Source organism: Capricornis sumatraensis, chromosome 1, assembly GCF_032405125.1.
Source record: "Capricornis sumatraensis isolate serow.1 chromosome 1, serow.2, whole genome shotgun sequence".
NCBI classification, from domain to species: domain Eukaryota; kingdom Metazoa; phylum Chordata; class Mammalia; order Artiodactyla; family Bovidae; genus Capricornis; species Capricornis sumatraensis.
This window is the reverse complement of record NC_091069.1, coordinates 237,620,788-237,764,966: the sequence shown is the minus strand read 5'-3', so window position 1 is coordinate 237,764,966 and position 144,179 is coordinate 237,620,788.

Here is a 144,179-nt window from a genome sequence, read left to right as displayed (position 1 = left end):
AGCAAGAAACTAAAGAAGGCCAAAATCAGAAAAAAAAATAATGAGTTAGAAGATTTAATATTAAGAGGCCAGTTCCCCTTATTCTGAATCCATTTTATAGGTCCAATAAAATGTAAATAAAAAATTTAGCCGTGTTTTAATGAAAATTGGCAAATTGATTCTAAAACTTACATGAAAATGCAAAGGTTCTAGAATAGCCAATGTATCTTGAAGTAGAGCAAGGCTGAAATACTTATACTAACATGTATCAGGATTTATTAACTACAGTTGTTAAGATAATGTGGTATTGGTGCAAGGTTAGAGAAATAGACTAATAAAGAATTTAAAGGCTGGCCCATAGATATATGGCCATTTGATGTACAACAAAGGCACCATTATAATTAGGTGGATAAAGCATGCCCTTTCCCATAAGTGGTGCTGAATCAATTAGATACACACATGTAAATAAATGAATCTTTTCTCTTACCATATATCATGCACAAAACTTAATTCAAGGTAGATCTTGATATCTCTGTATCTACATCTGTTTCTGTATTGTTTGTTTTGTTTTCTTAAACTTCACATATAAGTGAGAGTATATGGTATTTGTCTTTCTCTCTCTGACTTTTTTCAACTATTTCAACTCTTTAGGTCCATCCATGTTGTCACAAGTGGTAAGACTTCATTCTTTTCATGGCTGAGTAATATTCCATTATATATATATCACATCTTCTTTATTCATTCTTCTTTATTCAGTCACCTGTCCGTAGACCTCTAGTTTGCTTCCATACTTCAGCTATTATAAATAATGTTTCAATGAACATAGGGTGGATATATCTTTTGGAATCACATGTTAGGCCAAAAAACAAGTTTCAGCAAATTTAAGAAGACTTAAATCATGTGAAACATCTTTTCTGACTACAATGGTATGAAACTAGAAGTCAACTTCAAGAAAAAAACTGGAAAAAATACAAACACGTGGAGTCTAATCAACATGTTACAAAACAATCTTTGAGTCAATAAAGAAATCAAAGAGGAAATTAAAAACTACTTTGAGACAAATGAAAATGAAAACACAACAATCCCAAATTGATGGGACACGGTAATGGCAGTTCTAAGAGGGAAGATTATAGCTGACTTCAGGAAACAAGAAAAACCTCAAACAAACAGTGGAAACTTACACCTAAAGGAACAAGGAAAAGAACAAACAAAGTCCACTTTAATCAAGGAAGCAAATAAAGATGAGAATGGAGATTAAAAAAAATAGGGACTAAAAATGGATATTTTTAAATAGAATCTATGGTGGTTGATTAATTATGAACAGCCAGGCAGTTGATGTGCAACAGCTTTTCTTTTATCTACCATTGGAGCTGAGAAAATTGTCTGTATAAGCTGGTCTAATCTCTTATCAGAAGAATAGATCATCTATGCAATTCCTTAGGGCTTCTACTTGTTACATACTGTTGCGTTTCCTTCTGTTCAAGAAGCCTAAGGAAGGATAGAAACAAGACCAAGAGTCATTAAAAAAAAAAATCAACAGTCATCAAAATATCTACCTATGGACAACTTCTTCTTACCCTTGAAACTTTATTTATGCTGATTATTTTGTTGAAATGGATTGGATTTGGCAATCATGTTCTTTTTATGGTTCTATGTTTGCAATTTCACTGATTGCCATAGGTGGACAGGGAAGACTTCCCTGGTGGCTCAGATGGTAAAGCGTCTGTCTACAATGTGGGAGACCTGGGTTCGATCCCTGGGTTGGGAAGTTCCCTGGAGAAGGAAATGGCACCCCACTCCAGTACTCTTGCCTAGAAAATCCCCTGGATGGAAGAGCCTGGTGTCTATGGGGTCACAAAGAGTCGGACACAACTGAGCGACTTCACTTCACTTCATAGGTGGACAGATAATGGAATTGCTTGAAATGTTTCTCAGTTCAGGATGCCTGTCACAATCACTAGTGGAATCTTCTAGATCTGTTGAAACTGAATTTCTCAAGGGACAGCTTGCAATTGTCTAATTTTGACAAATTCCCCAAGTAATTCCCACAGTTCATAGGCAGGCAGCCTAGCAAATGGACATTGACTGGATTTTGGGAAACACCAGGTTGTGGTATCAGTTCTCCACTATTAGAATAGCTGCAGGGTAAAAAGCTGGAAGTAGTTAGGGATGCTCTCCAGAGCCACTCATATTTTATTTTCTAGTTAAATAGAAATGATTTTTAAGGGACTAGAATCTGTTTATGAGGCACCAAGTCCACATATCAAAAGGAATATTTCTTGAAAGAAGATTTAATGAAATAGAAAGCATACTGAGGAAAGATCATGCAGTCACAGTCCCAGAGATTTACATATGCTATCTCTGTGACCTGAATTTCTGAAATTCACCTTTCTGTGGGTACTAATGTGGCAGAGTGAGGGGCATCAGGAAGAGGATGTTCCCCCTGCCTCCACTCTAGGCTTTCCTAGATGACCCAAACCCAAAGCAAAATACACAGGGACTGTCAGTCTTGCCCAGATTTCCTATGTGTGGCTCCTTCCGTTTCCTTGTCTCACCACCCTTCAGACCAGCAAGGGAATAGACAACATCTCAAACTGTCTACCAGGCCATTCTCCCCAGAGTCTTCCTGCGGTAGGATTCTCTACAGTGGAAAACTTTTTCTTCTCCATATTTGTTGGCCAAACAAATGTAGAAGCCCCCTTCCTGCAAACAGATTCTGTAGGAGGGGATATCACCATCGATTTACAGGTGCTGATTCTCACCATGGGAGATATGTAGCAAGAATATTCCATTTCATCCCATTTAATCCTCAAATAGTTATGCTCACTTTACAGGAAAGGAAACTGAGGATCAGAGAGGTTGGGAAGCTTGCCCGAGTTCACTAGCAGCACAGGAGTCTAGTCCAAGGAAAGCAGACTCCACAATCCAACACTGCATGCTATTTCTCCCCTCCTCTAAAAGAGGTAGAAATATGTTGAACTTCAAAGTGTTTCACAGGGTCTTTCCTTTTAACTTCAGCAGAACATGGTCCCCATGGATGGTTATTTCTTCATCAGTGTTTACCAGAGCTCAAATTTCAACTTGCCTGCCTCTGGTCTGAGAGGGGACTTCTATGTTTGATCTGTCCTGCTATGTGGCGAATTTGAGTTTTTATGACTCTTTTCCTACACAGATTCCCCTCAGGATCTTTCACTCCTGTTGGATGAGCTGCCTCAGTTGTTGTAATAGTGCTGCATTTACCTGGCCTGCTCAGCTCAGTTTTTTAAACTGACTTAAGTTCAGTCTCACATTCTGCCTCATCCTCCACTTCCTGTTTGGAACTGGCTTTTGGGACTGCAGCTTTATAAGCACCACCAACCTTCCTCTCTGACTTGGATCTGCTCACTTCCCTCTTATACACAATTAGTCATGAATTTGGTTCTTACCTCTTTCATACTTGGTATGTTTCTATTTCTGCAATCTGCCACATTGCAGTGCCTAAAGAGGCCAAGTATTTTTTTCTTCCTTTGCCTTTTTAACAGTACAGACCAGAACATCACCAGAATTATCCTAAACTTTGGAGTTCTCTAATGGTTGTAAGATGGAAGGAGGGACCACCATCCCACGAGGGAGTAAATCCATAAATTTGGGGTCTATTTGTACTTCTGTGATAAGTTTATGAGTAACCTGTTTGTCTTAAAAGATTTTCTTTAAGCCAAGAATTCCTCTAAATAAATGATTATGCATTTGACTTTCTGGTGTCATCTTTCTCAGGGAAGGGTGTATTAGGATAGGCTAGTTTATGCAACAGTAATAGAAAAAAACAAAATCTTAGTGGTTCCTAATAGTAAATGCCTTTTTCATACTCCTTCTACAAGTCCACTGCAGTTTGGCTGAGGGCTCTGCTCCCCACCTGCATGTCACCTCCAAACCCAGGCTGATGGAATATCCAACATCTTGAATGTTGCTGGTAGTTCACCTCAAAGGAAAAGAGGTTTCTAGCAAATTGTGCATGGTTCTTAAAGTTTCCTTCCCAAAGGGTGACATGTCACCTCCATCCACATTTTATTACCTAAAAGAAGTCATGTGGTTACAACCAGCTTCACAGGGTCTGGGAAGTACATTTCTATCGTGTGCCTGGAAGTGAAGGGAACCAAAGTATTTGGTGAGATGTACCAATAACTTGGAGAAGGAAATGACAACCCACTCCAGTATTCTTGCCTGGAGAATTCCATGGACAGAAGAGCCTGGCAGACTGCAGTCCATGGGGTTGCAAAGAGTCAGACATGACTCAGCGACCTTTAGTTCACTCACCAGTAACTACCACTAGGGGCTTGGTTAATAGCTGATACCCACAGACAGTGAAAAGGGTCTTGAAGTGAAATGAAAGTGTTAGTTGCTCAGTCGTGTTCGACTCTTTGCGACCCCATAGACTGTCAGGCTCCTCTGTCCATGGAAAGAAGACTGGAGAGGGTAGCCATTCCCTTCTTCAGGGAATCTTCCCAACCTAGGGATTGAACCCAGGTCTCCTGCAGAGGATGAGATGGCTGGATGGCATCACTGACTCGATGGATGTGAGTTTGAGTGAACTCCGGGAGATGGTGATGGACAGGGAGGCCTGGCGTGCTGCAGTTCATGGGATTGCAAATAGTTGGACACGACTGAGCAACTGAACTGAACTGAACTGAACATGTTTGAAACATTATTTCAAACAAACCGGAATTTCTTTAACGAATATTGATGTCTTTGATAAGGACTTGGTGAACTGGCAAAAAGGCCCTCTGAGGAGATAATTGCGTGTAAAGTTTGGCAGAAAGTTCTATCAGAAGATAGGAGAGAAGGACTATAAGAAGAGCAGAAGTTCTCTTCTGGATACTCAGATCCCTTCCCAGGCCAACTCCACCTCTTTGGAGAGAGCTGATGCTTTGGAGTGAGGAGTAGGATTCTTCACACTTCAATAAGAACAGGGAGTCTTAGCTCCTGCAGACCCTTAGGGTTTTTGTGATGCTGATCTGAGGATAGTGTGCAGGTGAGTAATAGCCATGTCTAAAGGCATTTGTGCCCTCAACATTTTCTGTCACAAGCTGGAAATCTCTACTGTTAGAGTACTTTCTTTGGGCTTTAGCATTAATTCCAGAATAGTCCATTTAATTATGTCTATAAATGATCAAGCATCATAATTAATAAACCCACAACATAGTTTAAATAGGTACTAGTTGTAAAGAATCCACCTGCCAATGCAGGAGATGCAAGAGACATGTGTTCGATGCCTGGGTTGGGAAGATCCCATGGAGGCGGAAATGGCAACTCACTCCAATATTCTTGCCTGGAAAATCCCATGGACAGAGGAGCCTGGCAGGCTACAGTCCATGAGGTTGCAAAGAGTCAGACATGACTTAGTGAAGAAACAACAAGAACAAGGGTTAAGTACCCTGTGCCCTGCCCTGTAGCACCATGACTGTGTCTCCCCAGCTGGAGTGGATGAATGTTCTCAAGGGCAAGAACTATGTCTTCATCACTGTTTGACCCCTAGCACCTGGCCCAGGGTCTAGCATACCAAAGTGTGTTATGTATTGGAAACTTATTCAGCTGGGGGAGGTTTATGTTCCACATAAAGAAGAGATCAGGGCAATCTTCACTCCAAAAGATAGAATCTGAGCTGGGGCCCTAACAAAGGCAGGAGAGGAGGGAAGAGGAATTCTAAGCAGAAGGAACCATGTGAGCAGGGCTTTGGACTGGTTCTGGAACAGCCTTTACAGGGCAGCAGATTGGACTAGAAGTCCCTTGTATCTTGTGTGATAAAGGCAGGACACCTTTCCATACAGACAGTGGGAGAGGCTGGTAGGGATAGGATCCTGCACTCTGGCTTCCAGAAATGTCCTGTCACTTCTGGAACAGTCTGGGTGCTGTCCTCAGGCATAGGGTATCATCAGTAATGTTGATGGTCAGGGGCTGAAATAAATAAATAAAGCTTTATTAGTATCAGCTCCGTTAGAAACACAGGAAATAAATTAATGTTTGCCAAATGGGGAAAGAAAAAAATCAATAGGGAAAGAAATATTATTTTTAATCTTCTGAGAAGGTTTTTTTATAAACAACAGAAAGAAAAAAAGAAAAAACATGAAAAAGGATCTGCCATCATCCTTTTAACCTTTATTTATTATCACTCATTCTACATCATCCCGAACTGCATGATAATTTAAAATTTCATTTTAATTTCAATGTATCATATAATTCAGCCTAGCCTTTTACAGCATATTTTTTTTTTTACTGAAAACTTTAAAAATGTCTCAAAAAGAAATATAACCAGGGAGAGGGAGGGTAAGAAGTCCCATAACCTTCTAGAGTAGTCATTTAATTTCTGAGATTAAAAGGTCTGTGCAAAAATACGATAACACTAAAAGCAACAAACATGACCAGCACAAATGTTCCTTAATGGCGTGCCGAATCATGTGGAGCGGCTGTGCCTGGGATGTTCTCTGTGTTCATCTGTGCTTTCACTTGATTTCAAACTATTTTATACTGGTCATTTTGGTTGTTTTCGGAGAATATTTCTTCATTTGTTTCTACCATGTTTGATTCATACTGAGATGGTAGCTCCTCCTTTCTTCTATTTGTCCCATAGCTCCTATCTGAGAGGTTTCTGGAGTTTCAGAAAACACTTCTATCAATAGCTAGCATTTATTAAGCACAGAGTATGCTACTTGCACGCTAGTAAAGTAATGCTCAAAATTCTCCAAGCCAGGCTTCAGCAATACGTGAACCGTGAACTTCCAGATGTTCAAACTGGTTTTAGAAAAGGCAGAGGAACCTGAGATCAAATTGCCAACGTCTGCTGGATCATGGAAAAAGCAAGAGAGTTAAAGAAAAACATCTGTTTCTGCTTTATTGACTATGCCAAAGCCTTTGACTGTGTGGATCACAAGAAACTGTGGGAAATTCTGAAAGAGGTGGGAATAATAGAGCACCTGACCTGTCTCTTGAGAAACCTATATGCAGGTCAGAAAGCAACAGTTAGAACTGAACATGGAACAACAGCTGGTTCCAAATAGGAAAAGGAGTACGTCAAGGCTGTATATTGTCACCCTGCTTATTTAACTTCTATGCAGAGTACATCATGAGAAATGCTGGGATGGAAGAAGCACAAGCTGGAATCAAGATTGATGGGAGAAATATCAATAACCTCAGATATGCAGATGACACCATCCTTATGGCAGAAAGTGAAGAGGAACTAAAGTGCCTCTTGATGAAAGTGAAAGAGGAGAGTGGAAAATTTGGCTTAAAGCTCAACATTCAGAAAACGAAGATCATGGCATCTGGTCCCATCACTTCATGGGAAATAGAAGGGGAAACAGGGGAAAGAGCGTCAGACTTTATTTTTGGGGCTCCAAAATCACTGCAGATGGTGCTTGCAGCCATGAAATTAAAAGACGCTTACTCCTTGGAAGAAAAGTTATGACCAGCCTAGATAGTATATTCAAAAGCAGAGACATTACTTTGCCAACAAAGGTCCATCTAGTCAAGGCTATGGTTTTTCCAGTGGTCATGTATGGATGTGAGAGTTGGACTGTGAAGAAAGCTGAGCACTGAAGAATTGATGCTTTTGAAGTGTGGTGTTGGAGAAGAATCTTGAGAGTCCCTTGGACTGCAAGGTGATCCAACCAGTCCATTCTGAAGATCAGTCCTGGGATTTCTTCGGAGGGAATGATGCTAAAGCTGAAACTCCAATACTTTGGCCACCTCATGTGAAGAGTTGACTCATTGGAACAGACTCTGCTGCAGGGAGGGATTGGGGGCAGGAGGAGAAGGGGACGACAGGGGATGAGATGGCTGGATAGCATCACTGACTCAATGGACGCAAGTCTGAGTGAACTCCAGGAGTTGGTGATGGACAGGGAGGCCTGGCGTGCTGCGATTCATGGGGTTGCAAAGAGTCAGACATGACTGAGTGACCGAACTGAACTGAACTGTTGTTACTTAATAAGTAGCCAAGTGTTGAAAGTGCATTTTATCCCTTAGTTCTCAGTGTCCTAGGAGATAAGGGTTATTATCCATATTTGATAAACAAGAAAACTGATGCTCAGAGAGGTTAAGTAAATGGCCAGAAGTCACAGAGACAGAGGGCTAGACAGCAAGCCTAACAGCTGACCAAAGCTTTGCTTTTTAGAACCATTGAAGGGGGCTGACTATTCTCCCTTCAGAGTTAGGAGGAGCCAGAGCCATCCCAGGCTTCCTTCTTCCCCAGGCCCCATCCAGGCTCCTGCATCAGAGACAACCGTCTACCACGGCTCTGTTGGGAAATCTCTTTCTAAGCAAATAACTTAGACTGAGAGGGAGTGTGCTGTCTGTGACTCCTGGTTGTGGAGTTAGACTGAACCTGTGATATGGTCAGTAAGTCCTTCAGTTTGCCATATAGCCTCCCTCCTGGGCTCCCTGTCCTGGCCATGGCTCTGGTCTTGTTTTCCCATTGGCTGAGGACAAATCTGAGTTGGCTTGTGGTTGCTAATGCCACAGAGACTGCTGCCAGGTTGAGCAAGACTATGTATTGTGTTCTTTCATTCATTTATCCATTCAGGACCTGTGCTAGTCAGGATAGGTCAGGTTATGCTGCAATAACTAACCAACCACTCCCCAAAGCTCAGGGGTTCGAAACAGAGCACGTTTTTTTTTTTTTCCTGGTGTGTGTCCACTGGGAGTTGTTGCAGGGCTTGTGCTCAGGTTCCATCCTGGCCTGGACTTCCCTGACCTCTGCAGTAAGGGGACGTGAGTACCACGAGTCATGCACCGACTCTTCAAGGTTCTATTTGGAAGTGATATATGCCACTTCTACTTAAATCTCTTTGACTGAAGCAAGTCACATGCCAAATGTGTCTGGAAGGTCATGATCTGGGGCATTCTGTCTTGCTGACAGAATGTAGTGAGGGAGGGGAGGATTGTTGTGGACAAAGAGAGGGAGGAGCCAGATACATGTTTTGAATTTTATTTTGTTTTTCATTTTATTTACTTATTTTTATTAAAGTATAGTTGGCTTCTGCACTGGCAAGTAGGTTCTTTACCACTGCCACCTGGGGAAGTTTCAGGTATACAACATAGTAATTCAATAGTATAGTATATAAGGTCTAAGTATAATCTATTTTTATAGATTACATTCCATGGAAAGCTATAAAATATTGACCATATTCCATGTTCCCTGTTCTGTATATTACATCCTTGTAACTTACTTTATTCTTGGTGGTTTGTGTCTCAATCCCCTTTACCTATCTTGTCCCTCCCCCACCCTTCTCCCCGCAGGTAACCTCTAGTTTGTCCTCCATATCTGTGAGTCTGTTTCTGTTTTGCTATAATTGATCATTTGTTCTAATATTTACATTCCACATATAAGTGAAAACATATAATATTTGTCTTTATCTTTTATTTCACTAGGCATTATGCCCCCCAGTGTGATGGAAAACCACTGGAGGATTTATAAACAAAAACGTGATATGGTTTAATTTATATATTTTTTAAGTTTTTATTTATTCTTGACTACACTTGGTCTTCGTTGCTGTGGGGCTCCTCTCTAGTTCCAGTGCATGGGCTTCTCGTTGTGGTGGCTTCTCTTGTCGTGAAGCAGGAGTTGTGGAACACGTGGCTTCAATAGTTGCGGCACGTGGGCTCAGTAATCATGGCTTGCAGGCTCTAGGGCACAGTCTCAATAGTTGTGGTGCAGGGACTTAGTTGCTTCGTGGCATATGAAATCTTCCCAGACTAGGAATTGAACCCATGTCCCATGCATTGGCAGGTGTATTCTTAACCACTGGACTACCAGGGAAGTCCCTGATTTACAATTCTTAAAAGATAGTTTGGCTGTTCAGATGGCAGACTGTAGTGGGTGCAAGTTAAGCAGGAGTGACAGTCCAGTGTCTGCTTCTCTTACCCTAAGAGCCCAGAGGCGAGTGGGGGAAATTAGACCTTTCTGCCCCTTAGAGCCACTCTCCAGGCCTTCACTGGACCATCCGCATAGGTGAGGCCTGGGTTGCAGAGGTCCTCCCTAAGAGATGCAAATCTTCCTTGTGCAGCACGTCTCAGAATTTGCAGGAGAAGAATGGTACTCACACTCCAGGTCTCTTCCCCTAATTCCAGAATGTCAAAAACATGGCTGCAAGAAGTGAACTCAGACCCATGGAATGTGTTTACAGCACTGAGAGCCATTCTTACATTTGATTGCCATAATTTTTCTCCCTAATCATGCCTGAAAAATAAATTACTTGCTTAAAAATGATTATTTTAAGAAGTCCTGAACATTAATTTGCTTAATGCTCCCCTGTCGCAGATGATGTGTTTCGCCTGATGCTTTGGCACAAGAGATGGGCAGAAGATGCCTCATATATTTGTGTCAAGCTTCATCGACAGTGACGTTTGTCAGAGGCTACTTAAGTGACAGCTAAAAAACACCTGATTGTTTACCTAGAATTCCCTGTTATGGCCAAGCAGCTCATGCCTCTATCTGCCATCAGTGATTTGTATGTTTCAGCTGAAATGGGCAGGAAACAAATCTGGGAGGAAGTAGATATCCAAATTACTCTTCTGACCAACATTTCACAATGAGAACAGGCATGTTTGCTGAAAGTTTCTGTGTGGCCAGTTCACTCAGGGGCATTTGTTTCCCGTTTCCATTCTTTCTCCTGCCTAGACACAGGCCCTTGGCTCAGTTCAACCCAGGGAAGAGGCCTAATTCAGGCATTGCAGATGAATTTCAACTAGAGCAGATTCATTTCTATTATGTTTGTATCTACCCCAAAATGGAGTTCAGCCCTCAAGACCAGAAAAGAGAAATAGAGAAATTTATACATTTGAACAAAACTGAAGCTGACATTTTCCTAGATTTAAACCTGAATTATTATGGAAACAAAAACAATGCATCAAAATAATACAGAATAAGAAAGGTAGAAAAATGTATAGCCTTGCCACTCTCAGAAGTGTAATGTCATGAAGCAGTACTTTTTTTATTTTTAAACTTGATATTTTTGAATGGAAATATTTTCACTTTTTTTTTTGGCCACACTCCGTGGCATATGGAATCTTAGTTTCCCAACCAGGGATTGAACCTTGTTAGGTAAAAGACGACCAGAACACCAAAAAGAGTGTCTAACAGGCTTTAATGGCAAAGTGCTACCAGGCGGGGTTCCCAGACCCCAACGAGGCATGTCGAGGAAGTCAGCGCCCGGACCGTGCTGGGGAGTGGTGTATATACGTTCCTTGTGAGGGATGGTCAGGCTGCTGCTGCTGCTGCTGCTGCTGCTGCTGTCACTTCAGTCGTGTCCGACTCTGTGCGACCCCATAGACGGCAGCCCTCTAGGCTTCTCTGTCCCTGGGATTCTCCAGGCAAGAATACTGGAGTGGGTTGCTATATCCTTCCCCAATGCATGAAAGTGAAAAGTGAAAATGAAGACGCTCAGTCTAGCTAGATCACCAAAAAAGGTACGGTTAGTGGACAGGGGTTAGGATAGGTTGTTAGGTCGAGGTGTTGCGGGCTGATAGGTCCTTTATGCGGCTGGGGTGGGGATTGTTTTAGCTGGCGAAGTGTGCTGTCATTGGTCCTCAGGATCTGGGAGGATCCTTCTGTTAGGGATTTTCCTGCTGGCGGGAGAGAGGCAGCCCATCATGGCCCCCAGGGTCCGGCCTTATAAACCTATCCCCCTACAGTGACAGTGCAGAGTCTTAACCACTAGACCACCAGGGAAGTCTCTTTACATGTTTTAAAAATAAATAATATATGTATGTAGTTGAAGCAATAACAATTTCAGAAACTTTTTTTAAATTTTACTTTGGAATAATTTCTAGAAGAGTTGCGAAGACAGTACAGTTTGTATATACTGTCCACCCAGCTTCCCCTAATGTTAACATTTTCTATAATCATAGTATATATGTTGAAACTAAGAAATTGACATTGGTACAATGCTACTAACTAAATACAGAGTTCATTCAAATTTAATCAGTGTTTTCACAAATTTCCTTTTGTCTATTTCAGAATCTAAGCCAGAATATGACACAGCATTTAATTTTCATGTCTCTTTAGTTTCCTCTGACCTGTGCTATTTTCTCAGTATTTCTTTGCTTGTCATGACCTTACCAGTTCTGAAGAATACGGTTGGATATTTTGTAGACTGTCTCAGTTGGGGATCTGTCTGATGTTTTCTTGTGATCAGACTGGGGTTAAGGGCTTGGTGGCAGAATTCCCAGGGAGGAAGTGCCATTCCTTTTGCATCAGATCAGGGGCACATAACTTATTAACATTCATCACCTGGTTATGGAGTGCCTGTTGACGTTCAGGTTTCTCCTCTGTAAACCTGTTATGTTTTGCTTTCCATGCTCCATCCTTTGGGTGAAGGTCATTGAGTCTAGCCCAAACTCTAAGGGAGGGGACACATATTATTTGAAATTCTTTTGTAAGGAAATTTGTCCCTTATCCCTCCACTTATTTTATTTATTCAGTCATTTGTTTATAGCAATATCGACAATAAACAATAAACATATGTTTATTTTAGTCTTTGGGATACAATCTAATACTAATGTAATTAATTTTGCTGCTCAATAAAGCAACAAGTAAAGCTTGTAGTTCCAGTTTTGGCTCCTGGGAGCTATCTGGTTGGCTTCTTAATTCCTTTTGACATGACTGCATCTTTTGCCTTTTTTCTGCTATGCCTAGTAGGGGACAGAACTGGGAAATGCATGTGTACATACTAACCTATATATATATATATATACAAATCTCTCTCTCTTAAAATAAGAGTTCATACTGACAACCTATAACCCAGCACCACAGGATCTATTCTTGTTTCCCTTCTTCCTTATTTGTAGCTCCTTTTTCTGACAGAAAACTGGCTTCTATTATCTACACTGCATTTATTTATTTGTTTAATACTAGCATACTGTACTTCCATGATTGCTAACCCATACACCTATAAGAAATAAATTTATCAGCTAGAGTACAGTCTTTAGGTTCAATGCATTTTGTCCCATGCATTAGTATCCAGCCCAGACACCATTTGCAGAAACTAGTCAGCTCCTTTTTATTCCACCCTCTTCAATGAGCTTATGTCAAACACAGGTCATACAGTTAGATTCACTTGCCTCAGTCTGCATTCTGCTCTGGGATCCCCCAACATCCTGGTTTATCATTTTTAATTAGAATATAGTGAAGTTCACACTTTGTGGTGTATAGTTCTAGAGTTTTGACAGATACGTCCATCACCCCAGAGTTGGGTGCCCTTGTGTAAACCTTTGTAGTCAACCCTTCTCCCTCCCCCAGTCTAAGGCAACTACTGCTTTGTTTTCCATATAGTTTTACAGGTACTTAAATTTTTTTTTGCATTTTGGAAGTTTTTATTGTTTAATTTTTTAAAAACTGAAGTACAGTTGATTTACAACATTTCAGGTGTACAGCAAAGTGATCACTCATATATATATATGAATATAGATATACATATTCTTTTTCAAATTCTTTTCCCTTATAGGTTATTACAAGATACTGAGTTTATTTCCCTGTGCCACTACTGCTACATTTAGTAGTGTGTATCTGTTAATCCCAAACTCTTAATTTATCTTTCCCTCTTCTCCTTTCCCCTTTGTTAGCCATGAATTTGTTTTCTATGTCTGTGAGTCTATTTCTCTTTTCTAAATAAGTTCATTTGTATCATTTTTTAGATTCCATGTATAAGCGACATCAGTCTTTCTCTGTCTACCTATTTCACTTAGTATAATAATCTCTAGGTCCATCCATGTTGCTGCAAATGGCATTATTTTATTCTTTTTTATGGCTGAGTAATATTTTTACAAAGGTCCGTCTACTCAAGGCTATGGTTTTTCCATTGGTCATGTATGGATGTGAGAGTTGGACTATGAAGAAAGCTGAGCGCCAAAGAATTGCTGCTTTTGAACTGTGGCGTTGGAGAAGACTCTTGTGAGTCCCTTGGACTTCAAGGAGATCCAACCAGTCCATTCTAAAGGAGATCAGTCCTGAGTGTTCATTGGAAGGACTGATGTTGAAGCTGAAACTCCAATACTTTGGCCACCTCATGCGAAGAGTTGATTCATTGGAAAAGACCCTGATGCTGGGAGGGATTGGGGGCAGGAGGAGAAGGGGACAACAGAGAATGAGATGGCTGGATGGCATCACCGACTCGATGGACGTGAGTCTGAGTAAACTCTGGGAGTTGGTGATGGACAGGGAGGCCTGGCGTGCTGCGGTTCACAGGGTTGCAAAGAGTCGGACACGACTGAGCAACTGAACTGAACTGAATATTTTACATCTTCTTAATCCGTTCATCTAACTGTGAACATTTGCTTCCATGTCTTTACTATTGTAAATAATATTGCTATTAATATTGGGGCCCTTGTTTTTTCTCCACTTCATTTGAAAATTCAGGTAGCTCTTTGTTGTGTGGATTTAGATATATCACAGACCATATCCTCTCAGTATTGCACATATGAGTAGACATCCGACCTGTAAAAGGGAAACAGAGCACTGTCTGGGCTGTGGAGTTGGACTGCTTGGGCACACACTCAGCTCCAGCACTTACTAATTGTAGAACTGTGATCAAGTTACTAAAAACTTTAATGGCTTAATTTCCTTTTTTCTAAAATGAAGACTATAATAGTAGTCTTCAAATTCAAGGACTACTATGACTACTATTAGTAGTCTTCTTTACAAATTTGATGTAAGTAAAAAATGAGCTCATATGTGTAAAAAAAAATGGAACCTAGAATATAGTAAGCCTTCCAAAGAAGTTAGCTGCTGTTGTTATTATTACTATTTTTTATTATTATTACTATTTCTAATCTATAACTGTGTACCCTCATTAAAAATGAACAAAACTCTTTTCATTAAAGTATATTTTATTTCCTAAATTACAAACAGAAAATCAGAGGGTTGGGAATGAAGACTTTATTTTCTTTCCTGATAGTTGCTACTTCTCTTTTCTTTAAAGCTTAACTTTGCTCACTATACAGGTAAAACACACTTACCCTTATTCATTTAACAATCATTTATGCATGACTTTAGTACCGTAATGGGGGCCATGCCTCTCTTTACTTGTTCCTGTATCATTATCTTCTCTAATGGTTTGTAGCAGATGGTATAGCTGCTCAATATATAATTGGAAAGTGGTTGAGTGTCACCTGACTGAATTGGTGGTCCGTGTTAACACAAAGATGAGTGAGATCTGGTGCTTCAGCTAAGTGAGGGAGAATAGGACCCATGCCTTGCTGAGGCAGGCCTGGCTGACTCTACTTGGGTCACTTGGAGAATGGTCTCAGAGGAGGATTAGAAAATCTAATGAAAAAGAGAACCTTCCTACACTGTTGGTGGGAATTTAAATTGGGGCAGCCACTATGGAGAACAGTATGCAGGTTCCTTAAAAAACTAAGATTAGAGTTACCATATGATCTAGCAATCTTACTCCTGGGCATATATCCAGAAAAGATGAAAACTAATTTGAAAAGATACATGCACCCCAGCGTTCATTGCGACACTATTTGTAACAGCCAAGACATGGAAACAACCTAGATATCCATTGACAGATAGAAGATTTGGTACATATATACAACTTAATATTACTCAACCATAAAAAGAATGAAATGATACCATTTGCAGCAACATGGATGGACCTAGAGATTATCATACTGAGTGAAATAGATCAGACAAAGACAAATATCATATATCACTTATATGTAGAATCTAAAAAATGATACAAATAAACTCTTTTATGAAACAGGCATAGATTCACTGACATAGAAAACAAACTTATGGTTACCAAAGAGGAAGGGAGAAGAGAGATAAATTAGGAGTCTGGGATTAACAGATACACACTGTTAGAAAGATAAATAGGAATTACTATATAGCACAGGGAACTCTATTCAATATCTAAAATAACCTATAATGGAAAAAAATCTGAAAAAAGTATCATTTTATATCTATTTCTATAAACAATCTATATATATATATATATATATATATATATATATATATGAACTGAATCACTCTGATGTACACCTAAACTAACACAACAATGGTGAGTAGATACAGATGGGGGCATCTTACAACAGCAGGAGACCAACTGGAAACTCTCTGGAGAGAGACAGTCATGATGTGAACTGGAATCATGGAAGGGGGAGAGGGAGAGATTTTTAATGGAGGATTTGACAGGACTTTGAGATCAGTTTTATACAGAAGCCTGAGGACAGAAAATAGTAGAGAAAGTGACAGCCAGTGTGCCTTCTTGGATGATGAGATTATTCCTGAACTCCCCAGGGAGGGAGGGGTGAAAGAATGAGTCCAGGTACACAGACTGTACATACAAATGTGCACACATGTGCCTACACACCATCTCCCCAGTAATAACTATTGATTAAAACAGGAAACACAGAATGCAACTGACAGAGGGGGTTGTATGGGTGACTGAAATGAACACAGAAGAAGGGTGCATCTTCCCTAGGAGGTTCAGATTACAATTAGGGTCAGGAAAGGAACTATGTGAAAAGTCACAGGGTTGTGGGAGGACCTAGACCTGCGTTGTCCTCAGTCACCTCTGACTGGCATGACCTTTTCCCTGCAATGATGACCTTCAATAGATCAAGTGACATCTATGTGCCTACGTATCTATGGATATAAGGCCACTACCTGTTGCCCACAGGAGAAACCCTCTGAGTTCCCATTATTCCTTGGATGAAGACATTTTCACAGTGGCAGCTGGTCCAGATTACAGGTGTAGCCAGAGGCCTTGGAGCAGGAGGAAACTGAATGGCCACCATGAGAATGGAGGTCCTGTGACATTCCCCTTGTTAATGGAGCTCTGATCAATGGAGCAAACTAGCTACACCTGGCACAGGGTACTTACTACTCTAGTCACTGCCTGTTTTTCTGGAATAATGTACCCTGTGATGTATGTTGAAACAAAATGCCAAATTTAGAGGAAGGGCAACATGGTTCTGAAAAGGCAACTCAGAACACAGAGGTTAAGAGAAAGTGGGGTTTGTCCTGACACCTTTTCTGAGGGACATAGGGTGGCACTGAACCATGCTGGGTGCCTCTCTTGCTTGTCACTGCACACGTGCATCACAGGGGCAGGCGGGAACAGGGCAGCACATAGCACTGCTGTGACCATAATAGGACAGCGTTACGACAAGCAAGGAAGCACTTCTATTACACAGAGTCTCTTGCTTCAAGCGGCAGATGAGAGAAATCCTCTAATCTCACTTGGTTTTAATCCTGGATTAAGGCAGATCTGTTAATAAAACACCAGTAAAATCAAGACTAGTTTGCAATTATCTTCAACTTCAATTACATACATTTTATGATTTTAAACACACATACAGTTGAAATATGTTTTAAATTCCATGCACCCTTGAAGAGGCAGTTCAGGAAAATTAAAGAGTTCCACCAATAAAGCATTGGCTAGAAAACACAAGGAAGAGATGGGAAGAGAGAAAGAAATGGTTGGATTCAGATAATATTCTCAATTTTTATCTAACAACCTAATCCAAATCAGAAGGATGACCACAGCGGGGCTGATGTGGAGAGTAACGGTGAGCTGCCGGGATGCGTGCAGTGTGTGCTGAGGCCAGGTTCCATCCCCACCAGCAGGAGAACTGCTTTAGCTCTGTGAACAGGTGTTTCCCAGGCCAGCAGGGACAGTGAGTTGTCCCAACTCATCAGCTGTGCACACAGGACTCAACCATAGATGGCATCACATACCGCACGAGTCTGTGCAACCCTGAAGGGGACAGCCCCTATTACATTGTGCTAAGCCTGGGTCTCTAAAAGAGTCTGAGTCTCTGGGCCAGGCTCACATTGCTGCCTCTTTTCTCATTTCTAAAATCAGGGCTGCTTGTGGTACCCAGATAGTGCTGATCGAGGTAGAAGACAGCCCCGCTCCTCTGAACTCCTGGGAAGGCGCTTGGTTCGCACCCTCCCAGAGAATGAATCACTTTCTGAACATGCTTTCTGTGTAATGTGTCCTCATCTGTTTCAGCCTTAGTCATGCATGGCAACTCCTTTTCTGGGACACACGTGAATCGTCTTGTCCCTGAAGACTGACTGGGGAGGTGGGAGGATGTGCAGAAATAACCATCACAGCTGTCTGCAGGTGGGGTCCAACTCACATATAGCTTTGCAGCTCAGCACTGAGTTAGCTTATACAATATTGTGGGGAGAAGAATACCCTTCACATCAATTGGATTCCTGAGATATGCAAACTTTGAGAGCTGTGGCAACTCTGTGCTGTGTTCTACCTGGTGACAATCCTCAGGACAGCAGGGGCAGCCATGCCTGTTAGGCAAGGTGGGTGTACACCCTGCTCTGAGGCCAGCTCTCACTGTCTCTGCTGTCCTGCTTGTGCTGCTATTTGTCTTACAATAAAGAAAAAATGGACTCTTATTTGCTCCTATGTCTCTCTCTGGGGAAATGAGGGCTCCTGAGGGCTGCATGTTTGGCTAGCATGCCTCACTCATGTATGGCACTTGCCTGGCCCCTGGGGCTATCTGTTTTTATAATCCCTAGGCATGAGTATCGGAGAAGGCAATGGCACCCCACTCCAGTACTCTTGCCTAGAAAATCCCATGGACGGAGGAGCCTGGTAGGCTGCAGTCCATGAGGTTGCTAAGAGTCAGACACAACTGAGCAGCTTCACTTTCACTTTTCACTTTCGTGCATTGGAGAAGGCAATGGCAACCCACTCCAGTGTTCTTGCCTGGAAAATCCCAGGGATGGAGGAGCCTGATGGGCTGCTGTCGATGGGGTCACACAGAGTTGGACACGACTGACGTGACTTAGCAGCAGCAGCAGCAGCCGGCATGAGTATGGTTGAGACACTGAGCTCTTTGAAAATTAACCATACATATGGTTGGATATTCTATGACAGTATGTATTTCTCCTTGCAAATTGCCAAGTCTTGGTCACAAGTCATCACTTCCTTTCATCTCTTCATTTCCATCATCAGCGCTAGCAGTTTGGCTCTCTTCTTAGAGCCATCTTCATAAGAAATAAAATATATAATCAGTTACTTCCCTGGTGGTCCAGTGGTTAAGACTCCACTTTCCAATGCAGGGAGTGTGGGTTCAATCCCTGGTCAGGCAGCTAAGATCCCACATGTCTTGCAGCCAAACTAACAAAGCATGAAACAGAAGCCGTGTGGTAACAAATTCAATAAAGACTCTTTGTCTAAAATTTTTAAAAAGTCTTTTTTAAAAAGTAAATAATCATTTATTGTGGGTTATCATGTCCTAAATTTGAATTAGAGACCAGTTAAGGACTGTGGGTAACTCCAGTACTTTGGCCACCTCATGCGAAGAGTTGATTCATTCGAAAAGACTTTGATGCTGGGAGGGATTGGGGGCAGGAGAAGAAGGGGACGACAGCGGATGAGATGGCTGGATGGCATCACTGACTTGATGGATGCGAGTCTGAGTGAACTCCGGGAGCTGGTGATGGACAGGGAGGCCTGGTGTGCTGCAATTCATGGGGTCACAAAGAGTCGGACACAACTGAGCGACTGAACTGACCTGAACTGAAGGACTGTGGGTAGGTGGGTGTGGGCAGTAGCTGGGTGATCTTGGGGTCAGTGACTGGTCAAGGCCAGCTTCGTACAGAAAAGCATCCACTGTTATAGACAGTAGTTCAGATCTGAATAAAAGCCCTGGATTTGGGAGCAGGCAAGCTTGGCTTATTCATGAATGCCAGATCCACAGATTTTAATGTGACTGTGGAGAATAATTTCCTGGAATTCAGCTATAGCTTTAGGAGGTTTCAGTTCAATTTAGTTGCACAGTCATGTCCAACTCTTTGAGACCCCATGGACTGTAGCACGTCAGGCTTCCCTGTCCAACACCAACTCCCAGAGCTTGCTCAAACTCATGTCCATCAATTCAGTGATGCCATCCAAGCATCTCATCCTCTATCATCCCCTTCTCCTCCCACCTTCAGTTTTTGTCAGCATCAGGGTCTTTTCCAGTGAATCAGTTCTTCACATCAGGTGGCCAAAGTATTGTAGCTTTAGGAGGTTTGAAACCCTAAAATTATATACAACATCTTATGTGAAGAAGAAATTTGTTTGTTTGTTGAGAAGATAGATAACTTTCTTTAGATTCTCAAAATTGTCTGTGTCTTAAAACAGTCAATGATTGCTTGTGAACTTTACATATTTTCACTCCATCTTATTCCAAAAAACTTAAAATTATTTACAAAGATGTCCCTAACATAAAAGTTATAATAAATTAGGACCAAACATTTAACAAGAGGCCTGAGGGAATTCCCTGGTGATCCTCACAATAAAGTGAGGGCTGATAGAGCTGATCTGGCTGGTTGGCCCAAGATCCCTTCCTCCTGAGTCTGTCTAGACCACTCATTATTCGTGGTTATTGGGTGCTTCTAGGCCATTGCCTCTCAACAGGGCCTGATAGGAGAAATTGATATGGGGCTCCTGGGCACAAAACTCTTTATGTGTCTGCCATTTCTTAATTATAGGAAATAGGCTTCATTCATCCTCTATCATCTTCCCTGAGTTCCAATGGGCAAGTTCAAATAGTTGCTAACTAAGGAAAGAAGAGGATATGGAGACAAGAGAAGAATAGTCAAAAGAAACAATAGTGCAGCCTTGGGATAGGGTCCTGGTTCCCCCTCAAGGGATATGCATAACAATTTCTTTGAACTGTTTTGCAGTTACTGAAATGCCCCACCAGCTGAGAGAAAGTATTGGTAAGCTGCTCATAAGCACATAGACCTCAGACTGGTTGGAACCAGAACATTGATGATGCTGACTCCCATTCACCTCATTACCAACCAATCAGAAGAATGCCCACGAGCTGATCATGGCTTCTTTGAATCATTACTATAAAACTCCTCACTACCACCTCCAGTTTGGGACACACAGTTTTGAGTGCATTAGCTGGCTGCAGCCCTCTTTGTCTGGCAAAGCAATAAAGTTATTCTTTTTTCAGTTCAGTTCAGTTCAGTCACTCAGTTGTATCTGATTCTTTGTGACCCCATGCCAGGCCTCCCTGTCCATCACCAACTCCCAGAGTTCACCCAAATTCATGTGCATCGAGTTGGTGATGCCATCCAGCCATCTCATCCTCTGATGTCTCCTTCTCCTCCTGCCCCAATCCCTCCCAGCATCAGGGTCTTTTCCAATGAATCAACTGTTCACATGAGGTGGCCAAAATATTGGAGTTTCAGCCTCAGCATCAGTCCTTCCAATGAACACCCAGGACTGGTCTCCTTTAGGATGGACTGGTTGTATCTCCACGCAGTCCAAGGGACTCTCAAGAGCCTTCTTCAACACCACAGTTCAAAAGCATCAATTCTTCGGCACTCAGCTTTCTTCACAGTCCAACTCTCACATCCATACATGACCACTGGAAAAACCATAACCTTGACTAGATGGACCTTTGTTGGCAAAGTAATGTCTCTGCTTTTTAATATGCTATCTAGGTTGGTCATAACTTTCCTTCCAAGGAGTAAGCGTCTTTTAATTTCCTGGCTGCAATCAGCATCTGCAGTGATTTTGGAGCCCAAAAAAGTAAAGTCTGACACTGTTTCCACTGTTTCCCCATCTATTTGTCATGAAGTGATGGGACCAGATGCTGTGATCTTAGTTTTCTGATTGTTGAGCTTTAAACTCCATCTCTGAGATTTAATTTGGTGTTGGGATCCAGAGGCCAGATTTGGCTTCAAATGGCTTTGGGAAGGCCCCAAGTCCCTGAGTATGTCAAAGAGAAGAGACTAGGTGAGGATTCTTTCTCTGAAGCGCATGTAGAAAACTGTAGGTATGGGTATGTTAGGGGAAGCACCTGACTGAAACCACCCACTTTGGCCAGGCATACACTGCGTCTCTCTGCCGGGGCACCCCTTCCCAACAGTCTCTTGCTTTGTCAGCTCATGCGTCTCCTCGGACATTTCTTTTCCGAGTGTTAGACAAAAGCCCACTTTTGGGCCCTGGAGGGGGTCCCCCTTCCTGCAACAGGTATGTTTGTGTATGCATATACATATAAACAGGTGTGTGACCGTGGAATGTGTGTGAATTCGGAAAACAAAAAAAGTGAGTGTATATGGCAATGTGCTACAAGTGAGTGGATATGGCGATATGCTCAGAACCAGTACATATATGAACTTCATTATGTGTTTGTGTGTGAGTTTGAGAATGATGCATACAGATCTGTCACAGTCCAGAAATACACAGAACAGGGAGGATGGGGAAGGGCGTGGCTAAGGGGAAACATAATAGGTACAGAGGGGAGGGAAGAACTTTCTGGGAAGACTGGAGTGTAATTTTAAAAACATGGATAAGCATAAGCACTATTTCAAGATATATTCAGTGCTCTAGATCTGTCTGTGAGGGCTCTGAGTCATTGATTTCCAGGTATGGCTAATACGACGGTAGTTTGTTGCCTACATTAATAACAGAAGGAAACATTACATTTCAGTTTCAGCTGGTGAAATGAAGATGTAAGTTTTCCTCTTAAAATTTATGACTCCCCAGAATTATATTCACAGCCCCCATGAAAGTATCTTTTGACCCTATGTTAAGAACCTCTGATTGAGAGGGTCATGAACAACATTTTAAAGGGAAATGTAGACTGGAGCATAGTAGAACAGAATAGAATGAAAAATATCAGGGAATATTTCACGTAGGAAGAAATATTATATGGAATATTGAATAAAATGACTGTGTGTGTGTGCTGGATCATGATATGAAAGTAGGCAAAATAGAAAAACATTGAGCCAAGGAATGTGTTTTATGTTTTAGATAAATGCCAAGGAAGGATTTCAAGTGCAGGAGTCACCAGACTAGGGTTCAGTTACAGAAACCTTTCTCCAAAATCTGTAAATAGAATTGAGCAGAGGGGAGTGAGGTGGAGAGAGAACAGGGGTTCACAGGTCAACATGGAATCTGAGCAGGAGGAAAGCATCTATGTGATGGTGAAAATGGAAGGTGGGGCAGATTCCAGACCTGTTAAAGAGGTAGAACGTAGGGACTTGGTAACCCTTTGAATTTGAGAGATGCTGAAGAAGAAGGAATCTTTGTTCACTCTTGGTGTTCCGACTTAGGTCCCTAGGTGGGTGAGCATGCCCATCTAAGATAGAGCTCATAAAAGCAGGACCAGTACTGAGGGAACTAAGTCTGACTTTATAAACAATGATTTTTGTTACTTTCTGATGCTCCAAACTAGGATGTCACTCAGCCTGTTCTAGATCTCAATATTGTAATTTCTGAAATGTGGCATTTTATCTGAAAACAGACTTTTTGGAGGCTTATGTGTATAAAGATCCTATCTCATGAAGATATTTACATGATTACATTAAATGGGATTATGCATGTGAAAAGGATTTTATAAACTGAATCCTAGAAACTTTCTACAAATAGTAGTTACCTAGTGCATAGGTATGACCTAAATCAAAACCCTTCTGATTATACAGTGGAAGTGAGAAATAGATTTAAGGGACTAGATCTGATAGATAGAGTGCCTGATGAACTATGGACTGAGGTTCGTGACATTGTACAGGAGACAGGGATCAAGATCATCCCCATGGAAAAGAAATGCAAAAAAGCAAAATGGCTATCTCGGGAGGCCTTACAAATAGCTGTGAAAAGAGAAGCGAAAAGCAAAGGTGAAAAGGAAAGATATAAGCATCTGAATGCAGAGTTCCAAAGAATAGCAAGGAGAGATAAGAAAGCCTTCTTCAGCGATCAATGAAAGAAATAGAGGAAAACAACAGAATGGGAAAGACTAGAGATCTCTTCAAGAAAATTAGAGATACCAAGGGAACATTTCATGCAAAGATGGGCTCAATAAACGACAGAAATGGTAGGGACCTAAGAGAAGCAGAAGATATTAAGAAGAGGTGGCAAGAATACACAGAAGAACTGTACAAAAAAGATCTTCACGACCCAGATAATCATGATTGTGTGATCACTCCTCTAGAGCCAGACATCCTGGAATGTGAAGTCAAGTGGGCCTTACAAAGCATCACTACAAACAAAGCTAGTGGAGGTGATGGAATTCCAGTTGAGCTATTTCAAATCCTGAAAGATGATGCTGTGAAAGTGCTGCACTCAATATGCCAGCACATTTGGAAAACTCAGCAGTGGCCACAGGACTGGAAAAGGTCAGTTTTCATTCCAATTCCAAAGAAAGGCAATGCCAAAGAATGCTCAAAGTACCGCACAATTGCACTCGTCTCACATGCTAGTAAAGTAATGCTCAAAATTCTCCAAGCCAGGCTTCAGCAATACGTGAACCGTGAACTCCCTGATGTTCAAGCTGGTTTTAGAAAAGGCAGAGGAACCAGAGATCAAGTTGCCAACATCCGCTGGATCATGGAAAAAGCCAGAGAGTTCCAGAAAAACATCTATTTCTGCTTTATTGACTATGCCAAATCCTTTGACTGTGTGGATCACAAGAAACTGTGGAAAATTCTGAAAGAGATGGGAATACCAGACCACCTAACCTGCCACATGAGAAACCTATATGTAGGTCAGGGAGCAACAGTTAGAAGTGGACATGGAACAACAGACTGGTTCCAAATAGGAAAAGGAGTACGTCAAGGCTGTATATTGTCACCCTGCTTATTTAACTTCTATGCAGAGTACATCATGAGAAATGCTGGGCTGGAGGAAGCACAAGCTGAAATCAAGACTGCTGGGAGAAATATCAATAACCTCAGATATGCAGATGACACCACCCTTATGGCAGAAAGTGAAGAGGAACTCAAAAGCCTCTTGATGAAAGTGAAAGTGGAGAGTGAAAAAGTTGGCTTAAAACTCAACATTCAGAAAATGAAGATCATGGCATCTGGTCCATCACTTCATGGGAACTAGATGGGGAAACAGTGGAAACAGTGTCAGACTTTATTTTTTGGGGCTCCAAAATCACTGCAGATGGTGACTGCAGCCATGAAATTAAAAGATGCTTAGTCCTTGGAAGGAAAGTTATGACCAATCTAGATAGCATATTCAAAAGCAGAGACAGTACTTGCCATAAAATGTCCATCTAGTCAATGCTATGGTTTTTCCAGTGGTCATGCATGGATGTGAGAGTTGGACTATGAATAAGCTGAGCGCCGAAGAATTGACGCTTTTGAACTGTGGTGTTGGAGAAGACTCTTGAGAGTCCCTTGGACTGCAAGGAGATCCAACCAGTCCATCCTAATGGAGATCAGTCCTGCGTCTTCTTTTTAAGGAACGATGCTAAAGCTGAAACTTCAGTACTTTGGCCACCTCATGCAAAGAGTTGACTCATTGGCAAAGACTCTGATGCTAGGAGGTAGTGGGGACAGGAGGAGAAGGGGACGACAGAGGATGAGATGGTTGGATGGCATCACTGACTCGATGGATGTGAGTTTGAATGAACTCCGGGAGTTGGTGATGGACAGGGAGGCCTGGCATGCTGCAGTTCATGGGGTTGCAAAAAGTCGGACACGACTGAGCGACTGAACTGAACTGAACTGAGTTAATAAGTATAGTCTTTTTTTGTTTGCAAGGGATAAAAGCCAGTCTAAACACAATTGGGTACAAATGAAACATATCAGCTCTTTAAAGTAGAAAGTGTAGAGATATGTTAGCTTCAAGTACAGCTGGATCCAGAGGTTCCTGATTTTGCTCCACTCTCAGCTGAGCTCTGCTCTCCTCTGTGTGGTGGTTCGATTCTCAGTGAGGCTTTCTAACCTCATGGGGTCAGCTTGGTTGCAGCATTCCAGCCTGCCAATATCCCAGGTTCCAGTTTTGGAAAAAAAAAAAAAAAAAAGGAGTCTCTTCTTTTAATCCTTCCTGCACATATGTTATTCTGATTATATATGTTTAGGTCACTTGCCTCCTTCCTGGCTAATCAAAGTGACTGGGGAAAATAACTGGCTGTTTTTCTTAGGCTTGGAGATAGAATGGATCACATTCAGATCACTGGCCTGAGAGAGGAGAGGCATATCCCTGAATGAACACTGGGGGGCTCTTGCTAAAAGAAGGTAGAATGGGTCCTAGGAGGCAAACGTCAAAAGTTGGATATCCACAGCAAAGAGGATAGTATTGTTAGTGCAGACCTGTGTATAAAGAACGCATTGAGTACACTTTTATTTAGCTAGACACTGAGATTCACGGTGGAAAGCACAAATACTCACAGAGCTCTTAAGATGCAGGCTGCTAAGATTGACTAAGGTGACAATTCAAAAGCTTTAATGACTGAGGGCCTTAGAAAGCCCTTTTCAAGGAGGGAAGTCAGGATTCAGCAGATGGAAGTGGATTATTAGATTGAGAGATTACCTGACTTCTGCATGCAGCAGACAAGAATCTGGAGTGGGGCGTCTTCCACAGAAGGGAAAAATAGCACATTCCTCCTCCCCTGAGTTGAGCCTCCATATTGGGAGCCTGTTCTGGCTGAGGTTTCTTTGGGCTGGGGGCCTGGAGACAGGCAGTGTGGACTTTAAGAGGTAAATTGTGGTTAGCACTTTAGCTCTGGTTCAGTTGACTATAAATAGGTTTTTACAGGTACACATAAAGTACTCCAATTGCCCACACACCCCATAAGTGGATTTGCACATATGTGTGTGTGTATGCAGACACACACGCACACACATACACACACACATGAACATACACACCTCAAAAAGCAATTTTCCCCCCAGAGCATCAAGAAAGTTCCCCTTTCCACTTAAATGCTTTTCCAAATAGTCTTATTTTATTTTATTTTTTTTATTTATTTCTCTGCCATATCCTTTTCAATCTGGAAAGTGACTTGGCCTCTTTTCCCCCATCTATTTTCTGCCTTCCCGCTATTCAGTTTAGGCATGAAACACAGAACTAGATTGAAAGCATTCAATGGCTATTCAATCGGAGAAGAAAAGAGCCCCTTGGAGCTTTATTAGATATGAAGATCCACAATAAAAATCAATTTCTGCCTCTTTATGCAGTTTAAATGACAAAGCACCCACCCATTCTGCAGCCATTGTGCCGGGGAAATGTAATTCAGTCCCCGAGCTGGGCCCAGAGCACCGTGGACTCCCTGACCTGCACTGACAGATTCCAATATGATACAGACCTTCGGAGATAATGACAGCCACTTCATCTCACTGCAAGAAAAAAGTTATCTGATATCTTTGAGGGTTAAAAGGCTATGTGGGCAGCATTTTCAATAACCCACTAAATCAGCATCTTAAAAAATACCTAAAGCTTTGTTCCTTAAAAAAAAAATTTGCCCCTTACTCCTAACTCCATTTCTGAGCCCCAGCTGAGAGTGTCACAAGTGTCTGCTGCCAAGCCTTGTTTGGCACAGAAGGGACCCTCCTAGATAATTAGTCCAGAGGGAAACAAGGTGGGGAAGAAATGTCTATTTTTCTAAGGAATACGGATCTTCAGGTTTCCAAGTCCTGACAAAATAAATGAGATGAAACCAGTTAAAAAAAAAAAACAAAAAACCCACATCTAAAAAACTAATTCCAAACTTGTTCTAACTTGTTTAAAATGTTACTATAAAAAGTTTTCTTTGCTAGAAGTGGACACAGTCCCTTTAATAGAAAGAAGTTTGTGCTTGAAGAAAGTTTCTGAGGTAGTCATTGCCAAGGGAGCCACAGGAAACACTGCAGTTGGTCATTAATTTCCATGGGTAGAAAATTATCCTAATAGAAGGGGGAAAAGTTAAGGAAAGAGACGTACACTTTCTTCCATTTAAGATGGTTTACTCTCAGGGAAAATGTTTAATGGGAAAACATTATAGTCCCATGTTGTCCCATTATAGTCCCATATTCCCATGTTCTGAACCTGTAAAGGAACAGACCTCTATTAATTTCTTTCTTTTATTATGACCAGGGAGGCAGGAAGATAAAGCAATGGTAGAAAAATAAACTACATCTGTTCTTGGGTTCCTTGGAAGGATTCAGAGAATGAAAGGGCTACAGGGTGATTAAGAAAGGACCATGGGAAGGGCTCTGGCTCTAAGCTGAGAAAAGCACAGTGTGTTACAAAACCACCTGATGACTGTCTGTAAGTTATACGAGGAATTAGAAAGAGGCAGGACAATGAGGCATCGCTGGGGTTGCAGTGGGAAAAGTAGGAGTGGGGATTCTGCATCCTTAGAGCCCTGTGTGACTTCAGGAAGACTTCTCATTGCCTGGGTCCAAGGTCCCTAGTCAATAAAGTCTGACATCTCTGGTTAATGAACCTTAAAGTCCTTTGTGTTGTCCCCACAATCTACGATTTGATCTCCAAATATGAAGTTATTTACTATAAAGTTATTATCTTTCGGTTTTAGATTTTAAAAATGCCTTGCACCCAATTGTTCTAATAAAACATGCTTTAAAAAGTCAAGTGGAAAATCTCAATTTAGCTCCATATCCGGGAAAACAGGGTGCCCCTGTTCAGGGCTTGCCGTGGCCGATAGCTTTCATCCTGTATGCCAGCTCTGACTGACAGGCAGTGGCTATTTGCAGCAGCGTGGTCTCATAGAAATTGGAGAGAAAAATGTGAGACATACGTGCTTTTGAAAAATTTGTGGTAAAAACATGAACATAAAATTTACTGTCTTCATCATTTTAAGTGTATAGTACAGTAAGCTATATGCACCTTTTATACAGCAGATCTCCAGAATTTTTCATCTTGAAAAACTGAAACCTATACTCATTAATTCCCCTTCCCCCTTTTCCAGTCTTTAGCACATTCTTTTCTACTGTCAGTTTCTTTGATTTTGACTTTGAGACCCTTCCTATGAGTAGAATCATACAGCGTTTGTCCTTTGGTGACCAATTTATTTAACTTTGAATAATACCCTTGAAGTTTATGCATGTGGTATCTCATGATAAGACTTTCTTCCTTTTTAAAGGATGTGTAATATTTCATTTTATGTATAGACCACAGTTTTTAAATCCATTCATCCATTGTTGGACATTTAGGTTTTTCCACATTATGGCTGTTGTGAGTAATGCTGTGATGGACATCAGTATGCAAATATCTCCAAGATCCTGCTTTCAATTCTTTTGGATATATACCCAGCAGTAGGATTGCTGGATCACAAGATAATTCTACTTTCAGCTTTCTAAAAAACTTCCATATTGTTTTTCAAGTGACTGTACTATTTTACACTCCCACCCACAGTACAAAAGGGTTCCAATTCTCCACATCATTTTCAATATTTGCTATTTTATAATTTTTTGACAGTAGCCATCCTAACAAGTGTGAGGAGGTATTTCATTGTGGTTTGCATTTGTATTTCTCTGATGATGGGGGAAAGTGACTGTCTCTTCATCTGTTTGTGAACCATTTGCATATCTTTTCCACAGAAAAGTCCATTCAAATATTTTGTCCATTTCTTAATTGGACTGTTTGTTTTGTGGCTGTTGAATTCTTTATATATTCTAGATCATTAACCCTTTATCAGATACATGATTTGCTTATTTTTCTCTCATTCCATAGGCTGCCTTTTCACTTTGTTTCTTCCTTTGCTGTGTAGAAAATTTTGAGCTCGATGTGTTTGCATTTGTCTGTTTTTGCATCTGTTGCTTGCACTTTTGGTGTCATGTCCAAGAAATCATTGGTAAGTCCAATGTCATTAAGATTTCTTCCTGTGTTTTCTTCTAGGGCTTTTATAGTTTCAGGTCTTTTGTTTAGGTCTTTAATCCATATTGAATTAATGTTTGGATGTGGTATAAGGTATGGTCCTACTTCATTCTTTTATTATTATTTTTTTAGTATGAATATCCAGTTTTCCCAGCATCATTTTTTGAAGAGACAGTCCTTTCCCCATTGTATAACTTTGGAAGCCTTCTCAAAGATCATTTTTGACCACATATGAGGATTAATTTTCATATGTAATTTTAAATTTTCTAAAAGTTATATTTTTAAAGGAAGCTAGAAAGAAACTGGTACAATTATGTCTATTATATCTATATATAAATTGTGCTATGTGCTCAGTCGTGTCTGACTCCTTGTGACCCCATGGACTGTAGTCTGCCAAGCTCCTCTGTCCATGGTATTTTCCAGGCAAGAATACTGGAGTGTGTTGCCATTTCCTCTTCCATGGGATCTTCCTGATTCAGGGATCGAAACTGAGTCTCCTGTGTCTCCTGCATTGCAGGAAGATTCTTTACCACTGAGCCATCAGGTTAAGTCAATATATATTGAAAGTGAAAGTGAAGTCGCTCAGTTGTGTCTGACTCTTTGCGATTCCATGAACTGTAACTGTAGTCTACCAGGCTTCTCTGTCCATGGGATTTTCCAGGCAAGAGTACTGGAGTGGGTTGCCATTTCCTTCTCCAGGGGATCTTCCTGATCCAGGGATTGAACCCAGGACTCCTGCATTGCAGGCAGACGCTTTACCCTCTGAGCCACCAAGGAAGCCCCAATATATATTAAATGCATATAATTTAACTCAACATATCTGGAATCTTTAAGATATAAAATTATTGGTGCAGCCACTAAGAAAAGGAGGAGGTTCCTCAAAAAACTAAAATAGAATTACCATATGATTCAGCAATCCTATTCCTGGGGATATATCCAGACAAAACTATAATTCAAAAAGATACATGCACCCCTGTGTTCGTGGCAACACTATTCACAATAGCCAAGAGATGGAAACAATTTAATACCCATTGACAGATAAATGGATAAAGAAGACATGGTATATATAAATATATGGAATACTACTCTGCCATAAAGGACAGTGAAATAATGCCATTTTAAACAACATGGGTGGACCTAGAGATTATCACACTAAGTGAAGTAAGTCAGAAAGAGAAAGACAAATCCCATATGACATTGCTTGTGTGTGGAATCTGACACAAAATATGACACAAACGAACTTATCTAGGAAACAGAAACAGATTCACAGACATAGAGAACATACTTGTGGATGTAGGGAAAGGGAGGGGTGGATTGGGAGTCTGGGATTAACAGGTGCAAAGTATCCCAACCAGGATGAATGAACAACAGGGTCTAACAGTGTAGCACAAGGAACTATATTCAATATCCTGTGAGAAACCATAATAGAAAAGAATATGAAAAAGAATGCATATTTATATGGACTCTGCCCTTCCACTTCAGGGGCAAATGTTCAAGCCCTGGTCTGAGAACTAAGATTCCCCATGCCATGCAGTGTGGCCCCCATCCCACAAAAAAGAATAACATTCATATTCCCAGGCCCACTTTAAAGATGATGCTGTGAAAGTGCTGCACTCAATATGCCAGCACATTTGGAAAACACAGCAGTGGCCACAGGACTGGAAAAGGTCAGTTTTCATTCCAATCCCAAAGAAAGGCAATACCAAAGAAAGCTCAAACTACCGCACAATTGCACTCATCTCACATGCTAGTAAAGTAATGTTTAAAATTCTCCAAGCCAGGCTTCAGCAATATGTGATCCATGAACTCCCTGATGTTCAAGCTGGTTTTAGAAAAGGCAGAGGAACCAGAGATCAAATTGCCAACATCCGCTGGATCATCAAAAAAGCAAGAGATTTCCAGAAAAACATCTATTTCTGCTTTATTGACTATGCCAAAGCCTTTGACTGTGTGGAGCACAGTAAACTGTGGGAAATTCTGAAAGAGATGAGAATACCAGACCACCTAACCTGCCTCTTGAGAAACCTGTATGCAAGTCAAGAAGCAACAGTTAGAAGTGGACATGGAGCAACAGACTGGTTCCAAATAGGAAAAGGAGTACATCAAGGCTGTATATTGTCACCCCGCTTATTTAACTTCTATGCAGAGTACATCATGAGAAACGCTGGACTGGAAGAAACACAAGCTGGAATCAAGATTGATGGGAGAAATATCAATCACCTCAGATAGGCAGATGACACCACCCTTATGGCAGAAAGTAAAGAGGAACTAAAAAGCCTCTTGATGAAAGTGAAAGTGGAGAGTGAAAAAGTTGGCTTAAAGCTCAACATTCAGAAAACAAAGATCACGGCATCTGATCCCATCACTTCATGGGAAATAGATGGGGAAACAGGGGAAACAGTGTCAGACTTTATTTTTGGGGGCTCCAAAATCACTGCAGATGGTGATCGCAGCCTTGAAATTAAAAGATGCTTAGTCCTTGGAAGAAAAGTTATGATCAACCTAGATAGCATATTCAAAAGCAGAGACATTACTTTGCCAACTAAGGTCCATCTAGTCAAGGCTATGGTTTTTCCAGTGGTCATGTATGGATGTGAGAATTGCACTGTGAAGAAGGCTGAGTGCCGAAGAATTGATGCTTTTGAACTGTGGTGTTGGAGAAGACTCTTGAGAGTCCCTTGGACTGCAAGGAGATCCAACCAGTCCATTCTGGAGATCAACCCTGGGATTTCTTTGGAAGGAGTGATGCTAAAGCTGAAACTCCAGTACTCTGGCCACCTCATGCGAAGAGTTGACTCACTGGAAAAGACTCTGATGCAGGGAGGGATTGGGGGCAGGAGGAGAAGGGGACGACCAAGGATGAGATGGCAGGATGGCATCAAGGACTCGATGGACGTGAGTCTGAGTGAACTCCATGAGATGGTGATGAACAGGGAGGCCTGGTGTGCTGCGATTCATGGGGTCACACAGAGTCGGATACGACTGAGTGACTGAACTGAACTGAACTTTACTAGAAATAATGAATGATGATTGTTTTCAAGTTCAAGGAAGCTGAGAGAGTGAGACTGGAAGGGCAGCCGGGATAATTTAGTAGAATAAGCCTTTCTAGGATTTTATAATGTTACTGGGTTATTTCTTAGGGGCTCAGTTCATATTGAGAATCACAGTATAAAAACTAGAGCTACTGTGGTATAGATTCTTAATTTACAGAATGGTTATTTGCTAGGGAAGTGATCTTCAGAGTCTCTGAGTAATGACACACACAGTTTGCTCTTGATAGAATATTACTGGGATTGGCATTCTGAAACATCATGACTCTTGCTTCATGGTGTGGCCCTTAAGGAAACTACTTGACCTTGTAGTCTCCTGGGCGGCCTGGGTCACTAGTCCAGATGTCCCTTGCTCACAATAACTTCCCCTCTAGGGATCTTGCTGTCTTTTTCTGTCCTTAGACTTTGACCAGAATCACCACCATCCATTTCGGTCTGCTTTAAAAGTGAAACTGACTTCTCAGACAGCCCTTGGTTAGCATATGTTTGTGTGGTCCTTCTTCAGAGCTCTGGATATCAAGTGATGGGATAGACTTTGCTAAACCACGTAGAGAAAGAAAGACATTATTAGATGTCTTCCCCCAAAATAAGGAGTCAAGGGACTCATAGAACAAAGGGAATCTTCTAAGATAATTTGTCCCTCTGCAAAATGTGAAATTAACTGCTACAGTGGTTTCCCACAGCAAAATAAAACTGACAGAAAATTCACCATCCTCTGATTATGGGGATACATGCTTGCATGCCTCTTGAATCTGGGCTCACCCATATCTGTTCTGACCTACAGTGTATGGTCAAAGTGATGAAACTCCAGTATCAGTCCCAGCTTTTAAGAGGACTGCCAGTTTCTGCTTCCTAATTTTTTACTCTGAACCACCAAGAAAGAAGCTCAGCTAGCCCAAGGCTGCCACATTATAAGGAAGCCCAAGCTAGCCATGTGGGAAGGCGTTGTGAAAACAGAGAAGCTGACCCACTGTCAGTCCTCAGTTGCTTCACACTGTGCCATTTGATACTTCCAGCTGGGGGCCCAGAAATCATGAAGCAGAGATAAGCTATCCCCTTTATGTCCTGCTCAAATTTCTTACACAGAACCGTAGGATGTAACAATATGCAACTGTTTTATTAAGAACCTACATTTCCAGGAGTTTGCTATGCAGCAATATTTGCTGATAGAACTTTATTAGGTTGCTGGGTTTTCCTGTTGCCAGAGTCTCACACTCTCAGAGAACAGCCAGTTCAGTTCCGTTCAGTTGCTCAGTCAGACACGAGTCCGACTCTTTGTGACCCCATGTACCACAGAACGCCAGGGCTCCCTATTCACCACCATCTCCCGGAGTTCACTCAGACTCACGTCCATCGAGTCCTTGATGCCATCCTGCCATCTCATCCTCGGTCGTCCTCTTCTCCTCCTGCCCCTAATCCCTCCCAGCATCATAGTTTCTTCCAATGAGTCAACTCTTCGCATGAGGTGGCCAAAGTACTGGAGTTTCAGCTTTAGCATCATTTCTTCCAAAGAAATCCCAGGGTTGACCTCCTTCAGAATGGACTGGTTGGATCTCCTTCCAGGCCAAGGGACATTCAAGAGTCTTCTCCAACACCACAGTTCAAAAGCATCAATTCTTCGGTGCTCAGCCTTCTTCACAGACCTACTCTCACATCCACACATGACCACAGGAAAAACCATAGCCTTGACTAGATGGACCTTTGTTGGCAAAGTAATGTCTCTGCTTTTGAATATGCTATCTAGGTTGATCATAACTTTTCTTCCAAGGAGCAAGCGTCTTTTAATTTCAAGGCTGCAGTCACCATCTGCAATGATTCTGGAGCCCCCCAAAATAAAGTCTGACACTGTTTCCACTGTTTCCCCATCTATTTCCCATGAAGTGATGGGACCAAATGCCATGATCTTCTTTTACTGAATGTTGAGCTTTAGGCCAACTTTTTCGCTCTCCTCTTTCACTTTCATCAAGAGGCTTTTGAGCTCCTCTTCACTTTCTGCCATAAGGGTGGTGTCATCTGCATATCTGAGGTGATTGATATTTCTCCCAGCAATCTTGATTCCAGCTTGTGCTTCTTCCAGTCCAGTGTTTCTCATGATGTACTCTGCATAGAAGTTAAATAAGCAGGGTGACAATATACAGCCTTGACGTACTCCTTTTCCTAGTTGAAACCAGTCTGTTGTTCCATGTTCACTTCTAACTGTTGCTTCCTGACCTGCATACAGATTTCTCAAGAGGCAGGTCAGGTGATCTGGTATTCCCATCTCTTTCAGAACTTTCCACAGTTTTGTGTAATCCACACAGTCAAAGGCTTTGGCATAGTCAATAAAGCAGAAATAGATGTTTTTCTGGAAATCGCTTGCTTTTTTGATGATCCAGCGGATGTTGGCAATTTGATCTCTGGTTCCTCTGCCTTTTCTAAAACCAGCTTGAACGTCAGGGAGTTCACGGATCACATATTGCTGAAGCCTGGCTTGGAGAATTTTGAGCATTACTTTACTAGCATGTGAGATGAGTGCAATTGTGCGGTAGTTTGAGCATTCTTTTGCATTGCCTTTCTTTGGAATTGGAATGAAAACTGACCTTTTCCAGTCCTGTGGCCACTGCTGTTTTCCAAATGTGCTGGCATATTGAGGGCAGCACTTTCACAGCATCATCTTTCAGGATTTGAAACAGCTCAACTGGAATTCCATCACCTCCACTAGCTTTGTTCGTAGTGATGTTTTCTAAGGCCCTCTTGACTTCACATGCCAGGATGTCTGGCTCTAGATGAGTGATCACAGCATCATGACTATCTGGGTCATGAAGATCTTTTTTGTACAGTTCTTCTGTGTAATCTTGCCACCTCTTCTTAATATCTTCTGGTTCTGTTAGGTCCATACCATTTCTGTCCTTTATCGAGCCCATCTTTGCATGAAATGTTCCCTTGGTATCTCTAATTTTCTTGAAGAGATCTCTAGTCTTTCCCATTCTGTTGTTTTCCTTTATTTCTTTGCATTGATCACTGAGGAAGGCTTTCTTATCTCTTCTTGCTATTCTTTGGAACTCTGCATTTAGATGCCTATATCTTTCCTTTTCTCCTTTGCTTTTCACCTCTCTTCCCTTCACAGCTATTTGTAAGGCCTCCCCAGACAGCCATTTTGCTTTTTTGCATTTCTTTTCCATGGGGATGGTCTTGATCCCTGTCTCCTGCAGAATGTCACGAACCTCTTTCCATAGTTCATCAGGCACTCCATCTATCAGATCTAGTCCCTTAAATCTATTTCTCACTTCTACTGTATAATCATAAGGGATTTGATTTAGGTCATACCTGAATGGTCTAGTGGTTTTCCCTACTTTCTTCAATTTGAATCTGAATTTGTCAATAAGGAGATCATGATCTGAGCCACAGTCAGCTCCTGGTCTTGTTTTGGTTTTCTGTATAGAGCTTCTCCATCTTTGGCTGCAAAGAATATAATCAATCTGATTTCGGTGTTGACCATCTGGTGACGTCCATGTGTAGAGTCTTCTCTTGTGTTGTTGGAAGAGGGTGTTTGCTATGACCAGTGCATTTTCTTGGCAAAACTCTATTAGTCTTTGCCCTGCTTCATTCCGCATTCCAAGGTCAATTTGCCTGTTACTCCAGGTCTTTCTTGACTTCCTACTTTTGCATTCCAGTCCCCTTTAATGAAAAGGACATATTTTTTGGGTGTTAGCTCTAAAAGGTCTTGTAGATCTTCATAAAACCGTTCAACTTCAGCTTCTTCAGCGTTACTGGTTGGGGCATAGACGTGGATAACTGTGATATTGAATGGTTTGCCTTGGAGACAAACAGAGATCATTCTGTCATTTTTGAGATTGCATCCAAGTACTGCATTTCAGACTCTTTTGTTGACCACGATGGCTACTCCATTTCTTCTGAGGGATTCCTGCCCGCAGTAGTAGATATAATGGTCATCTGAGTTAAATTCACCCATTCCAGTCTATCTTAGTTTGCTGATTCCTAGAATGTCGACAGTCTACCTTAAAAAGAAATTCTCTTCAAATGATGTCTGTAGTTTAGTTAACATTGTTGTACCAATGTGAATTTCTAGTTTTGATAACTGTGCAATGGTTACATAAATTGCAGACATTAGGCTGAGTACAGGATATAATTGGACACTCCAAGCTGGTTTTTGTAACTTCTTTGTATACCTAAAATTATTTCAGAACAAAAAAGAAGTCGTTTTCTCTATGCTTCATTCTTCTTTGTCTCGTTTGCAGAATGCAACCTTTCTCGTGGAAAATTGTCAGAGGCAGTTGTGTGCATCTCTGTTGGACCAAACAACCTATGTAAATCTCCCAGAAATCTTAGAGTGGCCTTGTCATCATATAAGAAATGCAGATTAGCACATTTCTACCTGGGCCCTCTCCATCTCAGAATTCTGTACCCAGATGTTGGAGAGAACTCCTGCAAGTTCTCTACAAGGCTTATAATGGCCCTATCTAATGGGATAGCAAACAGAGATGATAGCAAAAGCTAAAGTAACTGGGGGTCACTTAGAGACCTGGGTTCGATCCCTGGGCTGGGAAGATCCCCTGGAGAAGGGAACGGCCACCACTCCAGTATTCTGGCCTGGAGGAATACTATACAGTCCATTGGGTCACAAAGAATTTGACATCACTGAGTGACTTTCACTTTCACTTTACCCTGTAAAGGGCTTCCCAGGTGGTGCTGGTGGTAAAGAACCCACTTGCCAGTGCAAGAGACATAAGAGATGTGGGTTTGATCTCTGGGTTGGGAAGATCCCCTGCAGGAAGGCATGGTAACCCACTCCAGTATTCATGCTTGGAGAATCCCATGGACAGAGGAGCCTGGCAAGCTATGGTCCATAGGGTCGCAGAGTCAGACACAGCTAAAGTGATTTAGCATGCATGTGTGTACCCTGTAAAAGTAGTGAGGAGAACCATAAAAACCACTCCCATCGTTTATGCCATTATGACTGCAGAATGTCTTGTGACTGCTTGCATCAACTATTAAGAGAGCAACGAACCCAGAGTCTCACCCTCTTCTGATATCCCAGCTTAAAAATTTCTCAGCTTATTTCTCAATAAGCAATAAATATTGTGCACCCAGTCTTTCTAATAAGATACTATTTCAGGATTGCTTGTGTGGTTATATTCTCCTTTGCAGCAGGAAGTCAGTAATTCTCTTTTACCAGGTTTCTTTCTCAAGGGTGAAGGAGGTTCAAACTGAAGTATCACTGTGCTGCTGCTGAGTCACTTCAGTCGTGTCTGACTCTGTGTGACCCCATAGACGGCAGCCCATGAGGCTCCCCCGTCCCTGGGATTCTCCAGGCAAGAACACTGGAGTGGGTTGCCATTTCCTTCTCCAATGCATGAAAGTGAAAAGTGAAAGTGAAGTCGCTCAGTCATATCCGACTGTTAGCGACCCCATGAACTGGAGCCCACCAGGCTCCTCCGTCCATGGCATTCCCCAGGCAAGAGTACTGGAGTGGGGTGCCATTGCCTTCTCCGAAGTATCACTGTAGAGAGGAATTTTTAGGTAGGTTGTAGAGAACAATTTTTCTTGTAATAAGAATAGATTAAAATTTTGAAGTCAGGAAAAAGGCTGGGTGTCCTCATTACATTTTTATGTAATTGTGCCAAGAGCTGAGGATACAGAAGATAAAAAGATATCTCTCTTTGTGATGTAGGAGACAAATGTGCCAACAATCAGGGACAAACAGCAATGAGTGCAAGGGCAGAAGAAGGTGCAGAGGCCCTGGGAGGGTGGAGGTTGGGGAGCCCCACTTTGCCCAGTGCCATGTTAGTGCCATTCCCTTGCTTTCACTTAATCTGGACTCTGTTCTTCCAACATGCCAAGCTCAGGCTCCACCTTGGGGCCTTTGAATGGATGTTTTCTTGGGTTGTATCATTCTCCTCCCAGATATTTATGTAGTTTACTTTCTCACTTGCTTGAGGTTTCTGCTCAAATGTCACCCTGGTTAAAATTTTAATTTCCCTAAAACCCCATCCCCTTTTTCTTTAGACTTTAAGTTTTGCTTTGCTTGTATTTCTTATCGATATTTTCTGTAGTCGAATGGAAGCTTAATTTATCTAATTTGACCACTGTTGCACCCACCTTGGTTCTACTAGGTGCTCAATTAACATTTGTTGAATGAATGGATGAAAGAATGAGATTGAAAGGCCTTTCTGACCTCTGTTTCTTCCTATCACACTTATTCTACTTAATTGTTCAACGTAACGCTTGTCACCACTTGACAAACTCTTGTGTGTGCTCAGTCCCTCAGTTGTGTCTGACTCTTTGCAGCCCCATAGACTGTAGCCCACCAGCCTCCTCTGTCCATAGAATTTTCCAGGCAAGAATACTGGAGTGGGTTGCCATTTCCTCCTGGGATTGTTCTGACCCAGGGATAGAACCCGCGTCGTCTGCATTGGCAGGCAAATTCCTCACCACTGGGTCACCTCGGAAGTCCTAACAATCTCTATATTTATCTATTTGTTCTCGTTCACTATCTGTCTCCCCTCTCCAGGAGGACATGAATTTTGTTTTATTCATTGCTATATAATCCCTTTGCCCAGAATAATGCCTGAAAAGAGGTTAATACTCTATCAATTTTTTGAAGAATGAATAAATAAATAAATGGACGAATACATGAACAAATAAATAGAGGACATTTGGTGATTATTTCCACCCATCTAGGGTACAACTCTGGTTCTAGAGTTGTGAAGACCAAGCTTCACTGAACTAGTCCTCTCTGGAGATATTAAAAAAAAAAAAAGAAAAAAAAAAGCCGAGCTGGTAAAAGTCAACAGGAGAAAGAACCAGGAGCGACCTGGTAGAGAAGAACTTAGCCAGAGCCTCACGCATAGCCTTTCTAGACCCTGAAGCAGGCAGAACATGGGTTGGCAGGGGGTGAAATGCCTCTTTTCTTTCTGCATGAAAAACTGCTTCACCTGCAGACAATGTAGAGACTGGGATTTCTTTTCCTCAGTAAATAAAACCTCCCATTTCTCTGTTGTGCCAGTATCTTTGATCTTGCTCCATCCCTGTCAGAGATGGGAGAGAGTACAGAAGAGAAGGAAAGAGAAAGCTATTGTTTATTTCCAGTGCCCCTGGCCTCATCAGAATATTGAAACTATCTGGACTGCAAAGAATTTGCATAAACTCCCTCACCAGTTCCTCATGCCCTCTTCCTCCCTGTAATTCTGGCCTTTAGAACTTTTGCAGCATTTTTAATTATAATCAAAAAAGGGCATGTACAATAGTTAAGTAATATAAAATAACAATACTTAAAATCACAACTGAGCCCCAAACGATCGACAGTTTATTCTCTGCCTTAAAATAAAATAGCTTTCATCTTTTCCCCCTTACAACAGCCTCCTCCGCCTAGATAATGCATTTCGTTAGATTTATTTGCTCAGCCCCGAAAACTTGACACTAAGGGGATTATTTAGTTTTAGATTTGCTGTAGTCCATAGTAATAGCCAACAGGGAAAGGAATGAAGCAGCAAATATTAGCAGGGCGATGGGAGGGGAGGGGGCTGGGGAGGGGGCAGTGCAGTCCACAGCTAAGCAAAACTGCTTGCATAAACACCATTAAGAAGATTTAGACATCGCTTTCCTTATCATCAGCACTCCTGGAAGAAATAAAAAAAAAAAAAGGAAAGAAAAAAAAAAAAAGAAAAAAGGGGAAAGGGACAGGCCTTGACTTGCTGTGTATGCGTTTCCATTAAAGGTTCAATAGGAAATAAAACCAGCTGAGAGTCCAAAAGCAATGATGCTACAGACCTATCCATGCTACCTCATCATGGTCCAAAAGAGACATTTGTTCCACATGTTACCGGAGGGAGCAGCGGGATAGAGAACAAAACACCCCATGTCGCCCCATCTGTTGCTGCTCCCTGGGTCAGCACTGTGCCCCCACTGATCACACCCCTTTCTCTCTTCCACACTCCCTCTACACACACACATCCCTAGATAACATATTCCTGATTTTCCAGGCCCTACCCACACGACAAATATTTAGGGTCCTAGGATAAGAACTGGTGGGAAATAGGAGGACACAGTAATGACTAGAAGAAGGGCTAGCCCTATATATGGCTGCAGAACTGAAAAGCTTGTGTAAGTGAGGGTGGGATGAGAAGGGGCCACACAGGAAGCGGAGGGATAGAGGAGCTTGTGGTCACATCTCCAGCGGGAAAGCAGGGGAAAATGTCTCAGCAGGTGGAAGCAGCTTTGAAGAAGTACTAGAATCCAACCATTTCCAGGGAGTGTCTATCTGTCTGTCTGATAATTTCTGTGTATACCGAGGGCAATGGAAACACTGCAACTAGGCACAGCAGGGCTTGTAGAATACCAAGAATGGATGAGAACTCTGCTATAGGAGTCCAGAAAAGTTACATTTGGGAATTTTAAACACTGTTTCATTTCCTAGATGAAAATCATCCCTAAATGGTCAAAGTGTGCATATACATATATATGCAGCTTCCCTGGTGGCTCAGTGGTAGAGTCTGCTTGCAATGCAGGAGATGCTAGTTCGATCCCTGGGTCAGGAAGATCCCCTGGAGAAGGAACTAGCAACCCACTCCAGTATTGTTGCCTGGGAAATTCCATGGACAGAGAAGCCTGGTGGGCTGCAGTCCACAGGGTCGCAAAGAGTTGGACATGACTGAGAGACTAGACAACAACAATGTGTATATATATATACATGCAGATACAGATATAGGGGCTATTAGTGTGAAGTATTTCTGATAGAGAGTTTGAAGCACAAATGAAAATCTAACTGGTACTAAATATCACTAGCAAAACACAGCACAAGGAAACCATATTTTTTGTTACCAAATTTGTCCATAAATATTGGCATCCCTGAGACTCCACACATTTTTTTCTCTCCTTCTACTCACTCAATGGATCTACCATTCTGTGGGTTTAGGGGCCTGGGGAAACAGACATCTCAGGGGCCTCTGAGGTGTGTGTCCACAAAACCATCCTGTTTTGTTGGTTTTTAGAGGATATAGGTATTAGGGCTTCCCTGATAGCGCAGTTAGTAAAGAATCTGCCTGCAATGCAGGAGACCCCAGTTCGATTCCTGGGTCAGGAAGATCCCCTGAAGAAGGTATAGGCTACCCACTTCAGTGTTCTCGGGCTTCCCTTGTGGCTCAGCTGGTAAAGAATCCGCCTGCAATGCAGGAGACCTGGGCTCAATCCCTGGGTTGGGAAGATCCCCTGGAGAAGGGAAAGGCTACCCACTCCAGTATTCTGGCCTAGAGAATTCCATGGACAGTCCATGGGGTCGCAAAGAGTTGGACAATACTGAGCGACTTTCACTTTTACTTCAGAGGATACAGATAGAAGAGATCCTGTGTCCCATGCCAATTAAGGGTATTTGGTCACACCTCTCACACCAAGACTGAGTAAGCAGATGCCACAAATAAATCAGATGGAAGGAAGGATTCCATGGGCCTCATTTGATTAGCTAATAGAATGATAATACAAGCGTAATTGCAATTTATTGAGTGTTATGATTATCTTATATTATTAGTATTATTTGACAGGTTCTGTAACATATACCATCTTATTTCACTTCCTTACAGACACAAAAGCTAATGCCTGGCAGAGCTGTCTAAGTGGGCCCAGTTTTTAAGTTAGGAATTGGGAGATCTTTGGCCTACTTCCTAAGGCTGTGCTTTTACAAGGACTATACTGTCCCAGCAAGATTAGGGACTGGTGTCTTCAGGACTGTGCTTTCTCAGAACCAAGTGGTTTGTCCATAGCAAAGTCATTTTAATGAATCTTTCTTAGGTAAGTCCTAAGAAGGACTTGTTACATTCTTACAAGGATGAGAGGGTGGAAGAGGGAAATCTTAGCCTCATACGGTGAGATGTGGAAGTGGGTGAGGGACTTGACTGGACAGGACTGTGGTTGTGATGGAAATCCTTAAAATCCATAGGTCCACAGGGCAGAGACTGGTGCTGACCAGCGAGAAGTCACTTCGTGGCCACCTGTTCCACAGGGACAAGGAAGATTTGTCTCGTTCAGCTGGGCATGCTAAGTCAGCAGGCTCCTCTTAGGGTCTCAGACGTGAGGCACATCTATCAGGAGTGTAAGGTCTGATATGGAAACGTGGTCAGTCACCTGTTTTTCTCTGTAGTCTTCAGCCAACCTGCACGCACAGCAGGACACCTTGATCCCTGGGACATTTGGTCCCATACTCTGAGCTAACCAAGGGCAAATTCTGTTTCCCGTCCGGATCTGTGTCTCTAGCACCCAGCCCTTCCAGCACAGAGTGAGCACTCAGGAAGCATCTGTCAAGCACCATTGTCCATTTCATGCATCCACATGTTTCCAGGAACCTTTCTTTGTTCACTGGCTTTGTTCACTGCAACCAACCAGGACTGACTTACCCATTCCACTCCCTTGTCAGGAAGTTCTTCCCGTTAGCCAATTCTGTCTCTCCTATAGAACACCAAACCAGCTTCCACTGTCTGTCCCTTGCAGAGATGGAGAATAATTAACGATATACCATTCCTTATGTAATAATTCTTTATCTGCTCGAAGGTTATTTACTGGTCTTATAAAAATTGTCTTTCTATTGCCCTAGTCCCAGGGTGCTAGTATAATGTGATGATAGAGAAGTAAGGACTGACACATACCCTAACCTCCAGTTCTTTCCTGCCATGATTTTAATCGAATGTCAAATGAAAAGATGGGCAAGTAATGAGGGCCCAGGTCAATACGGCTCCAAGGTGTCCCACTGTGCACAGCTGTTTCTGTGCCGCTGTAGTTCATGTTGACATTCTGCAAAGCCTGCCCGCCCCCACCCTCTGGCCCCAGAGCACATCCACCATGGGCAGGCCCTGGCTTTCTGGAGGGCCACTGCTGTTACCTGGGGTCCTTGAATTCAACACAAGGGCCTCAAATGCTTATATCCAGAGCCAAGTTTTGAGTGCTCATGCAAAATTGTTTCAGGGTTGCTACAAGTGCTTTATATATAGCATCTCTTCTTTTTAAAATTTTTTTATTTATTTATTTTTAATTTTTGGTTGCACTGGATCTTCATTGCTGCACGTGGGCTTTCTCTAGCTGTGGTGTGTGGGTTTCTCTCTTCTCTTGTTGCCAAGCATGAGCTCTATGGGTATGGGCTTCAGTAGTTGCATCTTATGGGCTCTAGAATGCAGGCTCAGTAATTATGATGCACAGCCTTGGTTGCCTCGTGGCATGTGGAATCTTCCAGGAGCAGGGATCAAAACTGTGTCCCTTGTATTGGCTGGCAAATTCTTAACCACTGGACCACCCTGTAGCATCTCTTCTGATCCTCATTACTATTTCAAAGGCAGGTTTTGTAACCATCCATATTTATAGAAAATGACATGAGAGGTAATGACATGGTCAGCGAAATTGTCCCAGATACTGCAGTTTCTAATTGTTAGAACCAGGATCTCACAGAACCCCGACAGTCTGACTGCAGAGCCTGTGCTTATAACCGAACAGCATAATGCCACCAAGGGTTAGCACAAGGCCTGGCACACAACAGGTGCCAAATAGTTGTCTGGTATATTTTAGTGATCTGGGTGATGTATTTTCTAGGATCTGGTTATACACAGGGGTCTTTCCCAACAAATCTCAGCTTTCCTGTCTAAACATTATTTTGCCTGTCAGACAGTCAAAAGCAAAACTTCCAGAATTCAGAAATAGCAGTGATGCAAGGAAGCTCACCATTTGGGTGTTTTCAAGAGTTCATTCCTTAAAATCAAAGGATCTCTTACTGTCAGGGAAAGGAATAATGGATCTGATTTAAGAAAGAATGTAGAACAGTTTTCAAGGAGAGTAAACCCAGTTTATTTTAGGTATTCACACAAGAAGCCAATACATTCATTATTAAACACTAAACCAAACATCCAATATGAAGTCATCTGAGACCTAGAAAATAACAAAAATAACAGCATAAAAGTAACAGTAACCCTTTCATTCAGCATAGTTATTTGAGATTCATCCAAGTTTGAGGCATTTCAAGAGTTCATTCCTTTTTATTGCTGAGTAATATTCTATTATATGGACATACCATAATTGGTTTATCCATTCACTTGGCCTTAGACATTTGAGCTACTTCCAGTTTTGGGCTATTGCAGATACAGCAGACACAAACGTTCATGCACAAGCTTTGAATGGACATATGTGTTCATTCTGAATGAAAGAAGCCAAACAAAAAAGACAATAATATTGTATGATTGCATTTTATAAGATTTTCGGAAATGCAGGAAGCTAACCAATGGCTGCCTGAGGATGAAGAGGGGTAGAGGGAGAGATTAGAATGATGTATGAGGAAATCTTTAGAGTGATGGATCTATTTATCCTCTTGATTGTGATGATGATTTCACAGGCATAGGCATATGTCAAAACTTATTAAGTGTGTAAATTTAATTATGTGCAGCTGCTTATTGAATGTCAAATATAATTTAGTGAAACTTTTAAAATATTGGTCACTCACAATAAGTAATTTTTAAAAAACTGTGGTGCATCCATAAAATTAAACTCTACTCAGCATTAATAAGGAACGAACTACTGAGATACATGACAACATGGCTGGATGAATCTGTGAAGCATCATGCTGAGTGAAAGAAGCAGGACACAAAAGAGTATGAAATGTATGACTGTATTTAATGAAATATTAGAGAAGGCAAGAGATAATGGCAAACATCTGCTTCCAACCAAGAACAAGCAAGAGGTTCCATTTACCCTCCTGCCTAAAAGAATTAAATAAACACTCCCAAACCCAGATTAAAATATATAAAATGACAGTTTCATAATTGAAACATGAAACTTTTTTGCATAATATATTTGAATCTTAGAACAAATCTAGTTCCTTTAAAAACAGGCAATGGTTTTTTAGCCATGCAGAGCAAAATCAGTCTTTACAGTCTTGCAAAGACATATATATATATATAAATTCTGCCACTCTGCATACGCCCCATCATGTACACCTTACTGCATTCATTTCGGGCTGGGACCAATGCCTTTGGTGTTTTTCTCAATACTCTAAGCTCACTGTCCCTTTAGATTTCCACCTTTGTCTGGCTGGGATGCGAGTGCATGCTCAGTTGCTCAGTTCTGCTGGACTCTTTGTGACCCCATAGACTGTAGCCCACCAGGCTCCTTTCTCCATGGGGTTTTCCAGGCAAGAATACAGGAGTGGGTTGTCATTTCCTCCTCCAAGGGATTTTCTTGTCCCAGGGGTCAAACTTGTGTCTTCTGCATCAGCATGCAGATTCTTTACTTCTGAACTGCATGGGACACCAGTACCAGGGATCAGTTCATGCTCATGCCTTCATGCCCTTTGGGTCTCTCTTCAAATCTTACCTTCCAGTGAGCGCTCACTAAGGTCTGCTTGGACACCTTCACCTTTAATGCTTCCAACTCATCTCCCCTGCTTAATTATTCTTCATAGAACTTATTATGATCTGACACACTCTATATTTTATATGTTTATTTTTTAATTTGTCTCTGTGTTCCTTTCCTTGAATGAAAGTTCTATGAAGTCAGAGCCTACTTCCCCCTCCCCCCCCCGTTTTCCTTACTGTTCTATTTTTAGCATTGAGAAAAATACCTGGTATATAATAGGCACTCAATAATTATGTACTGGATGAGTGACTGAAACATATAAGCTAGGATAAAAGAGCACACGAACAATATTGATGTCATAGTATTGTTGAGAGGGTTAAATAAAATAAACTCTAAATAGTGCCCAACTGTAAATCATATTATCAGTCTGCTTCTCGGCCTGCATGTGGGAAACAGTAATAATAATAGCAGTAATGGCCAGCATGTATTAAAACTCTTTGTCAGGCACTGCCTTCACTATTTCCTATGTATTAACTCATTTAATTCTCACAATGGTTTATGAGATAGGTAAGATTATGACAAAAGTCCATATAGTCAAAGCTATGCTTTTTCCAGTAGTCATGTAAGGATACGAGAATTGGACCATAAAGAGAGCTGAGCACCGAAGAATTGATGCTTTCGAACTGTGGTGTTGGAGAAGACTCTTGAGAGTCCCTTGGACTGCAAGGAGATCAAACCAGTCAATCCTAAAGGAAATCAGTCAGGAATATTCATTTGAAGGACTGATGTTGAAGGTGAAGCTCTGATACTTTGGCCACCTGATGTGATGGAAGAACTGACTCATGATGGGAAAGACTGAAGGCAGGAGGAGAAGGGGACGACAGAGGATGAGATGGTTGGATGGCATCACCAACTCGATGGACATGAGTTTGAGCAAGCTCTGGGAGTTGGTGATGGACTGGGAAGCCTGGAGTGCTGCAGTCCATGGGGTCTCAAATAGGTAGACAAGACTGAGAGACTGAACTGAACTGAAGATTATGACACTCATTCTTCAGATAAAACCAGCACTGAGAGTTAAGCACATTTCCCAAGATTACAGAACACAGCTGTGATATGAACCCAGGCAGTCTGCTTCCAGAGCCTATAGTTATGACCGCTATGTAATACTGTCTCTCAAAATCCTAAAATGGAGTATTTTTCTTCCTCCTAAAGCTTTCTTTGGCTTTTCTATTAGAAAATATAGCAATTTATCAGATAATATTCTCAAAGTTAAGTTTTTATACAAACTCTGAATTTATTTCCCATTCATAACAGAAGCCTTAGCTTCTGCATCATTGGTGAAGTGAATTCTCTCAGTAGTGTCTGACTCTTTGCGACCCCATGGACTGTAGCCTACCGGGTTCCTCCATCCATGGGATTTTCCATGCAAGAATACTGGAGTGGGTTGCCATTTCCTTCTCCAGGGGAACTTCCCAACCCAGGGATCGAACCTGGGTCTCCTGCACTGTAGGCAGACACTTTACCATCTTGGCTCAAAGACTTGTCCTGACAGCAGTACAGGTCAGACTGAGGCTATGATTCCTGTCCACAGTGACTTGTAAGGGCCCAGGGGTGCCACATGGCATTCTCCTGCCTCCAAACAAGCCCCCACAGCCCAGGGGAAGATATCAAAAGCAGAGTAGCATCTTCACTGCTGCTTTCAGGATTTCTGGAACTGTGAGGCCTTCATCCTCCAGTAAGCTCCCTGGGTGGGCATGATGCTTTTTTCCCCAACAGTCCCAGGACTGACTTTTTAATAGCCAAGAATGCTTAGATACATAAATGCATTGACTTGAAGCTCTTTAGTCTCAGCTGAAATACTACTTTACCCAAGGTCAGGATTAATTTATGCTCCTGAACTGGCCTTAAGTTAAGAGACGTGTTGACAGCTTTATTGGCCTGATTTTCATCCCTTTATAAACTCAAGCACACAGAACCTCCGCAGTGGACTTATCCTAGACTTTAAGGGGAAGCTGGCATTTGAATTAGGGGTTTTGTGCAGAATATGAAATGGGATTTACAGGCATCATATTTAAGTTTACTGAGTATTTGCAACACAAGAACCTACATGTAACAAAGTTAAATGTGAATGGAAAATAAAACCAGGAGGAAAATGTATTTTAAATAGTGGAGGATGAGGAATCTGGACTGATTTTATCTGACTGAAGCATCTCCTGGTTATGATCTAGTCTGGCAAATCTCTCCCAGAGAGCCCTGCCCACAATAAATCAATTCTTGATGAGCTGGTCCCTTAAATGGTCTCCTTCAGACAAGATCTTACACTTGGAATACAATTTATCACCCTACACACATTCGTCCCACCGCTCCCCCCCACCCACCCATATAGTAATTTTCAAGAATTCTGAATTCAGAATGTTTTTCACTTTAATGTAAATTCAAGCTTTCTAGAAGTAACCCAGCAAGACTAAGACCATCTCATTGAACACGGTCTTAAGGTTGCCCAAGGAGCAGCAAAACTCAGAAGACCTGAGAAACCATTTTCAAGTTCTAAAAGCAACCCTGATGACCATATGACAATCATTCGGACTTAGTTCTGGAAATGGATTTTGTCTGAGAAAAGAATAAAATTCAAAGATGTGGATACATGCCCTGTCACCTTTGGTCTGGGTAGAGGAGGGATAAACAGAGCTGTGGAAATGTGTGGGACTTCTTGAGAATGTGGAAGCAAATACTGAACTGATAAAGCAACTCCAGAATGAAAGCAGATATATAGCCAGACCCTTAGGTAAGTAAACCCAGGCTGTGAAACCAAGCTCTACCTTAGGGAAATCTGCATGTGAAAATCACTAGAGCTGTTCCCTTTGGGAATACTGTAGGACTATATTTCATTAGCTACCTGAAGTCAGTAGTGGCCATGGGATTTTCCTGCTAAGTGAGACGTGAGCAGAAACTTCAGGAATCAGTGTGTACTTCTGCTTTCCCATCTGACATGGTGAACAGCGATATTTGAGATGTAGCTGCTTCAGAAGCTTGGATTTCTGTCAATCTACAATGGCCAGGTAAAGTAAATGAAAAAAAAAGTGTTGTTGCTTCAAGTCACTAGGATTTTTGAGAGTGTTTTTTACTTTGTATCCCTAACCTATCCTGACTACTGCATTAGGAGAGGCAAATAATTGAAATATTTAAACATATATTTGGAATTAAATAGGCCTTGGGGACAAGATATTCAGGACTTCATCTCCTGTTAGGAAAGGTATTTCTGGCTCACTCTCCTTAATGAAGTCAGTTGAAAATAACACAGGGAATTTAAAAAATTAAAAAATCTTTCAAATGGAAACAACCTAGATGTCCATCAGCAGATGAATGGATAAGCAAGCTGTGGTACATATACACAATGGAGTATTACTCAGCCATTAAAAAGAATACATTTGAATCAGTTCTAATGAGATGGATGAAACCAGAGCCGATTATACAGAGTGAAGTAAACCAGAAAGAAAAACACCAATACAGTATACTAACACATATATATGGAATTTAGAAAGATGGCAATGATGACCCTGCATGCAAGACAGCAAAAGAGACACAGATGGGTAGAGCAGACTTTTGGACTCAGAGGGAGAGGGAGAGGGAGAGGGTGGGATGATTTGGGAGAATGGCACTGAAACCTGTATACTATCATGTAAGAAACGAATCACCAGTCTATGTCCGATGCAGGATACAGCATGCCTGGGGCTGGTGCATGGGGATGACCCAGAGAGATGTTATGGGGAGGGAGGGGGGAGGGGGGTTCATGTTTGGGAAGGCATGTACACCCGTGGTGGATTCATGTCAATGTATGGCAAAACCAATACAGTATTGTAAAGTAAAATAAAGTAAAAATAAAAATTAAAAAAAAAAAGTGGTTGCCCAATGTCTTAAAACATAGAGCCAAGTAAAGGAAAATAAACACATGCCTCTGTGGATTTCAGGCAGTACTTGGGTTCTTTAAGAGAAATGGTCCATCCCAAGAAACCAAAGTCTACTCCCTTCTTTGGAAAAGCAAGCTCAGGTGTGTAGACAGTCTGCAGTGGCATCTCTGGATTCAGTGTGATACATGGGCTTAGGTGCAGGAAGGACTGAACATAGAGACACAGACATACTATATTTGCAGGAAGTCTGCTGAAAGCGTGGCAAGTGACATTGACATTGTGGTGGCTGATCTGGGTCAGTCATAGAAAAATTTTAAACCAGCAATTTGCCAAGTGTGATTCCTATATCATCATTCCCAGAATCACCTGGGAACTTTTTAGAAATGCAAATCCTTGGGCCCCACCACACACCAACTGAATCAGAAAGATGAAACTTTTTATAATAAGCCCATTAGCGTTCTGACTCAACTCGAATTTGATAACCACAGGGTGGTTCATCACCCACAAGGTACTTCATATTCAGAATTTCTCTTGAACCAGACAGACCTATCTCTTGATGATAAAATGAAATCCACATTGCCACTGTCCATCTCACTCTCTTGACCCTCCTTCCGACTCTTCCTCAGTAAATATCAGGTCCCAATTTCAAAATCCCTTAGGAAAATACTGAGGAAAAAGGAAAAATGACCAATAAAACATCAAAACATAATGTAAAAAATTACATCAGAAACAAATGAAGATATTTGTTTTCATTTTGTTTCATTTGTTTCATTGAAAATAAATATTCTTTCATGAAAATAAAATACAAACAGGAAAACAAAGCAAACACAACAACAAAAGCTATGACCCCTCTAAAATAAGAATTTATAAAAAGATCTAGAAGGTACGTGATACTAACCTCTAAGAGAATGAACTATTTGCTTTTTGGCATGATCTGGGAAGACTCCAAGAGTCACCACATTCTGCACAGTGCTGTATCACACAGCATACTAAGCAATAGAACAGAGCCATTAAGGAGATGCTTTGTGAACAGATCTCTGACCACTCTGAACAGCTGGACTGCTGTGTGAACAGCAGAGAACTCAACTTCTATCTGGTTTAAGCCACTGTACTTTGGTGTCTTTTGTTATATCAGCTCAGCTTTTACCTTAATTAAAATGCTGTCTAAAAGCCAGTTTTGGGGGACTTCCCTGTTGGTCCAGTGGTTAAGAGTCCACCTTCCAATGCAGGGGTCACGGGTTCCACCCCTGGTTGGGGAACTAAGATCCCACATGCTGTGAGGCAACTAAGCCATGTGCCACAAACTACAGAGCCCTCTGTGGAGCCCATGTGCCACAGTTAGAAAGAAACCTGTGTTCTTCAAGGAAGATCTCACATGCTGCAACTAAGACCCGATGCAGCCAAATGTAAATGAGTAAATAAATAAATATTTTAAAGAATTTAAGAAGCCAGTCTTTTTAAAAGGGCTATAAAATAAACGATGCTAGGTAATGTAGTTGGGTAATCAGGAGCCAGTACAAAATGAGAAATGAGTGTGAGAAGTGACCTCCTATAGGGAAGGAACTCAATGACATAGCACGTAGTTTCTTTGACACTATGTAAGTAAGACAACTGAATGAAATGAGAGCTTTTCTATACAAACTTACTTTTCCAAACTCTACCTCAAAGAAAATATGTAACTGAAATGGATTCAGAGGAGAACACAATCAAATAATTGAGACAAATAAAATTTCAACACTATGCAAACTGTCCTAAGCCATAAAAATAAAATAATTCTTCCAAACTCTGTCTGGAGAATGTGAATAATTTTGACACTGGAACTTGACCAAAATGGCACAAAAGTGGAAAACTACAAATCAATTTACTCATAATTTCACTGAAAAGTCAAAAACAAAATATTACTTGCCTACTTTAAAATACAATTCAGCAACAAAATAAAAGCAGAATGTACCACAATCTAGTAGCAAAATATTATTTGCTACTAGAAACATTTTAATAGAATGATCTACATTAGTAGACAAAAGAAGAAAATTTGAAACTATCAAAGTATTTTAAGAAATAAAACATACATTCCTCATCTGAAATGTTTTACTATAGTAAAATTAATAGAAAGTTTCTTAGTATAAGTTTAAATATACAACAATATGGTTAAGTTTATATGTACAGTGTTATGGTTAATTTCACTAGAAGCATTTCCATGAGAATAGGAAACAAGAAAAGGAAGCTACCATGAACAAATTTATTAGGCATTGCTCTAGAAATTCAAGGAAATGCAGTTCAGCAAGAAAAGGAATAAAAATGGTATATTTTTTTTTTTTAAAAAAGGAGGCAAAGCAATTATTTTAGTATATGGTATAACCTGGAAAATTCAAGAGGATCAATTGAAAAATTCTTTTAAGAAAGAATTCAATAGGGTGCCTAGTTACAATAGTAAGCACAAAAAATAGCTTTTCAGTGCTCAAGGAAGAACTAAATGCTGATGAAAAATATGTTACTTAAAACAGCAATAAAAAGCATGAGTTACTAAAGGAAAACTGAGAACTATGCTATTACCTATATGAAGAAAAGTCCTAAGCTTATTGAAAGACAAAGAAGACTTGACTAATGATAGATCTACCATGTTCCAAATCCTTCAGCTAGGCTTCAACAGTACATGAGCTGAGAACATCCACCTGGTTTCAAAGAAGCAGAGGAACCAGAGAACAAATTGCCAACATTCATTGGCTCATGAAAAAAGCAAGGCAATTGCTTCACTGAGTATGCTAAAGCTTTTGATTGTGTGGACCACAACAAACTGGAAAATTCTTAGAGATGGGAATACCAGACCACCTTATCTACCTCCTGAGAAACCTGTATGCAGGTCAAGAAGCAACAGTTAGAACTGGACATGGAATAACAGACTGGTTTGAAGTTGGAAAAGAAGTATGTCAAGGCTGTATGTTGTCACCCTGCTAATTTAACTTATATGCAAAGTACATCATGTGAAATACCAGGCTGCTAAAATCTCAAGCTGTAATCAAAATTTCCAGAGAAATATCAATAACCTCAGATATGCAGATGACACCACCCTTATGGCGGAAAGCAAAGAGGAATTAACGAGACTTTTCATGCAGGTGAAAGAGTAGAGTGAAAAAGCTGGCTTAAAACTCAGCATTCAAAAATGCTAAGATCATGGCATCTTGTCCCATCACTTCATGGCCAACAGAAGGGGAAAAAATGAAAGCGGTGACAGATTTTATTTTCTTGGGCTCCAAAATCACTGTGGACAGTGACTGCAGCATGAAATTAAAAGATGCGTGCTCCTTGGAAGAAAAGCTATGACAAACTTAGACAGCATATTAAAAAGCAGAGACATTACTTTGCTGGCAAAAGTCCATCTAGTCAAAGCTATGGTTTTCCCAGTAGTCATGTATGGATGTGAGAGTTGGACCATAGAATGGCTGAGCACCATAGAATTGATGCTTTCAAAGTATGGTATTGAAGAAGATTCCTGAGAGACCCTTGGACAAAAAAAGAGATGAAACCAGTCAATCCTAAAGGAAATCAATGCTGAATATTCACTGGAAGGATGATGCTGAAGCTGAAGCTCCCTTACATTGACCACCAGATGCAAAGACCCAACTCACTGGAAAAGACCCTGATGCTGAGAAAGATTGAAGGCAGGAGGAAAAGGGGATGACAGAGGATAAGATGGTTGGATGGCATCACTGACTCAATGGACATGAGTTTGAGAAAACTCTGGGAGATAGTGAAGGATAGAAAAGCCTAGTGTGCTGCAGTCCATGGGGATACAAAGAGTGGATCATGGCTTAGTGACTGAATAACAACAACAATCATGATCTTGCTTATAAGGACCTGATGTGATAAAAATGTTATTTCTAAGTTAATATGTAATTTGAATAGTCATGCAATGAAAAGCAAAATGATTTTTCTTTTAGACAAGAGTATTCCAAATTTCAGATGAAAAATACATATTTGAGGATAGCCAGAATAAATCGGTAAGAGAAGAATCATGAGAAGACAGTATCAGTTCAGTTCATTCAGTTCAGTTGCTCAGTTGTATCTGACTCTTTGTGACCCCATGCCAGGCCTCCCTGTCCATCACCAACTCCCAGAGTTCACTCAGACTCACGTCCATCGAGTCCGTGATGCCATCCAGCCATCTTATCCTCTGTCGTCCCCTTCTCCTCCTGCCTCCAATCCCTCCCAGCATCAGAGTCTTTCCAAATAAGTCAACTCTTCACATGAGGTGGCCAAAGTACGGGAGTTTCACCTTCAGCATCATTCCTTCCAAAGAACACCCAGGGCTGATCTCCTTTAGAATGGACTGGTTGGATCTCCTTGCAGTCCAAGGGACTCTCTAGAGTGTTCTCCAACACCACCGTTCAAAAGCATCAATTCTTCAGTGCTCAGCTTTCTTCACAGTCCAACTCTCCCACTCATACGTGACCACTGGAAAAACCATAGCCTTGACTAGACGGACCTTTGTTGGCAAAGTAATGTCTCTGCTTTTCAATATGCTATCTAGGTTGGTCATTACTTTTCTTCCAAGGAGTAAGCGTCTTTTAATTTCATGGCTGCAGTCACCATCTGCAGTGATTTTGGAGCCCAAAAACATAAAGTCTGACACTGTTTCCACTGTTTCCCCATCTAGTTCCTATGAAGTGATGGGATTGGATGCCATGATCTTTGTTTTCTGAATGTTGAGCTTTAAGCCAACTTTTTCACTCTCCACTTTCACTTTCATCAAAAGGCTTTTGAGCTCCTCTTCATTTTCTGCCATAAGGGTGGTGTCATCTGCATATCTGAGATTATTGATATTTCTCCCAGCAATCTTGATTTCAGCTTGTGCTTCTTCCAGCCCAGCGTTTCTCATGATGTACTCTGCATATAAGTTAAATAAGCAGGGTGACAATATACAGCCTTGACGTACTCCTTTTCGTAGTTGGAACCAGTCTGTTGTTCCATGTCCACTTCTAACTGTTGCTTCCTGACCTGCATACAGATTTCTCAAGAGGCAGGTCAGGTGGTCTGGTATTCCCATCTCTTTCAGAATTTTCCACAGTTTCTTGTAATCCACACAGTCAAAGGCTTTGGCATAGTCAATAAAGCAGAAATAGATGCTTTTCTGGAACTCTCTTGCTTTTTCCATGATCCAGCGGATGTTGGCAATTTGATCTCTGGTTCCTCTGCCTTTTCTAAAACCAGCTTGAACATGTGGAAGTTCACAGTTCATGTATTGCTGAAGCCTGGCTTGGAGAATTTTGAGCATTACTTTACTAGCATGTGAGATGAGTGCAATTGTGCGGTAGTTTGAGCATTGTTTTATATTGCCTTTCTTTGGGATTGGGATGAAAACTGACCTTTTCCAGTCCTGTGGCCACTGCTGAGTTTTCCAAATTTGCTGGCATATTGAGCGCAGCACTTTCACAGCATCATCTTTCAGGATTTGAAATAGCTCAACTGGAATTCCATCACCTCCACTAGCTTTGTTCATAATGAGGCTTTCTAAGGCCCACTTGACTTCACATTCCAGGATGTCTGGCTCTGGGTAAGTGATCATACCATCGTGATTATCTGGGTCATGAAGATCTTTTTTGTACAGTTCTTCTATGTATTCTTTCCACCTCTTCTTAATATCTTCTGCTTCTATTCGGCCTAGACCATTTCTGTCCTTTATCGAGCCCATCTTTGCATGAGATGTTCCCTTGCTATCTCTAATTTTCTTGAAAAGATCTCTAGTCCTTCCCATTCTGCTGTTTTCCTCTATTTCTTTGCATTGATCACTGAGGAAGGCTTTCTTATTTCTCCTTGCTATTCTTTGGAACTCTGCATTCAGACGCTTATATCTTTCCTTTTCTCCTTTCTTTTCACTTCTCTTCTTTTCACAGCTATTTGTATAGAGGACAGTATACCAAAGAGTAAAAATATGATAAAGTTATAGTAATTAAAACAACCTGGTACTGGTATATAAACAAACAGACCACTGGAAAAGAGAGTTCAGAAACAGATCCAAGCCTATATGGGTATTAAGTTTATGAAATGTGGAATTACCATTCATTCAGTGGAAAAATGATGAATTAGTAAGCAAATGATGTTGTGGCAATGAATTCGCCATTCAGAATAAATAAACCTTAATCACCATCTTCTTATTATATAAAAAATAAATTACATCAAATATTTAAACATGAAAAATTGAATCATGAAAATAATCATTGAAGAATTAGTTTGTAATAATTATTCAATGTATGTAATAGTTATGAAAATATGATTCAAATAATATCAAGATCTGTTTTGTCTTTCACATCAAAATTTAAAAAATACTGTACGTTGGTGCAATAGATATTTTCACACCTGTGGGACTGAAAATTAATGAAAGCTTTTTAAAGAAAACTTTGACAATTTTACCTCAGCAATTCCAAGTCTAAGCATTTAACTTTCTGATGTACTTGCATATTTTGTAAATGTGTATGTAGAAGAATATTTATTTTTGCATTGTTAGTAAAACCAAGAAAATAAAAAAGCAAACAATTTAAATGTCCATACTACATGGCTGGTAAATAAAATAAGGCAAATCTCTACAATGGAATAAAAATTTTATATGGTAATAAGCAATAGAATTTAAGTTTTACTAACAGAGAAATGAAAGATACAGATGTGCAGAGAATGTTATATGCATGTGATTTAAGTATATGCAAGCATACCTTGTTTTACTGAGCTTTGTCTACTGTGCTTCATAGATAACTGTTTTTTTCTAAATTGAAAGTTTGTGGTAACTTTTGTACAGCAAGTCTATCGATGCCATTTTTTTTCAACAGCACTTTCTCACTTCAGGTCTCTGTATCACATTTTTGATAAATCTCACAATATTTCAAACTTTTTCATTATTATTGTATTTGTTACATTGATCTATGATCAGTGATCTTTGATATTACTAATAGCAAAAATATTACAACTTGACGAAGGCTCAAACCATGATAAGCAGTTTTTTAGCAATAAAGTATTTGAAAATTAAGTACGTACATTTTTAAAGACAATTCTATTGCATATTTAATAAACTATATTATAGTGTAAAAATAACTTTCATATGCATAGGGAAAAGAAAAAAAATTCCTGTGACTTGCTCTGTTTCAATATTCAGTTTTTTGTGGTGGTCTGGAAATGAACCTGCAACATCTCCTAGGTATGCCTATATGTCATTGCATGCATACATGCTAAGTTACTTCAGTTTTAACCAGTTCTTTGCAACCTCATGGACTGTAGCCCACCAGTCTCCTCTTCCCATGGGATTCTCCAGGCAAGAATACTGGAGTGGGTTGCCATGCCCTCCTCCAGGGGCTCTTCTGACCCAGAGATCGAACCACCATCTCTTATGTCTCCTGCACTGGCAGGCAGGTTCTTTAACACTAGCACCACCTGAGAAGCCCCTGTATCTCACTGCTGTTGTTCAGTTGCTCAGTTGTGTCTGACTCTTTGCAACCCCAGGGACTGCAGCATGCGAGGTTTCCCTTCCTCACTGTCTCTTGGAGTTCCTGCTGCTGCTGCTAAGTCGCTTCAGTAGTGTCAGACTCTGTGCGACCCCATAGACGACAGCCCACCAGGCTCTGCTGTCCCTGGGATTTTCCAGGCAAGAACACTGGAGTAGGTTGCCATTTCCTTCTCTAATGCATGAAAATGAAAAGTGAAAGTGAGGTCACTCAGTCGTGTCCAACTCTTTGGAACCCCAGGGACTGCAGCATGCCAGGCTTCCCTGTCCCTCACTGTCTCTTGGAGTTTACTCAAATCTAATGTCCATTGAGTCAATGATGCCATCCAACTATCCATCCTCTGCCATCCCCCTTTCCTCCTGCCCTTAATCTTTCCCAGCATCAGGGTCTTTTCCAATGAGTCGGCTCTTTGCATCAGGTGGCCAAAGTATTGGAGTTTCAGCTTCAACATCAGTCCTTCCAATGAATATTCAGGGCTGATTTCCTTTAGGATTGACTGATTTGATCTCCTTGCTATCCAAGGGACTCTGAAGAGTCTTCTCTATCACCACAGTTCTAAAGCATCAATTCTATGGTGGTCAGCCTTCCTTATGGTCCAATTCTCACAGCTGTACATGACTACTGTACTACGAAAACTAGCTTTGACTCTAGAGACTTTTATTTCAGTGATGTCCGTGCTTTTTAATACACTGTCTAGGTTTGTTATAGCTTTTCTTCCAAGGAGCAAAAGTTTTTTTTTTTTAATTTCATGGCTGCAATCACCATCTGCAGTGATTTTGGAGCCCCCCCCAAATAGTCTCTCACAGTTTCATTTAAGAAGGCCTTCTTATCTCTCTTTGCTCTTCTCTGAAACTCTGCATTCAGATGAGTATATCTTTCCCTTTCTCCCTTGCCTTTTGCTTTTCTTCTTTCCTCAGCTATTTGTAAAGCTTCCTCAGACAACAATTTTGCCTTCTTGCATTTCTTTTTCTTTGGGTGGTTTTGGTCACTGCCTCCTGTACAATGTTATGAACCTCCGTCCACAGTTCTTCAGGCACTCTGTCTACCAGATATAATCACTTGAACCTGTTCATCACCTCCACTGTATAATCATAAGGGATTTGATTTAGGTCATACCTGAATGGCTTAGTGATTTTCCCTACTTTCTTAGATTTAAGCCTGGTATTTGCAATAAGGACTGATGATCTGAGCCTGAATTAGCTCCTGGTTTTGTTTTTGCTGACTTTAGAGCTTCCCCACCTTTGGCTGCAAAGAACATAATCAGTCACCATCTGGTGATGTTCTTTTGTAGAGTCATCTCTTATGTTGTTGGAAGAGGGTGTTTGCTATGACCAGAGTGTTCTTTTGATAAAATTCTGTTAGACTTTGCCCTACTTCATTTTGTAGTTCAAGGTCAAACTTGCTGTTATTCCAGGTATCTCATGACTTCTTATATTTACATTCCTGTCCTCTATGATGAAAAGAACATACTTTTTTGGTGTTAGTTCTAAAAGGTGTTGTTGTTCTTCATAGAACTGATCAACTTTAGCTTCTTCAGCATTGGTAGTTGGGGCATAGACTTGGATTACTGTAATATTGAATGGTTTGCCTTGGAAATGAACAGAGATCATTCTGTCATTTTTGAGATTGCACCCAAGTACTGCATTTTGGACTCTTTTGTTGGCTATGAGGGCTACTCCATTTCTTCTAAGGGATTCTTGCCCACAGTAGTAGATATAATGGTCATCTGAATTAAATTTGTCCATTCCTGTACATTTTAGTTCATTGATTCCTAAGATGTTATGTTCACTCTTGCCATCTCCTGCTTGACCATGTCTAGTTTACCTTGATTCATGGACCTAACATTCCAGGTTTCTATGCAGTGTTGTTCTTTACTGCATCAGACTCTACTTTCACTACCAGACACATAAACAATTCAGTGTCATTTCCACTTTGGTCCAGCCCCTTTATTCTTTCTGGAAATATTAGTAGTTGCTTTCTGTTCTTCCCCAGTTGAACATTGGATGTCTTATGACCTGGGAGTGATGTCATATTTTTTTGCCTTTTCATAGTGTCTGTGGAATTCTTGCAGTAAGAATACTGGAGTGGGTCGCCATTTCCTCCTCCAGTGGACCATGTTTTGTCAGAACTCTTCACTGTGCTCCATCTGGTCCCTCAATTTTGAGAGATTTTGAACTTTTCTAAAATATACATATATTTATATATAATATATTTTATTAATATATTAATTATATATATATATATATATATATTTACCAGTTTGGGTTGTTTCCCTGCAGGTTGGACCCACTACGCTTCTCATGTCACCATTCTGAGAATAGAATTCTTGGCACTTAGTATTCATATGCTTGGGTGACCCTTCTGGCATAGCTCATAGCTTCATTAAGTTATGCAAGCCCCTGCACCATGGTGAGGCTGTGATCCATGACGGGAATTGCCATAGTAATCTGTCATAATAAACCATTTTAGCATTCAGTGCTTAGCAGACTCAGTGATGGTTATTGTTATGCACTTAATTTTGTCCATAGGTCTGTGGGTAATCTGGAGTTTGGCTGATCTGGGCTGGGTTCTTGCCAGGTTTGGCTTTAAGCCACAGGTTGGTTCCAGCTGCAGGTGTTTCAGGCTCTAGCTATAAGTTGGGCTCATGTCTGCTCCATATCTGTTTATTCTGAGGCATGCACTGAAGTGGTAGCAGCTACCAAAGAGATGGTTTCCTCATGATGATGGTGGGAATGTCATAAAGCAAGCCCAATTGGTCAAGTCATTTCAAACCTTTGCTTAATTCATGTCAATTAATAATCCATTGGCCAAAGCAAGCCATATGGTGAAGTCTAACATCAATGAGGTGGAGAAATATATTCCACCTCTAATTGAAATAACTGAAAGTCACAATATAAAGGGGCTATCAATAGAGGAAAGTAAAGAACTGAAAGCAATAATGCAATCTACAACATGGTACCTTCTTTTTTCTTTGAGAAATCTATGTGACCTTCGTTGTGGGAACTTTCCTCCAGAGTGGTTTTGTATTTGCCTTTTTCAAGAGTCCCAAAGGAGCAATTTCTATGTCAATTTCTAGGCTTGGTTCCAAGAAAATGTTGACAGTATAAATTCAGATCCCATAGACGCTTAAGGTTAAGCCCATGCTTTGGGATTTTCATGTCCCTGACTCCCAGCATGTGGAGAAAGAAAAATTTTTATCATCTTTCTGTGCCAGTGAGTGGATTATTTTCCAGATTTCCTCAGAATGCAGCCATTTACAGATCCTGAATTTACAAGAGGTTCTTAGGTCTAACTCTCTATCTGACATAGCACCAGAGTCTCATCTCAAGTTCCCTTATTGGGTCAAACTTAAGTTTCAAGGTTCATAATATCAACACTTCCTTTCTCAACATAAGTCAAACCCAACATAAATTTACCTGCTAATCCCTCTCATTTAAATTTTCTTTTTGTTTTTGTTTTTTTACATTAAGATATTTTTCTTTGTTGCAAACTCATCTGCACAATGACGTGAATGTTTTGTGCACCATTTCCTGATATTTGTCATGGGAAAGTTTCATCAAATTCAAATTGCTTATGATTATAAGGTACACTATTATTTTCTGTACCACCACAAGAATGGGATGATAATAATAACAATGCCAATTAAAATATGAAAAGTGAGAGTGAAAATGTTAGTCACTTAGTCCTGTCCGACTCTTTGTGACCTCATGGTCTATAGCCCATCAGGCTTCTCTGTCCATGGAATTCTCCAGGCAAGAATACTGGAGTGGGGTAGCCATTCCCTTCTCCAGGGGATCTTCCTGACCCAGGGATCAAACCCAGATCTCCTGTATTGCAGACAAATTCTTTACCACCTGAGCCACCAGAGAAGTCTGCCAATTAAGCTATAACACAAAGTTATCTTACAACTTAGAATTGCTCTATAGTGAGAGTTGTCTAGATGGAAAATTTTATCAGCTATCACTCATACGCATTCATAAAAAAGGAAAATAAGTAAAAAAAATCATGACATGGAAGCAACTTAAATATCTATCAACAGAGGAATGGATAAAAAATATGTGGTACATATATACAATGGAATGTTACTCCACCATAAAAAGGAATGACACAATGCCATTTGTAGCAACATGGATATACCTAGAGATTGTTAGTGAAGTAAGTCAGAAAGAGAAAGACAAATATCATATATTAATAATATCCTTGTCTGTGGAATCTAGGATAATGATATAGATGAACTTATTTGCAAAGCAGAAAAGAATCACAGATGTAGAAAACAAATTTATGGTTACCAAGGGAGGAATGGGGTTTGAGATGAATTGTGAGATGGAATTGACATATGTATACTACCACATATAAAATAGGTAAGTAATGAGAACCTACTGTATAGCGTAAGGAACTGTACTCTCTGCTCTGTGGTAACCTAAATGGGAAGAAAATCCAAAAATGAGGGGATATATGTATATGCAAAATCGATTCACTTTGCTGCTCAGTAGAAACTAACGTTGCAAAACAACTATATGCCAATAAAAGCTAATTTTAAAAAATCAGTCAAAGTAGTCTTAAGATTATTTTATAATCAGAGTCAGATGCTTCTAAATCATCATTTGACTCAGAATTATTAATACTGGTGGTTTTCCTCATGCCATTATTTTCTTTTATTAAGAGAGTTGATGAGTCAACAGTTTTGAGATAGCACTTTGTCATTACTTCTTTTTCATTCCAAGTGGCCGGTGTTCACTGTGCAACTTTTGATACTGATGTTTCTTTATCTTACTGTAATATGTTTAAGGAAGGCTTTCAGATGACAAGAGGGACTCATTTTCCTTCTTCAAGTGGTCCTCAAATTGTTTGGTAGTTAAAATGTTAAGGGGCTACAGCTAACCAGGCCTTTCATTAGGAATATCCAACAAGTCTGTACATGTGCAGGCAATGAAAACACCATCACTTTCAGACATCAGTGTCAAAATGTGAAAAATATGCCACTTAGAATCAATAAAATATGGTAATATGTATTTTCCTATGACCAGAAATCACTAACACTTTTTAATAAAACCAAAATAAGCCCCCAAATAAGGGCTACTCAAGCAACATGCACATATGTCTAGGTGCCTAGATAGACAAATATCTTCATCTTTAAGCCTCTCAATAAACAGCTTGCAAAGTAAACATCTTAAAGAACATGAAATTGAGCCTCAAAGAAACTAAGTAACATGGCCAAGTTCACACAGCCGGTAACTGAGAGAACTATATTTGGATCACAGCCAAGAACACTTTGTCTACTACCTCCCACTGGCCTCCAACAGGGTATATGATTATCAGACAGATGCCCTGATACAGAGGTGCACTTCAGAGTATGTGGAGCTCTTCCATTTTCCAGGTTAGACTATAAGTCGCTGAGTCCCCAGCATCTCTGAGAGTGTCCTAGGGACAAATACGGGTAGAACGCTGCTGAGTCATCACAGAATGCCTAGGCACCACTCAGGTATGCAGATGGTTTGGCAGAATTTGCATCTCTCTTCTTAAACCTCTGACTCTATCTGCCTACCATAACCTAACCTGTAATTGAATTAACTCCTAATAAAATGACATATCTTTTGAGTCTGTTTTCAATATAACTTCAGAAATTGTCCCTTGCTAATTTTTCTGGGTCAAGTAATGTTTTGTGTCAGGTAATTAGTGAGAAATTCTGATGTCATTCAATTTATTCTGTGTGTACCTTGAAGAAAAGCTGGGTGGCACATGACTGTGCTAGAGAAACATATATTCGCTTAGGTTTTAAGATTGTAGTTAACAAATCTTCAAGGCCCACTTCAAATCATTCCACCTCCAAGAAACCTCAGATTCCCTTATTTCTCTTTCTGTTAAACTCCCATGGCATTTTGCTTGTAGTTCAGTACTTATCATAGTCTACTTCCTATTACAGTTACTAATATGTACCCCTCCCAACTACATTGTGAGTTCCTTATGTACAGAGATCCCCCTCTTTCTCTTTTTTGGGTCCCTCATAGCTCCCAGCACAATTCTTTGCACATGGAACTGGCTCACCAAATATTTGTTGAAGTTATCCAAATATGTTTATGTTCTATTTTGAACACTAACTCTTATTCCAGTTTTGATTTCTCTATCTTGACTGATTATTACATTTTGCTTTTTGAGAACATCCTTAAAACTAGTCTCAGAACTTGGTATCTTTCCAAATATGCCAATAGTTGCCTTGCCCTTTTTAGCTGTATTGAACTCAATCATCCTAAACTTCCCCAAAGCCCAGTAGTGAAGAGTTTGATGAATTCATGGAGATTATTAACTCATAAATGCTTCAAATCTTCCACGGTGAGCTTTCTCTTATTCACTGTGATTTCTGGAATTGCTTTGCCTTATTACCTCTTGATGCAATGTGCCATGTGGTATGTACTCAATTAATATTTAATGAATTGAGTTGAAATACTCTCGGAACCCATTTATCAGAATCCGAACAAGTACATCAGGAAGTCATAGGATAAAGGACTAATCACTCAGCAATTAGCCAGAGAAGGCTTCTAAGCTGTGACCAACCCCATGCCAAAGGTGGAACCTGAAAAGTCTTCTTTAAAATCACAAATTAAAGATACTGCCATGGTTTCATTGTGCTACAAGTTAAATCCATATTTTCCACATATTGTTAAATTCCTTCTCTATCCAAATGACATTCAACTATTTTAAAAACTAAAAATAGCAATTGCAACTGAAAAGATTCTTGGTATTTATTTGGTTTCCCAATAATTATTGAAATTGATTTTTTAAATACTTTAACCGATATATTTGGGTATGATTATGCCAGTGGCTTGTGTAGATTTGACTGTGACTTTTAAAGTATCCTTGCAAACAGCCTAGATGGCTCCATTGAGAAAGGAAGCAACACTGCACACTTGAAGAATGCAGTCACTTCTGATTCAGCTTTTCTCACTAACACATTCTCCTTGGAGCTCCTACCTGACTGCTGACTTTACGTCCTTGAAGAATTGTCACAGGCAGTATTAGACTTGTTTATAGAATAAGGGCTAAAATTAGAACCAAATGGTAAAATTTACAGGGATACAATAGCATCCCAGTCCAGTTCAGTAGATCAGGCCAGTTCAGTCCAGTTTAGTAGCTCAGTCGTGTCCGACTCTTTGAGACCCCATGGACTGCAGCAAATCAGGCCTCCCTGTCCATCACAAACTCCTGGAGTTTACTCAAACTCGTGTCTATTGAGCCGGTGATGTCATCCAACCATCTCATCCTCTGTCTTTCCCTTCTACTCCTGCCCTCAACATTTCCCAGCATCAGGGTCTTTTCAATGGGTCAGTTCCTCACATCAGGTGGCTAAAATATTGGAGTTTCAGCTTCAGCATCAGTCATGTCAATGACAATTCAGGACTGATTTCCTTTAGGATAGAATGGTTGGATCTCCTGCAGTCCAAGGGACTCTCAAGAGTCTTCTCCAACACCACAGTTCAAAAGCATCAGTTCTTCGGTGCTCAGATTTCTTTACAGTCCAACTCTCACATCCATACATGACTACTGGAAAAACCATAGCTTTGACTAGATGGATCTTTGCTGGCAAAGTAATGTCTCTGCTTTTTTTTTCTTTTTTTTTTTTTTAATTTTTTAATTTTTTTTTTTAATTTTAAAATCTTTAATTCTTACATGTGTTCCCAAACATGAACCCCCCTCCCCTCCCTCCCCATAACATCTCAGTGGGTCATCCCCATGCACCAACCCCAAGCAAGCTGTATCCTGCGTCAGACATGGACTGGCGATTCAATTCTTACATGATGGTATACATGATAGAATGCCATTCTCCAAAATCATCCCACCCTCTCCCTCTCCCTCTGAGTCCAAAAGTCCGTTATACACAGCTGTGTCTTTTTCCTGTCTTGCATACAGGGTCGTCATTGCCATCTTTCTAGATTCCATATATATGTGTTAGTATACTGTATTGGTGTTTTTCTTTCTGGCTTACTTCACTCTGTATAATCGGCTCCAGTTTCATCCATCTCATCAGAACTGATTCAAATGTATTCTTTTTAATGGCTGAGTAATACTCCATTGTGTATATGTACCACCACTTTCTTATCCATTCATCTGCTGATGGACATCTAGGTTGTTTCCATGTCCTGGCTATTATAAACAGTGCTGCGATGAACATTGGGGTACATGTGTCTCTTTCAATTCTGGTTTCCTCGGTGTGTATGCCCAGCAGTGGGATTGCTGGGTCATAAGATAGTTCTATTTGCAATTTTTTAAGGAATCTCCACACTGTTCTCCATAGTGGCTGTACTAGTTTGCATTCCCACCAACAGTGTAGGAGGGTTCCCTTTTCTCCACACCCTCTCCAGCATTTATTGCTTGGAGATTTTTGGATCACAGCCATTCTGACTGGTGTGAAGTGGTACCTCATTGTGGTTTTGATTTGCATTTCTCTGATAATGAGTGATGTTGAGCATCTTTTCATGTGTTTGTTAGCCATCCGTATGTCTTCTTTGGAGAAATCTCCATTTAGTTCTTTGGCTCATTTTTTGATTGGGTCATTTATTTTTCTGGAATTGAGCTGCATAAGTTGCTTGTATATTTTTGAGATTAGTTGTTTGTCATTTGCTTCATTTGCTATTATTTTCTCCCATTCAGAAGGCTGTCTTTTCACCTTGCTTATAGTTTCCTTTGTTGTGCAGAAGCTTTTAATTTTAATTAGATCCCATTTGTTTATTTTTGCTTTTATTTCCAGAATTCTGGGAGGTGGATCATAGAGGATCCTGCTGTGATTTATGTCTGAGAGTGTTTTGCCTATGTTCTCCTCTAGGAGTTTTATAGTTTCTGGTCTTACATTTAGATCTTTAATCCATTTTGAGTTTATTTTTGTGTGCGGTGTTAGAAAGTGATCTAGTTTCATTCTTTTACAAGTGGTTGACCAGTTTTCCCAGCACCACTTGTTAAAGAGATTGTCTTTACTCCATTGAATATTCTTGCCTCCTTTGTCAAAGATAAGGTGTCCATATGTGTGTGGATTTATCTCTGGGCTTTCTATTTTGTTCCATTGATCTATATGTCTGTCTTTGTGCCAGTACCATACTGTTTTGATGACTGTGGCTTTGTAGCTGTCTAGGTTGGCCAAAACTTTCTTCTAAGGAGTGAGTGTCTTTTAGTTTCATGGCTGCAGTCACTGTCCACACTGATTTTGCAGCCCAAGAAAATAAAGTCAATCACTATTTCCACTGTTTCCCCATCTATTACCCATGAAGTGATGGGACCAGATGCCATTATTTTAGTTTTCTGAATGTTGAGCTTTAAGCCAACTTTCCCACTCTCCTCTTTCACTTTCATCAAGAGGCTCTTTAGTTCTTCTTCACTTTCTGCCATAAGGGTGGTATCCCCTGCATATCTGAGGTTATTGATATTTCTCCCAGCAATTTTGATTTCAGCTTGTGCTTCATCTAGCCCAGCGTTTCTCATGATGCATATAAGTTAAATAAGCAGAGTGAGAATATACAGCCTTGACGTACTCCTTTTTGTAGTTGGAACCAGTCTGTTGTTCCATGTCCAGTTCTAACTGTTACTTCCTGACCTGCATACAGATTTCTCAAGAGGCAGGTCAGGTATTCCCTTCTGTTGAAGAATTTTCCACAGTTTGTTGTGACCCACACAGTCAAAGGCTTTGGCATAGTCAATAAAGCAGAAATAGATGTTTTTCTGGAACTCTCTTGCTTTTTCTATGATCCAGAGGATGTTGGCAATTTGACCTCTGGTTCCTTTGCCTTTTCTAAATCAGTCTTGAACATCTGGAAGTTCTTGGTTCATGTACTGTTGAAACCTGGCTTGAAGAATATTGAGCATTACTTTACTAGCGTGTAAGATGAGTGCAATTGTGTAGTAGTTTGAGCTTTCTTTGGCATTGACTTCCTTTGGGATTGAAATGAAAACCGACCTTTTCCAGTCCTGTGGCCACTGCTGAATTTTCCAAATTTGCTGGCATATTGAGTGCAGCACTTTCACAGCATCATCTTTTAGGATTTGAAATAGCCCATCTGGAATTCCATCACCTCCACTAGCTTTATTTGTAGTGATGCTTCCTAAGGCCCACTTGACTTCGCATTCTAGGATGTCTGGCTCCAGATGAGTGATCACACCATCGTGATTATCTGGGTCATGAAGATCTTTTTTGTACAGTTCCTCTGTTGACTCTTGCCACCTCTTTTTAATATCTTCTGCTTCTGTTAGGTCTATACCATTTCTGTCTTTTATTGAGCCCATCTTGCATGATATGTTCCCTTGGTATCTCTAATTTTCTTGAAGAGATCTCTAGTCTTTCCCATTCTGTTGTTTTCTTCTATTTCTTTGCATTGATTTCTGAGGAAGGCTTTCTTATCTCCCCTTGCTATTCTTTGGAACTCTGAATTCAGTTGCTTATATCTTTCCTTTTCTCCTTTGTCTTCTGCTTCTCTTCTATTCACAACTATTTGTAAGGCCTCCTCAGACAACCATTTTGCCTTTTTGCATTTCTTTTTCTTGGGGATGGTCTTGATCCCTGCCTCCTGTACAATGTCATGAACCTCCATCCATAGTTCTTCAGGCACTCTATCATATTTAATCCCTTACATTTATTTCTCACTTCCGCTCTATAAGGGATTTGATTTAGGTCATACCTGAATGGTCTAGTGGTTTTCCCCACTTTCTTCAGTTTAAGTCTGAATTTGGCAATAAGTAGTTCATGGTCTGTGCCTCAGGCAGCTCCCAGTTTTTTTTTTTTTTTTTTTTTGCTGACTGTATAGAGCTTCTCCATCTTTGGCTGCAAAGAATATAGTCAATCTGATTTTGGTATTGACCATCTGGTGATGTCCATGTGTAGAGACATCTCTTGTACTGTTGGAAGAGGGTGTTTGCTATGTCAGTGCGTTCTCTTGGCAGAACTCTATTAGCCTTTGCCCTGCTTCATTCTGTACTCCAAGGCCAAATTTGCCTGTTACTCCAGGTGTTTCTTGACTTCCTACTTTTGCATTCCAGTCCCCTGTAATGAAAAAGACATCTTTTTTGGGTGTTAGTTCTAAAAGGTCTTGTAGGTCTTCACAGAACAGTTCAACTTCAGCTTCTTCAGTATTACTGGTCAGGCAAAGGTTTGGATTACTGTGATACTGAATGGTTTGCCTTGGAAAGAGAGATCATTCTGTCGCTTTTTAGATTGCATCCAACTACTGCATTTCGGACTCTTTTGTTGACTATGATTTTTTTTGTTTAATTTTGGTTTAATATTTTTATAATGCATGGCTATTAAATGTAAGACTTTTTACAAATATATGAAAAATCTGAAAAAAATTACTCATATCCCATCAAACAGAACCCTGTACGCAAGACAGCAAAAGAGACACAGATGTATAGAACAGTCTTTTGGACTCCGTGGGAGAGGGCGAGGGTGGGATGATTTGGGAGAATGGCATTGAAACGTATATTATCATATGTGAAACAAATTACTAGTCCAGTTTCGATGCATGATACAGGATGCTTGGGGCTGGTGCACTGGGATGACCCAGAGGGATGGTATGGGGAGGGAGTTGGGAGGGGGTTCAGGATGGGGAACACGTGTATACCCATGGCAGATTCATATTGATGTATGGCAAAACCAATACAATATTATAAAGTAATTAGCCTCCAATTAAAATAAATAAATTTATATTAAAAATAAATTAATTTTAAAAATCACTGTTATTTTGGTGACTATCATAAATGCACTGTTTTTAAAAAGAATTTTCTTTCATCAGAACAACACTGAAATTAATTGATCTGTGTAGAAAGTTGATGTAGAAAGCTAGTGCCCTAGCTTTGGAGGTGTGCCAACAGCAGATGACCTTTTTGCCAAGGTGGGGTGTTGAACATATGAGCCTTTTTAAACCTATGGGCTTTGGACCCCTGGGGTCGCATGCACTGATTGTGAGGGATCTTCAGATCCACCTATACATGTGTGTGTGTATATATATATTTTTCCATTCACTAGTTTTATTACTACTTTCAGATGGATGTTTTCTCCTTTTATGCACTCCCCCCCCCAGCTTTATTGAGGTATAATTGACAAATAAAGTTGTGAGATATTTAAAGTGTATGTCACGATGGTTTGATACATGGCTATATTGTGAAAAGGTTCCTCCCATCATGTTAATTAACACACTTATCACTTCACTTTTTTAAAATTTTTTGGTGAGATCAATATATATTTAGGCTTCCTTGATGGTTCAGATGGTAAAAAATCTGCCTGCAATGCAGGAGACCCAGGTTTGATCCCAGGGGTTCGGGAAGATCCTGAGAAGGAAATGGCTACCCACTCCAGTATTCTTGCTTGGAGAACCCCATGAATAGAAGGATCCTTGCTGGTTACAGTCCATGGGGTCACAAAGAGTTGGACTTGACTGAGTGACTAACACACACACACACACACACACACACACATATTTCTATTTGCTTTTTCAAAGAATGTTACAGTTGTTACTAGCATTTAGGCTACTTCTCATTTTGGGAAATTTAGGAAGCTGAAAACCAGAAAATCTTCAAGGGCTCTTCCTCACTGCAGGTTCAGGAGAGAAAGGGCTCTTTCTTTCAAGGTGCTCATCAGCCTAAGAGCACTCACATACTGAGCCTTGAAATGAATCAGTGCTCCTTATACTTTAACCCACAAAGAGCTCTTTTGACTAGGCACTACTTTAGTTTGATTTTATAGATGAGGAGCCAAGATTGAGGGACATAAGATAACTTACTTGCCCGATTCCACTGAGGGAGGAAAGAAAAAAAACACCCCAAAACTCTATTTCTCTGCTCCTCCCACTATTGTGCAGACTGCCCCTCTGACTCTGAAAGAAAAAGTGCAAGGGAGGGATGGTGCTGGGGTAATGCAGGTGAACGCCCTCATCCCTTTGTCCCGAGGTCCTGAGGGTGCTGGAGTCAGTGCAGCTCCGCACTCAGCCGGGTCCCGCAGGGCTCCTGTTTCCTGGGTCAGCGCCCGGGCTTTCCCAAAGCAGGACTGGAGCCTCATCCCCAATCCTCTGTTGCCCAGGCTCTCTTGTCCATCTTCCCAAAAACATCCTGATATGAGAAAAACCTCAGGTGGCCTCCAGTCCTTTCCCCGGAGAAGTGTATGCCTGGCCCCTCAAAGCAGCAGAGCTTTCCAGGCAGGCGCCCGTGTGCCTGGCACTTCCGAGCTGTGAGTCCACCGCGTTTTCCGGCTCACATCACGGCAGAGAGCAGAAGGAACTGGGAATGGTTATCGGCCAAAAGCTGCAGGCGAGCGGCTAATCCAGTCCTGGAAGGGGGCACTGGTAGTTAAGCCCTTTAATGGCCTCAGTCCTATGATAATTAGTCCTGGCCTGGAGCTAGCAAACGGCGAGCCCCTCTAACCTGAAACGGAGCCTCATCCACTGCTTGGCGCTAATCCCTTGCACAATGAAAGCCGAACTAATTCACTGGGTAAACACCCTCTTCAGTTACTTACAAGCTGTCTTATTTCAGCCCCAAACCAAATAGAAAGGCGGCCAGTGACTGGAGAGAAAATCAAATATTTAAGAACTCATTTTGCCTGAAACCCCCCCAGGGATGCTTGCCTATCAAGCTCGGAATCGCTTTATGCTACTTCTTTTACGACAGGCGGCTACTTTGCAATGGAAACAACCGGCACTCCTAAGGGATTTCCCGAGCATCGTTATTTTATTTTATTTTTTTAATGGTCTCTTGCTAGTTGAACCAAATCACGACCTGTGAGCATGGGTCCAGACACACAGTGGGTGCTTCCTGGCGTCCTCAGTCACGTCCGACTCTTTGCAACCCCACGGACTGTAGCCTGCCAGGCACCTCTGTCCATGGGATTTTCCAGGCAAGAATACTGGAGTGGGTTGCCATTTCCTTCTCCAGGGGATCTTCCCAACCCAGGGATAAACCGGTGTCTCCTGCGTTGGCAGGCAGATTCTTTACCACTGAACCACCTGAGAAAACCAGTGGGTGCTTAATAAAGACCACTTTATCTCAGAATGCGATTCACGAGTCTAGACCAGTGCTCCTCAAACCCCAGTGTGCATCAGAATCACCAGGAAGATGATTAAAACTCAAATTGCTAAGCTCTATATCCACAATTTGATTCAGCACATGAAGCCAGATAATTTAAATTTCCAACAAGTTCCCCGGAGAAACATTAGCCTAGAACAAGGGTCCATAAATTTTGGTGTAAAGGGCCAGATAGTAAATATTTCAGGCTTTGTGGGTCATAAGATGTGTCTTGACTACTCCATCTGCTATTATGGTGCAGAAGCAGCTACAAACAATATTTAAATGAGTGAGTGTGGCACTGAAATGGGAATAGCATGTAATTTTCACATGTTGTGAAATATTCTAATTTAGATTTTTTTGGCAAACATTTAAAAATGTTAATCCATCCTTAGCTTGCAGGCCATGCAAAAAACAGGTGGCAGGCCAGATTTGGCTCTTGGAATATTGAGTCTTAGAATGATTATGGTTACTATCTAGTAAGTGATCACAGCAGAGACAATGGCTCAGAGCCTGAAAACAGAAGAAATTTTGCTGTGGATTAAATTGTGATCCCTCTTCCACTCCCTCCCTGTCCCCACCCAGTTCACATACTGAAGTCCTAAATGTGACTGTGTTTGGAGATAGGGCTTTTAGGAGATAATTAAGGAGGCATGCCATTATAAGGGTGGAGTCCTACTTTGATGGGATTGGTGGCTTTTTATGATGAAGAGGAGGCTGAGGAAAGAACATACAGGCACACAATGAGAAAGCAGCCATCTGCAAGCCAGGAAAAAGGGTCTCACCAGAACTGGACAATTATGTCAGCTTGATCTCAGACTTTCAGAAGATAAATTTCTATTATTTAAGCCACGTATTCTGTGGTGTTTTATCAGGGCAGTCTGGGCTAATAATATAGATGGAAATAATTTCATTTTTTGGAAAAAGATCTATCCTTATAAATATGATTTCTCATTCACTTATAAACTTCACAAGCATTCAAGAGCTGTATCCTGTATGCTGGGTGTTGTTCTAGGCACTGAACACATAGAGTGGAAGATAAACCAAATCTGCTCCCACTTCCCTGATTTCTAGCAGTGAAACAGTGGGTACTAGCTCTGCACAGAGCTCAAAGACTATGATTTGCACATTTTCGGGCCAGGCAATAGTTTTTCCTGAGGACATAGTTCCCTGAATTAATCTGCTAACTACATTTATAAAATGTGTACAACTTTATTCTAAGCCCAGAGGTGGGAGATTAAGAAAAAGTGAGATTTGTTCCTGGCCATGAATACTAGTAATTGTATTTTTCTCAGTGCCAAGTAACTTGCCTTTAAGAAACAGGAACAGCAACATCCTAAACTTTCAGTAGAGGGTGACATTATTATAAGAAAGAAAATTTTTCATTCAGGAGGTGAAGATGAAAGCTATATCTCACTTTCTAGAGTAGGATGTAAGAATTGTTCTCTGAAAGTGAAAAGATTCAAAATATCTATATTCCTGTGCTTGAGGCAAGCAGGGACTTCTTAAATGCCAACCATGTTTATTCTGTGTTAATCTGGAAAATCATAAAAGCAGCATTGGAAACTTAATAAGATGTTTATCTTTCACAAATTTAGTGAAAGGGAAAGAAGTGTTTGGTAACCAGCAGCAGCACACAAGAGTCATTGTCTGTCAAGAACAAGCAGGTTGCACAAAAAGAATCAATTCTTTCCAAAGGTGTTTTCTATGGTGGCTTTTGCAGATCTTGGGGATTAAACTGCAATTGTTAAGCTTCTTATGCACCTGTCCTTGATCTGATTTGGGGTTCCTTGAGAGTAGGGACAAGGTATATCATCCTCTGGACACAGATGCAGTCTCCTGTGGAGAGTCACACATCAATCAACATTTATTAAGCTCCACTGCTGCTAGATTTTTGTCTTCATCCTAGATATAGATTGCCTACAGGCCAATGAGACAGACCTCTGCCTGCCAGTGGTTTATAGTCTGTGCATGAAAGAGGCAGGCAGACAGACATGGATGGGTGTCATTGGTATAGCATCAACCTGGAATTGACACATATTCATCACAGAATACAGAAAATCATTGAACATACATTGCACACTAAGCGCAGGCGGCGGCGGCGGGCCGGCGCACGAAGCGAGGCCGAGAGCTACACCACGTCTGAGGTCAGGGGCAGTGGCCTAGAATGCCAGGCTGCGACGGTGCAGGAACGGCCAAGAGGAGCCACCCCGCATCCGAGGTCAGGGGTGGCGGCCCAGAGGAGCTACCCCACATCCAAGATTGGGGGCGACGGCTGGGAGGAGATACCTTGCCTCTGAGGTCGGGGGCGGCGGAAGGGAGGAGCCACCCCACAACCGAGGCCAGGGGCGGCACCCAAGGCCAAGGGCGGCAGCAGGAAGGAGCAACCCCACGCCAGAGGCCAGGGCAGCGACCGAGAACAGCAACCCCATGCCCAAGGCCAGGGGTGGCGGCCTGGAGGGGCAACCCCACGACCAAGAAGTGGTGGCTGTGTGGGCGCAGGAGGGCCTAGAGGAGCAATCCCACGTTGAAGGTCAGGAAGGGTGGCGAGAGGAGATACCCCTCATCCAAGGTAAGGAGCAGTGGCTGTGTTTTGCTGGAGCAGCCGTGAAGAGATACCCCACGCCCAAGGTAAGAGAAACCCAAGTAAGATGGTAGGTGTTGCAAGAGGGCATCAGAGGGCAGACACACTGAAACCATACTCACAGAAATCTAGTCAATCTAATCACACTAGGACCACAGCCTTGTCTAACTCAAGGAAACCAAGCCATGCCCGTGGGGCAACCCAAGATGGGTGGGTCATGGTGGAGAGGTCTAACAGATTGTGGTCCACTGGAGAAGGGAATGGCAAACCACTTCAGTTGCCTTGAGAACCCCATGAACAGTATGAAAAGGCAAAATGATAGGATACTGAAAGAGGTACTCCTCAGGTCAGTAGGTGCCCAATATGCTACTGGAGGTCAGTGGAGAAATAACTACAGAAAGAATGAAGGGTTGCAGCCAAAGCAAAAACAATACCCAGCTGTGGATGTGACTGGTGATAGAAGCAAGGTCCGATGCTGTAAAGAGCAATATTGCATAGGAACCTGGAATGTCAGGTCCATGAATCAAGGCAAATTGAAAGTGGTCAAACAGGAGATGGCAAGAGTGAACGTCAACATTCTAGGAATCAGTGAACTAAAATGGACTGGAATGGGTGAATTTAACTCAGATGACCATTAAATCTACTACTGCGGACAAGAATCCCTTAGAAGAAATGGAGTAGCCATCATAGTCAACAGAAGAGTCCAAAATGCAGTACTGGGATGCAATCTCAAAAATGACAGAATGATCTCTGTTCGTCTCCAAGGAAAACCATTCAATATCACAGTTATCCAAGTCTATGCCCCAACCAGTAACGCTGAAGAAGCTGAAGTTGAACGGTTCTATGAAGACCTACAAGACCTTTTAGAGCTAACACCCAAAAAATATGTCCTTTTCATTATAGGAGACTGGAATGCAAAAGTAGGAAATCAAGAAAGACCTGGAGTAACAGGCAAATTTGGCCTTGGAATGCGGAATGAAGCAGGGCAAAGACTAATAGGGTTTTGCCAAGAAAATGCACTGGTCGTAGCAAACACTCTCTTCCAACAACACAAGAGAAGACTCTACACATGGACATCACCAGATGGTCAACACTGAAATCAGATTGATTATATTCTATGCAGCCAAAGATGGAGAAGCTCTATACAGAAAACCAAAACAAGACCAGGAGCTGACTGTGGCTCAGATCGTGAACTCCTTATTACCAAATCCAGACTGAAATTGAAGAAAACAGGGTAAACTGCTAGACCATTCAGATATGATCTCAATCAAATCCCTTATGATTATACAGTGAAAGTGAGAAATAGATTTAAGGGCCTAGATCTGATAGATAGACTCCCTGATGAACTGTGGAATGAGGTTTGTGACATTGTACAGGAGACAGGGATCAAGACCATCCCCATGGAAAAGAAATGCAAAAAAGCCAAATGGCTGTCTGGGGAGGCCTTACAAATAGCTGTGAAAAGAAGAGAGGTGAAAAGCAGGGAGAAAAGGAAAGATACAAGCATCTGAATGCAGAGTTTCAAAGAATAGCAAGAAGAGATAAGAAAGCCTTCTTCAGTGATCAATGCAAAGAAATAGAGGAAAACAACAGAATGGGAAAGACTAGAGATCTCTTCAAGAAAATTAGAGATACCAAGGGAACATTTCATGCAAAGATGGGCTCGATAAAGGACAGAAAGGGTATGGACCTAACAGAACCACAAGATATTAAGAAGAGATGGCAAGAATACACAGAAGAACTGTACAAAAAGGATCTTCATGACCCAGATAATCACGGTGTGATCACTCATCTAGAGCCAGACATCCTGGAATGTGAAGTCAAGTGGGCCTTAGAAAGCATCACTACAAACAAAGCTAGTGGAGGTGATGGAATTCCAGTTGAGCTATTTCAAATCCTGAAAGATGATGCTGTGAAAGTGCTGCACTCAATATGCCAGCAAATTTGGAAAACTCAGCAGTGGCCACAGGACTGGAAAAGGTCAGTTTTCATCCCAATCCCAAAGAAAGGCAATGCCAAAGAATGCTCAAACTACCGCACAATTGCAGTCATCTCACACGCTAGTATAGTAATGCTCAAGATTCTCCAAGCCAGGCTACAGCAATACATGAACCGTGAACTTCCAGATGTTCAAGCTGGTTTTAGAAAAGGCAGAGGAACCAGAGATCAAATTGCCAACATCCGCTGGATCATGGAAAAAGCAAGACAGTTCCAGAAAAACATCTATTTCTGCTTTATTGACTATGCCAAAGCCTTTGACTGTGTGGATCACAAGAAACTGTGGAAAATTCTGAAAGAGATGGGAATACCAGACCACCTAACCTGCCTCTTGAGAAATCTGTATGCAGGTCAGGAAGCAACAGTTAGAACTGGACATGGAACAACAGACTGGTTCCAACTATGAAAAGGAGTACGTCAAGACTGTATATTGTCACCCTGCTTATTTAACTTCTATGCAGAGTACATCGTGAGAAACGCTGGACTGGAAGAAACACAAGCTGGAATCAAGATTGCCAGGAGAAATATCAATAACCTCAGATATGCAGATGACACCACCCTTATGGCAGAAAGTGAAGAGGAACTCAAAAGCCTCTTGATGAAAGTGAAAGAGGAGAGTGAAAAAGTTGGCTTAAAGCTCAACATTCAGAAAACGAAGGTCATTACATCCGGTCCCATCACTTCATGGGAAATAGATGGGGAAACAGTAGAAACAGTGTCAGACTTTATATTTTTGGGCTCCAAAATCACTGCAGATGGTGACTGCAGCCATGAAATTAAAGGACGCTTACTCCTTGGAAGAAAAGTTATGATCAACCTAGATAGCATATCCAAAAGCAGAGACATTACTTTGCTGACTAAGGTCTGTCTAGTCAAGGCTATGGTTTTTCCAGTAGTCATGCATGGATGTGCGAGTTGGAATGTGAAGAAGGCTGAGCGCCAAAAAATTGATGCTTTTGAACTGTGGTGTTGGAGAAGACTCTTGAGAGTCCCTTGGACTGCAAGAAGATCCAACCAGTCCATTCTGAAGGAGATCAACTCTGGGATTTCTTTTGAAGGAATGATGCTAAAGCTGAAACTCCAGTACTTTGGCCACCTCATGAGAAGAGTTGACTCATTGGAGAAGACTTTGATGCTTGGAGGGATTGGGGGCAGGAGAAGAAGGGGACGACAGAGGATGAGATGGCTGGATGGCATCACGGACTCGATGGATGTGAGTCTGAGTGAACTCCGGGAGTTGGTGATGGCCAGGGAGGCCTTGTGTGCTGCGATTCATGGGGTTGCAAAGAGTCGGACACGACTGAGCAACTGAACTGAAGTGAAGTGTTTAAGTTAGGCCCAACTTAGCTTGAATTCCAGCTACATTCTAGCTTTTCAGGCTGGCATAAATTATTTAAGTTCTCTGAGCCTCAGTTCCCTCATTTGTCAGCTGGAAAAACACAATCCAAAGTCACAGAATCCTTATATAAGAATTAGATGATAGACTCTAACCAGTGTGTCTAGCATGCTACCTAGAACTTTCTGGGAGCCCATAAATGTTTGTTCTGTCTTTTTCAAATAAGCACTAATGCTATTTTCATAAATTGCTTATTTCACCTGAGCTCTGTGTGATTGTCCTCAAATGTTCGGAAATGCAAGGTTACTGTGGGCGATGGATTGGGGAATTTCGGTATCTCTTGTAGTGCTCCCCAAAACTTGCTATTTTGCTCAGTCTTTGCTTGACTTTTCAGAGAGCTGTGCTTCAGGATGTGGACCTACATGAATCCAGAGAGGAGATAAACCAGGAGGTGGCAGGACTCCCTGTCAAAAGAAACTGGATCTGGGAGTAAAAGAGTCAGGAGATGTGCAGTGACCTCAACTGCTCAGTCCTCTGACACCAGTAGGGCAGCTGATGAGTGTGACAGCCCTGGGTCCACCGGACAGGAGTGAAGGGGTAGGAGAGGGAAGCAGTTCCACCAGGAGAGTTAAAGATTGCACTGCCACGTAGTGACAGTAGGGGCTCAAATGCCAAAAGGTGACTACAGGTATCATCACAGGTGTATCAAGGCCATTAAAAACAGTAGGGACCAGACAGGACAGTGGACAGACTGATGGCCTGCAGCTACTTCCAGCCAGCCCCCACCATGCCTCCAGTGATTCCCTTTGAGGGCCTGTGATTCTTGCCAATGCATCATGACCTTTTCCACACACACTTGATGCTTGGACATCCCCTGCCACCTCCATTTGTTCTGGGCCCCTAAACTTTAATTTCCAGTTTGCCTGCTGGTTTTTCTTTCTTTTTTTTTTTTTTTTCCTCTTAGACTGCCTTCACTTTACAATTTGACTTTTCTGATTTGAGTTGCCTATTTAGAAATTCTACTCTGTTTAAAAAGTGAAAGTGAAAGTAAAATGTTAGTCGCTCAGTCCTGTCCAATTCTTTGGGACCCATGGACCATAGCCTGCCAGGCTGCTCTGTCCATGGAATTTTCCAGGCAAGAATACTGAAGTGGATTGCCATTCCCTCCTCCAGGGGATTTTCCCAACCCAAATGAGGGATCAAACTTGGCTCTCCTACACTGGAGGCAGATTCTTTACCATCTGAGCCACTCTGTTTAAGCTTCCTAAACCCATGAGGCTGGAGTCTTGAGCCCTGGGACTTGGGTTATCTGGTTTTAGCTGTGAGCTTGGAGTCAATGGTAATCTGACAGACTATGACTGAGGTGAAATTAAAAATTAAAACAGCACAGAATCCACCCTTGGGGAGGGGCTAAGATAGAGGAAGGGGGCAGGCAGTGGGCATTCTTATGTAGCCCTCAACCCTGGGAGGGAAGAGCTGTGATAGGCACCAAGCTTGTGGGCACATTCTTAGCCCCATGTTCTCTGACTAGTAAACTTCCAGAATGGATTAAAACAGGAAAGAATCACCATTCCACTTCTGGTCCTTCTACTAAGCTATGGGACCCTGCATGCTTGGTGCTGGTTCTGGGATTGTGATGCTATATATAAAGGTGGGCCCCAGACTGAGCTGATGCTGTCAATGGAATCATCCTCTTTTGGCATTAACACCACCTTGGCCTTTGATTGCAGGCATTCTGAGGGCTCTCATGATTGAGTGGCAACTGTGGAAATGTTCCTCATTCACCAGAATCATAGAGTTCCAATCTCAGGACCTACTGTTTGAAACTTCTCCATTCCAATGGATGGAACACACTAAACATTTGTTGAAGAAACATCCTACCAGGCTACAAGGAGCTGCCATCTGGTCACATGTTTTTACTTTCATGTCACAACTCTCAAGTTGTTTGGGGGCCACTTTCCTTAGAAAGGCAGATGAAGGAGGTGGTGAAGCTTTCCTAAATCATTGAATTTCTGCGTCCACAACTATGAATTAGATTACATCATTCTTAAGTCAGAGGGGCAGGAAAAAGTGTAGAGGTCAACACTGCTGAATACTTACTGGATGCCTTTGGGGTAGAAAGAGAACCCCGGGGCCACATTAGGTAGAGCCTGGAAGTAAACTAGAGAAACCTTGAAAACTGTCATCACCAATGGACATAGGACTGTCACCTTTGCCTTTGGAATTGGCAGTCCTCTTGATACAATGGCTCAGATGAGCAGGTGATGATAGTTCTAAATCATGGCTGTGGCTGATCTGGACTTCCCTGGTGGTCTAGTGATTAAGAATCCATCTTGCAATACAGGGGACACCAGTTCCATCCCTGCTGTAGGAAGATCCCACGTGCTGTGAGGCAACTAAACCTGTGAGCCCCAACTATTAAGCCTGCCCTCTAGAGCCCAAGAGCCACAACTACTGAGCCTGCAGCTGCAACTACTAAAGCCTTAGAACCTGTGCTCCACAATAAGAGAAGCCACTGCAATGAGAAGCCTGTATACCATACCACCATTTGCTGCAACAAGAGGAAGCCCATGTGCAACAAAGAAGACCCAGTAAAAATTTAGAAATATGTATATTAAATAAATAAATTGTGGTTACCTTGGTGAGCTTTTCCATGTGTCCCAAGATTCCACTGGAGCCCAAGAGAAGGAGGTCAGTGTCAAGGGGAGAGTGTGGGGGTTGGTGAACAAAATGCCTCTGCACATACGTATAGTTTGGTTCTTAACTTCTGCTAAAGCTTAGTTTTGGATGCATGACTCATGACCTCCTAGAGTCTCAGTTACCTCCTCTGTGAGGGAGATGGAGCTAATAAGACTGACCTATGTTTTAGGATTTTGCAGAGGATTGGGTAAGATAATGGATGGAAAGAGTCTTGTAAAGTACTACACACATGCAAGGTATTATATTTAAGTAAGAGTTTAATAACTAATTTTACATGAAGATAATAATGCTATTTGATACTTAAGTTTTCTTTGCATTTCCCAGATTTCTGTGTTAGACAAGTTAATCCTCAATTCTATGTTATCTACTTTGTCAGCCAAAAGAGAGAATCTTGGTCTCCTCAGGAAATTTAGTGAACAATGAAACAGATATAAAGGCACAATTTGGATATTTCAAGTTCAAAGACTTGTCTAAAGTATTAACTTCTCATAGAGAGCTTCAGTTGCTTAGTCATGTCCGACTCTTTGCGACCCCATGAATTGCAGCACGCCAGGCCTCCCTGTCCATCACCAACTCCTGGAGTTCACTCAGATTCACGCCCATTGAGTCAGTGATGCCATCCAGCCATCTCATCCTCGGTCGTCCCCTTCTTCTCCTGCCCCCAATCCCTCCCAGCATCAAAGTCTTCTCCAATGAGTCAACTCTTGGCATGAGGTGGCCAAAGTACTGGAGTTTCAGCTTTAGCATCATTCCTTCCAAAGAAATTCCAGGGCTGATCTCCTTCAGAATGGACTGGTTGGATCTCCTTGCAGTCCAAGGGACTCTCAAGAGTCTTCTCCAACACCACATTTCAAAACCATCAATTCTTCGGCACTCAGCCTTCTTCACAGTGCAATTCTCACATCCATACATGACCATAGGAAAAACCGTAGCCTTGACTAGACGGACCTTTGTTGGCAAAGTTATGTCTCTGCTTTTGAATATGCTATCTAGGTTGGTCATAACTTTCCTTCCAAGGAGTAAGCCTCTTTTAATTTCATGGCTGCAATCATCATCTGCAGTGATTTTGGAGCCCCCCAAAAATAAAGTCTGACACTGTTTCCACTGTTTGTCAGGTGTAATCATACAAAATCTCAGATGTGGTAGAGACTTTTTTTTCAGTTTATTATATAGGGATGATGGGCTTGGGGAAAAGACAACTTCTATTATTATTGATAGATATGCAAAGTCATATGATTATATATAATGCTGGCCCTCTGAGCAATTTCTGAGCAATTTCAGTTTCTGAGGGCAAGAAACATTCTCACCTAATATTCTTCTGAGTAAGCACCAGAGGGCCATCAGATGAGAACAGACCTCTTCCTAGGAGCCCAATAACCTCTTTCCTGATGAGAATGATCCAGAACACTCCAAGTGTTGGAGGAACTGTGGGAAGCTCTTGATTGCAATTCAAAAACACTCTTTATCCTCTCAGGAATCAAGACACAGAGCACCATCACCCTAGTGCTGAAGCTTCTGGAGGTCCATGCATACCACCCCTGGAAGAGTGAAAAGAACCATCGGCTTGACAACCATAGAGAGCTGGCCTGCTGCTTTAAAGCTTGGTGACTTGTGATAGAGCTCTTAACTCCTCTGGGAATCTTGGCAAACCCTCTGTAAAGTGGTAATGAAAACTGTTCCACTTTGTTCACAAGGGTTTTGTGGACAGAGCTTTTAAAATTATAGTGTACAAAGGAATTGTTGGCACCAATTCTAACTCACTAGGGACCCTACTTTGCCCTCTCTGGGACCAGTGTCTGTAATATTATTATTATTATGTTATTATTTTCACATTACTATGGTGATTTCTAGGCACTAGGAAGTCTCTGACACCAAAGAAAATTGAAGGAAATTATTTCAACTTCACTGTTTTACAGGGTAATTGGGATGATTACAATGAGATACCAGCAATGAACAGTTGTCAACTGTAGGGCCATGTACACACCAGAGTTCAGAGGTAAGGGCCTTAATTAACAGGACTCTCTAGGCACTTGGTGGTACCAGGATATGCACGGCTGACCTTTAAGTGGCTCCAGCCAAGAATGGCCCAGATCAGCAGCTACTGTCCTTTCATCCTCCAACCTTCAGAGCCTGCTTTTCCATTGGAAGTGACTCACCAGGGACTTTCCCTGGTGGTCCAGTGGCTAAGATTCTGTACTCCCAATGCAAGGAGCCCACGTTCAATTCCTGGTCAGGAAATTAGATCCCACATGTTGCAACTAAGAGTTTGCATGCTGCAACTAAAGATTTCATGGCAATAAAGATTGATGATCTTGTGTGTTGCAATTAAGACCTGGAGCAGCCAAAAATTAATTAGTTAATTAAATAATTTTTTTAAAAGAGTGACTACCAGGCTGGGATGGGCCAGGTCCTAGGGACCTCTTAGAAGACATATCACAGTGGGGCAGACAGGTAGAAAAGAGTCCCCCAGACAGTAACATAAAAGAATCTCACCAGAGTGTGGCTTTGGAGGGACTTAAAGGCAGGCAGCAATGGCTACCCAGGCCAGAGGCAGACCTCTCAAGTTTCACACAAGCCAGTGGGAAGGCATGGCATTTAGTGTCTGGAGACAGTTAGTGAGGAGGATCACAGACACTCATGTTCTGATGAACAGGAGAGCCCAGAGAGCCTCCGCCTCAGGGGCTGGGTCTGAGCAGGTTGAGGCACGGGGCAGACTCTGGGAAGGAAGCTCAGACAGAGATCAGACAAAGACCCAGGCACCATGGGATGAGATGAGGGCTCATGGGTGAAGTGAGGGCTCTGACACAGAAAGTAGAGTTAGCAATACAATTCTGGAAACTGAATTTTAGCCTAGAATGTAAATAGCAGCAAATCCCACAGATGAAATGCAGGAGACCGCTGGAGCCTGATAGGTACAGAGCAAAGACAAGCTGGGCCCTTAGGTGAAACGGCTGAAAAAGAGTTGGGAGTATAATGTGGCCAGAGGGGGGCTCTCAAGCCTCACTGTTTTAGAAGAAATGGTCACACTGCATGAGCTTGGGCAGGTGTAGCAGGTTAGGTCGTGTGATGACCAGACGATCAGTGCCAGGGAGACAATACAGAGTGAGGCTGGACAGGTTTGGTTAGATTAGATGTACATTTAACACAGGGGCGAGAAAGAGGCCTCACTGGGTGTGACTGGCACCAAGAAGAACTCAAGGGTCTACTATTTATTTCTATCATGGAGCTCTGGCCTTGCCCTTAGCGACCTTCTACTAGGGGCCTTAGGCCTGGGGTAGCCAAGATGCTTTGCATCTCTTGGAAGAGATAGTCTTCCTCATCCAGTAAGGAGCCTTTAGTTTCTAGATCTCCTGTTCTATACTTCTTCATCAAGGTCAGGATCTCTGTGTTATGGCCAGTGGTTAGTTATTCCTAATATCCATTCTTCCCTTCTAACTTATTAGAAAATTGGTTTTGTTGGGGTTAATGGTATGCCCTGCTTGAAAACAAAATGAAACACACTTCCTAGCTCCTTAATGGATTGGAGTGACCTGTGATGTTCTGGTAAATCAGGTGTCTTCTTCCTGGGACAGGTTCACTGAGCACTGAAAGCTGAGTTGTAGTGTGCTTCTAGGGAAATGACTTAAAAAAACAGTGCTGACTGGATACGCAGGTTCCTTTTTGTATGCCCTTCTTTACCCCTTTACTTTTTCTTTCCCTCTTCTCTTTTTCCCTCTACTCCTGCTCTTTTTTCTTCTTGCTTCCTGCCTGGAACTCTGATGTGATTGCCAGAGCCACAGTAATTATTTTGAGACCATGAGGCAAACCTGAAGCCAGAAACCATGCTCTAAGGTTTGCAGAGCATCAGCAGAAATAGTCCTACATGTCAACCTCAAGATTTCACATGAAAGACTAAATCCTTATCTTATTAATGTCACTATAGTTGGGCATCTGCACTTTGCAGCTTAATCTTGTCCTGAGATCCATATTTTCTAGCTGGACCATTTAGGATAGGGGTGAGAGGTTGGATGGCAGGAGGAAGTATCTCCTTCACTTTAGAATATCTGTTTTATTTGATTCCCATGGATGGATGACATGGTTTTCAGTAAGGACTTCCTTGATTCAGTTGTCCTTTCCATTTGGGGACTGGGAAGAGGTGGGCATTTGGGAGGAAACAGTGTCTGGAGGACTAGATAATTAGCATAGAACAAGAAGAAGCAGAAACTGCCCTGGCGGCTTCCTCCAAAATTCACCACCTGCCTGCTGCCCATCCCTTGGTCTGCCCAGAGAAGTCTGCTAATCTAAGATTCCATCAAACTTGATCAGTTTTCACGTTTGGAAAGAATTCTGACAAGATATTTTTCTCCAAGATTCCAAAGTCTATGTTCCATACTCTCTTGATATTATTTATGTATTGGAGGAGAAAATTGGCTGATTTGTTTAAATTAAGAACCCCTGGCCTGGAAAGTACCTGATATTTCCCCATCACATCCTGAGCTCCAGGTCTTCCCAACTTTTGAACATTTCGTTCTCAGGACCCCAGTCTAGACCTGCTAGTTCTCTAGCAGGAAAAGGCCTGCTTTGTTGGGTTGAGGAATGAGGGGAGGAAACAGAGCAGAGATGCTAAAAGTTCCAAGGCTTCCTTAAATTTTCTGCAAGCCTTAGGTGACGTGATTGTATGTAGACACGTATTGAAGAACATGATTCGTCCTCCTCTTTTACGCCTGAATTAACATAATCATAATGTATAATAATGTATATTGGCTATAAATTATGTTTTCTGTGCAGGCTTTTACATATCACCTTTAAGCAGCCCCAGAACCCCTTCTGGTCCTTTCGTGTCTTCGAATTTTCTTCCTCTCCTTCCCCAACTTGATCTCCTGGGCCCTGGTGTCTGCCGAAGGCCCATTAAAGAAATCATTTCCCACCCTGCCCCCAAAAGCACCACACACCTGGTAATAAATAATATGATCATTGCCTAACAGACACGCAGAAGAGTCCTGTGATAAATAAAGAGACTTCTCATCTCTCCACAGGCTCAGCAGCGGGGCTGGCAGAGGAGAGTTTGCTATTAAAGAACTCACATAGCCACAGGCAAATTCTCTCACTGCATCTCCTTGTGGAGACCTTTTCTTAAAAGCTGAGATTGCTCTGATGGTTCAAGGTGCTATTGAGCTCTAACCGGGGACAATTACAAGACTCCAGTCGCAGCATCTGAGGTGATGCTTGTGTCTGATAAGGTTGCTGGAGAAGAATGTGGAGGAGCGAAACCGATAATAGGTTGCTGAAAGGATGGGCCGAGGCCTCTTAGCCCAGAGCCTCAAGACAGAAGCAGTGACTGCTGCTGGAAGGCTTCCCCCCACCCCGCCCCCAAATTCTTTTCCATTTTTATTGCATTAAAGAAACCACTCTCTAAACATGCACTTCAGAAATGATTTTTTTCCTCGCTCCAAGCTAGTAATACTCCTCACCAACTGATTTTATATCATGAGAGGTTTTCAGAATAATTCTGCTTTCTCATTCAGGTTTTTTTTTTTCCTTTCCTTTTCTGTATTGAGAAAAACCAGAGAAGGAACAATTGTATTTGTCCCTTTCCTTTCTTCAGTTGTATGATGTTTCCATATAATTTTCTACCTTGCCTTATTCTTGGCTTTTAAAATCTTTTACAAAAGCCTCAAACAAAAAACTTGCAGCCATTCCTTTATGACATTTTTTTCTTTTTCTCTTTTCATTTTCCTTCCTGTCTGTTGTTTTTGGGATCTCTCTCAGTCAACCCCCCTCTCTCTCTTTCTCTCATTATCTTTCAGCTAGAAATTGGTGAAAGCAAATTCTAGGGTTCACTACATTTAGAAATTCAGGCTGTTACAGCAAACACAATTTAAAAACACAGAAAATGTGGATTTAGTCCAAAGGCAGGTTGTCTTAAAGCAACCTGGAAACAAGAGGGAGCAGAGATAGGGAGGGATTTTTTTAGTTTACTTTTCTCAGGGGGGCCAGAAGCCTATGTTTCCTTGCTGGTCAAGGCAGAACAGATAAGACTAGATGCCAGGGGAATAGATGCCAGAAATAGGTTGGGGGTAGGGCAACACAGCTGTAACTTCCCCATTGTTTTTCCCTCTCACTTTTGTACTCTAAGAGAAGGAGTATAGGTAAGGCCTAAGAGTTCTCTGACTGTGACACCCAATTCCTTCCACATGTGTGTGGTAGGGAGTGGGGGGAGGGCAGGAGGAGAGAAACACTAGTCAATCCAGGATGTTTTTCAGTCATGCTCTTCTCTCATCATTTAAAGCCATATCAATGGGTGAATCAAGCTAATAAGCATATTTTACTCAGACTCAGAAGATGAACAAGGACTGGTTGCTGGTCTCCAGGAATGTAACCTTGGGCCCAAATTAACACAGATGAATCAACTATGGATTAAAAACACACAAAAAGGTAATAGTCAGGTTCTGGTCCATGTAGTGAGATATACCAGGTGCTAATGGAACCAACAGTACAGGAAAATGGTGACAGCTTGAGGCTACCACCAACAACAAATTAAGCTTTGTCTAAGCCTTACAGGATGAAAAGATCTTTTCTTGACCATGGGCTTCCAGAGAGAAGCCAATGACCTCCAGGCCTCCCTTAAGGACTGTCTTCATGGTTACATAATGCTCACAACCTGCAACTTAGGAAGGTGAACATACATGCTTTCATGAAGCTACTTTCAATCCTGTTTTGAATCTCCATGAACACTTGCCCAGAACAGAGGGTACTGGATCTGACATCACTTCAGTGTTGATGGCTTCTGATTCCTCCCCACTGCATCCCACTAGCAATGAAATAATGTCAGACTTATTCCACACAACCAAGGCTCCAACGTGGGTGATAAGGAATCACAAGAAACCATCAGAGACCTAGATTCAGTCTTCACTGCTTGTAAATCACCACCATCAACCTTGGGCAAATCCTTCCTCATCCCTGAGCTTCTATTTCCTAATCCTTGCTAGTAATCTGATTACATGAGACCTAATTAAAAGATGCTTACTCCTTGGAAGAAAAGTTATGACCAACCTAGAGAGCATATTCAAAAGCAGAGACATTACTTTGCCAACAAAGATTCATCTAGTCAAGGCTATGGTTTTTCCAGTGGTCATGTATGGATGTGAGAGTGGACTGTGAAGAAAGCTGAGCCCCGAAGAATTTATGCTTTTGAATTGTGGTGTTGGAGAAGAGTCTTGAGAGTCCCTTGGACTGCAAGGAGATCCAACCAGTCCATTCTGAAGGAGTTCAACCCTGGGATTACTTTGGAGGGAATGATGCTGAAGCTGAAACTCCAGTCACTTTGGCTACCTCATGCGAAGAGTTGACTCATTGGAAAAGAGTTGACTCATTGATGCTGGGAGGGATTGGGGGCAGGAGGAGAAGGGGATGACAGAGGATGAGATGGCTGGATGGCATCATGGACTCGAAGGACGTGAGTCTGAGTGAACTCTGGGAGTTGGTGATGGACAGGGAGGCCTGGCGTGCTGCGATTCATGAGGTCTCAAAGAGTCGAACACAACTGAGTGACTGAACTGAACTGAACTGAAGATCCCCTTGGGCTGCAGCCCTCAAAACACTGATAGCCATGTCTGGGAGGTCAGCCACACTTCCTTGCCCTGTGACAACCTGTGGTGTTGAGGAGTTGGCAATTGCAAATACTCCCTCCTGAGGTGCACGTAGATCCTCATTTCTGGTGTGGCCAGTAGGCAGTGACCAAGGAGGCATCTAGAATTGGAGATTTCTAGTCATAGAAAAGACCCCCAGGATTCTAAGAGAGAGCCTTAAACATTATTACAGTGAGAGCTGCCCTGGCTTCACTTGAAAGGGAAATATGGGACAAGAGCCCAAGAATAAAATTCCTACATTTTAAATTCAGGAATTTGGGGCAACAGGAAAGAAATGTGAAGGGACTCCAGCAAAAAACAAACAAACAAAAAATACAAAAAAAAAAAAAAACCCAAAAAAACTATAGCTTTAATTCATTTTACAACAATTGGTCCTTTAAGTGGTGGACCTGGGGAGTGGATCAGCTACATAATTTGTGGGGTCCAGCGAAAAATGAAGATATGGAATCCCTTGTTCAGAAATGATTCAGCTTCTCAACTGAAAAGAGCAGAGCATTAAACCAAGCATGGGCTCCCTTGTAAGGGCGGAGCCTGTCCTACCACATGGGTTATATCCCCATGAAGCTGGCCCTGTTGGGTGCTCTCACAGGGGAGGTAAGGAAGGTGACTACTGGGCCAGCAGAATGAGGACAGTCCAGAGAGGTCATGTTGCTTACTTTGTGCAATGAACTCAGCCTAGCATCCAATTGACTGGGTTCCACACAGAGGGTGTGTATAAGCTTAAAATTTTCTGTGCTGTTTAGGTGATTATAATTAAAAGCATTCTCTTGTATTATTATCCATTGCCTGACTAATCTCATGATTTATTTTTTGTTGTTTTTTGCTCAGAAGACAGACATCAAATATATAAAAATGTGCATATATTTTGGTCCATTTATTTCAATACAAAAATTATGTATTGGATTAATGTTCTAAGTTGTACTGAAAATAAGGACAATGCCCTTGGCTTCAAGGAGTAATGATGTTTAACCACTTGACAAAGCAAGCCCAGAAGCCCCTCTCCATTCAGATACTTTGTCAGTCATCAGATAGTACAATTTTGTAAATCTGGACACAACAAATGGACTTCCTTTTAACCATAGTCTGTGGATCAGACCTGTGACATTTTCAGGCTTAGCATTCAGGAGTTCGGTAATTTGACAGAGATTCAAAGATGACTAAATTATTTTAGTGAAAACCCTTTGCTGAAACACAATTTTTTTTCTGGTCACACCATGTAGCATTCGAGATCTTAGTTGCCTAATCAGGGATCAAGCCCATGCCCCCTACCTTGGAAGTGCAGTCTTAACCACTGGGCCACCAGGGAAGTCCCTGAGCACACATTTGATTCATGTCTACAGGCTGGGGTTGAGCAGCCCACCACTCGATCATATCTGCCTTTGGCTGTGGCTTTGGATCACTTCATTTATCATTGCCTACATAGTTCATGGGACTAATTCTGTGGTGCAGCAGTATTTACAAGGTAGGGGAATAATGAGGGACAGAGAATTTACTCCTCTAAAACACTAATGGATGAATGTGAGTCAAGCTTTTTACTTTTTCAGACTGTTAATCTCCTAATTAGTCTGACAGAGCTTTTGCTGAACTTCTGTATCTGCATATCCGTGTCCTGGTTCCCTATCTCTTTTATTGGTTTATATTTCCTATTGTTGCTCAAATTTCAAATTAGTCCTGTATCTCTGGCCTTTCCCACACCAGTGGTGACAGGGACTCAGTTTCATATGCACCAAAGGAATCATCAGATTTCATATGCACACAGATCAGCATGTTTAAAATAAAAGAATGTATTAGCATAGTTGTCTTTGGGTGGAGGGATTTGTGAAGAATGTTTTTCTTGCCAGTTAAACGGTTGGGATTCAAGTAGTTAATACTAATGTTAAAAGATACAATTTATAAATCCCATAACATTTCTAGATTTTTAAAAAAGATTTGTGAATTGATGTTTATCAAGAACTTATTTTTAAAGAGCTATGCATCTTTGGTGCTAGAAAACACCAGGAATTATATAATGTGAAGTGACTCTCAGAAAGCCCCATCTCCATGCATTAGATAGACTCTGAGACCCCTGTTTTGTTCCTCCAGGGTCTTCAGATCAAGCTTTCAACATGAAAGCCAATGTCAGGACTAGACAGTGGAGGTGTTGCTGCTGTTCAGTCGCTAGGTTGTCTCTGACTCTGTGATCCCATGGAATGCAGCATTCCAGGCTCCCTCATCCTTCACTATCTCCCACAGTTTACAAAAAATTCATGTCCATTGAGTCAGTGATACTATCTAAACATCTTATCCTCTGCTGCTCCCTTCTTTTGCCTTCAATCTTTTTCAGCATCAGGGTCTTTTCCAATGAGTTGGCTCTTCACATCAGGAGGTTAAAGTATTGGAACTTCATTTTCAGAATCAGTCCTTCCAATCAATATTTAGGGTTGATTTCCTTTCAGTCCAATGGACTCTCAAGAGTCTTCTCCAGCACCTGTGGCTGATGGTCCTCAAGAAACAGGGACTTCAGTCCTACAAACCCAAGAAATTGAACTCTGCCACCAATCAGAATGAGCTTGCAAGTAGATTTACCCCTAGAGCCACCAGCAATGAAAGTAGGCTGCTGACCACTGTGATTTAAATCTTGTGAAACCTTGAGCACAGAAATGAGTTGAGCCCTGCCTAGAATTCTGACCCAGAAATCCAGAACTGTAAGCTATAAATAGATTTTGTCTCGAGTCACTAAGTTAGTGGTATTTATTACATAGCAGTAGGACACTCATATAGCCTGGCTACTTTCTTTGAAGGAGAAAGGAAGAATTCAGAAGGAAAGAACACACATTAATATCTCACTAAAGTGCCTGCCACAGCTGTATTGATACTTACTCTCCTACAGGGGTGAGAGATTGCTTAAACTATGTTCAGGCTTCCCAGGTGGCTCATTGGCAAAGAATCCACCTGCCAATGCAGGAGAATCCAGAGACTCAGGTTCAATCCCTGGGTCGGGAAGATCCCTGGGAGTAAGAAATGGCAACCCACTCCAGTATTCTTGCCTAGAGAGTCCCAGGGACAGAGGAGCCTGGAGGGCTATAGTCCACGAGGTTGCAAAGAGTCATGTTGGAGTGAACATCATTCTGGACACCTGTAATTACTCCTTAGGTGATAGTTCTGTAAATGGAGTAAAAAAAAGTATGTGTTTAATGATTTAGATCAGTAACTTCATAGCTTTCCAAAAGAGCTCTCAGTCACCATTTAGAAGATCACACACTCCTGGCAACACGAGTTTTAGTTGACTTTTTGTTTGTCTGTGTTTCTTTAAGTAAAATTTGTATTGAAATATGGCATGGTGTCAGTTTCCTAGGAATGGTTATTTGCTCCAACCAGATGTGTGTTCTCTCACAGTTCTGGAGGCCTGAAACAAAGACTTTAGCAGAGCCATGCTCCCTCCAAAAGCTCTGGGGCAGGGTCCCCCAACCTCAGGATCCAATGCCTGATGATCTGAGGTGGAGCTGACAATAATAGAAATAAAGTGCACAATAAATCTGATGCACTTGAATCATCTCCATCCCACCCTACTCCTGCCCAGTCCATGGAAAAGTTGTCTTCCCCAAAACCAGACCCTGATGTCAAAAAGTGTGGGGACCGGTGCTCTGGGAAAAAATCTTTCTGCTGTGGAGGAAAACGTTTTCCTCTCTTAGCTTCTTCTGACTGATTTAAGAATTAAATTGACATGAGACAGATTAACAAAAGAAAGCAAACAAAAGTTTAATAATGTCCACATGGGAGAGACCCAGGAAAACTGAGTGACTCACTAAAATGGCTGAAGCCCTTCCCTTAAACTCTATCTTCAGCTAAAGACAAAACAGGAGGTCGGGGAACTGGATGGGGCTTCAAAGCAGAAGAAAGTGATTCTCAAAGAGTTGGAAAAGCAAATATCTGATAAATCAGTGTTTGCTGGCCCTGCAGGGCCAATGGACACAGGTGAACCCTGATCTCTAGGCCCTGCCAGTGTCCCCATCTCACCTGGTCCATATTCTTTGCAGGTGATAACTCTCTTCTAGGAAGAGGCCCTTTGTTTAAATTCTTTAGGTAGCCAAGGGAAAGGTAAAAAACAAGACTTTCTGAGTCTTCCAGTTCTTAAAAATAATCAGCCTAAAATAACCCCCATGTCAAAGAGACACATTTTGGGGTGGCCCATATTGCTCCCTGCTACAGCTCTACCTCTTTCCAGCTCTGTTGTTGTCATTCCTGGGGTCCCCTGGCTTGTGGACACATCACTCCAACTTCTGAATCATCATATTACCCTCTCTTCTGTGTGTCTGTTTTTATCAGTTCAGCTCAGTCATATCTGACTCTTTGCAACCCCATGGACTGCAGCATGCCAGGCATCCTTGGGCATCACCAACTCCTGGAGTTCACTCAAAGTCATGTCCATGAGTTTTAAACTGGCTCATTATAAACTATGCATGTGCTAAAAGCCTTCACTCAATCAAGAGCATTTAGTGCTAGGGAATTTCCTTATGTCTTTTTTTCTTAAGCAAGTAGAAAAAATAATTCTCAGTTTTCTAGTTTAAAGACTTATTTTTTAAATTAAAGATTTTAAGCTGAGGATTTACAAATCAGCTATTAACTTTTAAGAGTTTCATCATAGTTTAAAAAATCATAATTACTTGAGGTAGGGGAGAGAGGGTATCTACTTTATTCCTAATGGAAACTCTACATATAGATGAAGTGTCTATATAAAAAATGGGAGCTGCGATTATATTAATACTGTCTAACTGATATTCAATAACTCACCCTTCTATTTCCTATTGTCCATATTTAAACACTTCAAAAAGAATTCTAATCAAGTGGAAATTAATAGAGGAAAGACTGGGGCTGGCAGGAGAAGGTTCTAATCCCACTATCTCTTAATATTTCAAAGTCTCTTTTATTTTCTTAATAAAAGGGCAAGAGGAACAGAGGGGGAGAGAGAAAAGGGAATTAATCCAGTGCTCTGAACTGCCCTCTCATCTTATTGCTTTAAAGACAGTCTAAGAGAATACCACACATGAGAAGGCTATTTTTGGCCAATGGCCAGCCTTTACTTTTGCTTCTCAACTTTTTTCCATCTTCCCTTCTTTCCCTTTATCTACCTGCTCTCTCTCCCCTATTTTCTCCATTCCTAAGACCTTCAAAGCCCAGTGAAGAGAGTGATATTTAAAGTCCAAGCTCCTGACATAACCTGTCTACCTCCCCCCTCCTTCCCCCACTCCATCTCCTGTGGCCCTGCTCCTTCTAACCTATCTCATGCACCTCTGTCTCTGGGTTTCTGGACTTGTTTTTCTCTTATTTCCTCTATTTTTTCCTCTTCCCTCAAGTCCTAGTTATTCCTCAGGTCCCATTCTCTGTGACAGTATCTCTATGTAGCGTCTTAAAAATAACAATAATAGCAAATAATAACAATAATAACAAAAATAACAAACCTTGAATATTATAATAATGAAAACTGCAAATATTTATGAAGTTTTTCCAGTATCTTAGGCAACTTACTTGGGTTGTATCATTTCATCCTTTTAATAATCCCTTATGAGATTATCCCAACTTCATAGGTGAGGACTGGGACCAGAGAAAGGCTAGGTTGAATGTCAAAGGTCAAATAAGGCTTGACTGGGAGAGTTGGAGGTAGGGTTCTAACATATTCATCGTCTCTTGTACCTAATTGTGAAAGTCAAAAGTCACATGGATTAGTGGTTTAAAGTTTTGTGATTATTTCATATGACAACATCAATTTTCTTAAGGAAAGTGAAAAACTTTGTGAAAACGACAATTATATTTCATATTTGTTTGTATCTCCCCAGGTTCTCATTTGGAGTAGGTACACAGTAGATTCTCAGAAACTACTTAATGATAAAGGTATGGATTTTCCCTATGAACTTGATCATTTTCACCACAATCACTCAACTGCTGTGTAAACCCAGTTTACGTGTTCTAATGCTACATGTTATCCTACTCTTCCTTAAAATTGAGCCAAATGAATCAAAGCTGAAACACTAGAAAATGTCTATCTAACAGATAATAATAGCAATGACTGATCAATTCACTCACACATTTAAGAAACTCTTTTGATCACTTTTAGGTGCCAGCTACTATTCTAGGCATTGGGGAATACAGAAGTAAAGAAAATATACAGAAAATGTTTGCCCTCATTGAGTTGCCCATATTCCAGTTGAAAGAAATAGATAAACAAAGCTATAGAGAAAAATGAAGCAGGAGAGGAGATAGGGAGTTGGTAGAAGAGAGAAAGGCTACGGTTTTACACAGAAAGATCAGGGGGAAACTCACAAACACAGACTGGAAGGAGATGAAGGAACATGGACGTCTGGAGGAAAAGCAAATATGAAGAGGAGAATGTGCCCGAAATGTCTAAAAAGCAGCAGTGAAGTCTGGGTAGCTCAAAGACCTCTAATCATAGAAGAGAAATTCTATCATTTAGGTATATGTGCATGTAAACCTTAATGAAAGTTGAATATAAACCCACATGGGCAGGCGGATCTCCAAAACCTAGACATGAATTTTATACAGAAATACAGGAAAGGTGTATAAATGCATTACTATTAAAAAAAAAATAGTACTGGAATGTTAGTGTTTTAGCCCAGGTTCCCTAGAAAGCAACATCTGAGTCAGCAATGAACAGCTGAGAGGTATGGGAAAGTTTCTGAGAGGTAAAATTCAAGGACAGAGAGGGAAGTGAGGCAGGGAGGAGGGGAAGCAGGTCAAGATGGTGGGTGATTCTGGTCACGTCTTCTCAGGAGCCTGGAAGAAGCGTAGGTGACCTCACAGGGGCAACTACAGAGCCATGCAGGGCCGCTCCAGAACCTATGTTTGGTCCAGTCCATGGGAGGGAGAAACAAAAGGAAATTTACAGGTGGGCTCCCTGTCATCACCTGTTTCCCACTGGTCAGATTTCATCTTGAAAGTAGTTAACCATGACTACCTACCCTTAACTCCTGAAATGAGCAGGACCATCCTCCCCCCCACACCCCCCCCCCACGCCACCACACACGCACACATACCATGTTGTCTACCTGTCTTTTGTCTATTAAAAAAAAAAAAACTGTAGCCAAAAAGTAAGTTAAATCAGAGAGGTAAAAAATACAAAAGCAAAGAAAAGTAGTCAAACAAAACAATAATAGTTTAGTCATTAAGCAAAATCAATTAGTTCCTCCTCAAAGACTATAGATAATGTTCTGGGCCATATGCTGTGAGTTGTTTTGTAGAGACTGAAACTCCCACCAGGTGGGAGAAGTTAAACTACATGATGACCAGACATGTAGCCATGACATACCCTGCCACAGTTCCAAGAATTGTCCTGAAGGAAATGGGAACAGACCAACGCTGGAACTGAAGATAAACTACCTAAAACAATTAAGATGATGCTGGTCAGACCACCGATGACCATTCTCAAGACGACTATCAGAACTGACTGTGCTATTTCTGCATGTAGCCCCCTCACTATGCCTATAAAAGCTCTTGCCCACTGGTTGTCAGTGGGGGAGCTGGCTTTTAGGCTGGAGTCCACCCTCTCCCCAGTTGCAGGCATCTGAAATAGAGCAAACTTTCATTTTCACCAATGCGGCCTCTCTACTGGTTTTTGACCAGCAAGCAGCCGGACCTCACGTTCCGTAACACTCCTGCTTGGGACTTCCAGGTTGTGAAGTCTGGCTCTTTTGTCCAGTTCCCATGCCTGTGATGTAGCATCTCCCTAAAGTCTAGAAATGGCAGAAGGGGACGGACACTAGACCTACTTCCGGTTAACCTGGATGCACAGCAACAGCTGAGGGGAATGACCCAGCATCCTCAGGCCAGCAACTGGTTGGCCACAGGCAGAGGGAAATGTGGAGTCTGGGTGGGCTTGGTAGGCAGGAGCAGCGACTGAGACAGAACAAGTGACTGATGGCCTAGAGGTGGCAATGCTGAGGGATCTGAGAAAGCACAAAAGGTAGATCTGATATAATCAGTAAACAGCAATATTTATCAAAAGCAAATATTTATACAGCCCTAAAAACAAGTGACACAGGAGTCCCATTTCTCTGTTTGGGATAAACTGTGTAGGAGATTAGTGATATATATATCTATCTCACATATGATAGATATATCATTTATGGTATCTATGTCTCACATACATATAGCTCACATATGAGGTGAACATGTACATATATGTATTTCACAATATCATATTGATAATGTGTGTGTGTGTGACAAGAGGAAGAGTGAAACATGGATTGGGAGAAGAATCATCTAGTTGTAACCAAAAAAATATAATAGAGAATGACATAGATTTGACACTCTCTTGGAAACATCAATTTAGCTGCACTGTTATTTCACCAGGTCAGTTTTGACTATAAGAATGTCCTATAGACATTAAAGCCAATGAAGTATATGGAAACCCAGGTCAGAGGATAAAAAAAATTGTAAAACAATTTAATTTAATATTAATCTCCTACTTTTTAAAATGGGCAAATGGGGGAAATCTATGGAGTTAATCACAGCTGAAAAAAATTGCTGTGTGAATATTACACATACCTAAAATAATATTTTTTCAATTTTCAAATCACTTAGTTATTGGAAAGACATAGCTATAGAAGGAAGTAAAAGAGTTTAATTTAGTGAAATTCAGTATTATTTATAAAGTGAAGCAAATCTAAAAGGAACAAATATATATATTTATATATTATAAATAATATATAATATTATTTATTACATCCCTGGTAGCTCAGCTGGTAATCTGCCTGCAATGCAGGAGACCCTGGTTTGATTCCTAGAGAATAGGCTACCCACTACAGTATTCTCGGCTTCTCTAGTGGCTTTGAGAGAGGCCTTGGTTCAGTCCCTGGGTTGGGAAGACCCCTGGAGAAGGGAACGGCTACCCACTCTAGTGCTCTGGGCTGGAGAATTCCATGAACTGTATAGTCCATGAGGTTGCAAATAGTTGGACATGAATGAGCAACTTTCACTTTTATATGTTACCAAGAATATCATGAAGGCAGATCTGCCGGGAACACATTTTTGGTGTCTGGCATGAGAAGCCTCTTTATAAAGGTTGAATTTAGACTTGTCTACATTCTCTTGAGTTGTTTTGACCATGCTTCCTGCCCCTGGACCTGAGACCTACACTCTGGCAACCTTTCCTTAGCCTTGTTCTAGTCTGCCTTCTCTCAGAAAAACAGTTTTATGAAAATTCGGTCAATGAAATTGATATGTTAAACTTCAATTTGGCATCATAGTAAGATCATATATTTGGTGACAACTTTCTCATGAAGAGGTTGCTCACAGAACTGGCAGCTAGACGGGCCTGGAGAGGGTCAGGCCCTTCATTTTACACCTGGGATGGTGATTGCATCAATGAAATTAAAAGACGCTTACTCCTTGGAAGGAAAGTTATGACCAACCTAGATAGCATATTTAAAAGCAGAAACGTTACTTTGCCAACAAATGTCCGGCTAGTCAAGGCTATGGTTTTTCCAGTGGTCATGTATGGATGTGAGAGTTGGACTGTGAAGAAAGCTGAGCGCCGAAGAACTGATGCTTTTGAATTGTGGTGTTGGAGAAGACTCTTGAGAGTCCCTTGGACTGCAAGGAGATCCAACCAGTCCACTCTGAAGGAGATCAACTCTGGGATTTCTTTGGAAGGAATGGTGCTGAAGCTGAAACTCCAGTACTTTGGCCACCTCATGCGAAGAGTTGACTCATTTGGAAAGACTCTGATGCTGGAAGGGGTTGGGGGTAGGAGGAGAAGGGGATGACAGAGGATGAGATAGCTGGACGGCATCACTGACGTGACGGACGTGAGTCTGAGTGAACTCCAGGGAGTTGGTGATGGACAGGGAGGCCTGGCGTGCTGTGATTCATGGGGTCGCAAAGAGTCGGACGTGACTGAGCGATTGAACTGAACTGAACTGAACAAACTAAAGTTTAGTAGCTTGAAACAATAAAGATTTTTCATGCACAACTTCTGTTGATCGGGGCTTCAGGAGCAGCTTAAGTGGATGTTCTTGGCTCAGGCTCCCTCATCTTGCAGTCAGTATACCAGCTGGGCTGCAGCCATTTGGAAACTTACCTGGAACTACAGGATTTTCAGCCAACATGACTCCCTCATGTGGCTGCTGGCACCTCCTAGTAATAGGCTCCCTCATGACATGACAACTGTCTTCTGCCAGAGCAAGTGATGCAAGAGCAAGGTGGAAACCACGGCATTCTTTGACCTAGTCTTGGAAGCCACAAAGTGTCACTTTGGTGGCATTCTTTATAGGAGTCAGTTCTATTAAATGCGGGGTGTGGTGGGGGGGGGTGCTACATAAAAATGTGAATACCAGAAGTAGGGGGGTTATTTGGGGGCCATCTTGGAGGCTGGATACCTCAATTTCATTGAATCAAAACTAGAAATTCCCTAACTTTTAAGACACACTCCAGTGTTAATAAATATCATTATCAAGAAATCCTATCATTAATCAGTTTTGTGGCCTTTCCATTTTTCAATCTGCTTTTTCACTTACCACCATGTTTGATTCCTACAACATTCCTTGGCCAAAAAGGTAGGATTGCAGTTTCTGCTTGAGACATGAAGAAGCACAAGGACACAGGGATTAAGTAATTTGTTTAGAGCTACCCAGTGGTGGAGCTGACAGTTAAGAGTCCTCTTCATTGAGGTTCATGCCATTTGACCATATCATCCTCTCTCCTCCTTCTTGGTCATCTTTCTTCCTCCTGACCATTACCTATCATTCAGTAAATACTTATGTCGTGGCTCAGATTCTTCCTCTCTGCTTCACTTGACAGCATCCGCCATGACTTCGTGGTCCATGTAGATGAATCCAGTCATTATGCTGGTGTCTCAGTTCCTTGGCCTTCACATCACCAGCCCTTCTCCACCCTAGCTATCCATATCTATGATCACTTCACAGACTCTGTCAATTTGGAGGCTGTACCTCCAAATTCACTAATTCAAGGATCCAAGTTTCTGACTACAATCTCCTCTCCTTTCATCATAAATGTGATGGTTAATTTTATGTATCAATTTAGCAAGGCTTTGTGCCCAGTTGTTTGGCCAATACCAGTCTAAGTATAGGGCTTCCCAGGTGGCGATAGTGGTAAAGAATTTGCCTGCTACTGCAGGTAGATGTAAGAGACACAGGTTCGAGCCCTGGGTCAGGAAGATTCCCTGGAGGAGGGCACAGCATCTCATTTCTTGCCTAGAGAGTCCCATGGACAGAGAAGCCTGGCAGGCTACGGTCCATAGAGTCACACAGTCGTACACAACTGAAGCAACTGAGCATTCAGTCTATACATTGCTGTGAAAGAACTTTTTACTTCTCAGTGGAATTAGAGGTAAAGAATCCACCTGCCAATGCAGGAGACACCAGAGATTCAAGTTTGATCCCTGGGTCCAGAAGATTCCCCTGGAGGAGGAAATGGCAACCCTCTCCAGTATTCTTGGCTGTAAAATTGCTGGACAGAGGAGCCTCGTGGGCTACAGTCCATGGGATCATAAAAAGTCATACATGACTGAACACACACACACTAACATTTAAATTGGTAGACATAAATTGAAGCAGGCTACTCTCCATAATGTGGATGGGCCTCATCCAATCAGAGAAAGCACTGAGGCACCATGATATAAAGGAAGAGAGAGAGAGAAATAAACAGAGGGAAAATAAAAGAAAAGATTATATTCATCCTAACTCCTGCCCATAAGAAACCACCAGATTAGTAGAGAAGATAGACCAATGCAACAAGTCATTGAGGTGCAGTGTTAAAGGTGGATACAAGGGTAACAGAAGAGGTCATTTCCTTGGATAGGAGGTAGGGTCAAGAAAACTTTTATAGGCTCACATCTTGCAAGGGGGTGGGGGTGTCTCTAGCAAAAAGTGAGTCTTCTCTGACTCATGAGAACCAATACACTAGGTGGAAAATCAAGGAAATTTTAGTCCCAAAACTATCACAGAGAAGCCATGCAAACTTGATCCACTCACTTTACCACTTGGAGCCTTAATTGTTTCAGCTAGAGCAAGACGTTGTCCCACATGATGTCTGACTTTGCTCTGTTTCATGATTTGACAACACATTAAAAACCTTCTCTGTTGCTATTTACTTATCAGACCTTATCAGTGATCTTGAGCAGCTTCCAATTATAGCTTTGGAGGGGAAAAAAATAAACATTTATTTAAGCTTCTTTGGTTATGGCATCTGTGAGCTTTACCTGCTCGAATGAAAATTTTCATAATTATGTTTACATTTGAATTATAGCACTGACACATAAAATAGACCAAGTAAGTGTTCTTTTCTATGCTATGTTATTATCATCACTCCCATTTTATAGATGAAAAAACTAAGAGTCAGAAAGAATGAAAAACTCCCATAACCTAACTTGATAAGTGAAAATAGGTTTTAGATAAAAACTGTGAGTTCTGAGCACCAGATTCCAAAGCCAGAGTTCAGGCTGGAATGTAGCTCTATCACCTGGAGGACAGAATGCTGTAATTTTCCTTTCTTGGGATTTTCTTTGAACATCATCTCAGTGCAACAATTCTTGCAGAATGTAATAGTACAACTTTCCTTTGACACCATCTCTGGGGAACTGATCGAGTCTTTCTCGCCAATGGCACTGGTCCTATTGGAAAAACAGAGTCTGAAATCAGTTATTGCACTCTGTAACAAGATGATAACTAGTTTAAACCTTTCTTCCTTGTTGAATGGGGACAAAACAGTCTGTCTTCTGGTTTTTCCTTCTGAGCTACATTTTGTCCAAACACTAGAGTGCAAATCGAAAAATTTTGCTCTTTAAAATGTTTCCTAAGTGTTCAGCCTCAGGATTCGGACTCTATTATACAGTTTGGGGGTTTTTGTTTGTTTTTCTGATGTTGAGATAGAGAAAACAAAGAAGTGACTTAAGTCCAATTGGGGGCTTTGAGAACACTTCCCACTCAAAGCATTTGCCTTGACCCCAATGCCATGACTAAGACTGAAATAAAACTTGTTTCCCATTGCTTCCAGGACTACCTCGAGTCTCCACCTTCTCACCTGAATTTCAAATTTTTCATTAAATTCTTTTGCATTGGTGACTACATCTTGCTTCATTTTTATTTCTCACTGTGGAAATGCTTTATATTTCTGATTTAAAAAATGATATGTCTTCATTATGAAAAAATGAGTAATATACTAAAGTATGAGGTTATAGGTGAACAAAATAGAATGGAATCCCAACTTCTGAGGTATCCATCATTAACAAAATTTTGTTAGCCTTCTTTTAAAAAATATTTTATGGATTTGGTAAATATACTGTCTTGATAAACTGGTTGTCTTATATACAAATTTTTTGTCATGACCGCATGTTATACAGTCTTTTACTTTTGTGTTACCATTTCCTTCCCTACAAATCCTTTCTCTCTGCTATTCCCTCATGTAACCAATGGAAACAACTGCATATATATTTTCCAGAACTTTCTGCATGCTTATGTAATTATATTCAGGCATAGGAACACATTAGACTTTCTTTGGCCATTTTTAAAAAGAATTCATGCTTTTCTGAACTTTTTTATCCATCTTTTATTCTATTAATGTGGTTTTGTTACTGTTGTTCTTCAGTTGCTCAGTCGTGTCCAACTCTTTGTGACCTCATGGACTGCAGCAAGGACTGCAACCAGGCTTCCTTGTCCTTCGCTGTCTCCCAGAGCTTGGTCAAACTCATGTCCATTGAGTCGGTGATGCCATCCAACCATCTTGCCCTCTGTCATCCCCTTCTCCTACTTCTTTCAATCTTTCCTAGCATAAGAGTTTTTCTAATGGGTCAGCTCTTAGCATCAGGTGGTCAAAGTATTGGAGCTTCATCTTCAGCATCCAATGAATATTCAGTTCTGATCTCCTTTAGGATTGACTGGTTGGATCTCCTTGTAGTCCAAGGGACTCTCAAGAGTCTTCTCCAGCACCACAGTTCAAAAGCATCAATTCTTCAGTGCTCAGCCTTCTTTATGGTACAACTCTCACTTCCATACACTGACTATTGGAAAAAACCATAGCTTTGACTAGATGGACCTTGGTCAGCAAAGTAATGTCTCTGTTTTTTAATATGCTGTCTAGGTTGGTCATAGCTTTCCTTCCAAGCAGCAAGTGTCTTAATTTCATGGCTGCAGTCACCATCTTCAGTGATTTTTGAGCCCCCCCAAATAAAGTTTCTCACTGTTTTCACTGTTTCCCCATCTATTTTCCATGAAGCGATGGAACTAATCCCATGATCTTCGTTTTCTGAATGTTGAGTTTTAAGCCAGCTTTTTCACTCCCCTCTTTCACCTTCATCAAGAGGCTCTTTACCTCTTCTTCACTTTCTGCCATAAGGGTGGTGTCATCTGCATATTTGAGGTTGATATTTCTCCCGGCAATCTTGATCCCAGCTTGTGCTTCTTCCAGCCCAGCATTTCTCATGATGTACTCTGCATATAAGTTAAATAAGCAGGGTGACAATATACAGCCTTGATGTATTCCTTTCCCAATTTTGAAACACTGTGTTGTTCCATGTTTGGTTCTAACTGTTGCTTCTTGATCTGCATACAGATTTCCCAGGAGGCAGGTAAGGTGACCTGGTATTCCCACATCTTTAAGAATAGTCCACAGTTTGTTGTGATCCACACAGTCAACCTCCTCTTTTGTGTAGCCAATGAAGCAGAGTGAGTGAATGAAGTCGCTCCGTAGTGTTCGACTCTTTGCTACCCCATGGACTGTAGCCTACCAGGCTCCTCCGTCCATGGGATTCTCCAGGCAAGAGTACTGGAGTGGGTTGCCATTTCCTTCTCCAGAAGATCTTCCCAACCCAGGGATTGAACCTGGGTCTCCCACATTGCGGACAGAAGTGGATGTTTTTCTGGAACTCTCTTGCTTTTTTGATGATCCAACAGCTGTTTGCAGTTTGATCTCTGATTCCTCTGCCTTTCCTAAATCCAGCTTGAACATCTGGAATTTCTCAGTTCATGTATTGTTGAAACCTAGCTTGGAGAATTTTGAGTGTTACTTTGCTAGTGTGTGAAATGAATGCGTTTGTGAGGTAGTTTGAACATTCTTTGGCATTGTCTTTCTTTGGAATTGGAATGAAAACTGACCTTTTCCAGTCCTGTGGCCACTGCTGAGTTTTATCAAATTTGCTGGCATATTGAGGCAGCACTTTCACAACATCATCTTCTGGATTTGAAATAGCTCAGCTGGTATTCCATCAGCTCCACTAGCTTTGTTTGTAGTGATTCTTCCTAAGGCCCACTTGACTTCGCACCCTAGGATGTCTGGCTCTAGGTAAGTGATCACACCATCGTGGTTATTTGGGTCATTAAGATTTTTTTTGTTTAGCTCTTCTGTGTATTCTTGTCACCTCTTCTTAATATCTTCTGCTTTTGCTAGGTCCATATCGTGTCTGTAGTTTATTGAGCCCATCTTTGCATGAAATGTTTCCTTGGTATCCCTAATTTTCTTGAAGAGATCTCTAGTCTTTCCCATTCTATTGTTTTCCTCTCTTTCTTTGCATTGATCACTTATGAAGGTTTTCGTATCTCTCCTTGTTATTCTTTGGAACTCTGCATTCAGATGGATATATATTTCCTTTTCTCCTTTGCCTTTCCCATCTCTTCTCTCCTCAGCTATTTGTAAGGCCTCCTCAGACAACCAATTTGCCTTTATGCATTTCTTTTTCTTGTTGATGATTTGATCACTACCTTCTGTACAATGTTATAAACCTCTGTCCATAGTTCTTCAGGCACTCTCTCTATCAGATCTAATTCCTTGAATCTATTTGTCACTTCCACTATATAGTCATAAGGGATTTTATTTAGGTCACACCTGAATGGCCTAGTGGTTTTCCCAATTTTTTTCAATTTAAGCCTGAATTTTGCAATAAGGAGTTCATGATCTGAGCCACAGTCAGCTCCTGGTCTTGTTTTCGCTGACTGTATAGAGCTTCTCCATCTTTGGCTGCAAAGAATATAATCAATGTGATTTCAGTATTGACCATCTGGTGATGTCCATGTTATACGGTCATCTCTTGTGTTGCTGCAAGAGGGAGTTTGCTATGACCAGTGGGTTCTCTTGGCAAAACTCTGTTAGCCTTTGCCCTGCTTCATTTTGTACTCCAAGATCAAATTTGCCTGTTTCTCCAGGTGCCTCTTGAGTTCCTACTTTTGTATTCCAGTCCCCTATGATGAAAAGGACATCTTTTTTTGCATGTTAGTTCCAGAAGATCTTGTAGGTCTTCATAGTACCATTCAATTTCAGCTTCTTCAGCATTAGTGGTTGGGGCATAGACTTGGATTATTGTGATATTGAATGGTTTGCCTTGGAGATGAACAACAATCATTTTGTCATTTTTGAGATTACACCCAAGTGCTGCATTTCAGAATCTTTTTTCTGGACCATCTTGTTGGGGCTTCTCCTTTGCCCTTGGACATGGGGTATCTTTTTTTGGTAGGATCCAGCATTCTCCTGTTGATGGTTGTTCAGCAGCTAGTGGTAATTTTGGTGTTCACACAGGAGAAGATGAGCAAATGTACTTCTATTCTGCCATCTTAGTTTCCCATTAATTGATTAATATGGTTTATGTTTATATAAATGTATTTGAATATTCAAATTAAAAATAATCAATTTATATTATATTTTCTGGTTGTACTTTTTAAAATTCTTTATGTAATAAAGTATGTTTGTTTATTATTTATTTAAAATTTCTGGATTTGCTATCTTGATTAAAATCGTATTTCCAATCCAAGTTTACACATGTAATCTATTTTCTCTTTTAAGATTTTGTAGCTTTTCTATTTTACATTTGCCTTTTATCCATTTGTTATTTTTATATTGTGTAAAAAAGTAGTTCAACTTTACTTTTTCCCCCAAATGGATTGCCAATTGTGCCAGCACTATTTATTAAAGAGTCAATTTTCCACTAGATTAAAATATCACTGTTTCTACATATTAAATTCTCTCACATATCAAAATCTATTTCTGGGCTCTTAATTACCTTTCAGTGATTTATTTACTTTTTTAAACCAATATGGGACAACTTCCTAAACTTCCTCAAATCTTGTAATAATTTTAGCCATTCTCAAATATTTATTTTTCCATAAAAATGTAAACTGATTCCCATACTCCCCCTTCAAAAACAAAAATGTATTGATATTGGTTGAATAGATATTTGGGGGGTAACATTAAGTCTTCTCATCCAGGAGTATGGTATATCTTTCAGTTTGAAGATATTTTGTGTCTTTTATTAAAATTAGATTACTCTATGAACATAGAGCTTCCCTCATAGCTCAGTGGGTAAAGAATCTGCCTGCAATCAATGCAGGAGACCTTGGTTCAATTCCTGGGTTGGGAAGATGCCCAGGAGAAGGAAATGGCAACCCACTCCAGTATTCTTACCTAGAGTATCCCATGGACAGAAGAGCCCTGCAGGCTACAGTCTATGGTGTTGCAGGAGTCAGACACAACTGAGCAACTAAGCATACATGAACATATATCCTGTACCTTTCCTGTTAAATTTGTTTCCAATAATTTGATACTCTTTGTCACTATATGGATAGAATAATTTCTCATTTCTTTTAGTTCATTATAGCTGGCATATAGAAAAATCTATCAACTTTGTATGTTTATCTTAGACTACCCTACCTACTCTTATTAATAAATAGTAGTTCTTTTATGAATCTCTTGCTTTTATATGTGCAATAATATCAATAAAAGTAAATTTTATTTGTGAAATATTTACTTAATTTTCTTTTATTATCAAATTTACTAGAACTAATGAAATGGGTTTAGTATAATATAAAACTGAAATGGTGTTAAGTTTTGGTAACTTATTTTTATTATGTTTAAGGAGTTTCCTTTTATTACTAGCCTAACAATTTCTTTATTAGAAATAGTTGCTAAGTTGTGTTAACTGATTTTTTAAATTTATCAAAATAATCATATTTCTACTTACTTACTTAATTAATTAATTCATAAATATCAGATATAATCCTGTATAAACCCTACTTGATTATAATACATTATTCTTTTTTATGCTGCTTTATTCTTTAATAGATAATATTTTACATAATATTTTTGTATTTGTCTTGATGCAAATGAGCTTGCTCTTTATAATTTTTTCCCCTCTATCACTTTATAAAGTTTTTGTGCCAAAAATATATTTATCTCCTAAAATGAATTGTAAGAGCTTTCCCTCTTTAAATGGTTTAGAATACTTTTTAATAATATTGAAATTATCTGATTGTTAAATTTATTAGCTAGAGCTCAGGTTTTTAAGCTTAGCTGGCATATCTCTTATCAACTTTACAATCTCTTCTTTTGTAATTGGTTTAAGTTTCCTACTTCTTCTTGGGTCAGAATTGGTAGTTTATATTTTGCTATGAATCATTTATTTTGAGCTGAATGAAAATGAAAATACAACTTGTCAAAATTGCATTTTGAAATGCAGCTACAATAGTGTTCAGAGTGAAATTTGTGCCATTAAAAGCTTATTATTAGAAAAGAATAGAAGTCTCAAAAGTAAGAAAAAATAGTGAAAGTGTTAGCTGCTCAGTCATATCCAACTCTGTGCAGCCCCATGGACTGTAGCCTGCCAGGCTCTTCTGTCCATGGAATTGTCTAGGTAAGAATACTAGAGTGGGTCAAACCAATACAGTATTGTAAAGTAAAATAAAGTAAAAAAAAAAAAAAAAGAATACTGGAGTGGGTAGCCCTGAGACTGAAGAAGGAACCCTCCAAAAGATCGATATAAATATAGTCAATTTTTGACAAAATTTTTTATTTTTGACAAAGATACAAAGGCAATTAAATGGGAGAAAGACTAGTAATCTCAACAAATGGTTATAAATTGGATATGCATATGAAATTTGCATAATAGGTGGTAATAAATTTGCATATGCATATGAAAATAAAACCTTGATCTAAAATTTTATAAACCTTATATAGAGATTACCTCAAAATGGATCTAGACCTACATGCAAAAAAATTAAACTACACAATTTCTAGGAGACATCATAAATCTTCAGGATCTTCATTTAGCAAAGAGTTTTTAAATACATTAAAAGCAGAATCTGTAAAAGAAAAATCTACTATTAAAATGAAAAATTTTGCTCCACAAAAGACAATGTTAAGAAACCAAGAGCACAAGCCACAAAGTGGGAGAAAATATTTCCTAGTTACATATCTGTTCATGGGGTTCTCAAGGCAAGAATACTGAAGCGGTTTGCCATACCCTTCTCCAGTGGACCACATTCTGTCAGACCTCTCTACCATGACCCGCCCGTCTTGGATTGCCCCACGGGCATGGCTTAGATTCACTGAGTTAGACAAGGCTGTGGTCCTAGTGTGATTAGACTGACTTGTTTTCTGTGAGTATGGTTTCAGTACGTCTGCCCTCTGATGCCCTCTTGCAACACCTACCATCTTACTTGGGTTTCTCTTACCTTGGGCATGGGGTATCTCTTCATGGCTGCTCCAGCAAACTGCAGCCACTGCTCCTTAGCTTGGATGAGGGGTATCTCCTCACCGCTGCCCTTCCTGATCTTCAGTGTGGGATGGCTCCTCTAGGTCCTCCTGCGTCCACGCAGCCACCACTCCTTGGATGTGGGGTTGCTCCTCCTGGCCGCTGCCCCTGGCCTCGGGTACCACCCCTGGCCTCGTACGTGGGGTAGCTCTTCTCAGCCGTCGCCCCTGACCTCAGGCACTGGGTAGCTCCTCCAGGCCGCTGTCCCTGGCCTCAGACGTGGGGTAGCTCCTCTCGGCCATTCCTGCGCTGTCACAGCCTAGCCCTCTAGGCTGCTGCCCCTGGCCTCGGACTTGGGGTAACTCCTCTTGGCCACACATAGTGCGGCAGCCACAGCTACCTGCGCTTAGTGATAGGATACTGAAAGAGGAACTCCCCACATCAATAGGTGCCCAATATGCTACTGGAGATCAGTGGAGAAATAACTCTAGAAAGAATGAAGGGATGGAGCCAAAGCAAAAACAATACCTAGCTGTGGATATGACTGGTGATAGAAGCAAGGTCCGAAGCTGTAAAGAGCAATATTGCATAGGAACCTGGAATGCCAGGTCCATGAATCAAGGCAAATTGGAAGGGGTCAAACAAGAGATGGCAAGAATGAATGTCGACATTCTAGGAATCAGCGAACTAAAATGGACTGGAATGGGTGAATTTAACTCAGATGACCATTATATCTACTACTCCAGGCAGGAATCCCTCAGAAGAAATGGAGTAGCCATCATGGTCAACAAAAGTGTCCGAAATGCAGTACTTGGATGCAATCTCAAAAATGACAGAATGATCTCTGTCTCCAAGGCAAACCATTCAATATCACAGTTATCCAAGTCTATGCCCCAACCAGTAACGCTGAAGAGGCTGAAGTTGAATGGTTTTATGAAGACCTACAAGACCTTTTAGAACTAACACCCAAAAAAGATGTCCTTTTCATTATAGGAGACTGGAATGCAAAAGTAGGAAGTCAAGAAACACCTGGAGTAACAGGCAAATTTGGCCTTGGAATGCGGAATGAAGCAGGGCAAAGACTAATAGAGTTTTGCCAAGAAAATGCACTGGTCATAGCAAACACCCTCTTCCAACAACACAAGAGAAGACTCTACACATGGACATCACCAGATGGTCAACACCAAAATCAGATTGATTATATTCTTTGCAGCCAAAGATGGGGAAGCTCTATACAGTCAACAAGAACAAGACCAGGAGCTGACTGTGGCTCAGATCATGAACTCCTTATTGCCAAATTCAGACTGAAATTGAACAAACTAGGTAAAACCGCTAGACCATTCAGGTATGATCTCAATCAAATCCCTTATGATTATACAGTGGAAGTGAGAAATAGATTTAAGGGCCTAGATCTGATAGATAGAGTGCCTGATGAACTATGGAATGAGGTTCGTGACATTGTACAGGAGACAGGGATCAAGACCATCCCTATGGAAAAGAAACACAAAGAAGCAAAATGGCTGTCTGGGGAGGCCTTACAAATAGCTGTGAAAAGAAGAGAAGCAAAAAGCAAAGGAGAAAAGGAAAGATATAAGCATCTGAATGCAGAGTTCCAAAGAATAGCAAGAAGAGAAAAAAAAAAACCTTCCAACTACAAAAAGGAGTACATCAAGGCTGTATATTGTCACCTTGCTTATTTAACTTATATGCAGAGTACATCATAAGAACCGCTGGACTGGAAGAAACACAAGCTGGAATCAAGATTGCCGGGAGAAATATCAAGAACCTCAGATATGCAGATGACACCACCCTTATGGCAGAAAGTGGAGAGGAACTAAAACGCCTCTTGATGAAAGTGAAAGAAGAGACTGAAAAAGTTGGCTTAAAGCTCAACATTCAGAAAACGAAAATCATGGCATCTGGTCCCATCACTCCATGGCAAATACATGGGGAAACAGTAGAAACAGTGTCGGACTTTTTTTTTTTTTGGGCTCCAAAATCACTGCAGATGGTGACTGCAGCCATGAAATTAAAAGATGCTTACTCCTTGGAAGAAAAGTTATGATCAACCTAGATAGCATATTCAAAAGTAGAGACATTACTTTGCCGACTAAAGTCTGTCTAGTCAAGGCTATGGTTTTTCCAGTAGTCATGTATGGATGTGAGAGTTGGACTGTGAAGAAGGCTGAGTGCCGAAGAATTGATGCTTTTGAACTGTGGTGTTGAAGAAGACTCTTGAGAGTCCTTTGGACTGCAAGGAGATCCAACCAGTCCATTCTGAAGGAGATCAGTCATGGGATTTCTTTGGAAGGAATGAGGCTAAAGCTGAAACTCCAGTACTTTGGCCACCTCATGCGAAGAGCTGACTCATTGGAAAAGACTCTGATGCTGGGAGGGATTGGGGGCAGGAGGAGAAGGGGACGACAGAGGATGAGATGGCTGGATGGCATCACGGACTCGATGGACGTGAGTCTGAGTGAACTCCAGGGAGTTGATGATGGACAGGGAGGCCTGGCGTGCTGCTATTCATGAGGTCGCAGAGTCGGACACGACTGAGCGACTGAACTGAACTGAGTTAAATATCTCATCAGTTCAGTTCAGTTCAGTTCAGTCATAGTGGACTGATATTCAGAATACAGTTCTCAAATTTCAACAAATAAACTAACAGCCCACTTTTTAAAATAGGCAAAACAACTGAAGAGACACTTCACCAAAAAAGATCTGTGGATGGCAAATAAGCACATAAAAAATATGTTCAAGATCAGCAGCCATTAAAGAAATAAAAATTAAAGCCACAATGAGATATTATTAAACATCTAATAGAATAATTAAAAATGAAAACAGGAGAACAGAAAAACTAGCAGTACAAATTGCTGAGGGAGATTCAAGGCAATTAAAACACTCATACGTTGCTGATGACATGGAAAATTATATAGCCACAGTGGAAAAGAGTTTGTTTTTTTCTCATTATGTTGAACATACACTTATCATATATCCCAGAAATTTTACTCCTATGTATTTACGTAGTGAAGGGAAAAATTATGTTCACAAAAAACGGGCATGCAAATGTTTATACTAGCTTTATTCACAGTTGTCCAAACCTGAAGACATCACAGGTGTCCTTCAATAGGTGAATGGATAAACACATTTGGTACATTCATATAGTAGAATATTATTCAGCAATAAAAAGATGTAAACTATTGATTTATCTAACAACATGAATGAATCCTAAATGCATTTTGTTAAGAGAAAGAAGAGAGACCCAAAGACACATGGAATATGAATAATGTTCTTGAAAAGGCAAAATTATACAGAAAACAAAGAGATCAATCATTGTGGTGTATTAGGAATGATGGGAGTGGTTGGTTACAAATACAAGGAAATTTTTGGATTGATGGAATTGTTTGGTATGGTGTTGTGGTTGTAAATATATGGCTTCATGCATTTGTCAACAGAGAAGGCTATGGCAACCCACTCCAGTACTCTTGCCTGGAAAATCCCATGGACAGAGGAGCCTAGTAGGCTGCAGTCCATGGGGTCACAAAGAGTCGGATACGACTGAGTGACTTCACTTTCACTTTTCACTTTCAGGCATTGGAGAAGGGAATGGCAACCCACTCCAGTATTCTTGTCTTGAGAATCCCAGGGACGGAAGAGCCTGGTGGGCTGCTGTCTATCGGGTGGCACAGAGTCAGACACGCCTGAAGTGACTTAGCATCAGCAGCATGCATTTGTCAAATCCTATAGAACTGTACACCACAAAGACTGAATCCTACTATGCAAAGTTTTAAAAATGAACGAAGGTGTCCAGGAAACCCAACATGAAATGCAGACTGTGACAAATGAATCTAACCATTTTATGAATAAATGACTCAGCCACACTGAAGGGGCTAAGACAAAACAGGAACTGATCTAAGTAACTTTCCAAAGGAGGTTTTCATTAGATCCTGTTAGGCTAAAGACAAAAAGAACTATATATCAACTTTGTACACTTCTTGGGCAACTTGTTTCTCACAAGCATACGAGTGAGCAATTCTGAAACTACTATAATTACATGTGTAACAAATAAGTAAATACAGTGTAGATATTGAAAGGCAGGTTTATCACTGTTAAAGAAGTTGTAAGAAAACTAGGAATGCTAAAAATGAACCCTCTTGTGCTGGATTGAAGTTGAATGAACTTTCAATTTAAAAAAAAGTATGTATGTGTATGTGTATTTACATGTATATTTCCAATGAAATAAAAACTTACTTTCACACAAAAACCTGTAGGTAAATATTTATAACAGCTTTATTCATGATTATTAAAATCTGGAAACAATTCAGGGGTCTTTTAACAAGTGATTCTATCTACGTGTTTATCTTCTGTCTACATAGAGGATGTGTTATATATGTATGTAGGTTAGTTAGTGTATATCTAATTTCTAACTCTGTCTGAAAGCAGAGATAACCTAGTAGCAACAACCACAACTATTGCCCAGATCTTGATTTTGAAATACTATGCCTCCTTAGAGAAATGGTAACTAGAGTTCAAGGGTTGGGCCAAGAAAATATAACATGAATTTGTTGTTATGCCAGAAATTAAGAAAGAGCTAAATCTTTTTAAAAAGTGAAGTCAGTCAAAAGGATACAGAAACTAGCCTGGAAGAGCTCCCCAATGGTCTAAACAATTCGAGCAAAAATGGTACTATCAGATTATATCTTACAGAATAAAATAAATATCCATAGGCTGATACCAACACAAATAAATGACCAAATAAATAAATAAATGAGGAAGAAAAGACAACTTTTCTTTACAGAAGAATTCCAGTTAATAAATATAAATCACAAAGTATTGGGTTGGCCAAAAGTTCATTTGATTTTTCCTCCAGTTCTCAGGTGACTCAGTGGTAAAGAATCTACCTGCCAAGAAGGAGACAAGAGTTTGATCCCTGCTTCAGGAAAATCCCCTATGGAAGGAAGTGGCAATCCATTCTAGTATTCTTCCGTGGACAATCTCGTGGACAGGAAAATCTCATGGACAGAGAAATCTGGCAGGCTACAGTTCGTGGGGTTGCAAAGACTTGGACGTGACTTAGCAACTAAACCACCATCATGTATGGAAAAACCTGAATGAACTTTTTGGCCAACTAAAGATCTCCCTTTCCAAATATTCATTAATTTTAAAGGGAAAAACAGTAACGTTATATAAGACAAACTGGTCAGACACCATTTTAATCATGGATCAAAGTTGTCATCACCAGTAACAAGACATATCAACATCCTGTACCCACTGATATGATTCACTAAGAAGGGCACACCACAAATCCACAACTTCAACCTAATCATGAGAAAACACAGACAAACCCATATTGGGAGACACTCAACAAAATATCTGACCAGTACTCCTCAAAAGTGTTAATGTCAAAAAAGACAAGGAAAGAAACTGTCACAACTTGGAAGAGACTAAGAAAATCCAACAACTAAATACCAAGTGGTATCTTGGACTAGATGGTGGAATAAGAACAATAAGGGATATTCTTGAAAAAACTAGTGGAATCTAAATAAAGCCTGTAGTTGAGTTAATAATGTTGTGCCAATATTAATTTCTTATTTGTGATAATTGGGCCATAGTCACGTAGAGACGGATGGATGAAGGGTAGACAGGAACTCTGTCTCAGAGCCATCTTTGCCATGGAAATGGGATGGTCCTTCCAGAAATACATAAGCTGATACTGCCCTTTTTTGATAGGATACGCAGACTTCCAAGCACCAGAGCTCTTTTCTGATTCTCAGTTCATGAATCCCTCATCATTAGTTCTCAGGTGTTTATTCAGTCTGGAGAAGAAGTCCTACTCATGCACTTCAGCAGGCCTGGTAGAACTAACTCTGGTTCAGAGGCACTAGTCTCCGTAGCTGCTGGTTCTTAGAGTCTGATTCTCAAGAAAACTGATGGACAAATTGTAAGGGAAGCCAGCCAAAAATCTACAGGCATCACCTTCAAGACTCACCTAAGTTCCAAACACATCAACTAGATCACTCTTTTATGTTCAGTTTGTTCCAATGGGACATCACATTCCCAGTTCAAGAGGTCTTAACTTCTTAGAACCCACCTTTTCTAGGGAAGTAGATTGTATAAAAAATTTACCTTTTTAGATACTATTATTTATTACTATTAATAACTGCCTTGATACATAATGGTGGACAGGTTTAACCTTCTTTGTCAACTCCAGTTCACAAACTTTAAACATTAAACTTCATTTTGTATCCTAGGTATCTTGTGGGTCTTACCTTAAACTAAGCCATGTCTGATTGTCATTCTTTTGGGGGTAACTGTTCTTTTCTCTCCAGCTGTATTAAAGATTCTCTCTTCTTACGTATTCTGTAGTTTTTGTATAAGATGAATAAACAGACATTTTAATTTATTTTAAATATCATAATTCTATCTCTCATCAATGCAGAAAAATTCTCATCTTTTATCTCTGTAAATATTATTTCTTGTCCATTAGCTTGGTTCTGTCCTTCTGGGAGTCTAATTTTATGTGTGTTACTTCATGTTTGCCTCTTTGAATTACATCGTGAATAATTTTTCAGATTCACCTTCCAATTCATCAGTTCTTTATCCAACTATGTCTAACTAGCTTTTAAACCATTCATTATTTTTTAAGCTCAAGTGTTCTGTTTTTGTTTCTGGAGGTTTGTTTGGTTCTCTTTAGAACCATTCTTCCTTCTTAGTCTTTTCTTTGACAGTCATAGGTTAAATTTCTTCTTTTATCTCTTTAAATTTTTATGTGTGCTTATTTTGTAGAATTCCTAGGTGGCTCAGAGGTAAAGAATCCACCTGCCAATGCAGGAGATGCAAGAGATGTGAGTTCAATCCCTGGATTGGGAAGGTCCTCTGGAGGAGGAAATGGGAACACACTCCAGTATTCTTGCCTGGGAAAATCCCTTGGACAGAGGAGCCTGGCAGGCTACAGTCCACAGAGTCACAAAGAATTAGACAGGACTTAACGACTGAGTGCGAGCACATTTTATATGCTGTGCCTGCTAATTAGGAAATCTGGTCTTTGTGGGATGCTTTTACTATTTGTAGAAAGCGTGAGGAACTCTCACTCGTGGTGCCTTTTCTCCTAAGGGTTTTATTTGTATTTTAATTGTTTGCTTGCATTTATTGACTTTCATATGGAGAATTATTAGAAGTCTGGGTTAAGGTATGTTCTTTGATAGAGTTCCTTGGAGAATTACCCACCAGAAAGCATTTTTAATTAAATGTGTGTTTTTTTTTTTTTTGGCTTATATGTGTACTGCAAAATTTGACCCCAAACTTACAGAGTTTATACTATAAATTCCCAAGGAAGATACTATTTCCTTTATATTTCAAGCTAAGGAAAGTGTCCTTTCTGTCTCCCTTTGTAGGGCACATTCCTTCCACCCCTACTTTGTCCTTTCCCTGAGTGTCATCCTTTGGGAGGGAGCTCTGATCTGACTTCCCACCTTGTGCCGACCTTAAGCTTTGTCCCTGTTCCCAGATCAGCCCTTGAAAATGGAAACTCTAATTTGCTTTGAATAAGCAGATATCCCAGGGCAGCCATTGGCTCACTGGCCATGTATTCTTCTGGATTATTGCTTTATTATTATTTTCAGCTGTAAGTATTGTCCTTCCATTTGTCAGCTTAGCTACGAGTTAAACCTATGTATATTTAAATGTTTTATCCAGTATTTTCAGGTATTTTACACGAGAGGGGGTTTCAGAATATTTTAGTTCACTATATGCCCAGAAACAGGTATCTCCATCATGTTTATTTCTGTGTCCAACTTGTTCAAATTTCACATGCATATACAACTGAACAACTTATTTATTTTTATGTACAACTCTTAGATTACAGTCCTTTAAAGGACTCAGCTTTCCTTTCTGCCCATGTCCACACCCTTCTTCTTCTTTCCACTGCCCACCACTAAAATCTCTTAATTAAAATGAATCCAAACAGAACACAGTAATGTCTTCCATTAAAGATATATATGCTTATAAAACATCTTTGCTAAGATCAAAATAAAAGGTGCATTTTTATATTCAAAATCTTTTCCCTTTTCCAGCTCTGCTTCCAGTCTAACAGTGGTAAAGGCATAGATCACATCTCTGGTAAATCAGAATAGCCAAAGATGGAATCTGAATACTTAAGAAATAATCATATCATTTCATCAGATAAAATATATCTATTCAGCAGATAGTTACTAAGCACCAGGGATAAAACAGCAAATGAGCCCTGCCCAACCCCCATCCCATGACACTGAGCATATGCAGTGTGCAATACTAACACATGCACAAGCAAAATCAGTTCACGCGTCCCAAAGCACTTGCACCAAGTTTAACTCCTGAGAGGTCTCCCCTCTATTTCCTTCCTTCCCTGTTTCTTTCCTTCCCTTTCCGTAACGCTACCTTCACAGCGAAAAATCTGGAAGGAATCTTAACTCTCCCTGTAGCTGAAAGATTAAATAAAGTATACACAATAGCCAACAAAACTCGGCAAATCCCCCAGTTTTGCCCTTTTGAAAGTAAATCTCTTTTTCCTAAAGAAACAGAAATTTTAAGTTGTATTCATTAAAAATGGCTGGCTGACACAGTTTGTATTTTTGAGAAAGTCAGTCTGTTTAATGTAATGCACTGTCCAATTTAAAAGAAGTGGTCCTTTATTAGGGATATGATTTATTCTTAGATAAATCATTGATTTATGGCTCACTGGGATATATATTTAATACTGTCAAAAAATGAAAGGACACCCTAAACTATCTGCAGTGCCACAGCTCCTCGCTCTGAAAAGGATCTGAGGCAGCTGAGACCCCTGGGTGTTAAATGTAATCTTTGCCTGGGATAAAAGCATGGAGAATTGCTGATCTTTATAAAAAGATCTGTCTCTACCCACTGCCTTCCTCCTCTCTCTTCTACCACGGTGCCGTTCATCGTCAGAAAACTCAGAATTGAAAACTAAGGGGGAAAATAGGTTGTGTTTGTGTCATTTAAAGAAATCTGCAGCCAGACAGGACTCTTTCTTAATGCTTGCTAGAGGAAAGTTCATCACTGAAACAAATATAGCTTCTTGATGGTAATGGATAAATTTGACTACAGAAATAATGGAAAACCTATAGAAAAACAGGAAATATGTTTCCCCAATCTTACTGTTATCATCAATTGAATGAAACGTAGTACTGGCTGCCAAAAATAACTACATAAAAAACTCATGTAGCACCAATTCCCAATTCTTAGAGTCAGAACGTATGCCTTTATTTTCACTCTGAGATTTCATTCTTTTATCTGTATGGAATCGATGTTGATAACTTTTAGATCAACGACTTCTATCCTGACTTCTCACCTCCGCAGAACACCCCCAATTTAAGGTCTCTTAATACTTTCTACTTGTATACTCAACTGACACATCAGGTTCAGTGGAACCAAAACACAGCCTTAACCCCTTTTTCTTCATTTTCTTCCCAACTGAAATCCCTTTCAACTTTACCATTTTACTTAAAGGCACCAGAAATCTTCTGGTCTCCCTGTTAAGGAAATTTGAAGACATCTTTCACTTTGTTTTTTTTTTTTTAAACTCAGCCCCTTTCACTGATTTGTCACCAAATCATATCATTCTTTTTATGAAATGCCCCTTGGATATACCCCCTTACTCTCCATTCTCATTTTTGTTTTGTTCAGTCACCAAGTGGTGTCCAACTCTTTGTGACCCTATGGACTGCAGTGTGCCAGGTCTCCCTGTTCCTCACCATCTCCTGGAGTTTGCCCAAGTTCATGTCCGTTGAATCGGTGATGCCATCCAACCATCTCATCTTCTGTCACCCTCTTCTCCTTCTGCCTTCAATCTTTCCCAGTATCAGAGTCTTTTCCAATGAGTCAGCTGTTCACATCAGGTGGCCAAAGTATTGGAGTTTCTGCTTCAGTATCAGTCCTTCCATTGAGTATTTGGGGCTGATTTCCTTTAGGACTGACATTGCCAGCACTCAAACTCAAGCTCACACTGCTTCAGCCCTCACTTTATTTATTAAAAATTTATTTATTTGGTTGTGTTGGGTTTTTCGTTGTAGCACACAGGTCTAGTTGCTCCACAGCATGTGAGATCTTAGTTTCCTGATCAGGGATGGAACTCATGTCCTCTGTATTGCAAGGTGGATTCTTGACCACTGGACCACTGGGGAAGTTTATCCCTCTCTTTAAAAGGCTTTTTTTTGTGGAGCTCCCCAGCTCCTTCTACTCCTGTCTCTCTGCCCCTTTCAATTATTTCTCCTGAATTTAATTCCAAGAACAACACTAAAGAGCTTCTTACTTCTGTCCTGAATTCCTCTGATGGACAACTGACATGAACAATCCCTACCTAACATGTACAAAGTAAACCCCACTGGTTCCTGAGCTTATATCAAGAGTTTCTGCTGTGTGGTCCTAGAATTTCAGCAATAGGCTCTGAAGGTCTGAAGAAAGCCACACAAGAATTCCAAACTCAAAACAGGCTGATTTTTATGTCATCTACTGGAAATAATGGACAATACAGTCTTGAAAACTGTAATTGCTTCTCATGCTTGTTATAGTGTTTTTGTACAAACTGGAAAAAATGAAAAGCTTCCATATGTATTTGAGTTCAGCAGCTTAAACTATCACTTCAAACAAAACTTAAACTAATTCTAATAAATAAATTTGGAATAACTGACTGAATAAACATATTTAAGATTATGATAATTTTATGAGCACAGGTTTTTTTATATAAAACTTGCAATATATAATATTCACAAATTAGCAATCTGACTTTAGTCCTTTAAAATGGATTGTAGTTATTAATTATTTTATATTTCCACTTGAAAAAATTATTTTCAATCTTTTGGCCACAGAAGTTTTGGAAAATATCTCTCTCCAAAGGAAAGTCATCTTTGATACCAAATAGGACAATCATGACTGGGAGATGTGGGTTAATGATGAGTAAACACCATGCATAAATATTAACCAAAATCAGAATCAAGGTTTTTGCAGGTTCATTTTGTTCTGTACCAACCTCCCTGCTTGACAACACATGTTCTTCACCACTCTCAACTATAAGAAATGCAAGTCTACAGTACACCATGCTTTCTATAATTTTGATGAAAATTCCCAGAACATGGTTGCATAACAGATGGCATTTCCTGGGAAAAATCCCCTTTGCATAAGTCTTTGCAGCGGAGTTGGCCTCCTGGAAGGAGAAGGCTAGACGGAGGCCTCCTAGCTTCCTTCCTCCTGTATTTCTCTATTCCTATTTCATTTACTCTCACCCCCTCATCACACAGAGCAATGTAACTCTGCCCCTGAACATGCATGCTTCACTGTTGAGAGCATATAGCTTACTAAAGCCCTCCTATTACCAAGAAACACCCTAGCCCACAAGACAGGGAAATTAGAACTAATTTTAAAAAGCATTTTTATCCCTATAAACCTCCCTGTATTATATCTGTCATGTGCTGCAAGTGGGCAAGGGGTTAGTTTAGATGATTTTGGCTTTGCACGGGTAAGCACACCTGTGCAGGTGGCATCAGGCTGCCTTTGCTGGCTGGATCACCTGTGGGGCAGGAAGCAGCACACTGTGGGTGGAACAAAGCCTATGAGGGAAAAGAAGGAGATTAGAAGGCAGACAAAGACAGAAAGGACTGCACTCAATCTTTTTGAATACTTAAAAGTGGCAGATAAAAGGAAAGGGCACTGCTCCCCTGATGGTTCAGATAAGAAACATAGAGAAGCCATTACGTTAAGGGGAGATGTGAGGGGACAGAACCTGGAGAGCTCATGTTGTCCCTCAGTGAGACCAGCAGAAGGCTGGGTTGGCTGCAGTCCCCAGAGAAGCAGGAAATAAAGCCTCACCGGACTGCCATTCCTCCCCACCATACACACATACAACGTTGCCTGTGAGCCTCGTATGGGGAGTTTGAGACCCACAAACTAGTCCTGTCACCTTTTCTGAGGCCACAGATTTCTCACAGTTGTCTCAGGAGTAGCTTCTAGATGACAAGTCAAAAGTAAAATACTCAGGTGGAGATTTCACATCTAGCCATCTGTGCTGGTGAGTGAGTTGCTCTCTGTTGGTGTTTGGAGATAGGCAACTCAACTAATTACTAATTAATATTCATTTGGAATGAGAACCCTATGCTAATGCTGTGAAGACAAAGGTAAATTCACTTTCACGAATAACGTCACAGCAAATACAATTATTTTCACCTATTTCTTATGGATTCTGACCTTTCTTTTGTCTTCATTTTAACCATGACACTTATCACTCATGGGAATTTTTTTTGGAATCTAATGCTTTCTCAAAAAAAATTTTAAGTGAGTAAATCAATTAAAACTAAATCAGCATTGTACTTCCTTGGCAGCCCAGTGGTTAAGACTCTACACTTCCACGACAGGGGGCATGGATTCCATACCTGGTTGGGGTACTAAGATCCCACATGCCATGGGAGGTGGCCAAAAATAAATAAATAAATAAAAAATCTATATAAACATGTAATAAACATATATGAAGAGGACCAAGACATAGTCCTTGCCTTGGGAAACGTGCACTGGATTGAGGGACATAGGTATACTCAAGGCAGACTGACAAGGCAAATAAGAGTTCCACGGAGATCTGAAGGAAGGATTTATGGAGGAAGGAGCATTTAAGGAAGGAATAGAAGATGATAAGAAGCAGAAGAGCATGCCAGGCAGACGGGACAATGTATATGAAGCTCCTAAGTTGGACAAGAGTTTGGCTGGTTAGAGGAACTGAGAGCAGACAGGAGCTGCTTGAGCAAGACACCAGAGGAAGGTGGGAGGCAGTGAAGTTGCCAGCGTGACTGAGGGGAAACCGCTGTGAGAACTGCAGGATGGTCAAGGTAAAGCTTACAGGAGAGAGGGCAGTCAGGCCACTGCATGTGTGCTCGTAGTGTCTGACTCTATGTGACCCCCTGGACTGCAGCCCACCAGGCTCCTCTGTCCATGGGGTTCTCCAGGCAAGAATACTGGAGTGGGTTGCATTGCCCTCCTTCAGGGGATCTTCCAGACCCAGGGATCGAACCCCGTCTCCTGCATTGGCAGGTGGATTCTTTACCACTGAGCTACCTGGGAAGCCCCAGTTGGACCACATCATTCCTCACCTAAACAGCTGTGCCCTCATCTCCTTCTTAGGTGCTGCCCCAGGCTCCTCTGTTATTTTAGGAAACATTTTTGTGGGATCAATTACTGGTTAATTGGCTACTGGTCAAATACGCTGGCCAGCTGATTTGTTTGGCTCTGAAGGCAATCAACTCTAGTGCCAATTTTCTTATAATTTCATTCTTTCATTTACATATGTATCAACTCAAAACTTATTAAGAAAAGTCGTTATCATGCCCTTATTTTGTCACTTCATCCTCACTTAATTTTTTTTCTTTATTGTTGCTGTTGTTATGTAGTCATCTACCTCTACATGGTATCATCCATAGTTGGTCAAATTTAAGAACATTCCCATCAAAAGAGGCAAGAGGTCAGTTAGCAATGAAATCTCCATTCATAAGTTTCAGTAGGACAGTCTTGGAATCCTTGTCATGATCTAAGTGGTAAAAACTTCCCAGGAATATAACCTATCAAATATGCAAGGTTGTTTATTTTAGAAAAGTGACTCGACATCAAAAGATACATACATTGTATATTCCATACACTATATTATTATATTCCATACACTGTCTTAATACAAATTGTACTATAAGACAAGTTGTATTAAAAGACAATGCTAGGGTGGAGTAAGAGGAAGAAAGGAGAAATGCTAGCTTTAAAATTCACCTAGAAGCAATAGGAAAATAAGAAATTGAAATACAAATCCATTCTCAATGAAATTATAGAACTAAAATCTCCAATCATGATACGTGGGAAAATAATACCCTGAAAATCAAGTACAGATGTGGAAGATGACTAGAGAGGATTCTAATGATTGCGGACCTCAGACACAATTGCCAGAGACTGTTTCTTCAAGGCAGATGTCATACCCTGTATCGCAAGCCCTTGTTCAGAGTATTGAGAATGGGTGCTCAGAGTAGTGGCAGGGCATCCCTGAGTGAGGTTTAGCTGCAGGTTCTCAAGAAACAGGGAGTGGACCTCATAGAGGGAAGTTATATTTGAAAGATATGAATTGCCTATGAAGTGAGGTGAAGGAGAGGAAACCAGGGAGCAGCCTAGCAGTGCCAATCTCAGTCAATTGGGAAGAGAAAAGGGCAAAGAAGTCTCAGAGCCTACTTTGCCCTATAAGGGGAGTCCTTGCAAACCTGGAAGACAGCCCAGGAAATTTCCTAACACAAACATCTGGCAAATAGTTGGTATGGAAGAGTCTTTATATTTAAAATGAGTAACGATACAAAGGAAACTCGAATAGGACCTAAGTAGAAATAGTACAAAGGGGAAGCAGCGGGGGACAGAGCAAAGAAAGAAAGAAAGAAATCAGCAAAGAAAAGTAACTCAACAAATCTTTGCCACAGAGTAGGATGAAAACAGTGACTAGCATGATGGCAAAAATTAAAATCTTAAAGTAATTGTACAAAATGAAGATGCAGGAGCTCAGAGTTGCAATTAAATGTTTATCATTAGAACTTAAGAAGCAAGAGAAAGGGGAGGAAAAAAAAAAAAAACTCAGCTTAGGAGAAGGGCTATCAAGACCATGTTTATGGAAGCTCTTCTCAGTAGAACTGAATGAGGCTGGAAGGAAGGGGACCTCCATTGATGGACCCGCCTCATCAGAAGTGACAACTTTGCCCTAAAGCAAATGGGTAAAATGGGGGAAAGGATATGAGCCAGGAGTCGCCAGAGAGAGAGGTTATTACTTTGTTAGTTTGTTTTTTTAATCTGAAATTGAAAAAAAAAAAACAACTGAAATTGAAATTGAAATCATTTACTTTTCAGATAAATATTAATACACAATTATTAATTTATTTCTAAAATCTCATGCTGTGCAAAGTTCTCCTGTACTGAAAGATTACACTGTATTTGAATTTCAAATCAAACAAAAGAGCATTCATTTGAAAAGTGTTCTTCTATACTTTCATAGTCTTCAAAAGGTAAAATGATATGACAGTCAGCAAGAAAAGCTGTGATTGCCATAAAATTCTACATCAAATATTTTCAAAATAAATGAGCTATAAATATAATAGTATTGAAATTGATGCAGGTAACTCTAATCAAGAAATTTTCTCTGTATTTTAAGAAACAAAAACAATGAAAAAAACAAACCATAAGTGTTTTCTTGGAAACCACTGTAGCCTTTTGATTGATTAAAAACAACTGCAGTCAGAGTTTCACTACTGTCTAGAATGCAGAAAGTTAAATTGTGTGTCATTCCTGCATGGCTAGTTCAAAAAATTCAAAATAAACCATAAAATAAACCTCAAGATCATAGCTTTTATTTAACCCAACAGAGATTTGAGATCCCAGGGCAAAAAGTATCCACAAATCCAGATACCAATGGGCCCATCCAAGGAGAAACAGACATGAACACTGGATCATCTATGGCAGAGCCTTGGAGGAAGGGACCAACCATCCAAGAAGGTGAAAAGAATTCAAGCGAAAGCCAAATGTGAGCTGCGTGATGATACAGAATCGCTAGGAACTACAAACATGAATGGGACTCACATTCAGAAGCCATTCCCCACCGACCTCCACAGGGTCTCACATATACACACAACCAAAGAAAACCAGAGCAAGAAGTGGGAGAGAGCTTCCCTCAGAGGCGCAACCTGGAAGAGAGGAGTGGCTGCTGCTGTGGGAAGTGTGCAGAGCCAACCTGAATCTCTTCTCAAGGTGAAAACCAATTGCAGCTGGTGAGGCGAGGGCGGGTGGGGGGGGGGGGGGGCAGGGTAAAACAATAAACCCGTTACTCATGGAGAAGGAGCAGTCAAGAGTTCTGGCAATTATGAATAAAACTGCCATAAATATTTGTGTACAAGGTTTTGCATAAACATAAGTTTTCATTTCTTTTAATAAATACCTACTAGTTGAACAACTGGATCATATGCAAAGTATGTTTAAAACAAACTGCCATCTGGCTTCCAAAGTGGCTGAACCATTTTGTTTTCCCACTCCAGTGGATGTTTTAACAAATAGTAGGATTCCTTGGTTTTATGTCTCAATTATCTGTATATGTACAAATCATATATATTTATATATTCATATATATTCTTTTATATATAAATACATTCCTTGATAGCTCAGTTGGTAAAGAATCCGCCTGCAATGTGGGAGACCCCAGTTCAATTCCTGGGTAGGGAAGATCTGCTGGAGAAGGGATGGGGCACTCACTCCAGTATTCTTGGGCTTCCCTTGTGGCTCATTTGGTAAAGAATCAGCCTGCAATGTGGGAGACCTGGGTTCAGTCCCTGGGTTGGGAAAATCCCCTGCAGAAGGGAAAGGCTACCCACTCCAGTATTCTGGCCTGGAGAATTTCACAGACTGTATAGTCTATGCGGTCACAAAGAGTCAGACATGACTGAGCAACTTGCACTTTCACTTCACTTCACATATTTATATATGAAGATAAATTCATTTATATATATATCTTTATTTATATAAAAGCATATATATACTCATTTTATATAAATATATAATACAAATATAATATAATATACAAACATAAATTTATATATTTATATAAATGAATATATATATACCACAAATATACCACAAGTTCTTTACTTCTTTATCCATTAATCTATCAGTAGACACTTAGATTGCTTAGGTTGTCTCCAAAACTTGGCTACAGTTCATGCAGTTGCAGAGTTGGACATGACTTAGCAACTAAACAACAACAAATATCTTGGCTATTATAAATAATGCTGCAGTGAACATGGGGGTGCAGGTATCTTTCTGAGTTAGTGTTTTTGTTTTCTTTAGGTATATTCCAAGAGGTGAAGTTGCTGGATCATAAGATAACTCAATTTTTAACTTTTTGAGGATCCTTCATAGTGACAGTACCAACTTACAATCACATCAGTAGTGCGTAAGTGTTCCGTTTTTGCTGCATCCATGATAGCATTTTTAAATCTATTGTCTCTTTGGTGACGGCCAAGAGGAAAAAATTATAAATATAAAATTCTAAATAAAATAATAATTATTTACAGATATATTTCTTTTATCTAAAAACTTAAAGAATCTGCAGTAAAATGACTATAAATAACCAAAAAATTAAGTGAAGCAGTTGGGTAGAAACTTAGTATCCAGAAATCAAAAGTCATGATATATTCAAACTACAACTATATAGAATATGTTGAGGTAAAAGGCCCCACTTCATAATAATATTAAAAAAAGAAAAAAGTATCTAGGAATAAAAGGAAAATGTGCAAGATCAAAACAAAGAAAAAATTAAATAGAAATACATATTAATAGAAAAATATACCATATTAATCATATAATATATTATTGTTTAATAAGAATCAAAAATTATAAAAGTATTTCTCCCAAAGTTAACCCTGAATGTAATCTATATTGATCAAAGCACCAATAAATTTTTTTTCTCTGGGGGTAGATAAACTGCCTTGGGGCATAGACTTGGATAACTGTGATACTGAATGGTTTGCCTTGGAGATGAACAGAGATCATTCTGTCGTTTTTGAGACTGCATCCAAGTACTGCATTTCGGACTCTTTGTTGACCATGATGGCTACTCCATTTCTTCTAAGAGATTCCTGCCCATCTATTAGTAGATATAATGGTCATCTGAGTTAAATTCACCCATTCCAGTCCATTTTAGTTTGCTGATTCCTAGAATGTCGATGTTCACTTTTGCCATCTCCTGTTTGACCACTTCCAATTTGCCTTGATTCATGGACATGACATTCCAAGTTCCTATGCAATATTGCTCTTTACAGCATCGGACCTTGCTTCTATCACATCACATCCACAGCTGGGTATTGTTTTTGCTTTGGCTCCATCCCTTCACTCTTTCTGGAGTTATTTCTCCACTGATCTCTTGTAGCATATTGGGCACCTACTGACCTGGGGAGTTCCCCTTTCAGTATCCTATCATTTTGCCTTTTCATACTGTTCATGGGGTTCTCAAGGCAAGAATTCTGAAGTGGTTTGCCATTCCCTTCTCCAGTGGACCGCATTCTGTCAGACCTCTCTGCCATGACCCGCCTGTCTTTGATTGCCCTGCGGGCATGGCTTAGTTTCATTGAGTTAGACAAGGATTTGGTCCATGTGATCAGATTGGCTAGTTTTCTGTGACTATGGTTTCAGTGTGTCTGCCCTCTGTTGTCCTCTCACAACACCTACCGTCTTACTTGGGTTTCTCTTACCTTGGACGTGAGGTATCTCTTCATGGCTGCTCAAGCAAAGTGCATCCTCTCCTTCTTACCCTGGACAAAGGGTATCTCCTTCTCGCCACCCCTCCTGACCTTGAATGTGGAGTAGCTCCTTTCGGCCCTCCTGCGCCTGCACAGCCACCTCTCCTTGGATGTGGGTTAGCTCCTCCCAGCCACCACCCCTGACCTCAGAGGTGGGGTAGCTCCTCCCAGCCGCCATGCCTGACCTCGGTTGTGGGGTAGATCCTCTTGGCCGCTGCCCCTCAGGCATGGGGTCCTCCCGTCCTCTGCCCCTGACCTCAGACGTGGGGTAGCTCCTCTCAGCCACGCTTGTGCGTGGTTGCAGCCATCCGCTCTTGTGGGCGGCTAATGTAAAAAATACATTAGGAGGATTGAAAAGAGTTATTAGGGTTAGAGTTACATTAGAGTTTCAATGTGATGTTCTCCATCCCAACACACACACACACACACACACACACACACATACACACACACACCCGCATTTAAGGAAAGTTCTTAAAAACCTAGGTACCCTTAAAAAACCTAGCTCATGATAATGAGAATATCCCAGAACATTCTAAGGTGACTTCTGAGTTATCTACTGCTACTGCTACTGCTAAGTCGCTTCAGTCGTGTCTGACTCTGTGTGACCCCGTAGACGGCAGCCCACCAGGCTCTCCCATCCCTGGGATTCTCCAAGCAAGAACACTGAAGTGGGTTGCCATTTCCTTCCCCAATGCATGAAAGTGAAAAGCGAAAGTGAAGTCGCTTAGTCGTGTCCGACTCTTAGTGACCTCATAGACTGCAGCCTACCAGGCTCCTCCATCCATGGGATTTTCCAGGCAAGAGTACTGGAATGGGTTGCCATTGCCTTCTCCTACAAAAGGTGGTAATTAGTGGCAGCATAATTAAATATATTTGTAAAGAATGTTTTAACCAACATATAATACAGGCATAGAGAAATGCATGAGCTATGTTTGAGCTTAATGAATTTTGCTAAGTGAATATACCTGAGTTACTAGAACTCAGCTCAAGGAGAGAGCACTTCCAGGACCCCAAAAAGTTCCCCTCAAGCCCTGTTTCTGTCACTAACCAGCCCTCCCTAAGGGTAACCACCATCCTGACTTCTAACGTTGCAAGTTATTTGTGACTGTTTTGAATTACATATAAAAGGAATCTTATGGCATGATGGATTTTTCTTTATGTTTTGTTTGTATCTGGTTTCTTTTGCTTAACATTATGTTTATGAGATTTATTCACATTGTTGCATACTGTACTATCTTTCTTGTGTTGCATTCCACTGTGTGACTGTCCAATTCATCCATGTTAATATGCATTCAGACTGTTTCTAGCTTTTGGCTATAATAATAGTGCTTCTCTGAATGTTCTAATACACCTCTGGGTGAAGATATGTAGATGTTTATGTTGGGTTTATATTTAGAAGTGGAAATTCACATAGGGTGTGTGAATATTTTAAATAAATATTACTAAACAGTTTTCCAAAATGGCTGTACCATATTCTCACCCTCACTTTGTATGATTAATCTTATATTTTAGCCATACTGATAGGTGAATGCAAAGCTATCTCACTGTTGTTTTTATCCGCATTTCTTTGAGAGCTAATGAATTGAGTATCTTTTTAGTGAAGTGTCTGTTCAGGGTTTTTGTCCACTTTTACAGTGGGTTGAAAATAACTGGTTATTCTAAACAATTCCACCATTATTTATTTCTTTAAACCACTTTATTGGGGGGTATGCTTAGCATACAAAGAAATGTACTTATTTAATGTAAGCAACTTGATGAGTTAAGTATATATCCATGAAACCATCACTACAATCTATGCCATCAATATATCTATTACCTCTAAAAGTTTCCAACTGCTCTCTTTATAATTACTATTTTTTACATGTGTTAAGAGCACTTAGGACAAGATCACCCTCTTAGCACATTTTTAAAGTATATAATACAGTATTGCTTACTATTGGCTCTACATTGTACAATAAATCTCTAGAACTTATTCATATTGTGCAACTGAAAATCTGTACCTTCTGACTTATACCTTCTGTTTCTTTTCAACCATAATTATTAACTACCAATTATTTGCAAGGCACAAAGTCTCTTTTGTCATGGATTATATTCTACTTGGGGTAAACAAAATATAAACATAATAACTAGACACAAAAATTGTTGCATGAAGAAAGACATTGTCAAGAGAGTGAGAAGATAAGCCACACACTGGAAGAAAATATTTGCAAAAGATATATCTGATAAATGACTATTATCCAAAATATACAAAGAACTCTTACAACTTAACAATAATAAAATGAACAACCTGAAAAACAGGCAAGATATTTGAGTAGATATCTCACCAAAGGAGATACACCTTGGCAAATACAGATGGCAAGTGAGCATATGAAAAGATATTCAACATCATATATCATTAGGGAATTGCAAATTAATCAGTGAGGTACCACTGTACACCTTATAGAATCACAAAACTCCAAAACCTTGACAACATCAAATGCTGGTGAGGATGTGGAGCAAAAGGAAATATTATCCATTGATGCAGAATGCAGAATGATATACACACTTTGGAAGAGAGTTTATTGTTTTCTTTCAAAATTAAACAAATGCTTATCATATGTCTTAAAATCATGCTCTTTGGTATTTACCCAAACAAACTGAAAACATCAGCTCAGTTCAGTTCAGTCTCTCAGTCGTGTTTGACTCTCTGCGACCCCATGAATCACAGCACGCCAGGCCTCCCTGTCCATCATCAACTCCTGGAGTTTACTCAGACTCGCACCCATCAAGTCAGTGATGCCATCCAGCCATCTCATCCTCTGTCGTCCCCTTTCCCTCCTGCCCCTAATCCCTCCCAGCATCAGAGTCTCTTCCAATGAGTCAACATTTTTCATGAGGTGGCCAAGGTACTGGAGTTTCAGCTTTAGCATCATTCCTTCCAAAGAAATCCCAGGACTGATCTCCTTCAGAATGGACTGGTTGAATCTCCTTGCAGTCCAAGGGACTCTCAAAAGTCTTCTCCAACACCGCAGATCAAAAGCAATTCTTCAGGGCTCAGCTTTCTTCACAGTCCAACTCTCATCCATACATAACCAAAGGAAAAACCATAGCCTTGACTAGACGGAACTTTGTTGGCAAAGTAATGTCTCTGCTTTTGAATATGCTATCTAGGTTGGTCATAATTTTCCTTCCAAGGAGTAAGCGTCTTATAATTTCATGATTGCAATCACCATCTGCAGTGATTTTGGAGCCCCCCAAAATAAAGTCTGACACTGTTTCTGCTGTTTCCCCATCAATTTCCCATGAAGTGATGGGACCGGATGCCATGATCTTCATTTTCTGAATGTTGAGCTTTAAGCGAACTTTTTCACTCTCCTCTTTCACTTTCATCAAGAGGCTTTTTAGCTCCTCTTCATTTTCTGCCATAACGGTGGTGTCATCTGCATATCTGGGGTTACGAGGAGCTATCCCACGTTGAAGGTCAGGAACGGTGGTGGTAAGGAGATACCCCTCGTCCAAGGTAAAGAGCAGCGGCTGTGCTTAGCTGGAGCAGCCGTGAAGAGATACCCCACGCCCAAGGTAAGAGAAACCCAAGTAAGATGGTAGGTGTTGCAAGAGGGCATCAGAAGGCAGACACACTGAAACCATACTCACAGAAAACTAGCTAATCTAATCACACTAGGACCACAGCTTTGTCTAACTCAATGAAACTAAGCCATGCCTGTGGGGCAACCCAAGACGGAAGGGTCATGGTGGAGAGGTCTGACAGAGCGTGGTCCACTGGAGAAGGGAATCGCAAGCCACTTCAGTATTCTTGCCTTGAGAACCCCAAACAGTATGAAAAGGCAAAATGATAGGATACCAAAAGAGGAACTCCCCAGGTCAGTAGGTGCCCAATATGCTACTGGAGATCAGTGGAGAAATAACTCCAGAAAGAATGAAGGGATGGAGCCAAAGCAAAAACAATACCCAGCTGTGGATGTGACTGGTGATAGAAGCAAGATCCGATGCTGTAAAGAGCAATATTGCATAGGAACCTGGAATGTCAGCTCCATGAATCAGGGCAAATTGGAAGGGGTCAAACAAGTGATGGCAAGAGTGAACGTTGACATTCTAGGAATCAGTGAGCTAAGATGGACTGGAATGGGTGAATTTAACTAAGATGACCATTATATCTACTACTGTGGGCAGAAATCCCTCAGAAGAAATGGAGTAGCCATCATGGTCAACAAAAGGGTCCGAAATGCAGTACTTGGATGCAATCTCAAAAACGACAGAATGATCTCTGTTCATCTCCAAGGCAAACCATTCAATATCACAGTTATCCAAGTCCATGCCCCAACCAGTAACGCTGAAGAAACTGAAGTTGAACGGTTCTTTGAAGACCTACTAGATCTTTTAGAACGAACACCCCAAAAAGATATCCTTTTCATTATAAGGGACTGGAATGCAAAAGTAGGAAGTCAAGAAACACCTGGAGTAACAGGCAAATTTGGCCTTGGAATGCGGAATGAAGCAGGGCAAAGACTAATAGAGTTTTGCCAAGAAAATGCACTGGTTGTAGCAAACACCCTCTTCCAACAACATAAGAGAAGACTCTACACATGGACATCACCAGATGGTCAACACCGAAATCAGATTGATTATATTCTTTGCAGCCAAAGATGAAGATGCTCTATACAGTCAACAGAAACAAGACCAGGAGCTGACTGTGGCTCAGATCATGAACTCCTTATTGCCAAATTCAGACTGAAATTGAAGAAAGTAGGGAAAACCGCTAGACCATTCAGGTATGACCTAAATCATATCCTTTATGATTATACAGTGGAAGTGAGAAATAGATTTAAGAGCCTAGATCTGATAGATAGAGTGACTGATGAACTATGGAATGAGGTTCGTGACATTGTACAGGAGACAGGGATCAAGACCATCCCATGGAAAAGAAATGCAAAAAAGCAAAATGGCTGTCTGGGGAGGCCTTACAAATAGCTGTGAAAAGAAGAGAGGCGAAAAGCAAAGGAGAAAAGGAAAGATATAAGCATCTGAATGCAGAGTTCCAAAGAATAGCAAGAAGAGATAAGAAAGCCTTCCTCAGTGATCAATGCAAACAAATAGAGGAAAACAACAGAATGGGAAAGACTAGAGATCTCTTCAAAAAAATTAGAGGTACCAAGGGAACATTTCATGCAAAGATGGGCTCAATAAAGGACAGAAATGGTATGGACCTAAGAGAAGCAGAAGATATTAACAAGAGGTGGCAAGAATACACAGAAGAACTGTACAAAAAAGATCTTCACAACCCAGTTAATCATGATGATGTGATCACTAATCTAGAGCCAGACACCTTGGAAAGTGAAGTCAAGTGGGCCTTAGAAAGCATCACTACGAACAAAGCTAGTGGAGGTGATGGAATTCCAGTTGAGCTGTTTCAAATCCTGAAAGATGATGCTGTGAAAGTGCTGCACTCAATATGCCAGCAAATTTGGAAAATTCAGCAGTGGCCACAGGACTGGAAAAGGTCAGTTTTCATTCCAATCCCACAGAAAAGCAATGCAAAAGAATGCTCAAACTACCACACAATTGCACTCATCTCACACGCTAGTAAAGTAATGCTCAAAATTCTCCAAGCCAGGCTTCAGCAATACGTGAACCGTGAAATCCCTGATGTTCAAGCTGGTTTTAGAAAAGGCAGAGGAACCGGAGATCAAATTGCCAACATCCGCTGGATCATGGAAAAGGCAAGAGAGTTCCAGAAAAACATCTATTTCTGCTTTATTGACTATGCCAAAGCCTTTGACTGTGTGGATCACAATAAACTGTGGAAAATTCTGAAAGAGATGGGAATACCAGACCATCTGACCTGCCTCTTGAGAAATCTGTATGCAGGTCAGGAAGCAACAGTGAGAACTGGACATGGAACAACAGACTTGTTCCAAATAGGAAAAGGAGTACGTCAAGGCTGTATATTGTCACCCTGCTTATTTAACTTCTATGCAGAGTACATCATGAGAAACGCTAGACTGGAAGAAGTATAAGCTGGAATCAAGATAGCCGGGAGAAATATCAATAACCTCAGATATGCAGGGGATACCACCCTTATGGCAGAAAGTGAAGAGGAACTAAAGAGCCTCTTGATGAAAGTGAAAGAGGAGAGTGAAAAAGTTGGCTTAAAGCTCAACATTCAGAAAACGAAGATCATGGCACAGGTCCCATCACTTCATGGGAAATAGATGGGGAAACAGTGGAAACAGTGTCAGACTTTATTTTTCTGGTCTCCAAAATTACTGCAGGTGGTGATTGCAGGCATGAAATTAAAAGATGCTTATTCCTTGGAAGAAAATTTATGACCAACCTAGATAGTATATTCAAAAGCAGAGGCATTACTTTCCCAACTAAGTTCCACCTAGTCAAGGCTATGGTTTTTCCAGTAGTCATGTATGGAAGTGAGAGTGGGACTGTGAAGAAGGCTGAGCACTGAAGAATGGGTGCTTTTGAACTGTGGTGTTGGAGAAGACTCTTGAGAGTCCCTTGGACTGCAAGGAGATCCAACCAGTCCATTCTGAAGGATATCAACCCTGGGATTTCTTTGAAAGTAATGATGCTGAAGCTGAAACTCCAGTACTTTGGCCACCTCATGCTAAGAGTTGACTCATTGGAAAAGACTTTAATGCTGGGAGGGATTGGGGGCAGGAGGAGAAGGGGACGACTGAGGATGAGATGGTTGGATGGCATCACAGATTCAATGAACGTGAGTCTCAGTGAACTCCAGGAAATGGTGATGAACAGGGAGGCCTGGCGTGCCGTGATTCATGGGGTCACAAAGAGTCGGACACAACTGAGCGACTGAACTGAACTGAACTGAACTGAACTCCTGGCAATTTTGATTCCAGCCTGTGCTTTTTCCAGCCTAGCGTTTCTCATGATGTACTCTGTGTATAAGTTAAATAAGCAGGGTGACAATATATAGCCTTGAAGTACTCCTTTTCCTATTTGGAACCAGTCCTGTGACCACAAAAAATGTGCACACAAGTGTTTATAGCAGCTGGATTTATAATTGCCAAAATCTGTAAGCAACGAAAATGTCCTTCAGTAGGTGAATGGATAAATACCCCAGTGTACATCAAGGCAATGGAATATTATTCAGTACTAAAAAGAAATGAAGTATCAAGCCTTCCAGAAGGACATGGAAGAAACTTAAGTACATGGTTCCAAGTGAAAGAAGCCAATATTAAAAGGCTACATATTGTATGACTCCAACTCTACAACTGTTTGGAAAAGGCAGAACTAGGGAGACAAAAAGTCAGTGATTGTCAGGAGTCTAGGAGGAGGTAGAGAAGAATGTGTGGAACACACAGGATTTTTAGGGCAGTGAAACTAATTTGTATGATAATACAATGGTAGATAAATGATATTACACATTCATCAAAACCTATAGAATGTATAATACCGAGTGAATTGTAATGTAAACTATGGACTTTTGTTGATAACTATGTGTCAGTACTGCTTCATTGACTGTAACAAATGTACCACTTTAGTTTGGGCTGTTCATAGTGGGAGAGATTGTGTGTGTGTGTGTGTGTGTGTGTGTGTGTGTGTGTGTGTGTGTAGGAGTATAAAGGAACCCTCTTTTTCTCCTGCTCCATTTTGCAGTGAACTGAAAGCTACAATAAAAAATTAGTTCTATATCAAAAAATACTAGGTGATGACCTGCTTCATTTTGCAGTGTACTGAAAACTACACTGAAAAATAATTTCTATATCAAAATACTAGGTGATGATAATATTAAGAGACAATCAGAGTGATGAAACAGAATTTGCTGATGGAGTGGGTGGGCTAGGTCAGAGAGTGAGGTCATGAGGAATTGACGTTTAATCTGAGATTGGAATGACAAGGCGTGTGCCATCTAGACATAAGGGTAACAGTGGTTCTGGTCCAGGAAAGGGTTGCAGCAGAAATGTTGAGTCAGGAATAAACTTTCTTCCAGAGAACAAAAACCTTGAATGTCCAGAACAAGATGAAAGAAGCAGAGAAAGAATGGAAAATGAGACTGGGGAGGCAACAGGCATCAGGTCATATAGAGCCTATGGAGAAGGTAATGGTATTAGTTTTATTTTAAAAGTCATTTTAGAGATGGAGAGTAAAGAGGAGGGGCAAGAATGGACGGATGCTTGCCTTTTCCAGTAGCTTTTCTTTCTACTTCTTTTCTAAGGACAAAGCTTGGCAAATCCCAGGTTGATCCCAACTTAACATCGTTTTGTCTTTAAAAAAATGTAAAGATGAAATACTACTCCTTTCAATTCAGAAATCCTGGACCCATTGCTCAAATCCTCCCTTTGATTATCTGCCTACCAGTCTTCTCCTTGAAGCTGAGTCTCAAGAGAAACTGGAGAAGGAAGGGATTATTCGTGCTGTTCTTCCCATTATAACAACTCATCTTTGCACACTTCTTGAGAATTCTCAACAGTTTTGCATTCACTCATCCTTGTGCTCAGATTCCCTAAGGAAAAGAAATGAAAAAAGGCAAAATGTTTGTCTGAGGAGGCCTTACAAATAGCTGTGAATAGAAGAGAAGCTAAAGGCAAAGGGGAAAATGAAAGATATATCCATTTGAATGCAGAGTTCCAAAGAATAACAAGGAGAGATAAGAAAGCCTTCCTCAGAGATCATTGCAAAGAAATAGAGGAAAACAAAAGAATGGGAAAGTCTAGAGATATCTTCAAGAAAATTAGAGATACCAAGGGAACATTTCATGCAAAGATGGGCTCAATAAAGGACAGAAATGGTATGGACCTAACAGAAGCAGAAGATATTAAAAAGAGATGGCAAGAATACACAGAAGAACTATACAAAAAAGAGCTTCACGACCCAGATAATCACAGTGGTGTGATCCCTCACCTAGAGTCAGACATCCTGGAATGTGAAGTCAAGTGGGCCTTAGGAAGCATCACTACGAACAAAGCTAGTGGAGGTGATGGAATTCCAGTTGAGCTATTTCAAATCCTGAAAGATGATGCTGTGACAGTACTGCACTTAATAGGCCAGCAAATTTGGAAAACTCAGCAATAGCCACAGGACTGGAAAAGGTCAGTTTTCATTTCAATACCAAAGAAAGGCAATGCCAAAGAATGTTCAAACTACCACACAATTGCACTCATCTCACACACTAGTAAAGTAATGCTCAAAATTATCCAAGCCAGACTTCAACATTCCATGAAAAAAGAACTTCCAGATGTTCAAGCTGGATTTAGAGAAGACAGAGGAACCAGAGGTCAAATTGCCAACATCCACTGGGTCATCGAGAAAGCAAGAGAATTCCAGAAAAACATCTGCTTTATTGACTATGCCAAAGCCTTCGACTATGTGGACCACAATAAACTGAAAAATTCTTCAAAAGATGGGAATACCAGACCACCTGACCTGCCTCTTGGGAAATCCGTAGGCAGGTCAGGAAGCAACAGTTAGAACTGGACATGGAACAGACTGGTTCCAAATTGGGAAAGAAGTATGTTAAGGCTGTATATTGCCACTCTGCTTAACTTCTATGCAGAGTACATCATGAGAAACGCTGGGCTGGATGAAGCACAAGCTAGAATCAAGATTGCTGGGAGAAATATCAATAACCTCAGATATGCAGATGATACCACCCTTATGGCAGAAAGTGAAGAAGAACTGAAGAAGTTCTTGATGAAAGTGAAAGAAGAGAGTGAAAAAGTTGGCTTAAAACTCAACATTCAGAAAACTAAGATCATGGCATCCAGTCCCATCACTTCATGGCAAATAGATGGGGAAACAGTGGAAACAGTGAGAGACTTTATTTTTTTGGGCTCCAAAATCACTGCAGATGGTGACTGCAGCCATGAATTAAAAGATTCTTGCTCCTTGGAAGAAAATCTATGACCAATCTGGACAGCATATTAAAAAGCAGAGACATTACTTTGCCAACAAGGGTCAGTCTAGTCAAGGCTACGGTTTTTCCAGTAGTCATGTATGGATGTGATAGTTGGAATACAAAGAAAGCTGAGCACAGAAGAGTTGATGCTTTTGAACTGTGGTGTTGGAGAAGACTCTTGAGAGTGCCTTGCACAGCAAGGAGATCAAACCAGTCAATCCTAAAGGAAATCAGTCCTGAGCATTCATTGGAAGGACTGATGCTGAAGCTGAAGCTCCAATACTTTGGCCACCTGATGTAAGAAATGACTTGTTTGAAAAGACCCTTATGCTGGGAAAGATTGAAGGTGGGAGGAGAAGGGGACAACAGAGGGTGAGATGGTTGGATGACGTCACCAACTTGATGGACATGGGTTTGAGTGAACTCTGGGAGTTGGTGATGGACAGGGAGGCCTGGCGTGCTGCAGTCCATGGGGTCACAAAGAGTCAGACACAACTCATCGACTTAATTGAACTGAACTGAACTGAAATATGCTCAGCTGCTAAGTTGCGTCCGATTCTTTGTGACCCCATGGACTGTAGCCCACTAGGCTCCTCTGTCCATGGGATTTTCCAGGAAAGAATATTGGAGTGGGTTGCCATTTCCTCCTCCAGGGCATCTTCGAGACCCAGGGGTTTAACCTACATCTCTTACATCTCCTACATCAGCAGGCAGATTCTTTATCACTGAACCACCTAGGAAACATTCACTACTTTATTTTTAATTGAAATAATGACTTTGTAGTAATATACTGTAGTCATGTATGGATGTTAGAGTTGGACCATAAAGAAGGCTGAGCACCAAAGAATTGATGCTTTTGAACTGTGGTGTTGGAGAAGACTGTTGAGAGTGCCTTGGACAGCAAGGTGATCAAGTCAGTCAATCCTAAAGGAAATCAGTCCTGAGTATTCATTGGAAGACTGATGTTGAAGCTGAAGCTCCAGTACTTTGGCTACCTGATGCAAAGAGGTGACTCATTTGAAAAGACACTGATGCTAGGAAAGATTGAGGGCAGGAGGAGAAGGGGGCGGCATGGTTGGATGGCAACATGAATCAGTGGACATGAGTTTGAGCAAGCTGTGGGAGATAATGAAGGACAGGGAAGGCTGGTGTGCCAGAGTTATTGGGCACAAAGAACTGGACACGACTGAGTGACTGAACAATGACAATGACTTTGATGTTCATTGAAAAAGTTATACCTGTTTTTAAAAATTACACGTTTGGAACTTCCCTGGTGGGAAGAATCCACCTTGCAATGCAGGCGACATGGGTTCCATTCCTGGTAATGAAACTAAGATCCCACATGCTGTGGAACAACTAAGTCCATTAGCCACAACTAGAGAATCTGTGAGCCACAATGAAAGATACTGTGTGACACAACAAAGACCCCACGTGCCACAAGTGAGACCTGACACAGCCAAAGAAATATTAAAAAAAAAAAAAAAAACTACACATGTTCAACAAGAAAATCTGGAAAACACAAAAAAGTTAAAGAAAAAAGTGAAAATAATTTGTAAATATCATCAACCAGAGATAACCCATTTTCTCTTCTTTTCCTTAGCATGTCAGAGAGGTTATTTTCCTACACATAGTAGGAATTTTATTGCATTAAATCAATATTATATTTTATACCCTTCTTCTTAGGCTGTCTTTCACTTACAATAACTTACATATCATACATCTCTGGTAATTCTCAAAGAGGCTTGGTGTGACTGATATCATCATCTTTGTTTCATTGCTGAGGAAACTAATATTCTGAGAATGTGAAGGTTCCCTGAGGTCCTGGGGGAGAGCTGTGATTTCAATTTTGATTTTCTAACCATGAGTCTAAAACTCCAGCGATTATATCCCAGTGACACACTACTACCACCACAAAACCCCCATTTATTACTGATTCTCGACCCTTTTACTATGTAAATTCCATCATGTTCTTCCCTTGCATCTAACTCTCCACTTTATTCAAAGCCAAAGCCAACAAGCCTACAATCTGGTTCCCATCGCCTCTCTGACTCTCTGACTCATCAATCACATCTCCCCCACCCTTAATCCACCCTGCCATAGCTTTCTTGCTACACCACCAGGCATGCTGGAAGCTTAGGAATTTATACTTGCTGTTTCCTTTACCCAGAATGCTTTTCCTCCAGATATCCACTTGACTCTCTCCTGCACTTTCTTCAGGTCTCTTCAGATGTCACACAGTCAATGAAACCCACCCCTTCCAACCCATGTAGTGAACTTAAGCTTGAAACGACCTGGAACTTATCATCTGTATTGCCCTGCTTTGATTTCTCCTTGGTATTTATTATCACATAACCAGCTACATGGGCTTCCCAGGTGGTACAGTGGTAAAGAATGCACCTGCCAATGCAGAAATGATCCCTGGGTCTGGAAGATTCCCTGGAGTAGGAAATGGCAACCTGTTCCAGAATTCTTGCTTAAAAAATTCCAGGGACAGAGGAGGCTGGTGGGCTGCAGTCCATGGTGTTACAAAGAGTCAGATATAACTGAGTGAACAAGCACAGCACATACTATATAACTACTTGCTTATTTCTTTCCAATATTTGTCCCCCTTACACCTTATGCCCCAAATCCCAAAGGCAGAAACCTGTTTTCTGTTTTAATTGCAGTGCCTGGAACACATGAGGCCCTTGATACTTTTTTTTTCTTTGTTGAATGGTCTAGACTAAGTGACCTGCTCAGTGATTTATATATATTCCCATTCTCTGGGAAGTCTCTCTGGAAGTCCTCTTTATGAGACATGGTATTTCCAAGTTCAAATATACATATTTGTGATAACAACTAATCAGGTTTTACTATCAAGGAGTTATGCCAAGTTTAATACTTAAGAACTAAAAGTTACCTTTGACTTCAAGGGTCCAAAAAAATCATGTTGACTCCTTTGCTCATTATTTGTTTGGATTACCATGAAATATGTGCAAAGATGGATATTGTTCTAGCACTGTACATACATACAGTGCACACTATTTTACCAAATAAATAAAAAAGAAACTCAACATCCTGGTTCAAGCACTCATTGATTATTTTTAAAATCTGCTTAACGTCAACCTCCACAGAGTCAGTCACCAAAGATTAAGTTGTTTGTTTAAATTCATCATTGTTTTCAAAGAAGTTGTGTGAGGATGCTTATGTGAGAGTCTTAGTGTAAAAAGACAGCAAGTATGAATCTTAAAAGCTTTATCCACACCCACTGAACAAAAACACTACTTTGGATAGCTCTAAATTGTCTTCCCTGGTAGTTCAGCAGGTGAAGAATCTGCCGACAATGCAGGAGACCCTGGTTCAATTCCTGGGTCAGGAAGATCCCCTGGAGAAGGGATAGGCTACTCATTCCAGTATTTTTGGGCTTCCCTGGTGGCTCAAATAGTAAAGAATCTGCCTGCAATGCAGGAGACCTGGGTTTGATCCCTGGGTTGAAAAGATCCCCTGGAGGAGGGCATGGCAACCCACTCCAGTATTCTTGCCTGGATAATCCCATGGACAGAGGAACCTGATGGACTACAGTCCATGGGGTTGCAAATAGTTGGATACAACTGAACGACTATGTCTATGAATAGTTACTGGACATCTCCGTACATAGCCTTGGCTTCTTTCCTGAGCTGTCAGAATTGATAATCTAATGGGAAAGAAGGTGTATATAGAAGTTGGTTGGCATATGATTAGATAACAAATAAAACACATTATTCTCCTTCCATCTTAGCCTCACTCCTGGCTCCAGGTTGACCTGGGCTCCTGGCTTACTGAGGTCTCTGACTTAAAAAGGATTAAGTTTGAATAGTACTGCCCTGCTTCTAGCCTAATCCTCTTTAGGACAATAGTGGCTATAGAAGAGAGTATCTCATTTGTGCAGATGGCTTAATTTAAACCGCTATTTATAAAGACTGACTTGGGCCAACAACAAAACCTCGGTTTTCTCTCATCCCACGAGTAGGGCCACTCCTCATCCCAGAGTTCTCAAGACATGATATGTACCCACCGTCCAAGTAAATTTACACAAAATTGATTAACACTTCACTTGCATGTTATTGAACGTGATGTATGAGTTTTAAATCATATAGCTCATGACACTCAGTCAACAAAACACTAAAATGCCTCTTTTTTTAAATAATGATTTGGATGATGTCGCTGAAGTTTCCTAAATTATTGAGACTATAAACCAATTTATTAAATTTAGTGAAAAGTTACCATATTAAGTAAGATGACTCTTTTTCTATGCAAAACTTTCTTATGAAAGGTTAAATAACTTTCTCATTATTCTTTCAGTGTTTAAGATAAATGGTCTTGATTTGTCAGGTAGATGATATTTAACTCAACACTCCACCAAAATTAAAAGGATCATTTGAGAAGCAAAAGAGGTGGAGGAAAGGCAGTTGAACAAAATAAATGGCACATTCATGTTTATTTGTGTGTGTTTAGATTCCCAACTAGACTGTAAGTGATCTTAAAATTATTAGTTTATTCACCCTCCTCAGCTGTCCAACTCACAGTATGATGGCTTTAAACAATGCACCACTAGAGAAACACAGCCTGAAAAATGAATTTTCTTTTGGAAAAACTTTGAAGGGACAATAGTGTATCTTCAGCTGTTGTCTGCTGCTATATCCTCCATTCTATTCTAATCTTCTCAATACCCCTTCATTCTTATAAACATTTTAATGTTTTCTAGGGTCCAGGATCCCCTCTCTCAAAGAAAGAAAATTAATCATGGAATACCAACCATGTCCACATATTGTACAAGGCACTAGGCTTCTATAAAGAAAGCTCTTGCTAAAAGAGGTACACTATGTACATGATACATTAAACATTTATGCATGTTTAAAAAGGTACTGAAATACAGAGAAAGAAGTATTTATTAATATGATTCTGACAGGTTAATTTGTACTCAAACATTTTCTTAAAAGTATCTAAGAAAGGTAGTAATTAACTCAGTGTTTAGGACCAGATTATAGAAAGTATAGAAACGTAACTGAGGAAGTGGAAGAATGTACTGAGAGCAAAGGGAAGACATTGAAGGTTTGGCAACAGCAAATGAAAACCAAATTTTCAGAAGAATAATCTGGAATTGATTTTAAGGAAAATCTGAATCTGGAAAAAAATCATATATAAAAATAACACTTCAGTTTAGTTCAGTCACTCAGTCGTGTCCGACTCTTTGCAACCTCATGAATTGCAGCACGACAGGCCTCCCTGTCCATCACCATCTCCCGGAGTTCACTCAGACTCACGTCCATCGAGTCCGTGATGCCATCCAGCCATCTCATTCTCAGTCGTCCCTTTCTCCTCCTGACCCCAATCCCTCCCAGCATCGAAGTCTTTCCCAATGAGTCAGCTTTTCGCATGAAGTGGCCAAAGTACTGGAGCTTCAGCTTTAGCATCATTCCTTCCAAAGAAATCCCAGGGCTGATCTCCTTCAGAATGGACTGGTTGGATCTCCTTGCAGTCCAAGGGACTCTCAAGAGTCTTCTCCAACACCACAGTTCAAAAGCATCAATTCTTTGGCGCTCAGCCTTCTTCACAGTCCAACTCTCACATCCATACATGGCTACTGGAAAAACCATAGCCTTGACTAGACGGACCTTAGTCGGCAAAGTAATGTTTCTGCTTTTCAATATGCTATCTAGGTTGATCATAACTTTTCTTCCAAGGAGTAAGCATCTTTTAATTTCATGGCTGCAGTCACCATCTCCAGTGATTCTGGAGCCCCCCCAAAATAAAGTCCGACACTGTTTCCACTGTATCCCCATCTATTTCCCATGAAGTGGTGGGACCTGTGCCATGATCTTCGTTTTCTGAATGTTGAGCTTTAAGCCAACTTTTTCACTCTCCTCTTTCACTTTCATCAAGAGGCTTCTGAGCTCCTCTTCACTTTCTGCCATAACGGTGGTGTCATCTGCATATCTGAGGTTATTGATATTTCTCCAGCAATCTTGATTCTAGCTTGTGCTTCTTCCATCCCAGTATTTCTCATGATGTACTCTGCATATACGTTAAATAAGCAGGGTGACAATATACTGCCTTGACGTACTCCTTTTCCTATTTGGAACCAGTCTGTTGTTCCATGTCCAGTTCTAACTGTTGATTCGTGACCTGCACGCATATTTCTCAAGAGGCAGGTCAGGTGGTCTGATATTCCCATCTCTCTAAGAATTTTCCAGTTTATTGTGATCCACACAGTCAAAGGCTTTGGCATAGTCAATAAAGCAGAAATAGATGTTTTCCTGGAACTCTCTTGCTTTTTCCATGATCCAGCAAATGTTGGCAATTTGATCTCTGGTTCCTCTGCCCCTCATCCAAGTTAAGGAGCAGTGACTGCACTTTGCTGGAGCAGCTGTGAAGAGAAACCCATGCCCAAGGTAAGAGAAACCCAAGTAAGATGGTAGGTGTTGCAAGAGGGCATCAGAGGGCAGACACACTGAAACCATACTCACAGAAAACTAGTCAGGCTAATCACACTAGGACCACAGCCTTGTCTAACTTGATGAAACTAAGCCATGCCCGTGGGGCAATCCAAGACGAGCGGGTCATGGTAGAGAGGTCTGATAGAATGTGGTCCACTGGAGAAAGGAATGGCAAACCACTTCAGAATTCTTGCCTTGAGAACCCCAAGAACAGTATGAAAAGGCAAAATGATAGGGTACTGAAAGAGGAACTCCCCAGGTCAGTAGGTGCCCAATATGCTACAAGAGATCAGTGGAGAAATAACTCTAGAAATAATGAAGGGATGGAGCCAAACCAAAAACAATACCCAGCTGTGGATGTGACTGGTGATAGAAGCAAGATCCGATGCTGTAAAGAGCAATATTGCATAGGAACCTGGAACGTCAGGTCCATGAATCAAGGCCAATTGGAAGTGATCAAACAAGAGATGGCAAGAGTGAACGTTGACATTCTAGGAATCAGTGAACTAAAACGGAATGGAATGGGTGAATTTAATTCAGATGACCATTATATCTACTACTGTGGGCAGGAATCCCTTAGAAGAAATGGAGTAGCCATCATGGTCAACAAAAGGGTCCAAAATGCAGTACTTGGATGCAGTCTCAAAAACGACAGAATGATCTCTGTTCATCTCCAAGGCAAACCATTCAGTATCACAGTTATCCAAGTCTATGCCCCAACCAGTAATGCTGAAGAAGCTGAAGTTGAACGGTTTTATGAAGACCAACAAGACCTTTTAGAACTAACACCCAAAAAATATGTCCTTTTCATTATAGGAGACTGGAATGCAAAAGTAGGAAGTCAAGAAACACGTGGAGTAACAGGCAAATTTGGCCTTGGAATGCAGAATGTAGTAGGGCAAAGACTAATAGAGTTTTGCCAAGAAAATACACTGGTCATAGCAAACACCCTCTTCCAACAACACAAGAGAAGACTCTACACATGGACATTACCAGATGGTCAACATCGAAATCAGATTGATTATATTCTCTGCAGCCAAAGATGGAGAAGCTCTATACAGTCAACAGAAACAAGACCGGGAGCTGACTGTGGCTCAGATCATGAACACCTTATTGCCAAATTCAGACTGAAATTGAAGAAAGTAGGGAAAACCGCTAGACCATTCAGGTATGACCTAAATCAAATCCTTTATGCTTATACAGTGGAAGTGAGAAATAGATTTAAGGGTCTAGGTCTGATAGATAGAGTGCCTGATGATCTATGGAATGAGGTTCGTGACATTGTACAGGAGACAGGGATCAAGACCATCCCCATGGAAAAGAAATGCAAAAAAGCAAAATGGCTGTCTGGGGAGGCCTTACAAATAGCTGTGAAAAGAAGAGAGGTGAAAAGCAAAGGAGAAAGAAAAGATATAAGCATCTAAATGCAGAGTTCCAAAGAATAGCAAGAAGATATAAGAAAGCCTTCTTCAGTGATCAGTGCAAAGAAACAGAGGAAAAGAACAGAATGGGAAAGACTAGAGATCTCTTCAAGAAAATTAGAGATACCAAGGGAATATTTCATACAAAGATTGCCTCGATAAAGGACAGAAATGATCTGGACCTAACAGAAGCAGAAGATATTAAGAAGAGGTGGCAAGAATACATGGAAGAACTGTATAAAAAAGATCTTCACGACCCAGATAATCATGATGATGTGATCACTAACCTAGAGCCAGACATCTTGGAAAGTGAAGTCAAGTGGGCCTTAGAAAGCATCACTATGAACAAAGCTTTTGGAGGTGATGGCATTCCAGTTGAGCTATTTCATCCTGAAAGATGACACTGTGAAAGTGCTGCACTCAATATGCCAGCAAATTTGGAAAACTCAGGAGTGGTCACAGTACTGGAAAAGGTCAGTTTTCAGTCCAACTCCAAAGAAAGGCAATGCAAAAGAATGCTCAAACTACCACACACTTGCACTCATCTCACATGCTAGTAAAGTAATGCTCAAAATTCTCCAAGCCAGTCTTCAGCAATACGTGAACCATGAACTCCCTGATGTTCAAGCTGGTTTTAGAAAAGGCAGAGGAACCAGAGATCAAATTGCCAACATCTGTTGGATCATGAAAAAAGCAAGAGAGTTCCAGGAAAACATCTATTTCTGCTTTATTGACTGTGCCAAAGCCTTTGACTATGTGGATCACAATAAACTGTGGAAAATTCTGAAAGAGATGGGAATACCAGACCAACTAACCTTCCTCCTGAGAAATCTGTATGCAGGTCAGGAAGCAAGAGTTAGAAGTGGACATGGAACAACAGAGTGGTTCCAAATAAGAAAAAGAGTATGTCAAGGCTGTATATTGACACCCTGCTTATTTAACTTATATGCAGAGTACATCATGAGAAACACTGGACTGGAAGAAACACAAGCTGGAATCAAGATTGCCAGGAGAAATATCAATACCCTCAGATATGCAGATGACACCACCCTTATGGCAGAA